Source organism: Dipodomys spectabilis, unplaced genomic scaffold, assembly GCF_019054845.1.
Source record: "Dipodomys spectabilis isolate Male_0828 unplaced genomic scaffold, ASM1905484v1 ptg000002l, whole genome shotgun sequence".
Taxonomy (NCBI): Eukaryota; Metazoa; Chordata; class Mammalia; order Rodentia; family Heteromyidae; genus Dipodomys; species Dipodomys spectabilis.
Window position 1 is genome coordinate 18031132 of NW_024870679.1, and position 144179 is coordinate 18175310.

The 144179-nt window shown below is 44.6% G+C and overlaps 1 protein-coding gene across 4 annotated transcripts; it reads right to left on the minus strand.

Moving 5' to 3' along the window:
- Window positions 1–21548: 21548 nt before the first annotated feature.
- On the minus strand, window positions 21549–116129 carry Lrrc8d (leucine rich repeat containing 8 VRAC subunit D). Of its 4 annotated transcripts, none has more exons than XM_042676943.1 (3): window positions 116110–116129; window positions 94202–94343; window positions 21549–24526 (listed from the first exon to the last, which is right to left on the minus strand). In XM_042676943.1, exon 3 carries the CDS (start codon window positions 24522–24524, stop codon window positions 21948–21950), a length of 2577 nt encoding a protein of 858 aa, XP_042532877.1. In that variant the 5' UTR covers window positions 24525–24526; window positions 94202–94343; window positions 116110–116129; the 3' UTR covers window positions 21549–21947. The 4 variants fall into 4 exon arrangements, with proteins under 4 accessions (XP_042532877.1, XP_042532862.1, XP_042532871.1 ...); XM_042676928.1 differs by lacking the exon at window positions 116110–116129 and adding an exon at window positions 115247–115323; XM_042676937.1 differs by lacking the exon at window positions 116110–116129 and adding an exon at window positions 96685–96768.
- Between the last annotated feature and the right edge of the window lie 28050 nt (window positions 116130–144179).

The following is a 144179-nucleotide window of genomic DNA, read 5'->3' on the forward strand; positions in this document are numbered from 1 at the left end:
TTGCAGGAGTTCTTTTTTATTCTTTTGGGTCTGGTCATGGGGCCTGAACTCTGGGCCTGGGCACTGTCCCTCAGCTCTTCAGCTCAAGGCTAGCACTCTACCACTTGAGCCACAATGGCACTCCAGCTTTTTTCTTTTTTGTCTATGTGGTGCTGAGGAATCAAACCCAGGGCCTCAGGCATGCAAGGCAAGCGCTCTACCACTGAGCCACCTTCCCAGCCCTGCCCTGCAGGAGTTCTGAGGGATGCTGTCCTTCCTCACTGCCGCCAGCCCACTGCATCCAACTGCCTGCCAGATCGAACTGAATCCACTCCAGACATTGTGCTCTGCTCCCCTCCCAGTCTACCTTTGCAGCACTACTTCTGTTCTGATACCTCTCAGATCTTAGGTGATCTTAGCTGATCTTAACTGATCTCATTGCTCAGCCTTTTCTTCCCTCTAGGTGAGTTGAATTCCACCATGGGTTCTGAGAGCCCTAAGGTCAAAGACCAAAAACAATTTCCTCAGAGCCTAGCTTAAAGCCTGACATCTAAAGCATTTAGCTGGGTGCTAGCAGCTCATACCTATAATCCTAGCTACTCAGAAGCCTGAGATCTTAGGATCATAGTTCGAAGCCAGCCCAGGCTGACATATCCAAGAGATTTCAAACTCCAATTAACCATCCAAAAGCCAGAAGTGGCTCAAGTGATAGAGCACCAGCTTTGTGATGGGGTAAGGAGTCAGAGGGGGAGTGTGTGAGGCCCTGAGTTCAAGCCTCAATACTGGTACAAAAGAAAAATAAAAGCATTTAATTAGCATTTGTAGAAGAAATAGTCACACACACACACACACACACACACACACACCTTTCCCATTGTGTACAGGCTTTGTAATTAATGAAATAATAAATGTAATAAATGGGAGGCTTTGTAATAAAATAACTGGAAATAAGAAGCTCAAAGAAGCTGGGGGCTGCTGGCTCACATCTGTAATCCTAGCTACTCAAGAGGCTGAGATCTGAGGATCACGGTTCAAAGCCACACACACACACACACACCCCACACACACACCAGTCAGAACAAAAGGACCTCAGCTGAGTAATTGCCTTGTTCCTATTTGCACACAGCAATTTAGGCCTTCAGGAGACTACACCAGCTACTGCTTCCTTGTTCTCCTTCCTGCCAGGCCACTGCTGCCCACCCCCAAAATCCTTTCTTAGGGCCCCCATGCCTTCACTTTTTTTTTTTTTATTTTTGCCAGTCCTGGGGCTGAACTCTGGGCCTGGGCACTGCCCTTCAGTTCTTCAGCTCAAGGCTAGCACTCTACCACTTCAGCCACAGCACCACCTCCGGCTTTTTCTGCTTATGTGGTACTGAGGAATCTAACCCAGGGCCTCATGCATGTAGGCAAGCGCTCTACCACTGAGCCACCATCCCAGCCCAGGGCCCCCATTCCTTTGCACAGAGATCTGCTGCACTCCACCCCACCCCCAGAAGAGGAAGTGCTCCAGTGCTGCTATCTCTTCTGTAAAGGGCCAAGGTTTCTATGAGAGCCTCTGTGGAGTGACTAGAGAAGGATTGTTTCACCCTGCTTTGGCCACTCAGGCAGGAAGAATGTGGGCTGGTCTTGTCATGGAGCTGCTTTAAGTGCTTTTAACTGGGGCCATGAAGGCTGTTGGCCCTGGCAAGTTTCTTTCCATATTGCCTAAGGAGAAATATCTTCCCATAACCATAAATACAGTTGTTTTTTTTTTAAGGATAATGCAGGCTAACAGAGCAAAGCCATTTTTAGCTTATCAATATTTTCTTTGTCTACTCTTATAATTAAAATTGTGTGTGTGTCTGTGTGTCTGTGTCTATGTGTATATCGTGACTAGGGCTTGAACTCAATACCTTGCTCTTTTGCTTGGCTTTTTCACTCAATGCTGATACTCTACCACTTGAGCCACTGCTCCACTTCCAGCTTTTGGCTGCTTAATTTGAGATAAGAATCTCACAGATTCTTCTGCTCAGCTGGCTTGGAATTTCCATCCTCAGATCTCAGCCTTCTGTATAGCTAGGATGACAGGCATGAGCCACTGACACCTGGCTGTTGTAAAAATTCCTATAGTTTCATGGTAAAGTAGTTTTTATTTTCTTTCTGGACCTATTTCAATGTGAAATCTCTCATTCGTTCAGAATACTCATTTACTTCCAACTATAGAAAAAATTGATGCCCCCCGCTTCCATTCCCCCCCTATCTGTCCGCAGATGGGAGTAGAAATGGGGAGTGTCTGGCTTATCCTGTCACAAACAGTAAATAGAAATTTATAGTTTGGGGGGGGGGGAGGCTGGGAAGAGATAGGAAGGGTAAACAAAGGAGGAGGCTACAATGCTTGATAAGAAATGTACTCACTATCTTGCCCATGTAATTGTAAACCCTCTGTACAGTATTTTCACAATAAAAAAAAGAAATTTATAGTTTATATATGAAATTAACACGATCATTGTAAAGGTTATGTTTGTAAATTCAAGGCCTGAATCTACAATATGCTTAAAAGAAAAAAATATATATCTTCCATTTCAAAGGACATAGTAAGATTTTAAAATAAGTCTTTTTCTGTATGACCTAAAGACCTCTTTTTCCAACTTACTATCTGTAACATGAAAGGAACCAGTGTGACATTTCTAGAAGAATTTTGGAACTCAGTGTAAATCAACTATGGAGCGTCTGTTATGCACAGTATTTGAGGTAAATATGTAATTTTGTATCATACAAAGGGAAATTCTTATAATTTCAACAAAGTTACATTGAGAAATAACAAGGCTAAGCAAAGGTTGACACAGAGTATTATTTCTTGGGCCACAACAGCCTCACATCCAAGGAAGAAAACATGTTTCCCCAAAAATTTATCTAAAAAGCTTATTAGGGATTCTCAGGGGATAGATTGTTGGGGTTCAGATGTTTATGGAGGAGCTGGGAAGGTGGCAGAGTGGTAGAGTACTTGCCTCGTATGCATGAGACCCTGGGTTCGATTCCTTAGCACCACATAGACAGAAAAAGCCCTAAGTGGTACTGTGGCTCAAGTGGTAGAGCGCTAGCCTTGAGCTGAAGAGCTGAGGGACAGTGCCCAGGCCCAGAGTTCAAGCCCTACAACCAACAACAACAACAACAAAAAGTTTATGGAAAAATATTCCAAATTCCTTCTGCTGTTTCTGTCAGTAGTGACTTTGCTTAACCTTGACAATGACAAAGAAACTTATTCAAGGAAAAACAATGTGGAAAGGAAAAAGAGATTTTGAACAATAATTCAAGCTTAACCATATTTCAACCGGAAATGTGAGTCTCTCCACAGTTGCCAGAAAAATGTGTTTAGAGACGTGATAGGGAAAATATAACTTTTCCTAAAACTACTTCAAAGCAGAGAAATCAATTTATGGGCATCTAAAAGGGAACAATTTCTGAGCGAGAAATCCTGGTATTTTATTAGTGGGTCTTCAGAAATACCCTAATTTTCCACTCAGCCCCAATGTAAGAAATCACCTACCTCCCATGGAAAATTCCAGACATAGGCAAATTAATTTGTATTATAATGCAAAACATCACTTGCCAGAGTATTTCCACAGCTTATCCAGACAGCCTTTTATATTTATATGACACATTATTACCACTCATATAAACTCCCACATACCTGTGCTTTCCCTCTACCTACGTCTTAATGTCAAACTCTAAATAGGATTTGCATCAGCACACATACAAACAAGACTCTTTAGAGCTAAGTCATTCTTGTTGATTTTCCCTTTTCTGTTTACTAAATATAGAAACAAACTGGTTGGGTTTGCTTGGTTTTGTTTTCACATCTAAGGAAATAACGTCACTTTGGGGGATGTGTGTGTTTGTGCTAGTACTGAGGCTTGTACTCAGGGCCTGTGTGTTGTCTATTAACTTTCTCCCTCAATGCTGGTACTCTACCATTTGAGCCACACATCCATTTCCAGCTTTTTGCTGGTTAATTGGAGATAAAAGTCAGCAGAGCCAGGTGCCAGTGGCTCATGCCTGTAATCCTAGCTATTCAGGAAGGCAAGATCTGAGGATCACAGTTCAAAGCCAGCTCAGGCAAGAAAGTCCGTGAGACTCCTATCTCCAAGAAACCCTCAGAAAACCAGAAGTGATGCTGTGTCTCAAGTGGTAAAGTGTTTGCCTTGAACTGAAAAGCTCAGGGACAGTGCCCAAGCCCAGAGTTCAAGAGTCAGCAGAGTTGTCTGCCTGGGCTGGCTTCAAACTTTGATCTTCAGCTCTCAGGTTCCTAATTAGCTAGAACAATAGGCCTAAATCATCAGTACTCTGCTTTCAGAGGGCTTTTCTTTTCTTTTTGTGCCAGTACTGGGGCTTGAACTTAGAGTCTTGGCTCTGTCCCTGAGCTTTTATGCTCAAGGCTAGCACTCTACCACTTGAGCCACAGCTCCACTTCTGGCTTTCTTTTCGGAGTTAATTGGACATAAGAGTCTCATGAACCCCTACTGGCTTCAAACTGTGATCCGCAGATCTCAGCTTTCTGAGTAGCTAGGATTACAGGCCTGAGATACCAGTGCCCAGCTTAGCAGACTTGTCTTAAAGAATCCAGATCTTTTTGCTCCTCAAATACAAAGGCACATTTCCCTCCACTTTATTTATTTTTATTGGTTGTGGGGCTTGAACTCAGGACTTGGGCTTTCAAGGCCTGGTGTTCTACCACTTGAGCCACAACTTCACTTTGGTTTTCTGGTGGTTAATTGGAGGTAAATGTCTCAGGGACTTGTCTGCCCTGGCTGGCTTTGAACTACGATCCTCAGATCTCAGTCTCCTGCATAGCTAAGATTACAAGTGTGAGCTACCAGGGCCCGGCCCCACATTTTTTTTTTTTTTTACTAGCATCAATTACTTGTTTTATTTTGACATGTCTGTGTATGCAGACAATGAACCTCCATTAGACTAAAGCACAGTTTGAATCTACCAGATGAGTACCTTCCTTCTTCTTGAATATTAAAATGGGACTCCTTAACCAACTCCTGTTGGGGTGCAGTAGCAGCTACAGGGCTTGAGTGAAGATGGTTCTCTGTACGGAGCTGACCAACCCACGCCACTTCAGGTCACATGTGTAACTTTACACAAACAATTCCATGCTGTGCAGGGGCGAAGTCCATGAAGAAAGGACACCTTTATCTTTTCCTGTCTCCATGGCTCTGCCCCTCTGAGGAAATGCTCGGCAAAACAGAAGCTTCAATCCTCTGGTGCACAGCAGCTTGCCAACTAGAACTATTTACAGAGCTCCCTCAGCCCCACATCAGCAGAGAGAATCAAAGGCTGCTGAAAAGTCACTTCACCAGCAGCCTGTACACTGGCTGGTACAAAGCCAGGAAGCCAGTGGCTTACTTCTTATTGCTGACACTCTCCCAGTCTAGCCTCACTTTCCCTGGTAGGCATTGGCCCTACCTACATATTGAAATTGTTACAAAAACAAAATGCGATATATATATATATATACATATATATATATATATACACACACACACACACACACACACACATAGATATATATGTGTGTATATATCACATTTTGTTTATATATGTATATATACATATATATATTATGTGTGTATGCGCATGCATGTGGGCACCAGTACTAGGGTACTCAAGACCTAGAAATTGTCCTTCAGCCTTTTTGCATTATTGCTTGAACCATAGCTTCGCTCCTAGATTTTTGCTGATTAATTGGAGATAAGAGTCTCACAGACTTACCTGCCCAGGCTGGCTTTGAACCACCATCTTTAGAGCTCAGCTTCCTGAGTAGCTAGAATTAAAAGTATGAACCACCAGCATCCAGCCTAAAATATGGTCTTTTATGAGCAAGTACTTTTTCACAGTAAATACAAGCCCAAAGATACAGTGACTAATGAGAATGTGTTCTAGAAAACATTTACAAACTAATGTATTTATTCATTTAACAGCTTTAGGTACCTCACAGGGGCCAGGCTCTAGTATAGGCAATGGAGAAAATTAGGGAACAAAACCAGACATCTCTCCTTTGTAAGCTGTTAACCAAGGGTAAAACTAGATACAATTTTATACAGGATGGTATGGCAAGCTGTTAAAACTGTGGCCTCTGATAGGTAAATGGTGCATTCCTCAGACCATACCTCCTTTGCAATTGACTCTGCTGTTCCTAACTGACCAATCAGGAGCCGAGGCTCTGAAGGACCTTGAAGTGGCCACTTTACCCTTATGAAGCATTCATGTTGTTGTGTAAGGTCACAATGCCTGGTGAAGCAGAGAGGCCTGCCAACAGCAACAGGCCTGCCCTAGCTGGTCTACAGAACTGTGAGCAATGAGAAGGCAGTGTTTTTAAGAGAAAACCAAAGAAAACTTCTCTGGGGAGATATTTCAACAATAGCTGGGAGGAGGCTGTGTGTACACTCTTCCCCAAAGCTGTATTTGAAGATGGACCTCTAAGGAAGAAATTAAGTTTAAATGAGATGATAAGTAAATAGGGCTGGGGCTGGGGATACAACTCAAGTGATGGCGTTCCTACCTAGCAAGCCTGAGGGTGTAGGGTCAAACCCCAACACCAAAAGACAAGTAAATGAGGAATTGATCTAGGATTAGTGTCCTTTAACAAGAGACACTGGCCAGTTGTGGTTGGAAACATAATTCTAACTACTCAAGAAGGTAGAAGTAGAAGTATAGTTCCAGGTCAGATGGGACAAAGTTAGCATTAGTCACTAGCTGAAAAAAACAGTAAAAAAGGACTGGAAGCCAAGCAAAAAAGCTAAAGAATAGCATCTAGGATCTGAGTTTAAGCCCAAATACTGACACAAAAAGAGGAAGGAAGGAAAGAAGGAAGGAAGGTAGGAAGGGAGGGAGGGAGGAAGGAAGGAAAGATAGGAAAGAAGGGAGGAAGGAAGGGAAGGGAAGGAAGGAAGGGAAGGGAAGGGAGGGAAGGGAAGGGAAGGAAGGAAGGGAAGGGAAGGGAAGGGAAGGGAGGGAAGGGAAGGGAAGGGAAGGGAAAGGAAGGAAGGAAGGAAGGAAAGAAAGGACTGGGGTGTGGGACAGGAAATGGAGTGTTTTCCTAGCACAGAGTACAATCTCCAGTACTGAGCCAGAAGCTAGTGGCTCATACCTTTAATTCTAGCTACTCAAGAGGCTAAATTCTGAGGATCTCAGTTTGAAGCCAGCCTGGGCAGGAAAGTCCAGGAGACTCTGATCTCCAATAAACCACTCAAAAAAGCCGGAAGTGGGAAGTGACCCACTTGGTAGGGAGGGAGTGGTGGTGGTGGTAGAGAATTCCTGCATCCCCAAACAAAAGCATAACCTAGGAAAGGACTCAAGTACACACAGGGGATAGAGCAAGAAGGCAGCTAACTTTGTCAGGAAGAGAGCCTGCTCTAGAAATTGAATAGGCAAAAACCTTCATGTTGAACATTTAGCCTGCAGGATAGCGAGAGAAAACTTAAACCACAGGGCTGAGAAGGTGGCTCAGTGGTAGAGCGCTTGCCTTGCATGCCTGAGGCCCTGGGTTCCATTCCTCAGCACCACATAAGCAAAAAGAAAAAAGCCGGAAGTGGCGCTGTGGCTCAAGTGGTAGAGCGCTAGCCTTGAGCTGAAGAGCTGAAGGACAGTGCCCAGGCCCAGAGTTCAGGCCCCATGACCGGACCCAAAAAAAAAAAAAAAAAAAGAAAACTTAAACCACAGTCTATGGTATTTCGTCAAGGCAACATGGGCTGGCCAAGAATAAGAGACCATGCAGATATGGAGGAGAGCACACCAGACAGGCTGGGGAGGTGGGGAACAGACTGGAAGCAGGGGGGGGGGGGATGAGGATGCATATGAGCAGCCACATGATGACCTTGCCTTTCACTGTGAGTTCAAAGGAAAGATTGGTACCAAGTTTGGAGGGTGGAGTGAAAGGCTTCCATGGGACCGGCATTTCTGTAATATTTGACTTTTGTGTAACCACGAACATGTGTGACTTTTGTAATCAGGAAAAAAGATGTCAGAACACTTAGGAGACGACACAAGACACAAACAAGTACAAGCTGTGCCCTTTAATGCACACACGTGGGTGCAGAAGAAGGGGGTGCAGAAGGAGAGGAATAAAGGGGTAGAGAGGATGGATTAAAGCTGATTTGTAGTGCCAACTCAGAGCTGGGTTCTGATGGCTTGTGTCTGTAAGCCTAGCTACTCAAAAGACAGATCTTTAAGGACTGTGGTTTGAAGCCAGCCTGGGCAGAAAAGTCCAGGAGACTCCATTTTAATCAGCAAAATGCTGGGCTGGAGAGATGCTCCATTGGGAGAGCACCAGACATGCAAACCAAATGGAGACCAGTTCTTGAGCTCAAACCTTGGTACTGGCAAAAAAAAAAAAAAAAATTACTCTCAGAGCCAGGAGCCAGTAGCTCACACCTGTAATCCTAGCTACTCAGGAGGCTGAGATCTGAGGATCTTGCTTCAAAGCCAGCCCAGGCAGGAAAGTCTTATCTCCAGTTAACCACTAGAAAACCAGAAGTAGCACTGTGGCTCAAGAGGTAGAGTGCTCACCTTGAGCTGAAGAGCTCAGGGACAACACCCAGGCCCTGAGTTCAAAGCCCAGGACCAACAACAACAACAAAAACTTACTTACGCTCTTTGTTTGTTCCTCTTTTGTTGTACAACTGAATTTTATTTTATTTTATTCACCCCACCCACCCTTACAACTGAATTTTAAAGGTGGGAAAGGTGTCTTTAAAACAGAGCAGGAGGGGCTGGGAAGGTGGCTCAGTGGTAGAGCGCTTGCCTTGCATGCCTGAGGCCCTGGGTTCGATTCCTCAGCACCACATAAGCAAAAAGAAAAAAGCCAGAAGTGGCACTGTGGCTCAAGTGGTAGAGCACTAACCTTGAGCTGAAGAGCTGAGGGACAGCGCCCAGGCCCAGAGTTCAGGCACCACAACCAGACACCCCCCCCCCCCCCCCAAAAAAAAAAAAAACAGAGCAGGAGAGCAAGTAGTGGAAGCTTGCTATTACATGTAATAGTGGAACAACAAAAGTGTGCTGTATAGAAACCATTCTTACCTCAGGGTTGTTTAAATTTAGGAAGTGTTAGTATCTTGAGCTCCTTGTATATATTGGATATTAGGCCTTTGTCTGATGTTTTGCTGGTAACGATCTTTTCCCAGTAGGTTGGCTGTCTTTCTAGTTTAGTAACTATGTCCTTAGCTGTGCAGAAACTTTTTTTTTGAGGGGGGGGGGCCAGGCATGAGGTCTGAACTCTGGGCCTGGGAGCTGTCCCTCAGCTCTTCAGCTCAAGGCTAGAGCTTTACCACTTGAGACACAACACCACTTCCGGCTTTTTTCTTTTTGCTTATGTGGTGCTGAGGAATCAAACCCAGGGCCTCATGCATGCAAGGCAAGCGCTCTACCACTGAGCCACCTTCCTAGCCCATGTGCAGAAACTTTTTATTTAATGTAGTCTCATTTGTCGAGTCTCTCTCCTATCTGTTGTGCTCCTGGGACTCTATTCAGGAAGGTCCTACCTGTAATTATAAGTTCAATGTCCCCCCTACTCTCTCTTACCGTAGTTTTAGAGTTTCAGGTCTGACGTTGAGGTCTTTGATCCACTTTGAGTTGCTGTTAGTGCATGGTGACAAGTAGAGTTTTCTGCATGTGGTTGCCCAGTTTTCCCAGCACCAATAGTTGAAGAGGTTCTTCTTTTCACACTGTATGTGTAAGTATGTTTTCTTTTGTTTTGTCAGTCGTGGGGCTTGAACTCTGGGCCTGAACGCGGTCCCTCAGCTCTTCAGCTCAAGGCTAGCGTTCTACCATTTGAGCCTCTGCACCACTTCCGATTTTCTGAGTGGTTTATTGGAAATAAGAGTCTCATGGACTTTCCTGCCTTGCTAGCTTTGAACCGTGATCCTCAGATCTCAGCTTCCTGAGTAGCTAGGATTACAGGCATAAGCCACTTGTGCCCAGCTAAGTATGTGGTTTTATTTCTGGGTCTTCTAATCTATTTGATTGATCTTCAGATCTACTTGTGCCAATACCAAGCTGTTTTTGTTATTATGGCTCTGTAGTAGAGTTTGAAATCTCAGGGCTGTTTATAGTTATGAAAATATAGCAAGTTTGACTGAATCTTCAAGGAAGGTTGAGCTCTCACAGGTTCTCAGAGAATCCTCTCACTGATCATTGTTTCTAGGTGTGAGAGGTCAAAGGGACTAGAAAGATTGGTGGTGTTGTGTTATCTTGTAAAAGCATTTACTATTTTCTCCCTTCTTAGCTAAAGGCAGGCAAGGTGGAGAAAGATGCAGGAATGCTCAATGCAAGCCTATATACAGTGTAAGTATGTTTCGCAGTAAGCAACAGATACATTTCCTTTTGGTGTGTGTGTGTGTATGTGTGTGTGTGTGTGTGTGTGCTCAATGCAAGCCTATATACGGTGTAAGTATGTTTCGCAGTAAGCAACAGATACATTTCCTTTTGGGTGTGTGTGTGTGTGTGTGTGTGTGTGTGTGTGTGTGTGTGTGTGTGTGTGTGTGTGTGTGTGTGTGTGTGTGTGTGTGTGCTGGGGCTTAAAATTAAGGCTTGCTCTCTTGCTTGGCTTTTGTGCTCAATGCTGGCACGCTATCATTTGAGCCACACCTCTAATTCCAGCTTTTTGGTGGTTAAATGGAGGTAAGTCTCATGGACTTTTCTGGGGTCTGGTTTGTAATCTCCATTCCAAGATCTTAGCCTCCTGAGAAGCTAAGATTACAGGCATGAACCACCAGTGTCTGGCTTGTGTTTCTTCATTGAAATTTATTCTGAAAACAAGTAGCTCAACAATCATCTGTGGTGACAGAGGAGACTTGTTATTTTGAATACACTAAGAAAGTTCAATGCTTTACGTCTCAATAACCAAGTCTTACTATAAGCAGTATTTTTGACTAGAGACCCAACACTCCGGCCGGCCCGAGGTACGGTTCTTTGCCGCTACTTGTCAGAAATCTGTCTTGAGGCCCTTTGCCAGATGGATTATTGGACCTCATCCAAGTTTAGAGTACTACTTAGACACAATCATAACCATCCAAAGAGGGTTCTTAACATTATAATGTCTGATTACCCTGATCTGCTAAGCAAAATAAACAAATTAATAGATATGTGAAGAGAAGAACTGCTGGTGAGACACTAAATCACTAATCACGTGTCCTTGATGACTGTTCACTTTTGAAAAGTTGTTTTGCTTTTGTTTTTTGTCTTTTTTGGTACTGGGGATCAAACCTAGGACGTTGAACTTGCTATTTGCCACTGAGCTTAATCTGTCAGCCCCTTGCTGACTTTTGAAAGGAAGAGGGCCACGTGACTATACTGTGCCTTGTATTTCCTCGCCTTTAGTATCATCTTACATTGGCATAGCCCTTGTGTTCCAGGTTTCATTTTTATTTTTATTTATTTATTTATTTATTTTGTCAGTCATGGGGCTTGAACTCTGGACTTAGGCGCTGTCCCTCAGCTCTTCAGCTCAAAGTGAGTGCTCTACCACTTGAGCTACAGCGCCATTTCCGGTTTTCTTGTGGTTTATTGGAGATAGGAGTCTCACGGTCTCTCCTGCCCAGGCTGGCTTTGAACCACGATTCTCAGATCTCAGCCTCCTGAGTAGCTAGGATTACAGGTGTGAGCCACCAGCACCCGGCTTTATTTTTATTTTTTTGCCAGTCCTGGGACTTGAACTCAGGGTCTGAGCACTGTCCCTGAGTTTCTTCTGAGTAGTTTATTGGAGATCAGAATTTCAAGGCCTTTCCTGCCCTAGTTGGCTTTACACCATGATCCTCAAATCTCATCCTCCTGAGTAGCTAGGATTACAAGCATGAGCTAGCAGTGCCGGCTCATTTGTATTTTTTGCTGATGGATACAGAACATTCTTAGAGAAAACCCATTAAAACATATTAATTGAGCACTAAATGTATTAAATAATACTGCCAAGGACATCCTGTATATCAGCCCAACAAAACTCCCAGGTAAAGGCATCAAGAAGTGCATTTCACACTTGATGAAATGCAATTTGCCTGATGGGGGCATCTTGACTTCCAGGAGGCTATTCTGCAGCTGAAGCCTGAACCAACCACACCTGCAATCTTTCAGGCCAGCGACGGGAAGCAGGGGGTTAAGCTACGGCTGGCCCGAGGCTCTGTTTACTCACAGGCAGTGGAGCCTGAGGCCAAGAAAATTAGCTCTGCTCCATCCAATTAGGACTGTAACCCTAAGAACTCAGAAGAACCAGGTTATGTTAGGACGGATTGCATTCTCCAATGCAACTGTATGAGTTCCAAAGAATTTCTGAGTATTTGCTGGTTCTGGGGCTTGAACTCAAGGCTTTGTGCTCTCTCATGTAGCTTTTTCTCTTCCAGGATAGTGCTCTACAATTTCAGCCACAATTCCACTTCTAGTTTTTGGCTGGTCAATTGGAGTCGCTAGTACTTTCCTAACCTGGCTGACTTCCAACTGTGATTCCCAGATCTCAGCCTTCTGAGTAGATGAGTGTACAGGACTGAGTCACCAGTTTCTGGCAGAGCAACACATTTTTTCAACTGAACATGTTATTAACTCTGTCGGAAGAATTGAGGCCAAACTTAGAATGTGTCATTGGGCTAATTTTATTCTGTAAATAATAGAATAACGGTTTAGTTTTTGTTTAGTTTTTTTTTTTTTTAACATCTACAACCCTTTTCCTGCCTTCCAAAAATTTCCTTTTTATCCTCCTTTCTTGGTCACTACTGACTTTATCCCTGATGAATGAGATTTCCTGCTAATATTGAGATATATAAGTTGTATTAACTTGTAAAAGCTATTCTCACTTTTTTTGGGGGGGGGGTCCGGTTGTGGGGCCTGAATTCTGGGCCTGGGCGCTGTCCCTCAGCTCTTCAGCTCAAGGCTAGAGCTCTACCACTTGAGCCACAGCGCCACTTCCGGCTTTTTTCATTTTGCTTATGTGGTGCTGAGGAATCGAACCTAGGGCCTCAGGCATGCAAGGCAAGCGCTCTACCACTGAGCCACCTTCCCAGCCCCTATTCTCACTTTTATAAAGGGGACAAAGACAAAACACACACAAATTGACTCAAATGACAACTGGTGTTTTAGTTAAAATTCATTCCACCAAACTGAGTTTGAAGGAAGGCATTAAAACAAAATACATTGAATATGGAAAGAGTTAAAATTAAAAAAGAAAAAAAAAGCCAAAAGTGGTGACTCACATCTAGCTACTCAGGGGTTGAGATCTGAGGATTGCAGTCCAAAGCCAGCCTGGACAGGAAAGTCTATGAGACTCTTATGTCCACTTAACCACCACAAAACTGGAAGTGGAGTTGTGGTTCAAAGTGGTAAAGCATTATTAGCCTTGAGCAAAAGAGCTCAAGGACAGCTCCCAAACCCTACATTGGTTCGTGACTGTAACCCTAGCTCCTCAGGAGGCTGAGATCTAAAGATCAAAGTTCAAAGCCAGCCCTGGCAGGAATGTCCATGAAACTGTCCAATAAACTACTCAGAAAAAGCCAAAAGTGGCACTGCGGCTCAAGTGGTAGAGCACTAACCTTGAGCACAGAGAGAGAGGCTCAGGGACAGAGCCCATGCCCTGAGCTCAAGCCCTAGGATGGGAAGGGAAAAAAAAAAAAGTAAAAATATCCTGGAGGCTTTGAAATGCAAATCTAGTGTGGGGGGGGGGGGTGGGGTGGCACTTGGTCCTGCTGAGGTGAGAGTATAAAGTTAGTGCCCTGAGGTTTCCTTTTCCCCTTCTGTTCTAGGCATTCTTCAATACAAAAACCGATTCCTTCCTTCCCACAGACCACAAATAATCTGCGTTGTCCTCACCTAGATGCAAGCACAGTGGTCACAGAAATAGAAAAATGTAGTGAAAATAAAGATCAGGACCGCACAGGAGCCTGATACACCGGGGTTCTGGCAGCCTGAGAATCTGCGTTTGAAATGAAAATCTGCATTTGAAATGCCACTCTGGAAAGAAAAGTCACCTCTGCCCAGAGGGCGCCTGCAGCCTCCTTTTCCCGTTGATCTGTTGAATGTCACTCTCCACAGTGACTCAGACTCAAACAACCAAGTCAGGGCTTTCTCATTTCTGAGTAAGGGAGAATGAGTTAAGATGGTCAGGCATTTAACATTTAGCAAGGGAAAAGAATTGCATTACCTTGGGTGGACAGGCCTTTCAGGACCATCAACAGACTAGCAAAGAGTTATAACGCTAAGGACCAGCACTGAGACACATCCAAAAACTTGCCCCTAATACCAAAGAATGAAGGAAAATCCTAGCTGCAGGCAGATTTTTATAAAGATCTTTTGGGATTGCTGACAGAACACCAGCCATCCTCTGCTTAGTTGAGTTGGGGGAACCCTGGTGCCTCACCTGTCAGCACCCCTCAATAGGGGGGTGACTGCCTAACCCCAGGTTTCCCATCTGTAAAATAGGGACCGTTCATATCCCTCTGGTCTGCGGTGAGGAGTGATCCCATTATGTGTGTATGTGAGCTTTTTCACTCAAGGTTAGCACTCTACCTCTAGCATTACACCTTTACTTTTGCCCTTTTGGTGGTTAAATTGGCAATAAGAGACTCCTATCACAAACTTTCCAGCTTGGGCTGGCTTTGAACTGTGATCCTCAGATCTCAGCCTTCTGAATAGCTAGGATTACAGGTGTGAGCTACTGTTGGCTGGCTTTAATGCCATTTCTAGAAACGGGAAGCTGGTAACACAGAATCCCTAAAGCCTGGCAGGACTTGGTATGGAGGCTGGAAGGTGTAGAGGTGTGGCTGTGTGTGGGTTAATTCTCAAGCTCAGATGAACATGTCTTTAATTGAATGTCCTGCCTGCTCTGAGGATAACTCAACAGCACTCTGTTCTTAGGTAGTTTATCTCCAGGGTGTGGCAGGCACTAGGCTGACATAATCTCTGCTGTATCCTGGGGAAGAGGAGATGAGTGATTTAATCACTGCCGCCAAGAAGATGAAGGGTTTCATGAGAATGGTGCCAGGATGTTGCCCCTACAGCTGGTGCCAGAGTCAGGAGGCCTCAGTAGACCCGAAGAAGCTGTGTTGAAGTCTTGGCAATGTACCTGGAGGAGGTCCCCATCCAGGCCGTGCCTCATTTCCAAGGGCTGAACTTGTGTGGTTCCTTTTAGAGAGTTTTCATTTCTTTTTGGTTGGTTGTGGGGCCTGAACTCTGGGCCTGGGCACTGTCCCTGAGCTCTTTTGCTCAAGGCTAGCGCTCTGCCACTTGGAATCACAGCACCATTGCCAGTCTTCTGATGGTTAATTGGAGATAAGAGTCTCGCTGACTTTCCTGCTCACACTGGCTTTCAACCATGATCCTCAGATCTCAGCCTCCTGAGTAGCTAGGATTACAGGCATGAGCCACCAGCACCTGGTGAAAGTTTTCATTTCTTTCTACTGCCAGGGTTAACATCCACATGGTTCAGTTGCACAGATCTGAGCTCACTCCCCTCAGCCTTTCTGCTGGGCTGGCCAGCACTTTCCTGGGAGGCATTCTGAAAAGGCTGAGCTTCACAGGCTCCAGGTGGCCTGAGCTTGTAGTAGCTAACCTAGACAAGGCCTGAGGCTACACCATGGAAAGGGGCAAGGCACCTATTTGAGCATGAGGGAAGGTCAGTGGATGAAGGACTTAGCACAAGTGCTTATCACTGAGACAGTTACAAGACCTCCCTTCTTCAAACCTCACACTCTGGGAAGGCCATGCATGTTGCCCTCCCCTTGGCAAGTGGTCCCCAGTGGCTGTCTACCGTCTTTCCATCCCACTGTTGTTCTGGTGATACAGCTGCTAGCGGGAGTGAATGGGTATGGATAGAGAGCAAGGAGGCTGATGGGAAAGACAAAAGCAGTGGAAACACCAGTGTTAGAGCATATTAGACCTTGCCAGAAAACCACACCGACATCCAGGTACAAAGAACAAAGAAAAGGTTTATTGTCAGTAAAGGGACCAGCAAGACCCCTTCTCACAAGAGAGGAGGTTGAAGCAGCACCGGCTATTGTCTGAGGTGGCCTATATAGCCTGCTGAGGCTAGGAGGGGCTACAAGGGGGTAGGAGGTGGAGACCCCCAGTGTGGACGTGAGGGCCAGGAGCTACATCATGGTGGACTAGGATTGATGGCTGCTGCCCAGGTAGTAAGTAGATAAGGGGCCCTGCAGCTGCCCAGAGCTAAGGTCACTCTAAGGGGCTCTCGTTGCCTTATATGGTGGTAGCTGCCCCAGAGGAGTGCCATCCCAAGGTAAAGGGGGGTTGGAGGCTGATTTTTTTGTTTTGGGTCGGTCATAGGACCTGAACTCTGGGCCTGGGCGCTTTCCCTCAGCTCTTCAGCTCAAGGTGAGTGCTTTACCACTTGAGCCACAGCACCACTTCTGGCTTTTTCTGCTTATGTGGTGCTGAGGAATCGAACCCAGGACCTCCTGCATGCAAGGCAGGGTTAACATCCACGTGATTCTGTTGCACAGATCTGAGCTTACTCCCCTCAGCCTTTCTGCTGGGCTGGCCAGCACTTTCCTGGGCGGCATGCTGAAAAGGCTGAGCTTCACAGGCTCTACCACTGAGCCACCTTCCCAGCCTGGAGGCTGATTATTTACTGCCTTTACTATATGGGCCTAGTGTTGCCTAGGAAAGGAGCGTGCTAAGCTGTGGGAAGGGAGCGCACTGGGCTGTCAGTCACCACTGCTCCTTGATGACTCATTCCCGCGCTTTGGATACATGTGTTACATTGGACAATACTTCTCAAACGTTTACCATGCTCACAGATAGCCTGGAGTTCATGTAGTTAAGATCTAGATTGACTGAGCCAGTCTGAGATTGTGCATGGCCAACCAGCTCCCGACACTACTGCTAGCGTGGTTTAGAACAGCAAGGTTTTTAGGATGTCCTGCTTGCATCACAGCAGACCCTGACTAATAATGATTTAAATAAGGCAGAGGCTTCTTTCTTCTTTATCCCACCTGGGTCCCAACACTGCCGGGAGCCAAGGCAGCTTCTGTGTGTACCCCATCCATAGTTGCTCTGGACACATTTCTAACCTATAGTTGAGGCAGCAGCAATGGGGACAGTGGATGGCAGAGCCTTTCCTGCGAGGACCACATTCAAATGCAGTTCCAGCATTGGCAGTACTGTGACGAGCAGAGATGCCTTCCAAAAGCAAATCCAGCTCCTTTCCCACTCAATCAGATGGCCAGTCAGCCCCAAATAAGGCTGGGAAATGATTTATTTCATACATATTGTATTTTTTTTAATTTTAGGAAAGGATTTTATTTATACCTTTTCATTCTTCCATACACATCTTATTCTATACTTCAAGTGCCCACTGCAAAGTCTACTAACAAAGAGAATATTAAGGAAAGTTAGCAGTATTTCTTAAGAGCTGGGAGATATAAATACTGTGTCATTATTGATCTGCCAGCCACAGTACCATAAATAATCTGTGGTTTCTTTCTCACATGCACACATGCCACCAAAAACCCCCAAAATATAATACAAACCCCCAAACCTACATGACAGGCACTACTACCATATAGTGGTATTCTCATTGTCAACATTGTTCACCATTCTGCAGCCAAGAGGAAGGAGTCAAATTCAGACACTCCAAGGGCTGGAATTTTTTTTTTTTTGCCAGTCCTGGGGCTTGACCTCAGGGCCTGGGCACTGTCCCCGAGTTTCTTTTTCTCAAGGCTAGCACTCTACCACTTGAGCCACAGCCACTTCTGGCTTTTTCTGTGTGTGTGGTATTGAGGAATCAAACCCAGGGCTTCATGAATGCTAGGCAAGCATTCTACCACTGAGTCACCTTCCCAGCCCGGGGCTGGAATCTTAACAGAAAAACAGCACATAAGGGTGGCGGCTGCCATCAGGGCCCCTGAGCCGTGTAAAGGTGGTGAATGTGACTCAGAAGTGACACTTTCCAGTACTGACACTACATAAAGAGCCTCATGATTTCCAAATACTGGGACAGTGTATGTGCAGTGTATTTTCCAGAGGAAAAAAAGAGGAGCCAGACATGGTAATGTCTGTCTGTAATCCCAGCACTTGCTTGGCTGAGGCAAGAACTGCAAGCTTGAGGTCAGCCTGGTGAGACCATCTCAAAACAATCCCCAGAAAACCAAATCCTAAAGGCACGGATGGCGTAGCCCCAGAAAACCAAATGCAAAAGGTTTGGATGGAATAGATTAGAGATAGAGCTAAGGTTGTAGGTTTAATCCCAAGGTCAGGAAAAAAAAAACGTAAGTGATATGCTTCATTCCAAATTAAACTTGCATTGAGGAATGGTTTGAGTTCTCCTGTGTGTGTGTGTGTGTGTGTGAGTTCTCCTGTGTGTGTGTGGGGGGGGGGCAGTGCCAGTACAGGGCTTGAACTCAGGGCCTGGGTACTGTGCCTTAGTTCTTTCCACTCAATGCTAGTACTCTGAGTCACGCCTCCACTTCCACTTTTTTGGTGGCTAACTGGAGATAAGTCTTTCCTGCCTAGGCTGGCTTTGAACCACAATCCTCAGTTCTCCTGAGTAGCAAGATTACAGATGTGAGCCACCAGTGCCTGGCTGATCTTGCTTTAGCCTGTCTCTGCCTCCAGGAGACACCAGCCCTGAATGCTTGTGACCTAGACCCTAGAGCCACAGCTGGCTAGAACCAGAGGGGACCATTTTGTGTCACAGCTGCACGTCAAGAGGACATTTGAAAACTTGTTTCCAGAGGTTTGTTCTTTGTTTCCCTTCTTTTCATGAAAGGGGCTTTTTGTTTGCACTGCCTTTGTTTGGGGATTCAGTTAATAAAAGGACCATTTTATTGGAATGAATTACTGACGCAGGCGCTGCCAGCAATCTCGGCATGAGGACAGTAACCTGGCCCTCACTTAGCCAGGTGAATGGAAGCCACTGTGGGGCGTTGGTCTCAAGGGCACTCTGGAGTTTGCTTACTGGTTAATGTAGAAACCAGGGGAGACACAGAAAGTACCCGAGATTTATAGCACATAAAACTTTCCTTTACACATTAAAAAAAAAAAAAAAAAAGCTAAAGTGTTGGAGCCTGCTAGTCAGAAGTTATAAAGAATGGAATCTATTAGGAAGCGACTAAAAGAACGGGGGTTACTAATGATTTCAAACTCCACTTTAGGAGCCTTTTTTTTTTTTTTGTTGGTCATGGGGCTTGAACTCTGGACCTGGGTGCTGTCCCTGAGCTCTTCAGCTCAAGGCTAGCGCTCTACCACTTGAGCCACAGCGCCACTTCTGGTTTTCCAGTGGTTCATTGAAGATAAGAGTCTCACCAACTTTCCTGCCCAGGCTGGCTTTGAACTGTGATCCTGAGATCTCAGCTTCCTAAGTAGCTGAGATTACAGGCATGAGCTACCACAGCCTGGCCTTTAGGAGCCTTTGAGAAGGCCAGTCCCTTCTGAGGAACCAACTGCATACAAGTGGGGGGGGGGAATTTTTGCTGGTGGCTTATACTCATAATCCTAGCTACTCAGGAGGCTGAGATTGGGGATCAAGATTTGAAGCCAGACCCAGCAGGGAAATCTGTGAGACTCCTATCTCCAATTACCAGCAAGAAGCTAGAAATGGAGGTAGGCTCAAGTAGTAGAGTGCTAGCCTTGAGTGAAAAAGTTAAGGGAGGGGCTGGGAAGGTGGCTCAGTGGTAGAACGCTTGCCTTGCATGCATGAGGCCTTGGGTTCGATTCCTCAGCACCACATAAGCAAAAAGAAAAAAGCCAGAAGTGGCGCTGTGGCTCAAGTGGTAGAGTGCTAGCCTTGAGCTGAAGAGCTGAGGGACAGTGCCCAGGCCCAGAGTTCAGGCCCCACGACCAGACCCAAAAAAAAAAAAAAAAAAAAAGTTAAGGGATAGTTCCCAAGTCCTGAATTTTCAAGTCCCAGTACTAGTGTCACACACACATATGTGTGCACTAGTTCCTCCACTTCAACCACTGTTTTATTCACATAGGTTCTGTACTTCTTCCTATATGATACATTATTTACACATTACTTTTCTCTCTCCTATCTGGCTGTGTTCACAAACAGCAGGCAAGGCAGGCAGCAGGTATAGGATCGATACTAGCGACTACATTAGTGAAAGCTGAAAGAAATGGGAAAATAACATAGGTAGGGAAAAAATTGCTTTTATAAAAAGGCAAAATTCACCATTGTCTTCTGATTTTCCAAACTTGGCCTATGATAAACTGGAATGAAAAGGAATGGCCAAGAAGCTGGCTGGAGGTCAGTTCCTCATTCAGTGACTATGGCTTCTTCCTTTCCTATGGGTGACAATACTTCTCACAGTGTTTATGAGTTGTTCAGCAGGCAAAGAGCCACTTTCACTGGCTAGAGGGTAGTACCTGCAGAATGATGTAGAGTGAAGGGTAGGCGTCCATCTTTTTCCAGTCTCATGTAATCCTTCAAGCTGGGGTTTAGGAGGGCCAAAAAGATGCCCAGAGTTTCACTGAGTCTTATAGAGGGGCGTTTGTTAGTTGGAATGCCAAACATTTCTTTTCCCTTGAAAAAAATATTCTTGTAGAAAGGCTGTGAGATACTTGCCAGTTCCTATTTAAAGGAAGGACAAGGAATTGTCTTCCTCTGCACCTGACTTTGAGACTTTAAGTTCCAGAAAGAAAACCATTATCTAAAAAAGTGCATTCAACCAGTACTTTCCCAGACACACCCCCTCCTCCCTGTAGACAAACACAGGAAATACAGCTTGTCACTGAAATGAATGGGAAAGCCAAGACTTTTCCATCTCAATGAAATACATATTCTATTTTATTTGGCAGAGATTAGATGGAGGGTTTGGACTCAGGGGCCTCAAGCTCACTTGGCTTGCTTGCTAGCCTGGCACTCGACCACTTGATCCATGCTTTCAGCCTGGCATTTTGCTGGCTAATTGGAGATGAGGTCTTAGAACTTTCTGCCCCGGCTGGCTTTGAACCTCAACCTTCCAGAACTTCTCCACCTTTGGAGTAGCTAGAACCACAGGTAAGAGCCACCGGTGCTGAGCTTAAGTCTCATTTTTAAACACCACCAACACTACCACTACTACCACTAAACCACCATGAAATGAAAATTAAGCAACACTTGCCTTGATTTTGTGCTGTCTTCCAAATGGTGATACTGGCAAGTTGTGAATTAGTAAATTACTAGAATTACTTTGGGTTTTACTAGATTAATTTTTATTTAAAAATCTGTAGTTTCTATGGAGAAATTTATTTTTATTGAAAATTTTATGGTATCAAGTCAAAAGTGCACCATATAATCAATCAAAACTCCAGGCCACTGGGAAAAAGTTACTATTAAGGATATGTTCTTTTATTTTTTTTCTTATTATTTATTCATAAGAAACAAACCAAAAGCCCCCACAATCTACACACTTTTACTGTTTTCCAGACCTGCAAGATTGTAAAATGTACAGAGCACTTGTCAAATAAGTACTGAAAATGAAAACAGGAAGGGAGAAATCATTATTTCAGCAAATCTAAAATTAGTTTGGACCCACTGTGGTCTTTAGTGATCTGAGTTAGAGCATTCACTACTACAGTACCCGTGAAGCAAAAAGAGATTAGGACACCTCATAAAAGGTAGTGGAATAAGAAAAAGTCAATTTAATCATTTACTTTTTAGCAGGCAAGCAATTTGTAAACATTCAGTAGCGGCAGCATCCAAGTTACAAACAATTTAAAAAAGAACCAAGATTAGTGATTATAATTTTTCCTTCCCTGGCCCCAGAAGACAAAAAAAAAGAAAAAAAAAAGAAAAAAAAAAAAGAACAAGATTTGGAAATGAATGACTGAAAACACTATGGACATTGAACATTCAGTGATGTCTTCTACTACCGGCCCTTCTACGCCTCCTCTCTGTGTTTGGTCTGAAATGATGGATCTACGCTTAAAACTTCTCATCTCGCAGTAAGTGGTAGGTGAACAACTGCAATCCAGGAAGCTGTTGCTGTGCGTGCGCGTGTCACCGGCCCTGTTCAAATCCCATTTGCAAAGGGCACACTGATGTCTTGATTCAATGCTTCTTTGACTTCCGGTGGCAGCGTGTCAAAAAGGTGGTCTTCCACAACAAGCCCGCTTTTCTTGAGCAGCCGACACTGACCCAGCTGGGCTGGCAGGCGGTCCAAACAGTTCCCCTTGAGCTCCAGCTGGGTGAGCTGGGAGAGCTGACCGATTTTCTCAGGGAGAGAGGTGATGCAGTTTTGTCCCAGATTCAAAGTCCTCAACTTCACGCATTTGAACAATTGCTTTGGCAGCACGTCTACTTTATTGCCAGTGATATGCAAATGCTGCAGGTTCTGAAGCAATCCTATTTCTATGGGAATCATGGAAATGTTGTTGTAGCTGACATCTAAGCATCTGAGTTTCTGTAAACTAAACACTGCCACCGGTAAGGACTCGAGCTTGTTGTTAGAGAAATAAAGTGACTCCAGGTTTTTGACGTGGATGATGGAGGGAGGGATGGTGGCAATTTTATTATGCCACAACTTTAAACAAGTCAGTCGTTTCAAGTGCTGGAAACTGATGATCTCCTCGATTGTGCGTATGTTATTCGACTTTAAGTCCAGCTCCTGTAAATTAGAGAGGCTGAAGATGGCGTGGGGGATTCTCTCTAGCTCGCAGTTCTGGAGCTCCAGCTCGGCGACATTCATCATTTTCTTAAGGCTGTTCAGTACCAAGAGCTTCGTGCCGTCATTATGAATGACTAGCTTGGTCAGATGTGGTGCCACATCCGTGATGTTGGAGGGGACTTTGGTCAAATTACTCTTCACGTGGAGGATTTTAAGGTGCCGTAATTCCCGAAGAGATTCGAGTCCAATCATCTTATTGTTTTCGGAGTTCAAATTGCCTATCAAGTACAACTCGCGAAGGTTTTTGAGCAAATACACCCAGGCGGGAATTTCAGCCACGTCGGTGAACTTCACATGGAGGCATCGCAAGTGATCGCGCAGAAAGCTGAAAGCCGTCTGCTCCACCTTCGCGGGGCAGTGGCAGAGGTGGAGCTCTTGGAGGTTGGTCATCTGGGAAATCTTGGCGGGAATTTTAGCTTCGGGAATCAGTTCGAGCTTGAGCACATCCAGGTCTGTGAGGTCAAAGACGGCGTCGGGCACGCCCGACAGCATGAACAGATGCAGCTCCTGCTTGTCCTGCGCATTGCGGGACACATGCTGTCGGAGTTTTTCAAAGGTCCACTCGTGGTTCAAACTGATTTCCCTCAGTTTGTTCTCACTGACTTCCGAGAGGAACACCCCGAAGCGCTTCGAGTACAGCTGGTCGTACTGGTCCACCATGTGGAGAAGAAAGGCAAAATCGTTTTTGACATCAGGAATGTCACTGAAGCTGCTCTCTTCTCGAACTTTCTCGAAGGAATACTCCTTCAGAGGGATCCTGAAGAGCCAGAAGAGAGTGTAGAGGCAGATGAAACCATACACACAGATGATGGATATATAGCTGATGAGAAGCTTTTTTAACATGTAAGCCATGTTGTGGGTGCACTCAAATACCTCATAACCAGTCAGGTGCTCGACCTTTGGCTTGCACACGTGCTCGAAGCTGATGGCGTTCACAAAGTTGGCTGTGTAGCAGAGAATGAAAATGAACTTGGCAGTTTTGATAACCGTCTGGACCACATAGAGTTTATAGATCAAGTCGCTGTCCTCTACGTGAGCCCGGAACTTCCTTACTTTCTCAAACAGGGCCTTGGCCTGCTCCCCATCTTTTTTATCCAGGATGGTCATGCTGGGGACTTCGACAACAGGCTTCTCAGCGGAGAATTTGAAACCGGTTTTGTTGATCATGGGGGTGCTGGCACTGGGGCTCCCCTCGTCGCTGCTGGTGGACACGTGCTTCGGTAGGGTCTGGGCACCTGTTATCCTCTGCTTGTTCTCTTCTGAGTCTTCACAGGCCGTCTCAGATAACGCTTTTGTGGTCCAAGGAGATTCAAAGCACTTCCCCAAGATCGATACAAAATGCTCTACTTTGGAACACGTTTTGGGATATTTGAACCAAAAGTTGCTACTGACCATGAGGATTATGGTGTGTATGAGGGCCAGGTATGGGAAGTACTTAGAATACCACGGGAGGGCCAGATGGTAACACATCTGATTAATAAATACATATTGCTGAAAATCTAAGTTGGTTTTTCGGCCCGTTGGGTCTCTCTTCTCTTTCTTTGCCTCAGGACTTGGAGCTGTGGCTTCTGTGTGAGGATGCGAGGCTCTGAGAGGTACGTCGGGGGTCACCGCAGGTGTGCCAAGGGACACATCACTTGTCATCTGCCCTTCTTGCTCTCGGTGAGGGGCTACATCTGTCTTGGAGATTTCGGTGGTGACCTCAGCATTCCCTGGTGGTGTGTGTACCTTTGAATTTACAGGAGATGGCAATACTGGCAAGCAGACCACCTGATCTTTGGTAAGTTGCATGGTTCCTGCAAAGATGGCTACCATCAACATAACAACAGCCAGGTAATCCATAAACACGTCCCACCATGGTTTCAGGATTCGGTAAGTTGGCTGAATGTCATTAAGCGAAGCAACTTCTGCAAGGGTAAACATTCCTAGAAGAGCAGAAAACAAGACAGTATTTCAGACAGGCAAGTATCAAGAGTAAATGAGGAAAAGACCTCTACACCTGCTTCCAGTTTTCTCATCCAGCTCCCATTTTTTAAATTCAGGAGAAGGTATAGTAGAAAATGACCCAAAGTAACATATGTAAGGAAAATGGCTAACTTGTTTCCAGTTTCTCTCCCAGTGCAAGAGAAGAGGGGGGGAAAAAGTTAGCCTTGTAAGTAAGAGGCAATGATGTAATGGCAGCCTGGGCAATGTCTCTAGTGCTTCCTGGACCTTGAAGGGCAGAGCAGGAAGCACTCATTGACTAGACTGATTTAAAGCTAAGATTGAAGGTTTCAGGGAGGAGCTAAGGTGATTTGTATAAGCCAAAAACGAAGGGTCTGTAAGTACAGTTCAGCTTTGGGTAGTATCAATTCCACCCTGAGTCCTACCATTGACTGAAGGTATAATTCTCGAAACCTTGTATGTACAGCACCTGTATAAAATCGACGAAAATTTCCAAGGATGTTGGAAAGGTTAAATTAAGTAATGACTACAAAGCTTAGTCAACCCCCTGGCCATATATACCCATTACCTGCTTATGTTAGCACTTACTACTCTGCTGGAAGTAGCCATGGACAGTTGAAATGAAGGGGCTTCGTGTACACAGTTGGGATTTATTCACTAACTAAAGCTGGAACTGATATTTGATACCGAGCCTATGAAAAGCATATGGAGTAAGCAGAGGAGAGGAGACCCAGGTAGTCGTGAAATAATCTGTGATAAAATTCCACTAAATCAGGACTGGTGTAAGCTTTAATCTTAGTCAAGCAGTTGACCCTCCTAGCAATGGGGGAGGGGGGCTGGTAGCAGAGTCCCCGTTCACTATCAGCTGGCAGCCCGACACGTTTATACAAATGATAAGATGTCAAGGACAGTCCTTCTCGAAATAACCAAGAAATACACTCTGTTCTAGTGGCAGGTAATGGGAATGGGGTTCTGAAATTATAGGTGTATCTTCTTGAATTTGGAAAGTTTGACATCTTGAAAACCAGCATCATATTTTGCTTTCCCAAGAGGTTCTCAGATTCCAATGAATAAATCACTGTTTCTCTTTAAAAAAAAATACGGATAAAAGACAAAACAATGAACACTCAGATCTTTGGGAACACATTTATTACTGAAATGAAGGATAGGAGCTGGAGTTTAATCTGCTGATGTGAGCGGCCTTTACTGCTGTGTGGAAAGGGCTCTCGTAGTTTTCAGGAGAAAATGTTTTGACTGCCTGTCTTGGGTGACATAATAGAGTCTAGCGGAACTTGGACTCTACCCTCTGTTTTAGATTAAATTTGTTTTTTGTTTTGCTTTTAAGTGTTTGATTTTTTGGTTGGTCAAGGGGCTTGAACTCTGGGCCTGGAGGCCTGTCCCTCAGCTCTTCAGCTCAAGGCCAGCACTCTACCACTTGAGCCACAGCCCCACTTCTGGTTTTCTGGTGGTAAACTAGAGATAAGAGTCTCATGCACTTTCCTGTCCAGGCTGACTTTGAACTGTGATCCTCAGATCTCAGCGTCCTGAGTAGCTAGGATTACAGGCATGAGACACTGGCGCCCAGCTTAGATTAAATTTCTGAAAGGAAGGACCATGCATATTTTTTTTTTCTGAAACACTTCCACATAATTTGTACAACCCAAGACAGGTGAAATGATTGTTTCTTCACAAAATATTAACAATAGTTTCTTTAATCACTGATAGTAATGCTCACCTTTATAGCTTATTTTCTACATGGAATATCTCTTAAGTAAGTGGGAAAACACAAGGCTGAGAATTTCAAGTATCTAACTGATAAATTAGTTGTACTTATGCTTTGTGAAAATTATTAGAAGTCGCATTCCCAGGCTTCAGAGATTGAGTATAAAATGTATGCTATCTACTAACTATTCATTTATCAAGGAAGTAGGGACACAACAAGGATATCTCGGCATCTTTACATGGCTGTACCCACTGAACACTCTTTATCTTGTGTGTGGTTTTGCTTTCGTGACTGGCTTGAGAATAGAGACAGGAAGAAAGACTACTGGCATCAAACTAAGCAAAACTCCCAAGATAAACAACTCAACCTCATGACATTTGAGCTCTTCTGTCTCTGTATAAAATGTACAAAACACCACATTGAGTCATAATTTACAAATGACTCGACTTTGACGTCATATACACAGAAATACACCTCACACAGTTTTTTGTTGTTGTTGGTGGTGGTCATGGGGCTTGAACTGAGGGACTGGCAGCTGTCCCTGAGCTCTTTTGCTCAAGTGCTCTACCACTTTGAGCCACAGTACCACTTCTGATTTATGGTGGTTAATTGGAGATAAGAGTCTGGGGCGGGGGGGGGGGGGGGGGGGGGAAGATGGGAAGGGATGGAAAGGGGAAACAAAGGAGGAGGCTACAATGCTTGATAAGAAATGTACTCATTATCTTGCCCATGTAATTGTAACCCCTCTGTATAGTATTTTCACAATTAAAACAAACAAACAAACAAAAAAGAGTCTTTTGGACTTTCCTGCCTCTGCTGGCTTTGAACCATGATCCTCAGATCTCAGCCTCCTGAGTAGCTAGGATTACAGGTGTGTGCCGCCAAGGCCTGCATAGAAGTCTCATTTCTAATCCTGGTTTCTTCAGTTGGCTCTTGTGAAATTCACTATTTAGCCAACATGTCCCATTCCCACCCCTGAATGAACACACAGGCATCTGGCAACAACAGTAATGATAGTAATAACAGTTATCATTTGCCATCTTCCTTCCAAATACTGTCTTAGTTTTGGGTTTTTTTTTTGGTCGTTTGTGGGGCTTAAACTCTGGGCCTGAGTGTTGTCCCTCAGCTCTTCAGCTCAAGGCTAGCGCTCTACCACTTGGGCTACAGCGCCACTCACAAATACTGTCTTAGAAGCTTCAAATATTATATAATCCTCTGCTGTGTGTGTGTGTGTGTGTGTGTGTGTGTGTGTGTGTGTATTGGGGCTTGAATTTAGGGCTTGGGCATACTGTCCTTTAAGTTTTTTGCTCAAGGCTAATGGTTTACCATTTAAGCCACAGGTCTACTTCTGGAATTTTGGTAGTTATCTTGAGATAAGAATATCATATACTTTCCTGCCCAAGGCAGTTTTGAACTGCGATCCTCGGATCTCAGCTGCCTCCTGAGTAGCTAGGATTACATGTGTGAGCTGTCAGTACCTGGTTCTCCTCTGTTTTTATACAGAATGCATTCTTCAAATGAACCATGAAGATTAGAGTTTTACGAATATTAGGTTTTGGGAGCTCAGAAAGTGGCTGGTTTTAAGAAATTCTATATGGTTTTACACATCCGTTGGAATTCCTAAAATCAAGAGTGTATGAATACAAAGTTCTGTTGAGGATGTGGGAAGTGCTGTTGGGAGTTAGGAATTTGCATATGTACACTGGAGCGTACACATTCCTGTTCTAGGAGCTAGCAATTACCCTGCTCAGTTTACATCAGGAGCAGAAATATATATTCCTCAAAGGCATGCACAAGAATTCTCAGAGCAACATGATTCATAACAGCCTCTAAGTGGATGCTACCCAAGTGCCTTTCAACAGCAGAATGCAACAATAAAACATCATATATTCAACAAACAGGGTCTCACAGCGATGAGAGAGGAATGATTTAGGTAGAGGAGCATGTTCAGTTCATAAGATACGACTGCACACTATCTTCTTTTTGGAATGTATGCTTTGGTTTCCATCAGAAGTTTCAAGATGAAATGGGACAGGGAGTTGCAGCACAAACAGGTGCTCTGGAGCTAACACTGGGGCAGTGGACTGGACCAAAGCCACCTCAAGGCACATCCGGGCTTTCTGAGGGCAAAGTCTCATCCCTCCCTCTACTAGCTCTCCCCACTTCTCCTTTCCTGCCCCGAGGGGCAGAGACAGCTCTCCTCAGAGTACAGAGGACTGAAGCTGGGAACAGAGTGTACACAATGTGCAAAAGCTCTGCTAGCACGTGTGTAAACAGAACATAAGAGTAGCAGTGCCTGAACCCTAACATTCCAGTAGACTCTGGGCTAAGATGGATTCACCCATCTTAGCAGGTTCTCTGAATTTACCTTGTAGACGTTAAGTGATCAGGAATGGAACCTGGAGGTTAAAATCCCACCTGAGGCCAAAACTCGCGTTCTTTCTACCAGATTGCCTTGTCTCTCTGATTTCTCACGTTTGCAATGCTTCACAGTTTTCAAACTGCTCTCCTATACAGGCTCTGCACCAATTCTCACAATAACTCGGTGATTTGGGCATTACTATTGCCGGATGGTATGAGGAAACCTGAGGCACACAAGAAGCTTGCATGACCTGCCTAATCTAAAGAGTTGAGAGCACACACAGCATCTTTCATCTCTGTAATCTTTTCTCTGACCACGTCTAGGTTGTTAGTGAAGGGATGATGGATAAGGAGACGAATTTCTCCCTGTTGCCCTTGGCTTTGAGGAGATACAGCAACAAAATTATGTAATCACAACTGCCCGTAAGGCCATCTTTTGTGACCTTCACTCAGAATTCAGGGAAATCACCAGCCCAGTTCCAGGCACCAGGGGTGTAGAGGAGAAGGGTGGGGATACAGAGATATTGTAAAGTAACGCCGTGGAGCAGCCAACTCCCTGACAGATGATAAACAATGACAAGGAAAGAAAACTGCTCTGCCTTGGTTAATGCACAGCGTAAGAGCATCCAGAACAAGGCCCCCAGTGCAAAGACTCCTTCACTGATGAGATGGGATGGAGGGTTGAGGGCAGAGAGTACCATGCTTACTGAAGAAAGGATAAGTGCAAAGGCATGAAATTATGGGGGTTGGAGGCATGGCTCAGGTGGTAGGGTACCTGCCAGTGAGTGAAAGTATTAGACAGAGTTCAAGTTTTAGATGGAAGAAAGGGAGAGGGGGAGAGGGGGAGGAAGGGGGGGGAGAGGGAAGGAAGGAAGGAAGGAAGGAAGGAAGGAAGGAAGGAAGGAAGGAAGGAAGGAAGGAAGGAAGGAAGGAAGGAGGGAGGGAGGGAGGGAGGGAGGGAAGAGGGGAAGGAGGGAAGGAAGGAACTTCATGTTAAGAGAAACTACCAATTATTCTGACCATTCCCTTTGGTAGTCTACTGTATGCACAGTACCAATACAGATACCGCTTCTTACTCACAAGCCCAAGTAATAGACATAAAAAGGCATGGATGGTAATATTTGTTACTAATTATTTATATTAATACTACGATTATGTACATTATGCTATGTGCTAGCTCAAAATTCAAGCCATTTGTCTGATTTTTAGTAAGATTGGCTAGGACAAGCTAGCTTTCTTCCTCATGATTTTTTTTTTTTTTTGGTGCCAGTACTGGGTCTTGAACCCAGGTCCTTGCATTTCCCAGTTGGCTTTTTGGCTCAAGGCTGGTGCTCTACCATTTGAGTCACACAGACTTTACTGCCCTCCTGGCTGGCCTCAAACTGTGAGCCTTAGATCTTAGCCTCTTAGCCTTAGGATTACAGGTGTGAGCCATCAGCACCTGCTGACAATTTCAATTCCTAAATTGATAGCACAGTGGATAAGTAGCTTCAGGCAGTGTTTGCTGGCTTATTTTAGTCCCCAGTTCTTGTAAGCTCATCTGCAAAGTGGGAACAAACACAAGGTTTCACTTGTGTAAGCCTGGACCTTCTTTTTTCTTGCCAATGAAATGAAGATAAACACACTTGTGACAAAGCACACACAGCTACACACTCTGGAATTGGATCAAGACACCCAGAAACTGGGTTGGGAAGGTGGCTCAGTGGTAGAGCACTTACCTTGCATGCTTGAGGCCCTGGGTTTGATTCCTCAGCACCACATAAGCAGCAGAAGAAAAAAAGATGGAAGTGGCACTGTGGCTCAAGTGGTAGAGCGCTAGCCTTGAGCTGAAGAGCTGAGGGACAGTGCCCAGGCCCAGAATTCGGGCCCCATGACCGGACCCCCCCCCACCAAAAAAAAAAAAAAAAAAGACACCCAGAAACATCTTGAGGTGGGAATATGCAGCAGAGGAAATAATGAAAGCCAGCACTTGGAATGTGGTGGTATTCAGAGGGAAACACATAAGATCATGAAAGCGCTGGGAAGGGGGAAAAATAAAATCTATGAAGAAAAAAGAAAATTAAGAAATTCAATAGATAAGCGAAAGGACTCTTAAAAGAGCCAAGTTATAATCAGCCAAATGATGCAGAAATTAAGAACAAAGAAGACTTTAAAAAAATCATTAAAGACATTTGACATATAATTTCTATTATAGTAGAACTCGCTGTTGACATTAGAAACCATCTCAGAGTTAACTGAAAATTCCTCCAAAGCCTTGGCCTTTTGAAAGTAACACAAACAAAGCCTTATTTTAGAATTCATGATAAACTGGTAAACTTTTGTCCTCTTTCAAAGGATTTAATAAAACAAATAAATGTTTTATTCTTGCTTCTAAGCATTTAGCATCTATTTGTACAACTCTTGTGAAAATGACAAATAGTCTTCAGAGAAGCAGATCTGAGAGGACATTTACTAGGAGCCCTTTACTAAGGTATCCTTAAAATTAAGTATGTGTATATGGATATTCCTTTGTTATCTATCTATCTATCTATCTATCTATCTATCTATCTATCTATCTATCTATCTATCTATCTATCTATCTATCTATTATAATCCTACGGGGCTTAAACTCAGGATCTGGGCACTATCCTGAGTTTCTTTTGCTCAAGGCTAGCACTCTACCACTTGAGCCACAGTGCCACTTCTGGCTTTTTCTGTTTATGTAGTGCTGAGAAATCAAACCCAGGGCTTTGTGCATGCTAGACAAGCGCTCTACCACTAAGCCACCTTCCCAGCTCTGCTTTCCTTTTTTTTGGTGCCAGTTCTGGTTCTTGAACTCAGGGTCTTACATCCTTGCTTTTTTGCTCAAGGCTGTCACTCTACCACATAGGCCATATTTCTACTTTTGGCTTTTTACTAGTTAGTTGGTTTGTCTGCCCAGACTGGCTTCAAACCATGGATCCTCAGATCTGACTCTCAAGTGGCTAAGATTATAGGAATGAGCCCTGGAGCCCCAGCTAGTAGAGATTAATAAGACAGCCACAGCTGGAACACTGTCATTTCCAACATTTCCCGCATTTGTAACAGATGAGTGGAGTTGTAACACTGAATCACAAATGGGCAACCTACAGTTCATAAAAACTTCAACCTAACAGTGGGAAGGTAAAAAACATAGAGACAAGCATAATGTCTAATTCAGCATGCTGTGATTTAATTTTAGATAAGTTGCTTCTTGAAATTTACATGAAGGTCTTTGACTTTGGGTAAGTTTAAATATTTACTTTCTGATAAAGCATATCTGTTTAACATTGAAAGAAGGACCCAAGATAACATTTTCTGAAACACTATCGTGTATATCATGCCATGCTAAGTTATTTATTTAGGTTTCTGCTTTTTTCATTATAGAGATCCAAACTACTCATTCCATGGTTCATAGACAGAAGGACTACATATATTCACACATTCTGGGTAAACTGAGGCATGAGGTCAGTGTAACCTACTCCAGTGAAATGCTCTTTTGGTTATCTGGCATCCATTTCTGACATGTTCATTAGGAACTCCAGCCTAAAGTATCAGAGACTAGGGTCTAATCTCATAAATGATGAAAATGTACTCATCTAAAGTGTGTACTCATCTAAATTGTTTTGTTTGCGTTGCCAGCACAGGGGCTTGCTCAGGGTCTCGGCACTCTTGGCTTTTTCCTTCAAGGTAGGCACTCTATACGTTGAGCCATAGCTCTACTTCCAGATTTTTGGTATTTAACCAGAGATAAGAGTTTCACCAACTTTCTTGTCTAGGCTGGCCTCAAACTGTGATCCTCAGATCTCAGCCTGCTGAGTAGCTAGGATTATAAGCATGAGCCACCGGCACCTAGCAAATGTGGTCATTTGTACAGTGATTAAATGTTACTTTCTTTGTGTTCCTTATAGGAGCATAAGAGAATAAATAGATAATTATAGGCAAGGAGCAAATTGTACAACTTGTATGCTAATATATTAAGACTTGTGAATTGTATTAATGTCTAATGTCATGATAGACCAAAATAATTAGAGACTGAGAAACATATAAATTAAGGGTAATGATTCACTTATCAGTCATAAATGCTATTATGACTGGATTTGTAATGGTGACAATTTATCTTGGCCATCCTACACCCTACATAACCCCTTTCCACTAAGCCATCAAGCTCATTAGCCATCCACATTTCCAACAAGGCTTGGCTTGGGCAATATATTCCATGTCAGACATTTGTAGATGGTACTGTAGGATAGATATCATCTCTGCCTTCTCAGAGCTTAAAGATCTTTCCATGCTTGTCCTAAATAAACTGGAAATGATAGAACCACCAGAGTGCTTGGTATTATTTAGAATAAGCACTTCTCATATGGAAAATGACAACAAAGTATATGAATGTCAAGAAAATATAACTAAAATCAGAAATATGCCATAAAATAAGCACAGCTAGGCCTGGTAATGCACACCCATAATCTCAGCCACTAAGGAGATTAAGGCAGAAAGGATTGCACATGTAAGACTAGCCTGAGAGCGGGCGACAATGACTCTACCTGAGTGAAAAGGAGCTCAAGGACAGCACCAAAACCCAGAGTTTAAGCCCCAGGACTGGCAAAAAAAAAAAAGGACTAGTCTGTGTAGCTTGTGAAGAACTTGTCTCAAAAAGTCAGGGAGGAAGCCAGGCATGGTGGCTCACCCCTGTAATCCTAGCTACTCAGAAGTATCATGGTTCAAAGCCAGCCCAGGCAGGAAAGTCTGTGAGACTCTTATCTCCAATTAAACACCAGAAAACTGGAGTGGCACTGTGGCTCAAGTGGTAGAGTGCCAGCCTTGAGCAGAAGAGCTCAGAGACAGCGCCCAGGCCCAGAAGTCAAGCCTCACTACCAACAAAACAAACAAACAAAAAACTTGAGGAGGGCTGAAACCCAAGCTGGGATATAACATAGTGGTACAACACTTGCCTAGCATGTTCGAGACCCTGGACTCCATCACTCAATGTGAACCAAGATGCGATCTCATGGTCAGATATAAACAAGGACTTGTCAAAGGCAGGCAGGCATTATTTGTAACCCATGTGTGCTAACATGCCTGATGTCTTAGGTAAGGCTGACACATGAAAACTTAGGTCTACACTCTTTTTTAGGGAAACATCCTACCTTCAATGAGTGGATGATATGGCAGGAAGGTCCAGATAGGTTGAAAAGAGAGGAAGGGAGAAAGGGAGTCAAGGGGAGAAAGAGTGAGAAAAGAGAGAGAGAAGGAGACAGACAGATAGACAGATAGACAGACAGGCAGGCAGACTTATTTCTTCTCAGTTGAAATACTTCTTCACTCTTGTATAGTGATCACAAAGATGGACATAGCTCAGAGGCAGAACAGATGCCTAGCAAGCATGAGCTCAGGGTTCAATCCCCAGCACTGCAAAAATAATGTAATAAAATAAAAGCCATGAAGGGTTCCCCCAGAAACCATCTTCACTCTCTGTGTGGTAACAGACACCAACCCCCATCAGTACTCAGAGTAGCAGGGGGGCGTTGGGCTCCATCTAGAGATAACATTTTCTGGTCCTGTCTACAATGAGATAGGACCACGCAGGAACACTGAAACAAAAAGATGCAAGAAGTTTAAGTTCAACTTCCTGGCAAGGCTACTTGACCTGACCCTTCTTTTGTCCTGCTGACTGGAAAGAGGGAGAGCCAGCACAAGCTCAGAGACTGTGCAAAGTGTAGCAGAACCAGTGTAAGGCCCTTCCTTGACTGCTCACATGCTATGTGTAAAAGAAATAATAATCAAATGCACTTAAGAAATAATAATCAAATGCACATTCGAGCTGGGGTCTCTTTCTTACAGTAGTTTAATAAAATCTTTGACTATTGGAAAAAAAAGTGCTTCTTAAGCAAAAGCACCTAGAAATAGAAAGATCTAGACAGATTCAGAGTAATTCCTTATCCATAATGCATAAAGACTACTGAAGGACTCAGAGTAGAAGATATAAACATCACTTTTAAATGAATAAAGTATTGTTTTTTTTGTTTTTTTTTTTTTGCCAGTCATGGGGCCTGAACTCTGGGCCTGGGCGCTGTCCCTCAGCTCTTCAGCTCAAGGCTAGCACCTCATGCATGGGAGGCAAGCACTCTACCACTGAGCCACCCTCCCTGTTAAGTAAATAATGTGTAAATACATTATAATTTATTATACATAAAAATAGTATAATATAAAATCATACTGAAATAATAAATGGTATGAAAATAAAAAAAACTATAATGAAGTTATTGGAGATAAAACCTGTGAGAGACAAAAGTGCTTGGGATAAGTAAGGAGATGAATTAATTCAGGCTGTTGTAATAAAACATTCATGAATGACAGTGATCTCAGAGAAATGGACAGGATCTGGAGTATTACAGAGGTAGGTAAAGGATGGTATCTATCACAAGACACACCATAGAAGTTAGGAGGAAGAAGAGAGAAGAGTCATATCTCAGAATACTTGAGAGCAAGGTGGTCCTTGGTGATTGAAGACCACAAAAGAGTAAGGAGGAGCTGCTGGAAAAAAATTCAAGGATGGGGGCATTTTCCAGGGAAACTTTGACATGGCCAGATCAAAATTAAAAGCGGGGGGGGGGGGGGGGGGGGAGGAGAGGGAGTGGGCAATAAAGAACCCTTGAAAAGTTTTAGCAAGCTGGTGGTACATTTGAGAAAGGATTCTACTCAGAGTGTAGAAGTGGGACTGGGGAGAGAAAAGACTAGAAGAGCAGTAAATAAGAAAGCAATTTAATGAAGAGGTTGTCTAGATAAACTCAAATCTTGTCTGCATCGCTGGGCCTGTTAGGACAGCATTAAGTAGGGATACTGTGCAGACCTGAGTATCAGGAGAAGGATCTGGGATAGAATTAGATTTGTGAATTTCTTAAGATAAGGAAGCTGAGATCAACTAAGGAGAGAAAAAGGGCCAAAGGCAGAATCCCTGAAATTAGTAACACTTGGGGAACAGGCAGAAGGAAAGGGATCAGCAAAACAGGGGGGAAGGAAGAGCCAGGGAAGGAGGAAACTAGGAAGAGAAGGATGGCCTGGGAGCCAAAACAGGAAAAGCCTCGGGAAGAGAGCGATGAGTGGCACTCATCTCAGCCAGGCATGGAGGCTGCAGTGAGGCGAGGGCTGATACCGGAGACCCTGCAGAGCTCATTCAGAGAAGTCGGCTTCACGTGGGAAAGGCTCCAGTGAGAAGTTGAATATTCACTTCTCAAACTTGCCAGGTGCTGGTGGCTCACGCCTGTAATCCTAGCTCCCCAGGAGGCTAAGCTCTACAGATCAACATCTAAAGCTAGCCCAGGCAAGAAAGTCAGTGGGACTCTTATCTCCAATGAACCAGCAAAAAGCTGAAGGTGCACAGGTGGTTCAAATGGCAACGTCAGCTTTGAGCAAAAAAGGTAATGAAAACCATGTAGGCCCTGAGTTCAAGATCCAGTACTGGCAGGCACACACACACACTCACACAAAACTTGCTTGGGATTTGTCAAAGTGCTGTGTGTTTAGAAAAGCCAGAATAAAATCCCCCCTCATTCTACAAACGTATGTAAATTAGGGGGAAAATAATACCTGGATAACTGCGAGAATGAAAGAAGGTAAGACAGACAGACAGATAGAAGGATGTGCTTTTCAGGATGAGACAGGAGTCCAGAGGTGGAAGTTGAAAAAAGCAGGGTAACAAAATGCAGAGATGTGTTTCTTATTTTAAGTGTAAAGTCAAATCATGCACTGTAAACAAATTTTAGCTCAGAATGACAACTCAAATATGTCGCAGTTTAATCCGTACCTGCGTCTGAAGGTATTTATGATCTTTATGAAGTTATCAAGATTGTAGAATTCCAGTTCTATGAAAGTGCTTCAACAGCCTTCCACTCCATCTACAGTGCTTGCTTTTCTTTGGGCACCGGTAAACATTAACCTTGCCCGCCACCACTTATTCAGTCAGTCGTAACATTTTCAAATGCCCTTTGTTTGGAAAAAGAGTAACCTTGCAGGATGAACCCACACTCATAAGGCACCCCTGCATACTACATAGCCACATGACCCCCTAGCTCTATGTACATTCAGTTCTGCAAAATGTCAGGCTTGCTCCAAGTCCCTAGCAAGACTCAAGCCGGACCATCTGCAAGGAAGAAGGAGGGAAGAGAACTACTGATTACTCCTCCTAAGGAGAGTGTCGGTGACCCACACAGCTTCATTTCCTTCTCATTGCCTTGGCCATGCAGGGAGTGGGAAGGACGTGGTCTGGGAGAGGGGCTGTGCCCTGCTGGTGACTTTACCCCTCAGCCCCAGGCTGTCTTACCAGTCAACACCAAGACCCTCCAATCACGCAGGAAGACAGAAGAAAGCTATGTTCTTGGGGAACGAAGGACTCACATCCTTGAGCTTGTTAAACAGGCATATCCAAGCCACACGAAGTGCCTCAAGCCTGTAATCTTAGCTAGACCCTCTCTCTTAAAAATAGCCATCACGGGGGGCTGGGAAGGTGGCTCAGTGGTAGAGTGCTTGCCTTGCGTGCATGAGGCCCTGGGTTCGATTCCTCAGCACCACATAAACAAAAAGAAAAAAGCCGGAAGTGGCTCTGTGGCTCAAGTAGTAGAGCGTTAGCCTTGAGCTGAAGAGCTGAGGGACAGCGCCCAGGCCCAGAGTTCAGGCCCCATGACTGGACCCCCTCCCCCCCCCAAAAAAATAGCCATCACGAAAAATGGTTGGCAGAGGGACATAAGTGGTCGAGTCGCCTGCTCAGCACGTGCAGGCATCCTGAGGTCCAACCTCAGTACTATCAAAAAGAAAAAGAAAAATCTGGCACCTTCACCCGAAGCAGTAGGATTATGTTTTCCATTTTACTGAAAGGAAATTGGGATTTAAAAAATCTGAATGACTAAGATCATCACAGAGCTAACATATTAGTGAACACAATTCAGATTCAGATCTGACCAACTCTACCAAGCCTTAGCTAACCCCTTCAGATTAAGTTAAAAACTAGCACAAATTAGTTTCTTAGACTTCACAATCAAGAAGAAGGAACCTGCAAGTGAAGGAGAGACAGCTCACTAGTACTTGCAGGCCACTGCTGGACATCAGGAACAAAGTCTGACAAAAGAAACAACAACTTACGCCCAATGGTGATTCAATGGGCACTTAATTTCTTTATCATCATCTTAACTTTCAAAAAGCACATCTACATGACTCCAAGAACCTGTTGTAACAAGAAGATGCAGAAGGAAGATGACAGCTGGAGCATCCTGTCAACACTGAGTCTGATAAAATGGTCTCCATTCATCATCAGAGTCTCACAAAGCCAGAGCAAATACTGAGTTTGAGTTCTTCTTTAAAGTTAGGTTGTGACGATTTCTTTGTTTTTGGTGGTAGTCCTGGGCTTGGACTCAAGCACTGTCTCTGATGGTTTTTGCTCAAGGATAGCACTCTACCACTTGAGCCAGAGTACCACTTACTGATTTCTTTTTTTTTTTGGGTCCGGTCGTGGGGCATGAACTCTGGGCCTGGGCGCTGTCCCTCAGCTCTTCAGCTCAAGGCCAGCGCTCTACCACTTGAGCCACAGCGCCACTTCCGGCTTTTTTCTTTTTGCTTATGTGGTGCTGAGGAATCGAACCCAGGGCCTCAGGCATGCAAGGCAAACGCTCTACCACTGAGCCATCTTCCCAGCCCTCACTTACTGATTTCTTGGTGACTAATTGGAGATAAGAATGTCACATACTGGCTTAGAACCATGATCCTCAGATCTCAGCCTCCTGAGTAGCTAGGATTACAGGCATGAGCCACCAGTGGCTGGTGAAGATTTCCCTTTTATGCTAAGTTCATTTAATATCAACTATAACTTTAATTATTATTGTCAAACAGACAACTCACTTGGGCCATCTTGTTCATAAATTCAAAATATAGACTGACAGTCCCTCAGTTGAGCAGTGAGTACTTTGCTATGATTTATGATTTTACAAATGAAAGGATAAGGGGCTTACATCAGAACTAAGATTACTCAGGGAGCGGACCTGATGAAAGTACTATACTCTTATAATTCTACTTTACAAAGTACATTTCCTTTAGCAATTCTGAAAAGACCACCATTGAGTCCATACGCATTCTGCCTCATAAATCAAGAAGTAGAACAACAACAACAACAAAAAACCTGTGGTATTAGAGAAAATATTCCTACCTAATACTTATAGTTACAGTGATTGGCTACACCATCAAACCTACCAGGTTGCATCCTAGTAATATCTGCTCTGAACTACTGGGGGTTAAGTTGTGGTGTGTGAGGAGACAGGTGCTTAAAAAACCCTGCTGACGAACAGCACTAGCACAAGCAGAAGAAAAAGCAGACCCGAACTGCACACACATGGCCTGCGGGACAGTGAGACCACAGAGAGAAATTACAGGCTTCCCCTAAATCAGTGCTGTCATCGGCCTCACAGAACTTCCTGCCCAGGCAAATCAGCCTTAATTGGTTTTCATTCTGTTGTTGTTGAAAAAATAGTGAGCTCAAGCCACCCAGAGAGCATCATGGGACTTTCTTTTGCATACACACACATACACAGAGTCTCTTTAAAAGCTCCAGGGAGCACATCCAGTTTCGAAGGAATAGTAATAAGGAACAGGTTAAGGGTATTTTCCACTGGCTTAAAAATAAAACATTCTATTCTTAAAAAAAATAATAAATTTCAGAATTATAGGAACCGGAAGCAGCAGCTGGATTTATCAGCCTTCATTTCCTCTGAGAGCCACAGTAAGGAACTCCCCACTGAGACAAAAGCCTTGCAGGGGTGAGCTCCTCCTGTGGAACCCAGACTCCCCAACGGGATTCCACGCTCAGGGCTGTGGACATTTACAGCACCCCCCCTCCCTGCCCCCGCCGGGTTCAAGCCACCCTGAGAAAACAAGAAGTCTGGGTAGCATCCATACACTTACAATGGGTCTGAGCAGAGCCTGGCTCCCATCTCCACAAAGGCTCATCTTTGGGGCTCACTATGCACCCCCAGGGACTCTGCTGGGAAGAAACGAAGGGGGCTGGGTGGGCTGAGACTTCTTTTAGCCACTTGTGATGATAGGTGACGCCCTGAATTGCAGGCCACAGTTCTCTCATCCATGAAATGGTCATGAGACCAGAAATAAAACATTAAATGGATGAGGCAATGGCTGGGAGATACCATGTAAATAACACAAAAGTAACAAGAGACCAGAGTGCTAACAGCAACGAATGAATGCATCCATGTAGGTGGTTTCCCAGTTCCAAAGTCTCACAAATACCATTTCCTTTGAGCTCAAAATGATACAGGGGATGGGTGGCAATGCCATTATCACCGTTATCAGCATTATTGCTATTATTGTTTTATAAATAGTTGAGAGGAAGCCCTGGTATCTCAGCAAACATTCCAAGCATTTGAAAACATTTCAGGAGATGCCTCTTGCACACCAGGTGCTGCTCGGGGCAAGTCCCTTTGCCTCCTGGGCACAGTGATTCATTGCCTTGTCACCAGGCTGGTGGAGGACAAAAGTAAATTAAGATCTGGTTTCCACTCCTGAAGAATTCACAAGGCGGGGGCAGGGGAGGTAAGGAAAGAAGTGACATACAAACAGACAAATTAGAAAATGCTCTTTACTTAAAAACATAGAGTCTGAACAGAATGCTTTGGGAATCACAGAACAGGAAATGACTGTGTCCGGAGGCTCATGGAAGAATTTCATTGATTTATAAATGGGGGTGGGGGTGGGGAGGAAATCAGATGACAAATTCAAATTCATCAACATTTGACTTGGGGTTAAAATTCTGAGAAAACTAGGTAGTCATGTCAGTACACTCAGGACAATTCCTCTGCTCATAGCCAATGAATATATCAAATAAAATCATGTAGATATCTTTAAAGAGCTAGAAAACTGGATGCTACAAAATTCTAAAAGATAACATGTTTTCCAGAGTAATACTTAAGTACACAACATACCAGGGTGTCTGTAGAAGCCTGGAAGCTAGGTGTATGTCTGACTCTATGTGTGGCTACTGAAACTAAATACCCTAGAACCACATTAGCAAAAACTAGGATTTGCTAGTTAGGCTGTCTATCATCTGTCTGTCCATCCATCCCTGTCTCCCTCCTTGCCTTCTTTTGTACTGGGACTGGGACTTGAACTCAGGGACAAGGTACTCTCATTTGTTGCTTTCTACCACTGTAAACCACAGCTCCACATTTGTTCCCGGGCCCTCACTCCCTGGTTAATTGGAGATAAGAGTCCCAAAGATTTTTCTGCCCAGGCTGGCTTCAGATCTCAGCCTCCAGATTGGCTAGGAATAATAGGAGTGAGCTACCTGCGCCCATCTGATTTTGCTGGTTTCTGGCTGGGCTTGGACAATGCACTCGGGTCTCCGGTGCTTTGTTTTCCTCACTTCAAAGGTCACCATGTTGGTGGCCGCCTGCCAGATAGGTGATAAGGATGAAATGAATGAATACATAGAAGCGCGCAGGGCATTTCCTGGCACAAAATGAAGGTGACCCGAGGTAGCTGGTTTGTAATAAAACTGCAAAAGTACAGTAATTCATATGGTTTTGCTCACTATCAAAAGAAAATACTCTGAAGGTTCAACGTTTCAGATTTGGCCTTATCCCATAATTTCCATGTTTTAGGAATTTACAGAAGGTCCATTTTAGTCAGAAACTGCTTCAGAAACATACTTAAGTAGAAGTCTGGAAATGTAACCCAAGAAATACAATTTTAAAATCTCGTTTCCACCTGGGCACGGGTGGCTCATGCCTGAAATCCTAGGTACTCAGGAGGCTGAGATTTGAGGATCGCAGTTCAAAGCCAGCCTGGGCAGAAAAGTCCATAGAATGCTCACCTCCAATTAACCACCAAAAAGTTAGACAGAAGTGAGTATAGCTCAAATGGTACAGTGATAGCCTTGAGTAAAAAGAAGCTCAGAGACAGTACCCGGGCTCTGAGTTTAAGCCCCAAACCCAGCACAAAAAGAAAAGTAAAAAGATACACTTGGTTTAGAATATGTCTTTTAAAACTAAAGCAAACACATGAATTAAAATAAAGCATAAAATTAAAAAAAGAAAACTTCGTTCCAAACAACTATTCACAAGGAAAAGTAAATTCCTAAATGCAGTCTGATTCAGACCTGGAAAAGAAGGGAGGGAAAAGGAACAAAGTTTGGAGAAAGTTAATCAAAAATTTCAACCAGGTGGCGTAAGGTAAGGGTGCGGTTATATAAGGCCAGAGGGGAAAAGGAAAGAAATGAAGAGGTATCTTTTTTGGCCTGCAAGTGTTTGAGCTTCCAGGTTCCAGAACAAAATTTCATGTAGCCCTTGTTTGCCCTGCATTATTTCTCTTTCTTGTCCACGACGCTGAGAAACCAAGGGGCTAGGGCTGCTGGCTCTCCGGCACAGAGTCACATGCAGGGCCAGGGAGCTCGAAGAGGCTGGAGTGCCCTTGGGGACCCTTTGTGACAAGTCACAAACGCCTCCCTGTATGGATAAATGCTCACAGGTTCATCTGGAGCCTGAGTCAACACTCTGATGTTTCTCATGAGCTAACACCTGAATTTTGGTGAACTGGGATACATGCTCAGACCAACTCCCTTTCTACCTGAGCTCCCAGACCTGCACGGAGGGCGGCTGAGGGGCTGGAATGCAATAAGCAGGAAAGGCAGCTTGGGAGCCTGTGGCCTGTCAGGCTGAGCAGAGGTGACCCAGCAGGTCATTCCAGCTCTTCACCCAGTACCCCAGCCCAGTCTGGTCTGACCATGGCCCAACACAACTTGGCCCAACATACAGGTGAGTTTTTGGGTACCATCAGCTTCCCCAAATTTGGCTGTGAACCTCAACTGAAAAAGGACTTTGAGCTAGGCACTGGTGACTCATGCCTGTAATCGGAGCTAGTCAGGAGGCTGAGAATCACCGTTCAAAGCCCAGCAGAGCCCAGGCAGGAAAGTCCGAAGGACTCTTCGATTAACCACTAGAAAACCGGAAGTGAAGCTGTGGCTCAAAGTGGTAGAGCACTACTAGCCTTTGAGCAAAAAGAGCTCAGGGACACCTAGACCCTGGGTTCAAACCCCATGACTAGCCAAAAAGAAAAGGGGGAGGGGGAGACCTTGTGTGCGTGAGCAGACATGAAGCTCATTATGATGGTGTACTTGAAATTCTGTAAACCTCTGATCATCAGACAGAGTTATGATGTTGGAAAAAAACAGAAGAGCACAAGCAGGGTTGGGTGAGTTTGTGGGGTTCTGGGGGCTAAGCAAAAACCCTCCCTAGCTAAGCAGTCACTTGTAATAATAACATTCTCCCTGCAGCCATGATGGCGGATGCACTTGTGTCTCCTCTCTGGGGCATCGACGCCCCTGTTCCTCACGTACTGACTGTGGCATGCCGTCTATTCTGCTTGGATTCAGGGTAAGATTCACCTTTGAGATGGGTTGTGTTTACCACCAGATGACTGGCAGGCAATCCAATCTTGCACTTAATGAAGAGAAATTATTGCTCTCCTTTTGTTTAGTCAAATGAGGATTCGCTTAAAGGTTCATTTCAATGAAGCTTCAGCAGGGAGCCAATGGCTCAGGCCTGTGATCCAAGCTACTCAGAAGGCTGAGATCTGAGGATTACAGTTCAAAGCCAGCCCCATTAGCAAAGTCCATGAGACCCATGATGTCCAGTGAGCTACAAAAAAAAGCTGGAAATGGAACTGTGGCTCAAGTAGAGGGCTAGCCTTGAGCACAAAAGCTCAGGACCAGACAGGGGCCAGTCCCTGAGTGAAGCCTGAGGACCAGCAAACATACACAAAAATAAGAAAAAAAGAAAACAACAATCGGTAAAATGGTAGGGAATAAGGGGACTTTTGCCTAATGCTAGCACCCACTCCATACAGCCTGAGAGCTGAGGCTGTGAGGACCAGCAAACTGGCATTCCATCCCAGCTGGAGAGATGCCTTCTTCCCTCCTCTCTCCAGGTACCTGGTAAGCAGGAGCCAGCTTTTCCCTGATGCTTAAGACACCAGGGCAGGTAATGATTGAGGTGACACTTGTTCTTTCTCCTCTTGTTATATCACCAGAGGGGGGCCCCTAAACAAACTGGTTCTCCTGACCCTTTTTTCTCCCCTTTTGTTCTTTCCTGTTCCTTCCTTTATTCTCCTTGCCTGTACTCGTGATGAATTGAATTGTGAGTTCCAATCCTACTGGTGGCACATGGCAGGAGGGTCTCAGCTGCTGGCTGCCAGCTGCTGATGCCTTGCTTGCCCGGGGGAAAGGGCTGGGGAAGTCTACCTAACTCAGGGCTGAAACTTCAGGAAGCTCACGAGGCTGCAGACCAAAGTTACATTCTGCACACAAACACACCAAAAAAGCATTCTCAGTGCGAAACACAGTACTTTGCTTCGTATCAACCGGACGCCTTTAACTTTCTAGCCTGGATTTGAGAAGGAGATGGCTTCTCAGTGGATCCTCAAAGAGGTAAGATTCTTTGCCTTGTGACAGAGTGTCAGCCTTGAGCAAAAAAAGTCAGGTAAGACCTGGAAAACTCTACGTTCAAGCCCCGTTGCTGGCATGCACACACACACACACACACACACACACACACACACACACACACACACACACACACACACACACACCTCTGCTATGCTAAGTCTACACACACACACACCCCTCTGCTATGCTAAGTCTACACACACACACACCCCTCTGCTATGTTAAGTCTACACACACACACACACACACACACACACACACACACACACACACACACACACACGTCTACTATGCTAAGTCTTCCATCCCGTTCTATTTATGCTACTTCTTTAGGCCTCACCTTCTTGGTTGGTCTTTGTAGTCACAGCAATAGGCCTGGGGGGTCTCAGGCCAAACAGAAATCCCATGGTGATAATAAGGGCAAAAACTATGAGTAAAAGGAAGCCTCCAAGTCAACACAACCAATAAATAAAAGGACAGGTTGATATTAAATTCTAAAAGTTCTTAAGAGAATCGTAAAAACATACTTAGGTTCTGGAAGAAATCAATTCAGTCAGAGCTGGCTATCAAGTTTTGGAGATCAACACAAGACACTCAATTAGTCTTAAAGACTCATCAAAGGACATAGCAGATTGAAATGTTCTTAGGAGATTATTTTTTATGAATCATGGTTAGAATTATAGTTATGAAGAAGAGCAAACATCCTCAAAAGTAAGCATGGTAAAGTAGCAGAAGAAATAATGTTTAATTTCCTAAAGGAAACCCTCTCTCTCAAACCAACCAGATGAATTTCAACCAGAATTCTGAAAAGACCCAAGTGCATGTAGCTATGCTTGCTTGTGGAGTAGGGAGAGAAAAGTAATGTCTTCCTTCTGCTAATCCTACCATTGCTCTCTGCAGTGAGAACAGTGTAGAAAGTACATATGGAAAATGTAATACTTGTACACCTGGCTTTTTGAAAAGGTAATCCATCACAGACTAACTTTTGGTCAAATACTGGGTAAAAAATGATAAAGAAAGCCAGGTGCAGTGGTACATGCCTATAATCCCAGCTACTCTAGAAGCTGAGGCAAGGCGGACCATAAGTTTGAAGCCTACCTAGGCAACATAGCAAGATCCTGGCTCAAAGGATCAAAAAAATGCAGAGAACTGAAAGATGGCATTAGGGAGAAAAGATGTTACCATCTTTATTCAAGGGTATACAGTTCTTGAAATCTCTTGTTAATGATTCGAACAACTTTCACCATCATAGAAACTGGAACTTAGATTCAGCTACGCTACCCCATTCACTTCCTGTTCCTCCTCCTTGAACTCGTAGTATACTGTAATGGTGCCACACTGGCCAGAGGAAGAATTGTGGATTTGCCATGTGGCTTCAGCTCGGTCACACCTCTGTCTTTCTTTTTGTCAATACTACCTTTGAACAAGATCTCATTCAGCTTTGTTACTCAAGGCTAGTAGTGCTCTACCACTTGAGCCACATCTCTATGTCCAGCTTTTTGCTAGTTAATTGGAGGTAAGTGTCTCATGAACTTTTCCTGCCCAGGCTGGTTTAGAATCGCGATCCTCAGATTTCAGCCTCCTGAGTAGGTAGTATTACAGGCATGAACCGCCAGTGTTCAGCTATTCTATTTTCCTATCAATACAAGGGAGAAAAGAACTCCAGATGAAAATGTATGTGTCCACACCAGCACACATTTAGCTCAGTGCCTGGCACATAATAAACACTCATGAGGCACCATTTGACTTTAACAAGAACAACACAAGGTTTAGGCAGTCTGTGAAAATAAGGAACTTGGGGTCACTTGTGGGAGCTCACAGTTCCTCTATGCAAGCACACAGAGCCCCTTGGGAAAGTCTTCTTATTCTGGAGCTCAGGGGGCCACAGTTTGGTCATTCTTCTGTGGCTCCAGCAGCTTAACCAAGGGCAGATTTTCAAGACAAAGCCAAGGCCTGGCAAGACAGGGAGACGACAGAATGCCTGAGTCTGGGAGGAACCAATCTGGAGCAGCACTAAGAATGAAGCAGGCAAAAATCATGGGGCTTGGAAATCATAAACCGCAGACCTGTAGAAGCATCTTCCAGAGACTGCGCTACCTCTCCGTGACAGCACAGCGCTGAATGCTTACCAACACTGTTATTTCATTGTGGAGAAAACATTGGTCTTAACTCGTGTAAACTCAGGAAAAAGGAATGTGTGCCACACACCTGTCACCTGATCTGCCTCTGCCCCAAAGCCCATCCCCCAGCATGGAGATGCTCACAATAAAGTGGAAGACCAGAGTGAGTGAGCGTGGGCAGCCCAACACCTCTGTGACATTTCAATGGAAGGATGCATCTGATACATTGGGGGGGGGAGGGGAGGGGGGCGGAGAGGAAGAAAAAGCCATCCAAGGCCCTCAGTGCTGCAGAGATGATATGGTTCTCCAAATATAAATCAAAGGAAAATGATAAACCACGACATAGCATCAGGAAGTCCAGCAAAAGTCAGCTTTTCCCCAGGATGACTGGATGGCCTGCGAGGCAGTGAATAGTAAATTCTTAGAAATAATTCTAGTTAGTAGCCCCATTTTCGTAGGTGCCTCCAACATGTTTAGAACTACCTCCCTGGTCCTTGAGCCTTGACTGGTGCCCCGAGTTCCCTCCCGATCCCCAGGGGCAGGCATTACGAGTGGGAGAAGGCCCGGTGGATGCAGCAGCAGGACATGGACAGTGGGATGGACAAGGGGGGGGGGGCAGTGGGGACCAGAGTGAAGCAGTTACAGTTAGTAAGGGCAGTGGCTTCTATTCCCGCCAACACATACAAGCACAGGGGATTCTGGATGTGACTGGCACCCAGTCTGCTTCCCTAGGATGGCTACTCCAGCCCACTGAGTGACCAAAGGCTGGGTGGTAAGCAGAGGCAGGGCAGGGGCTGAACCCCAGCTCCCCACATTATCTTCTTGAGTGTCTTCTGCTTAGCCTGCCTATCTCTTCCCGCTTCCAAGATGTAGCTTTGACAAACTGCTCACAACTGAAAAGGGCCATGAAAAAGCCTTCCAGGCTTGGCCTGCCCAAGAAAACAGCCCTGGTTATCACACTCTTTTTGATAAAGCCACATAGTCTTCGGACAGACACTTTGCTGGATGAGAAACGTGTGGGAGTGGAGGACATCAGCCGGAAGAGGATATTTGACTCTGCAGGACGCGAGCCTCTAGCGTATCATGATCCTCTTGTTCCCTGGACCCATCCTGCCCTCCCTCCCCCTTGAAGCCACTACTGGATAGCTGGGGATAGCTGGGGCTATGATTCTTGAACTCCAAGGACTGCCAGGGGACAGGGAAAGATCGGACCTTCTCCACCAAGGCAGCCTCATTAAGGAGCATCTTGAAACTATGCTGTAGTTCTGCAGGTTGGAAGATTGGGACAGATACAAACCCAATACCACAGGGATCAACAGAGAGCAGCCTCTGAATGACCTGTGCAATCCAGAACTCCTGATGTAAATAAAGGCTTTCTCGATGAGCCAGCCTCCTTTCTTGAATAGATACTTCCCATTCAGTACCCCAAGGCTTCATTGTCCAAGCACTCAACATATGTGAAACCTGACCAGGCCAAAGGCTTTGTGTGTGTGTGTGTGTGTGTGTGAGTTCTGGGGTTTGAACTCAGACCCTGAGCTTCTTTTTGCTCAAGGCTAGCACTCTAGACTTGAGCCACAGTGCTATTTCTGGCTTTTTCTGTGTATGTGGTACTGAGGCTTCATGTATGCTAAGCAAGCACTCTACCACTAAGCCACCTTCCCTGCCCCATCATTTGTTGTTGTTGTTTGCTAGTCCTAGGCACTGTCTCTGAGATTTTTTTCGCTCAAGGCTCTTATCACTTGAGCCACAGCTCCACTTCTGGCTTTCTGTTGGCTATCTAAAGATGGAAGCCGCACAGACTTTCCTACCTAGGCTAGCTTTGAACTGCAATCCTCAGCTCTCCATCTACTGAGTAGCTAGGATTACAGTTGTGAACCACCTTAACCGTGGGTTTGGATGATGTCCATAAATCATTCAACTTCACTCCTCTTCTGTATCCAAAATACTTAACACAAAAATGAGCAACTAAGGAGATGACTGGTTTAATATGTATATCCTGCCTTCTTTTCTCTTTGATTTGGCTCCAGTAAAAGCTCATTTCTCCCAAGGGAAAGCAAAATAAATAAATTTTTAAAAATCCACCAGTATTAACATTTCAATGTCTTTCTTCCTCTGTTCCCATGGGGTAGTCTCTAACTTTCTCAGATTTCCCTGTCATTGTCTGCTATCAGTTCCTCAAACCTCAATGCCAGTAACTCCATCCTTCTAATCCTTCTTTATGAACATTCCCCGAGTCTCCTGTGAATGTCTGCCTCTCCACCTCCTTACTGCTCCATTATCCTGGTTTTAGTCTCTTCTCCTAAGCTGTAAGCTTCCCAGGGCAGGGACCCTAAACTTCATGTTGCTTTTCTAGGGATCAGCATGGTGCGCTCAGTACACAGGACAGTGAACACCAGCAAAAGGAGTCCCACATTGTTTCACTGCCCCAAGGTCAGGAGCTATTGGTTTCAATTTGCAAAGAAAGTGAAGCTCAGGTCTTTGCAGAGAACCCCCCAAAACATTAGTTCTGACATCATTGGCTCCCAGACTGAGTTTTCACAGACCACAATACAAGCAGTGAACTATATAAACGACACACCCAGGCACATGTGACATGACCCGTACACATGAAGAACAAATACATAAGGCCTTTTAATGTGGGGGAGAATAACTGTTCTGAAAGCAGAGCTGTTTACATTAATTCTTTTCTCAAGGACCTTTTGGTCCCAAAGCTCCGCAGAAATGTCTGCTAGACATGAATGAGATAGGAACAAAGTCGATCTGGTTATAAGGTCAGGAAACAAACTGTCTCTGGTGAACTGCCAACATTGCTTCAGATGTCTTGAAAGAGCTGGACGTGCCACAGCTGCGCTGGCTGCCAAATGAGAAGTAACTTGGCTGTGGTGATTCCCCGTAAGGACCAGAGACACAGCAACAGGCAGGCACTGGGGCAACTGACAGTAAGGGGTCAGCGGAGGCCTCTGACCCTCCATGACCCTCTAGGGCATGTGAGCGTCTCAGCCTAGAAAAGTGGTTTGGAGGCAGATGCCCTCTAGACTAGTTATGGAGCAAACGCTCCAAAGCAGTGAGCGGCAGGTCCCACCCCAGTCAAGGCCCTGCCTTAGCCGGCTTGGGGTGTGGCCCGGGCACAGACATCTGAGTTGGTTATTATCTCCAGATTCATAGGCCTGGTATGTCCAAAGTAACTTGTCTGATTGATACAAAAGATGGTAACCACCATGGAACACCTTTTAAAATTACATGACCATATAACAGTCATATTAGATAAATAGATAAGATATAGATAGAGACATACAGATAATATAAAGATCTAGGAGAATTCAGATGACTAGTCTCTGATCTTCCAGCTTAGCTCCTACCATCTCCAGGGAAGGTAAGCCTGACCTTTAGGCAGAAGAATCCCTTACCCCAAGCTCCCTGCACTGTTGACAGTCTCATCTGTGAGTCCTAACCCTGCCCCAGAGTATTGTTCAGTTCCTGCGAGCACCCACCAGTGAATAAAGTATGCCGAGAGTCCTGGCCTGCATTCTAGATGCAGTTGGGTCACTGGGTATGTGACTGTGGACCGGAAACAACATTTTGGCTCTTGGCTTTCCCTTCTGCGGGACGATGGCAGAGACCGCACGATTCCTAAGGTCTTCCGATTGGAATGACCCCTCCCTCCTCATCCTCTTCCGGTCCCCGCTTCCCCCATCCCTCCTCCCTAGCTTTCCTGCTCATCCTCAGGGGAGTTCTACTGCTGTACTGACGCTGTCCCCACACTCTGACCTCTCTCCCAAGCCATGGGAATGACAGCCGCACATTTATGGGGCCGTGTGAGACGTGAATTTTAGAAGTTTAGTCTGGGAGCCTAAAACTTACTGTTACCGTTTGGATATGAAACGAACATATTTGTAAAAGACACTGAAACTTTATCACATGATGACTAGGATGTCTAATAATGCTTCCAACACACACTTGTCAGGAGAGGGAATGTCCACACTGTGTAAAAGACTTAATACATACATATGGCCGTCCTATCTTTCTTTTCCTGAGGTTTTCTACAGAGAGGTTATCCCCCCACCCTTCCAAAGACTGGCTATGATATTCTGGAGTATCAGACTTAAAGACATTATGCCTCTGAGCCTTACAGGTTACACACCTATGTACGCTGGTTTAAGAGAACATGATAAAAAGAGATTGCTAGAATCATAAAAGAATGAGATGTGACTTTTCCTTTTTTGTGGAGCTTTTTCAAGACATCTAAAAATGACTTGGTCTTCAAAAGTTCAAGGTTTCAGTGGGGCGTCAGTGGCTCAGGAGGCTGAGATTTGAGGATAGCAGTTCAAAGCTAGCCCAGATAGGAACATCTATGAGAGACTCTAATCTCCAGTTAACCCCCAGAAAGCCAGAAGTAGTGCTGTGGCTCCAAATGATAGAGCACTAACCTAGAGCAAAAAACTCAGAGACAGAGACCAGGTCTTGAGTTTAAGCTCTATGACTGAAGAAAAAAAAAAAAAAGTTCAAGGTTTCAACAGCTTTTCAGTAGCTCAATTACTGCCTGAAATGAAACAATGTCACATATAAATAGAAACTTGCAGATATCAATGTATTTTTATAATTAAAAATTTTAATTATGTAAGTCAAATCTGTTCACATAGAAAATTAGAACTAAAAATTTTCAAATCAACACTATTACTTTGAAGATACACGTACTAATAAAAATTTTTTTATTACATCTATGGCTTGCTTAGAGTTAGCTTATGTTACTTTCGAAACTAATTAGATATGTGGAATAAAATCACCTACTTGGAAATCTTTCATTTACAATGATAGCTTGCAGAAAGCATACCAAGGCTTCCAGGATTGTACATATGTAGGGATGTTAAATAAGAAACAAATTAAATTTAAATACCATCTCACAACTGGGATATTTCTATTCTATAGTAGGTTTATCTTCTTTTGTAGGGATAGAAAAAAGTCCCATGTGAACTCCAAGAATATTATATGAGTAGGAATATAGGGTCATTTTATTTCTCACAGATAGTCACCATATTCACATACATATTACTAATCAGCAATCTGTCTATGCTTAGACAAACAAGTATAGGATCAGCAGCAAAGGTGAGGGGGTTAGAGGTGTAGCTCAGGTGGTAGAGCTCTAGTGCATACTCAAAAGCATCAGAAACCAAGACTGAGTCGAGAGAGAGAGAGAGAGAGACAGAGACAGAGACAGAGACAGAGAGAGAGATAGAGAGAGACAGAGAGACAGAGAGACAGAGAAGCAAGAGTCACATTTGATTGGACATTGCAGCAATCTTCCAAACATGTCCTCTTACCCCCTTGTTTTACTGATGCCAAGAATGCAGCACACTGGGCTTGCTCTGAGACAAGAGAAAAGCCGAGTGCTGACAAGGAGACTCACGCTGGGTGGCTTAAATATTCCTCATGGCTCTGGAGGCCAGAAGTCTGAGACAACTATGGCAGTGTGGTTGCGTTTTGGTGTGGGCCATCTTCCCAGGTGCAGGCAGCTGACTTCCCCTGAAACCTTACATGGTTTCATCACCAAAGCTTGCTGGAGCCCTTCTATGTAAGGGCAATAATCCACCTGATCTGGATGCTCCAAAATTCCCTGGCCTCCCCCACTGACAGCAGGGTTTCCATGCATGTTTTGTGGGGGGCATAACGGCAGTCCCCCATGTTCGGAATACAATGTCCCAAGAAGAGTTTAAGGTCAGGACTTAGCACATTTTAATCTTTTTGCTGTTGTTGTCCTTTTGTGCTGGCCCTGGGGCTTGAACTCAAGGCCTGGGCACTGCCCTGAGCTTTTTCACTCAAGGCTAGTAGTGCTCTATTACTTGAGCCACAACTCCTCTTCTAGCTTTTTTGGTAGCTAATTGGAGTTTCATGGAGGGCTGGGAATGTGGCTTAGTGGTAGAGCGCTTGCCTAGCATGCATGAAACCTGGAGTTTGATTCCTCAGTACCACATAAGCAGAAAAAGCTGGAAGTGGTGCTGTGGCTCAAGTGGTAAAGTACAAGTCCTGAGCAAAAGAAGCTCAGGGACACTGCTCAGGCCTTGAGGTCAAGCCCCAGGACTGGCAAAAAAAAAAAAAAAAAAAAGTCTCATGAAGCCAGATGCTAGTAGCCCAAACAAGGCCAGAAGTGGAGCTGTGGCGAAAGTAGCAGAGCACTAGCCTTTAGCAAAAAAGATCAGGGACAGTGCCTAGATCCTGAATTTATACCTCAGGACCAGCACCAAAAAAGAAAAAAAAAAAAAAGAAATTATGATGGAGTGCTAGATATACTTGTGGCTACCTGGGCATTTTTCCTTTTTAGATCCTTTGAGCTAACAGAGCAAAGAAAAGTGTGTGTGTGTAGCCCAGAATATGTACATATTTATATCTGTTTGTATCCAGTTATATCAAAGAAAAGTGTGTGTGTGTGTGTGTGTGTGGTGTTGAGCCCAGAATATGTACATATTTATATCTGTTTGTATCCACTTATATCTATTATCAAGCTGAACATGAATTCATACTGATGTCTCTAATTCATCCATCACTTGTTATCTATTTATTTAATTATCACTTCCAAAACACATAGAGAGTAGTTTCATAATCATTAATCTATACACAGCCCCAGGGAAAACAACTTTTATCAACTAGAGTACAGTACTTAAGTCCAATTCCACTGCCTTTACAGTTCCTATCCACCTTTCTCTAAGAAATCCTGTTGTTCTCTAGTCTGTCATTAGCCAAAGAATTGAGTAATACCGAGAAAATTTCTCTGTAATGTTACAGAGAAAATAGAACTAGGCACGTTGTGATTGAAAGCCTCAAATGTCACACCATTGGCTCTAGGTCCTGTCTCCCATCTTACAGCTAGGTTATTGTTTCAGGAGGAGTTTTAATTACACAAAGCTGAAAAAGAGAGCAAATACGATAAAAAAGGAAATGAGCAATAAAAGCACCTTAACAGACTGAAAAAATAGGCAAAGGTTAGATGAGCAGGAAATTCAGTCATACAATTTCATTTTTAAAGTCTATGAGATATACTTAACCACAAAAAAAGAAGCCAGAAGTGGAGCTGTGGCTCAAGTGGTAGAGTACTACCTTTGAGCAAAAAAGCTAAGGGACAGTGCCTAGGACCTGGGTTCAAGCCCCAGGACAATAAAGAAAGAAAGAAAAGGAAAAGGGAGGAAAGGAGAGGAAAAGAGAGGAGAGGAGAGGAGAGCAGAGCAGAGGACAGGAAAGGAGAGGAGAGGAGAGGAGAAGGGAGAAGGGAAGAGGAGAGGGGAGGGGAGGGGGAAGTGGAGAGGGGAGGGGAGGGGAGGGGGAAGTGGAGAGGGGAGGGGGAGGAGAGGAGAGGAGAGTAGAAGAGAGTGGTGGGGAGAGGAGAGGAGAGGATTCATAAGGACTAATCAAAGCCAGAGAACCAGCTTCACAGCTTCTGTCTCTTTGATGGAGACATCAGTGTTTTCAGAGATTTGCTGTTCAGTACAAGGTAGCAATGGGTCTTGATACCCAAAGAAAGTCAAATTCCAGGACAATGGCCAGGAGAGGATCGGAGGGGTCCTACAGTTTTTGCACCTGTCAGATCATGTCTGTCACTAGGGGTTCAGTTCTAAGCATCAAAGTCTCATGTGATGGAACTAGACAAGCCAGAGTTGTGGTTAGAAAGCCTAATAAAACATGCATTTACTGAATACTACTACTACTATAAATATGTTTGTACAAGATATTAGTAAATGTACAATGATGCAAATAAACAGCTTCTACCTAAACACTGCTCCATGCACTTCCTATGTGTTCATGTAATCAAGCAAATTGCTGTTGGGCAAGCCTTCCAGATCCCTGAGGTCTTCAGGTCTTTCCCAAGAGGATATGACCATTCAAGAAACTGTAGTCAATCGCTTATTTGCCTATGTTGAACACGGCGGGTTCCCCCCTTCACCCCCCCCACATCATTTTAATCTCTTAAAAAACAAAGTTTAAATATACTCAACAAAGGAAATTACAGAAAGGGGCTGGGAAGGTGGCTCAGTGGTAGAGTACTTGCCTTGCATGCCTGAGGCCCTGGGTTCGATTCCTTAGCACCACATAAGCAAAAAGAAAAAAGCCGGAAGTGGTGCTGTGGCTCAAGTTGTAGAGCGCTAGCCTTGAGCTGAAGAGCTGAGGGACAGCGCCCAGGCCCAGAGTCCAGGCCCCATGACCGGACTCAAAAAAAAAAAAAAAAAAAAAAGAAAGAAAGAAATTACAGAAAGGTAGGAATAAAGGAAAAACAAATTAGATAAGTTTCTATTTATCATTAACAATCATGGCTCTGCTACACATAAAATATGATTTTCCTTTTACAATGCAACTTATAATGCACATACCTGTTTGCAAGACCAGGTTAACCTCATTAAACGGGCTTTGTGACAGCTTAGCAGCTCAGCATATACCATGACTTTTAAGACAAAATGTTGCCACACACCCATCCCATTTTAATCCTTTATTACTAACTGCTTTAAAACTTAAAAAAAAAATGTCCTTGTCCTTATAAATGAATGTTAAAAGGAAAAGTCAGTCTCTTAATTGTTACTATAATTTAATAGCACTTGCCCTAGTGAGTGAGCTAGACCGCAGGAGTTATTTAGTCCTCCTTCCACTAGAGACTTAGAGGAAACGGAAATCCTGCTTGTGACCTCCATCTTTGGGGTTCTTCCTCCTCTCCTATCTGCAGAGGAAACCGGACCAGCATGAGGAGGCGGCCATGGAAGAGACACTACACTCTAAAAAGATGGCGAGAGAATTCCAGTGATGAATGCGATTTGTCATAGACAAGGTATGACCTTCACCCATTAAAAGAAGAGCAAAAATGGCTTAAAATGTATTAGTTGACATTTGAATGTCACAAATAGGAAAGTTACCACTGCTTTTTTGCTGTTTCCAAAGAGCCTGACATCCTGACCTCATCTTTCCCCTGGTAGAGATACTCAAGAACTGTCCTCACTGGGCTGTATCAATGACATAAAAGTCAAGGCTGTCAAGCAACTGCCCCGGCAGAAACAAAATGGAAGGCAGGACTGGAGACAAAGTTCACTGGTGAAGCACAGGCCAAGCAGGCACAACACCCTAGGTTCAACTTCCAATCCCACCAAAAACAGGAGGGAGGTCATGGGGTGTAGGCAAAAGAATATCTGTCAAGATGTGAATTTCCTCATCATTCTTGAGAAGGAAGACATTCTTCTGGGCCTTCGGGCTTCTAGCCTGACATATAAGCCACACACGTATACATGCAGCATGCTAGGCAGAAAGAACTGCAAGAGCAAGGCACAGAGGCAAATTGAACACACTCTTTGCCTAGGGCTAAGATCCAGGTATGACCGGAGCAAAGGCTTAGGGCCGAGTAGTCACCAGAAATAATGTGAAAGGTTGAGGCTTTGCTAGATTTCCAAGAAAGTGGAAAGAAGGCATTTGCTTTACCAGACAACTGAGACAGAGCAAATGAAAGACCTGTAGAAAGTGAATTCTCACTGGGCTATGTAAGCTACATGGTGGTGTGGATGGAGACGAAGACGCAGATACTAGCGGTGGTGGACGCTGAGCTAGAGGATGGAGGCACAGAGGACCGAAGGATTCACGTGTGTGGAGACTATGAGCATCTGGGAACCGACATGAAGGCAAGGAAAAGTCCTAGACGTTATTCTCTGCCTCAGGCCATGGTTGAGAAGTGTTCTTTCCACTGCAATCTGAGAGTGATTACCCTTTTAGTTTATGAGGAGACATTAGCAGCTTGCTGAAGGTCACTAGCTGAAAGCCTTGGGATTTGAACTCATGTCTTGCAGACTCCACAGCTGTTAGCCCCTTTCTTTAGGCCTCCCCAGTATCAGGCAGAAAAAAAAAACAGAAGCAGTCTTCATCACCAATCAGTCCCTAAATAAATGCACTCCCCTGACCTGACATCTTTTAGGTGATAACACCCCCAAAATAATAACACCCCCAAACATAGTGTCTGGTGTTGTGATGTAAGAATCTGTAGCTCTTAGGAGCTCTGGTGTGCTGAGCAGATGTTAGGTATTATTTTTATTATTAAGTGGGTGTTTTCCCTCGGTGACTAATTTCAGGAAATAGAAAGGGCCCTTGTCTACAGCACACCTTAAAGATGAACTTACAAAGGCTCACTGTGAGATCATTTCCCTTTATACAAAGATACACTGAACAAATGTGGGATCTGTGTTCACACATTTGGGGCCTTGCAAAAAGGCCCATCTGTAGATTCAAGAATGGGCACTGCTGCCCATCGCTATACCCCACTTTCCTCAGCTTTGTTTTCCTGTGACATCCCTGGCTCACGCCTGTAATCCAAACTACTCAGGAAGCTGAGATCTGAAGATCAGGGTTCAAAGCCAGCCCATGGAAGGAAAGTCCGTGAGACTCTTATCTCCCATAACCACCTAAAAGCCAGAAGTGGAGCTGTGGCTCAAGTAGTAGAGCAGCAGCAGTCTTCAGTTTAAAAAACAAAAGCCACTCTGCTTTTCAAAAGTCCCAGTGTCTCCACGGACACTCGGATTTCGAGTGCTGAAAAGAACCAGGGAGATTATGTCTCAAAGGAAATTAAGAAGGTCCCAAGAGATGAACACTAAGGATTTGGCATTTTTTGCCCACTCATCATCGACACAGCTATACTACGATGTGATGTGATGGAAAATACAGGGGTCTACCATTAGCCCCTCTGGTTTTCCCTTTCTTGTATCCCACACAGCTGAAACCCCAATAAACAGTCATTTTAACAGCTGCCCCCAGGACCCAGAATTCATGGCTTGGGCCAGCTTCTCTGAGAGTGTCCTGGACCGTCTGTCCCATTAGAAAGGTCCATGGGTCTCTTCCTCTCAGCTGCCACTCATGCTTGGGTCTGTTCTGCATTCTAAAACCTAAAAAGCCTATCTTGATTCTACGCCCTTTCCAGTCCCATCAAAAGCAGTTTTTGAAATAGTCCTTTAAGAACGTCACTGCTATGGAGCAAGCTGGCACAGGCCTGTAATCCCAGCACTCAAGAGGCCATGGCAGGAGGATCAAGAGTTTGAGGCCAGCCTGGCTACAGAGTGAGATTCTGCCTCAAACCTACAACAAATGACCTCTATTTACTATACAACATTTCAACTTACTTAGTTGGCGGTCAAAGGTCTTCCTGTTACCTGTCCCATTCTCCCTTTACCTCTTCCTCCTTCCTCTTCCTTTCTCCTCCTCTCTTCATATCTCTTCCTATGTGCTCTGGACATTCTTAAACAGAACCCCAGTCTGGCCTTCCTGAGCAGTCCAGCCATTTTTGGTGGGAGATCTTCCAGTCGTTTCCCTTGAACCTGGACTCCTTCTCTTCCTCTCTCTTCTTTTTTTTTTTGGGGGGGGGGGGGGTCCGGTCGTGGGGCCTGGACTCTGGGCCTGGGCACTGTCCCTCAGCTCTTCAGCTCAAGACTTCCAGCTTTTGTTTTTTTGCTTATGTGGTGCGGAGGTGAGGAGGAATCGAACCCAGCGCCTCATGCATGCAAGGCAAGCACTCTACCATTGAGCCACCTTTCCAGCCCCTCTTCCTCTCTCTTTTGTTCTCAGATATAAGTAGACTACCTTTTCCATGTGTTCCTCCAGGATGGGAGGAGGTGTGAACACAGGCTCACAGCAATGAGCCCTACCAGACATGGACTGAAACCCTTGCCTCTCCCCTTTTTAATCATCTCAGGCATTTTGTGACAGTAGCAGAAAGCAGACCAATACCCCTATCTTGTGGCAATCCAAATCCCTGCCTGCTTGGCACCTGCCCCTAGTCTATGAACAAGGATGGAGAGGGCTGGCTGACAAGTCCTATGCTGAATCTGTGACTTCTGTCACCTGGTGCTCACCCAGCCTGGCAATCTTGGTATCTCTCCTGGCTCACCACCCTTCCATTCCCTGGATGACTATTTTATAGTCATCCAAATTCAGCCAGAACCCTGCACTTGGTGTCTCCCTGACAAAATGCACAGAGGGAAACTTCCAAGTCCCTATTTTCATTTTTCTCAGCCTTTCTGCATTCATGCCCACGCTCTTTCCTTCTATTTTGTGGGTGAGCTATCGCCCTGATCTAAAGCAATGCTCACATTTATACACCGGATTCCTGTATCTCTACCACAAACAACCCCTCATCCTCCAGCCAAGTCTCTCTCCTCCACATTACCATCTTCCTCCCTCCACTGGGTCACTCCCTTCAGATCCTCTTCCAAGTTGGGCCTTACTGGTCCTTGATAGGAAAATTCTTCAAAGGAGATGACTCTCCTCATTCCCATTTGAGAAAAGCAATCTGAGGATCCTTCTGCACATCCAGAGTACCCCAAGCTACCCGGGTCCATGCTGATCCCTCGGCCTGGGAGTCCATGGAGAGACCAAGCTACTGGGCCTCTTTCCCCAGAAGTAGCTGCTGTGGCTCATGTCATTGCTCTTGTCACTTCTCACCCCTATAGTGGCTCTCCCAGTCTCCCTTCCTGAGACTGCTCTTCCTCCATGTCACCTACACTACAGAACATTTGTTTATTTGGGTGTTATCCATCTCTTCCTTCTCTCTCTGCTTTTTAATTAGTAAGATTATAAATATCATGTTTTTTAAAAATTCTATGTGGGGCTGGGAAGGTGGCTCAGCGGTAGAGCGCTTGCCTTGCATGCATGAGGCTCTGGGTTCGATTCCTCAGTACCACATAAGAAAAAAGAAAAAAGCCGGAAGTGGCGCTGTGGCTCATAGTGGTAGAGCGGCTAGCTTTGAGCTGAAGAGCTGAGGGACAGCGCCCAGGCCTAGAGTTCAGGCCCCACAACCAGACCCAAAATAAATAAATAAACAAATAAAAATAAAAATTCTATGTGACTGATAGTCATCTACATATACTGAATGTCTCCTGACTGTCCCAAGGCTGATAAATGTATTTCTTAGTGGTCTCTTTCCTGTAAAAGGGATGTGCAGCATTTCAGATGTATCATTCCACAAAGCAAACACCGACTCCACACAACTCTTCACACAGCTTGATGCAATGAGCATCCACTTGCCATTTAGCAAATCAGGAAAGAGAAGTCTGCATTGGGCATAAGACTCCAGTTGATCAGATGCTTGTCAGCAATACTTTCATGATTATTTTACAATCAGCAAGGCACCAGTGGCACACACCTGTAATCCTAGCGATGCAGGAGGCTCAAGATCTGAGGATCACAGTTTGATGTAAGCCAGGGCAGCAAAGCCTGTGAGACTCTTATTTCCAATTAGCCACCAAAAAGGCTGTGGTCCAAGTGGTAGAAGGCCAGCCTTGAGTAAAAAGGCTAAGGGACAAAACCCAGGCCCCAAGTTCAAGCCCAGTTTTGGTACAAAAAAAAAAAAAAGAGACAATATCACAATCATTCAAATGCTAACACCAATTGGTGGAATAGGCACAAATCACACACTGTGGACAGTGTTGTACATTCAATATACTGTTGATACAGCAATGACATCTTTACTCATTGTCTATTCTGCCAGGGGGTAAACATGGAGAAAACAAGTATTGCATTTTGAGAAAACAATTCCATCACATGTTTCTGCTGTATCCTTATAAGGGGAAAAGTCACTAGGGAAATCTCACCTGAGGACACAGGCCCAGACCTACACAGCAACAGCACATGCTTATAGGCACAACACTCTGTATAACAGGAAAACACTACCCCCCCCCACAACCACAGCTAAACAACTGTGCCCACCAAATGGAAAATTACATAGCCACTCCCAATGTGGTAATAACCACATTGCTGTTCAATTTTACACTATAACATGCAGCTAAAAATTTTAAATTCAGAAAATACAATTTTGACAAATATATATTCACATAAAAAGGTTCCATGGCATGCTCTATTTTGTAAAGAACTGCATCTGGCTCTTTCCCCCCCCCCCCATTATCATAAATGAATTATACAAAAGTCTCATTGTAATCAAATATTATATCTTGATATCTGAGCCTACATCCCTTTTCAAAGTTCTACTCATTCTCAACTCCTTTAGTGTAAGACAAAATTCATACTTGATGGGTATGTTTTAATTTTCAAGTAATTTAGATTTTTGTACAAACATTATGTCTAAACCAGGTGCCAGTGGTCCACACCTAAAATCCTAGCTTTTCAGAAGGCTGATCTGAGGATTAGCTTGAAGCCAGCCAAGGCAGAAAAGGTTGCAAGACTCAATTTCCCATAAGCAAAAAACCAAGCTGAAGGCATGGTTCATGTGGTAAAGTGACAGCTATGAACAAAAAAGCCAAGCAATACTGTAAGCCCCTGAGTTCAAAGCCAAGTACCAGAGCATACAGGTGTACATGCATGTGTATACACACACATACACATATAAACAGCGTATGCACTGGTACATCTCTGTGATCATAGTACTCAGGAGACAGAGACAGGAGTTTGAAAATCATGTGTTTGAGGCCAGATCTTTATCTGAAAAAATAAAAAAGGCTTAAAACATATAGATAGAAGATAACAGACATCTTAAAATATTACCTCTTTCAACAGACTGAATTACATTTAGAATATGTATCAATGCCACTTTTTCTCTACAAGGAATCCAAAACACTAGTATTTTCTTTACTATCCAGGGAGTTCTTTTTCTTGGGCAAGAAAGGAACTGTATACTTATTTCACAAAGGCAAAGGCAGAGCAAGCGATTCATTGCATTACTGATATTTCCACAGTACATCTAGAATCTTAGTCAAGATCTCAACCGTTTATTTATCATGCATTTAGATGTCACAAATGCACAGTATCAAGTGCTATGCTGACAGCTGTAAACATGTAATAGGGTCCGGAAGAAGACATAAGGTAAGTATACTGGAAATAACACCCAGCACGTAAAATGACACACAGAACAGGCAACAAGTGACTGCCAGATATTCGTTAAATACATGACAGGATGCAAAACATCACAGGAGATGAAAGAGCAAAAAAGGATAGAGCAATTGGTTTAGGAAGATAAGAGACAGTCTGGAACTGGAAATGAGAAGGCACATTCAGGTGAGAAATTAACAGAGCAACCAGAGCAGGTAGGGTAAGAATCTGTCTGACACAAAGTGTTTGCAAAGATCCTCAAAGTGGAGATCATGTGATATGCTACACTTGACCTTTTGTGTGTGTGTGTGGGGGGGGTGTATGCCAGTCCTAGGGCTTGAATTCAAGGCCTGGGCACTGCCCCTGATTTTTTTGCTCAAGGCTGGTGCTCTACTACTCGAGCCCCACCTCATCTTCTGGCTTTGATAGTTAGGTGAAGATTCTCAGGGAATTTCCTGCCCTGGCTGGCTTCAAATCATGATCCTCAGATCTCAGCCTCCTGAGTAGCTAAGATCACAGGCATGAGCCACTGCCACCTGGCTAACAAAATTTATTAGAATGCTTTTCATACTCTCAGTTATACTTCATTCATGTGCAGTTGGAATTTCTACCCTGGCTCACTCTCCAGTCAGCATATCCCCCATGAATCTAGCAGAGTGACAGCTACAGGAAATCCCATATCAATAACTGCTGAATACATGCAACTATACTAAAATCAGTAAATTATTAATTTTAAGATGAATTTAATGTGATTTATTTGACAGGCATCACTAGAACAAAGACAGATACTTTAATAATGCCACATATGATTTAATAGGGATTTTGTTTTACCTTCATTATAATACCTACAAAGTGCACAATAGGTCAGCATATAAGATCATTCTGACAGCTTCCTATCCTGACAGCCATCTGATTGACATGTCCAAGGTCTCCCAATAGGCTAGGCACCCACTCTAATTTTTAACAAATGTTCCTGCATACTGAGCTTAAGTCAGTCTTCTTGCAACATCTACTGATTATTTCTAGCTCTGTAATTTATAAGGTTTATAACCCCCAGGAAATTGGTAATTGGAACCATAGACTTCTAAACACACACACACACACACACACACACACACACACACACACACACACACACACACACACACACACACACACACACACACACACACACACACACACACACACACACACACACACACACACACACACACACACACACACACACACACACACACCAGATCAAACAAAAGAAGGGGGAGGGAAGGAAATTAGAACAGAAGAAAAAGAAATTGCTTATGGTCTTTCAGCTGAAGTGATGTACATGGTTGTCAATGGCTGGGGAGGGAGTGGGCAAAAGATCATGTCTAGCAGGCAAATGGAGCCAAGGGACACTGAGCAGAGAGGTAGAGGGCTGCCCAAGGAAATACAGATCCTGAAGCCAAACAGCTGTGCCTGTTCACAGCCAAATGCCCTGTGGGCTACATCACCCCAGAGCTGCCCTGTCTTCCCTCAGCAGAATGGACCAAGTTTTGGGCCTCTCATGGTTTCAAGCCCAAGGGTATTAATAGCCTTTTTTCTTTTTCATTATTTTTTTTTCTCTGCTCCGCAAAATAAACTCAGGAAAACTCTCAGCAGATTCAGTGCAGCCCAGATACTTAACTAGGGAATACAGAAAACAAACAGCACCATGGCCTTAAAAAAATGGGGCTACTTACCTAGCCACCTAGGCAAGGCTTTCTTCTTGGTATTATTACCATATCCTATCTAGGAGTCTTGTATGATGGTTTACAGAGGAAGAAAGGAATCTGGCACATGCTGCCTATGGCTTCTGAGGACTAAGAAGTAGCAACAATGCTGTCTCAGAGAAAACCTAGAAGCTGGTTTACAAGGGGCTGCAGCCATTGGCTTGTAAAGTCTTTGAGGGGTACTGTTTATCCATGGAGCTTGTGAAGTCTTTGAGGGGTTTATCCACGGCACATACACAGGCACTGATTATTAGTACATAATAATGACAAGAAAGCTAACAAGTCATCATCATTCAATTAAAAAACCCCATAGGCTGGGAATGTGGATTAGTGGTAGAGTGCTTGCTTAGCATGCAGGAAGCCCTGGGTTCAATTCCTCAGTACCACAGACACAGAAAAAATCCAGAAGTGATGCTGTGACTCAAGTGGTAGAGTGTTTTTTTTTTTCGTTTTGTTTTTTTGGGTCGGGTCATGGGGCCTGAACTCTGGGCCTGGGCGCTGTCCCTCAGCTCGTCAGCTCAAGGCTAGCGCTCTACCACTTGAGCCACAGCGCCACTTCTGGCTTTTTTCTTTTTGCTTATGTAGTGCTGAGGAATCGAACCCAGGGCCTCTGGCATGCAAGGCATGCGCTTTACCACTGAGCCACCTTCCCAGCCCCTAGAGTGTTAACCTTGAGCAAAAGAAGTTCAGGGACAGTGCCCAAGCCCTGAGTTCAAGCCCCAGGACTGGCAAACAAAAAAAGCAAGGAAGGAAGGAAGGGAGGAAGGGAGGGAGGGAGGGAGGGAGGGAGGGAGGGAGGAAGGAAGGAAGGAAGGAAGGAAGGAAGGAAGGAAGGAAGGAAGGAAGGAAGGAAGGAAGGAAGGAAGGAAGGAAAAAGAAAAAAATCCATAGTAGCTACATGCTGGTGGCACCTGTACTCCTAGCTTTTCAGGAGCTGAGATCTGAGGATTGAAGTTTGAAGCCAGTCTGGGCAGAAAAGTCTAGGAGACTCTTAAGTCCCAATTACCTAGGGTTGGGGGGGAGGGGGACAAGAAGTAGAGGGGTAGTTCAAGTGGTAGAATGCCCCCTTGAGCAAAAATGCTAAGTGAGTCCATAGGCCCAGAGTTTAAGCCCTAATATGAACACAAAAGATTCCAAACATAATAATAGGGCTTTGAACTTTTTTCACTTTTACATTTCTATCACTGTGATCACTTACACAAATACTTGAACCACCCACCTGCCAGCCCTGCTCACATTATAAATGGGAAGAATTCATCAAGCTTACTCATGTTAGAAGACTCAGACAAGTCTGCCTTTCAAATATTATTAGGCTCTCTCCTGCATAGAAATGTTCTGTTTCTAATTAAATACGCCTAGTTTAGTTCGAAGGATTTCTGAAGAATAATCTAGCCATCTATCCATGCATACAGTAACCACCAGGAAAATCCAGACCATACCACCTGGCCTCTGTCACATGCTGGTCACAACCCTAAAGGAAGGAGGCTAAGCACAGCTGGACTCCAAATTGGGGACAGATAACATTGACCAGTTTAATTACACATCACCCTGCAATTCAAAAATCCCTCTCCTTAACACAGAGAAAAGGGAGTGGAGTAAGTGGGTAAGAATTGGTCTTCTATACAAGGCCACACAAAAAAACTTCTAAAATAGTAAGAGCACTGAACATTTACATAGCTTTTGCTATGAGTCACTTTAAAGCACATGCACACATATACCTAATAACAGTCTTTGCAGGTAGGTTTATGAAAATAGGTGGAGGGGCTGGGAAGGTAGTTCAGTGGTAGAGCGCTTGCCTTTCATGCATGGGGCCCTGGTTTGATTCCTCAGCACCACATAAGCAGAAAAAGCCATAAGTGGTGCTATGGCTCAAGTGGTAGAGCCCTAGCCTTGAGCTGAAGAGCTAAGGGACAGTGCCCAGGCCCAGAGTTCAGGCCCCATGACCAACAACAACAACAAAAAAAGAAAAAAGAAAGAAAGAAAGAGAGAAAGAGAGAAAGAGAGAAAGAGAGAAAGAGAGAAAGAGAGAAAGAAAGAAAGAAAGAAAGAAAGAAAGAAAGAAAGAAAGAAAGAAAGAAAGAAAGAAAGAAAGAAAGAAAGAAAGAAAGAAAGGAAAAGAAAAGAAAAGAAAAGAAAGAAAATAGATGGAAATGGAAATAGAAAAGGCTAATTTAGCCGGGCACCAGTGGCTCACGCCTGTAATCCTAGCTACTCAGGAGGCTGAGATCTGAGGATCGCAGTTCAAAGTCAGCCTGGGCAGGAAAGTCCATGAGACTCTCCAATAAAAACCACTAGAAAACCAGAAGTGGTGCTGTGGCTCAAGCAGTAGAGAACTAACCTTGAGCTGAAGAGCACAGGGACAGCGCCCAGGCCCAGAGTTCAAGCCCCACAACTGACAAAAAAAAAAAAATTGGGCTGGGAAGGTGGTTCAGTGGTAGAGCACTTGCCTTGCACGCATGAGGCCCTAGGTTCGATTCCTTAGCACCACTTAAGCAACAAGAAAAAAGCTGGAAGTGGCACTGTAGCTCAAGTGGTAGAACACTAACCTTGAGCTGAAGAGCTGAGAGGGACAGCTTTCAGGCCCAGAGTTCAGGCCCCACGACCAGACCCGCCCCCCCCCCAAAAAAAAAGAAAAGAAAAAAGAAAAAGGCTAATTTCTTTTTTTCCTATCAGTCATGGGGCTTGAACTCAGGGCCTAGGCATTGTCCTTGAGTTCTTTTTGCTCAAGGCTAGCACTCTATCACTTTGATCCACAGCTCTATTTGCAGTTTTTGAGTGGTTAATTGGCAATAAGAGCCTCATAGTGACCTTTCTGCCCAGGCTGGCTCCGAACCGTGATCCTCAGAATTCAGCCTCCTGGGTAGCTAGCATTAAAGGCGTGAGCCACTGGCACCGGGCAAGAAAGGAAACTAACCATGGAGTGAAAAAAGAGAATTGTTTAACATTTCTTCTCCAAGTTCCATTTCCTAGGCTCCTTCTCCCCAAAGGCCTAAGTAGACTACTGTCAGAATGTGACACTTTACACCCAACCCTAATCGAATGGCAGCCACCAATGAGATGTGGTTAGAAGACTTTAAATTAACTTCTATAATCATTAAAGCTGAGTAATATGAACATTCAGTTACAGAGTCATATAATTCAGTTACTCAACAGTCAAACTTCCGGTGCCAGTGGCTACCATATTGGAGAGAACAGATAGAATGAACCTTTGATGAAAGCTCTATCAGCTAGCTCTGCTGTGTAACAAACTGCCTCTGTAAGGGAAAGGCAGCACATACATTATGTTTTCAGGCAGGACAGTCTTTACAATAAATGACTCTGACTACATTCCTATCTCCCACGAGCCACAGTCTACTGACGCTCTCTTCTAGATAATTCTAGAGGCTGTATTTGTATTTCTTCTTAGTATTTGATATTCCTCTCCCCAACCAGAAGACAAAAGAATTCCAGTCAAGTTAGAGAATTTTCCTGTACCTTATGGAGAGAAATTTCTCTCCTATTAACCCTGCCCATTTTACCTCTTTCCTGTCATAGGGGCAAACACTCATCATCTAAAAGATGCATTCAAAAGATTAAGACACAAATTCTGGGGTGCCATCTGTACAGAATGATTTGATGGACTGAGGAGGCACCTGGGAAGGTGCATAGTAAGAGAGCCCTGGGGTGGATTTTACCTCTGGTGGTTTGTACAGCACAGTACTAGAAACTGCTGTCTTTTACATCCTGAGTGAAAAGATGGAGAGGGAAGTGGTAACTCCTCCCCACTCCTTAGACGCTGGAATACCTAGCAGAGAGAAGCAGTTTTCATTTGACCTCATTACTTGAACTCAAGGCCTGGGGGCTGTCCCTGAGCTGTTTTGGTCAAGGCTAGCTCTCTACCACTTGAGCCACAGCTCCACTTCTGAATTTTGGTACTAACTGGAGGTAAGTCTCACGGGTTTTCCTGCCCAGACTGACTTCAAACCATGATTCTCAGATCTCAGCCTATGGAGTGGCAAGGATTATAGGTTTGAGCCACCAGGACCTGGTTCCAACTGTATTTTTATAAAAGAAAAGATGATAAAAGAAAAGAGGTTATAAGATTTATCCAAACTACACAGCTAGCTTCTGTCTAGTTCAGACCAACAATTCTAGTCTTCAGCCTTGCACTCAGGGGTCTACATTTACAAGCTGGAGAATCCGTGTAAACTAGCACTTTCTTTTTCCTTTAATGATCTTTTTAGCTTTGTGTAGAAGAAATATCATTAAACAAAGTGCCCACAGGACTTTGGATCAAAAGGTGCCCCATAAATATTTGAGCAAATGAAATCAAATCTGACTATGACTTACCACAAAAGAAGCAAGATGCTCAAGACTATCCTATTTGTGATGTTTGGTTTCTATAGTGATGAATAATAGTTACTGCTCTGTGTGGCCTGGCTTACATCTGTGAACAAGCATTCCCTGGTGAACGACAACTCCCACAAGATATGATTTCTCAAACAGTTTAGACAGCTGATGAGAAAAATAGCTTTCTACATAGGGGGAAAAAAACCCAAAAACAACAAACCCTGATTCAGTCGTTTAGCATTGAAAGGCATTCTACATCTGCCATAATATAGCTGAGACTCTGACCTTAAAAATTCATCTTAAGAACATAAAGGAATCCACTTGGGCTTTATTAGCAGTCTTAATAGACAGGACTGTAAGATTTAGGATTGTGAGAACTGTGACACAAATTCAATGGTTTAAGTTATAGAAACTTTCAATCCTATCTGATGGCAAAGATGTAGGTCATATTCTAATGCTTCAGCTGTTTAGTTTTGACTTTATGGAAGGGTCCTATTTTGTACGACGATAGATAATGTTTCTCATCTACCGTTTCTGTAACATATTTGGAAGATGATAATACTGTCGGTCCACTTGGACAGGAACACGGAGCCGTCTACCAAGAAGGAGCCCCTGAGAAGAAGCCAGCAGACTCAATACAGAACTAGTCTTCATGGGTTTTGTCGTTCTGTGTGTCTGTAAGAGTTAAACTTATCAAACATTTGGTCCTTACATACAAAAGAAGAGCCTACGGAGGGCATCTATGCAACTCTATTTTTAGCAACATTTTTTTTTCTCCTAGAATCCTCTTTCCAGTAGGCTATGTCATAGAACTTTCTGATTTTGCAACAGTTTTGAAAGGCTGGTGTTGAGTCAGAGGCTATGGTCGGCTATTTTTCAAAGAGGACAGGTTGAATGAGTATCTTCATGTCCCTTGGATCTCTATGAGCGCTCTCCTCTACAATCACAGAAGGTTCTACACACAGTTTCTAAGGACATTTTGGCAAAATTGCCTTTGGTGAGAGAGAACATGACAACTGTTCACAGTCTGGACAGAAGAAGGAGATCTTTTAAGTTTCCTGTTTTTATTAAAAATCAGCATTCAGTTTGGGTCACGATTATTCCCATCAGTTCAACGCAATTCTACTCAAATCCGCTCCCACACTTGTGGAGATTGAGACAAAATATTAAGCACTAAATCTCTTAGAAAGAATTCATTTTTGAAGCTTGCCTGTCTCTACCTGCAGCAGCACGGGAGGCTGGAGGGTGCAACTCACTGGCTTATGCTCACTCTCTGGTTAAGAACCCAGTGGCTAGGGCTGGGAAGGTAGCTTATAGGTATAGAGTGCTTGCCTAGCATGCATGAAGCCCTGGGTTCCATTCCTCAGTACCATATAAACAGAAAAGGCTGGACGTGGTGCTATGGCTCAAGTGGTACAGTGCTAGCCTTGAGCCAAAGAAGCTGGCGATAGCACCCAGGCCCTGAGTTAAAAAAAAAAAAAAAAGAACCCAATAGCCGAGTTTGGAATCATCTCCTGTAGGATTTGCAATGTTCGTTTTCCAAATTTCACTTTACGGGAATGCAGCTGCAGGAAGTATGCAGACAGAACCCGCAGCAAAGTCAAATAGCTAAACATGGGTACTTTGTCAGCAATTAAATCTATTTCTGACATTTTTCTGACATTTTTCTTAATCCTTAAAGAAACTCTAGAAGATCAGGAATTGAGAAACCAATGCACAAGAGACAATTCATGTGCTGGGACTGGTTCACATCTCATTTCCCCGGTGGCAAAACAGCAAAGTCTTGATCGTTGCCACCAAAGGACTTCCATAAAGCATAAAGAAAGCATTAACAGCTGTGTGCCAGTGGCTCATGCCTGTAATCCCAGCTACTCAGCAGACTGAGATCTGAGGTTCACAGTTCAAAGCCAGCTTTAGCAGGAAAGTCTGTGAGACTCTTTCCTCTAATTAACCAGCAAAAAGCTAGAAGGAGATATAGCTCAAGTGGTAGAGTGCTTGAGCACAAAAGCTCAGAGACAGTACCCAGGCCCTAAGTTCAAGTCCCAGAACCAGTGCAAAAAAAAAAATTAAAATAAATAATTTACAACTCACTAACCAAACTCTTACTTCCTCTTTGGCTACTTTTAGAGCTTACTGTCTTGGCACTGAGTGGTAGAACCTGGGCTGGATTAGTTAACATTTCTAACAACAGCTAGAACATTCTACATCCCATTTCCAGATAATAAGGTTGGTACATGGTGTATCCAAGGCAGTTCAGTCCAATGAGCACTTCCTGAGAAGGCACAACATGGTCTGGACCATGCAGTGGCACAAATGGACATTTAACCGTGACTCTGGTCCCAGAAGAACTTGTATGTAAATTGGAGATAGAATATATTTTCAGGAAAGTGACATGCCAATGTATAATGTTCAAATAGAAGATGGCAAAAGCATAAAAAGCACTTCATCAGATTTCCAATGGAGGCCAGGTGCTGGCTCATGCCTGTGATCCTAGAGACTCAGGAAGCTGAAATGTGAGAATCATGGTTCAAAGCAAGCTTAGGCAGGAAAGTCTCTGAGATTATTGTCTCCAATTAACTACCAAAAAAAAAAACAGAAGTGGAGCTGTGGCTAAAAGTGGTAGAGCTAACCTTGAACAAAAAGAGCTCAGAGATAGTGCCCAGGCCTTGAGTTCAAGCCCCAAGACTAACAACAACAACAAAAAGACACTAGAGATATTCAGTTTATTCACTTGTACTAAATCATGGATGATAGGAAATTAAGGGTTGACAACATTTTCCAACTGTATATAAGTCACTAAGAAGTTTTATAATGAGGTATATATTTATAGAAAACAATAACTTTTGAGATGATTGTTCAGTTACCTTGTAAATATTCCTGCCAGTTGTCAAAAACAGGAGTTAACTGAAAATCAAGAAACGCTATCACTATCATAAAGAAATTATACTCCTCTATCTACATTAATACAAACACATTCTAAGAATCATAACCTTTGAATTCTGTTTAAATGTACCATTTGAGTAAATATACTAGTCTTACTACAATACTCTTTATATTCTTATGCTACTCCTGTGTATTCATTCTTATATATGCATCCATGAATGTAATGTGCATATACATGCATATATGTATACATATATATTTAATCTATTTAAAAGATACTGTGGTAAAATGGTGTCTCCTGAATATTTGGACCCCAAAAGACTACTATGGAGAAGCACACATGAGGAAAGTATGTCTGTGTGTTTTCAATTAATCATTAATGAGATTCCAAATACCAATTCAACCTCAGGTAATCATCCACTGGCATTCTTGAACAAAGCACAAAAGACAAACTTTCTTACATTCTATTACCCAGGGGGCTGTGATACTTAACCCTAGATAAAGAGAAGATAAGTTGACTTTGCAAACCTAAGACAGCTGCTGGAAAAGCCCCCAGACAGTCATCGCCCCCAGTGCTTGGATCTGTACCTCCCAGCAATGGGCAAATAAACTTGCCTTCACTAGTATTTTATTGTAAACAGCTTACATAACATTGCAACCTTCAGGCATAGATGAAAACACAGGAAGTAACTTTGGCATGTATCATTCCACTGCTAGATTATTACATTCCTCATCTCAGACATCAACTTTGAAGTTGCATTACTTAAAGTTGAAGTCTAGGCTTAGGCTAAATGTAGAGAGTCTCCTATAGAACAGCTCATACTTAAATCTTGCAAGAATACAATGTCCAGCCTAAAACTAGCTCCACTGTAAAATCAATCAAATACTCATGACATGAACTGTGAGGGGAATTGAGGTTCTTGACTCCAACAGTCTGTTTTCCTTACACTGAACTTCAGTTCTGAGGAATCCTCTTGTAGTAACTTAGGCTACAAGCTATGTCCTTTAGAAATTCCAAACATTTTTTTTCCTTCTTAATGTACAACCAAGCTTTAAGATGCTCCATATCCTTAGTCATTAGATAAAAGCAGACCAAAAGCCACAAGGAGATAACATTTCACACCCACTAATACAACTACAACCAAAAAGATACTGTGTGTTGGCAAGGGTGTAAACAAACAAAAGTCACACATTGCTAGCAGGCTGTAAGATGGCACAGCCATTTTGGAAAATAGTTTCATAGTTCCTGAGAACATTAAATACAGAATTAAAGACGTGACCTATCAATTCTAGTCCTTGGTAGATATCCAAGAAAAATTAAAACCCATGCCCTCTTCAAAACGTATGCACTAACATTATACACAATAGCCAAATTGAGATTCACAAGGTGAATATATATATATATATATATATATATATATATATATAAAATGGACAATTATTATTGTTGTTGTTGTTAAGTGTATGTATGTATGTGTAACTGCAGCTAGAACTTAGGGCCTTGTGCTATGGATCAGTTTTTCTTTACTCAAGGTTGGTGCTCTACCACTTAGCTACACTTCCACTTCTGGATTTTTGCTGGTTAAATGGAGATTGGAGTCTCTTAGATTTGATTGCCTGAGCTGGCTCTGAACCTCAACCTTCAGAACACAGCCTCCTAATTAGCTAGGATTCTAAGGGTGAGCCACTAGTACCTGGCTTATAGTGGAATAGTATATGGCAATTGTAAGAAATAAAATATTGACACATTCTGCAACACTGCTGCACATTTTAAAAAAGGTATATAAATTGTATGACTCCACTTATATTAAATATCCAAAATAAATCTTCAAAGACCAATGTTTGCCAGGGAAGGATGGTGCTGGGAGAACAGGGAATCAGTACCCACGCGTACTGTAGTGATTGTAGTAAAACTGTAGTGATTGTTCCACAACTGGGTGAATGTATTAAGCACCATTGAAGTGTACCTTTTACAGGGTTCAGCTGTGTGGAATAGGAATTATCAATCAGTTGGTTCAAATAACAGTCTGGGAATGGAGCTCAGAGGCAGAGCATTTGCCTAGCACGCACATGGCTCTGAGTTCAACGTTTAGCACATAAAACAAACAAAAACAAAAAAGTGAATTGGTGGGTCCTTAGGCCAAAGTCCTGATGTCCTGTTCACCTTCAGCTCTGGAGTCTACATCAGCACCAACGTTTCCTTTTGATGGTAAGTACAAGGGTTGGACACAGCTGACATACAACCAGGCTGCTTGTCAGGGCTCTGGCTGTGCTCCTTTCTCCACCAGGACCCCATGCTACTGTGGGAGCAGGGCTGCTGGGTTACCCAGGTAACCAGAAACAGCCAGAGAGAAACTTCAATAGAGACTGAGTACCCTGGGTGACACCAGAAAGCAGCTTCACCCCTTCTCACCAAGAAAGGGCTAGGCAAGGAGACCAGGGGAGAGTAAAGAAAAAGAAACAAACGAATCACATAATACAGAATCTTCCAGAAACACCATGATCTGGTGGTACACGTATGCCTGTGAAATTGGGATTGAGAGGACACATTCAATCAAGGGTCTTCTCAGGGTGACCTTTCCATTTCTCTTTTCACTTCACTGTTAACCTAGAACAACCTGATGACACACACACTGGACGCGTGAACCAACCATGCTGCTCAGGGCTGCGTTTAAGACTGTTCCGCTGCCAGGCTGTCACACGTGATGACGATAATGTCAAAGACATCTTCATCAAGCAAAACCTTGACTCCACAGCACTACGACATGGCAAGCAAAGAAGTAACCTCTGCACTCACTTCCATGGACAAAGGGGACAGGGAGGCAGCGGTGACACACAGGCCACACAGCCACACCCCCATCAAGGTCAAGCAACGTCACTGAGGGTTCTACCAGTTCAAAGAGGGCTGAGCAGATCGACAAGACTAGGGAAAGGGGATGTCAAGTTGTTTTCAAAATAATGTCAATGAGTCATTTCTGTCATCAATTGACTTCCTTCAACAGTCTGACACTTTAGCTGCACGCCAAAACCATTAAAACTTTCCCACATCCATACAAACTGAGAGGCAACAATATTACTGTTACTGGTCTTAGCAATAGCTGAAACATATAGCTGACTGCAGTAACCTTGTAACATTAACCTCATCTTTCATATATGGGGGGGTTTACTAGGGATTGAATCAGAGTGTGCTAGGCAAGCCTTCTTTGGGAAAAAAAAAGTCATGTTTTCTTTTTTGTTCTTTTTGCAGAACTGGGATTGAACTCAGGGCCTATTCTACTCCTGGAGACCTTCAAGTCCTTTCGCTTTTTATTTTGTTTTTCAGATAAAGTCTACCAATCAAGATTTTCTTATCTCTACTTGCCAAGTACCTACGATTACAGATTAATATCACAATGTCACCCCTACCTCACCCACCCCTTTATTTCTTTCATTTTGAAATAAGGTCTCACTAAATTGCCCAGGCTGGCCTGGAATTTGAACTTCCTCCTGAGTACTTGGAATTACCTTACCCAGTTTTAATCTTATCTTTGGATGAACAAGACCACTAGATCACTAGCAAGAAAATTAGCAGTCATTAACATTAATACTGTAACTCAAGCTGGGTGCTGGTGGCTCATACCTGTAGTCCTAGCTACTCAGGAGTCTGAGAGCCTAGGATCTCAGCTAGCCCAGACAGGGAAGCCTGTGAGACTCTTATCTCCAATTAACCACCAGAAAACCAGAAGTGGCGCTGTGACTCAAAGTGGTAGAGTGCTAGCCTTGAGCAAAAGAATTCAAGGGCAGTGCCCAGGCCCTGAGTTCAAACCCCATGACCAACAACAACAAAAAACAACTGTAACTCAATTACTGCTCACTGGCAGAGCTGTTCTCTGATAGCCTAGCAGTCCTAACTGAGCAAGAAGGCCTTTTAGTCCATAATGTGCTTCTGAATAATATATTCATGCATTTAAGTATTCTCTTCATTAGCATTATCAAGGTCAAAAGACAAGTCTTACACACTTGTTTGGGACCAAGGCAACAACTTTATATCTTAAAAAAAATATATATAAGTGATTTCATTTTGGCAAAAGAACTCACCATTCTACATTCGTTTTAAGTTTTACAAGTATTTTTACTTGTGATTTTTTTCAATTTTTTCTTATGTATTACAAAAACTGTTGTAAGTATACATCTATTTCATGCTTGTACATATGTGGTACAATGAACTAAAGTTGTATTAAGTCCATCCTAGCTACTCAGGAGGCTGAGATCTGAGGATCACAGTTCAAAGCCAGCCCAGGTAGGAAAGTCCATGAGACTCTTATCTCCAAGTAACCACCAGAAAACCAGAAGTTACACTGTGGCTCAAGTGGTAGAGTGCTTGCCTTGAGCTGAAGAGCTCCGGGACAGTGCTCAGGCCCAGAGTTCAAGCCCCATGACGAACAAACAAACAAAATTTTAAAAAGGGGGGTTTGCCAAAAACTCCTTTTAAAGGAAAGAAACACATTTACAGGCTGTTTGGAAATTACTACTACAAGCAATAATACGGGAGTGATTTGGATTATGTTCATTCATTGAGGTCCGACTGCATGCTAGGCTCTGGGATACAGTGGGGAACATGACGGACATATTTAACCTCTCCCAGGGCTTGGAGTCTACTAGGAGAAGGAAGTAAACATAATATAGTACATTGCAATGTGGGAGATGTGTAAGGTACTGTGAAAATAGCAGGGCACACTATGAGGTCTTGGTTAGAGGTTAAATAAGGTTTCCTGAAGCGTAGGACATTTAAGACAGAAGGAAGAAACAAAAATGAGTTATGTGGCTAAAAGTGAAGCAGAGAAACCAAACAGGTACCAGACACACACCCTGCTCGCAGCTGGTAGTCACGAAGCACAGGAGATCAGAAGCATAGGGAAAAAAAGGCTGTGTAGGCTACAGAGTGCATGTAGAGGGCAGGGAGATAGGGAACAAGAAGCAATGGCTCTGGAATAGAGCCAGTGGCAGGGGCTTCTTTAAGCCCAGCCTTTGAGTTTTCTTATGGAATCTGTTTAAACTCCTTATCCAGGAATGGTGAGGAAAAGGAGTTGTCACTGCCATCGGCTATCATACTGCATGTCTGTTTTGTCACAACCTCTAAAACTTTAAGGTGTAGAGAGCCCTGGAGGTCAGAGGCAGGGATGGCCATGATGTCATGGTGGTCAGTAGAGTTTAGCACACTGAAGAGAGGCAGAGATAGCAGATAAATACAATGGAGTAGCTTAGGCTATTCATTCTAGGTAGGAGTTAAATGAACAGCCTCTTTATCATGGGAAGTGTCTTCCACAGGATGGAAGAATTACAGATCCTTGCAAATTGAGGACCACCTGCACTCAAAGACTGCTTTGTGCGAGGCGCATGAAAAAGTAGTTTTGTTTTTCTTACCATTTTATACCTCTGCATCGATTATGAATAATGTTTGAATACAGAAAAACACAAAAATACTACTGACTTGCCTAATTCCTCACACCCAGAGGCGGCAGCATTCAAAACAAGTCTCTGTTCTTTCTGGAAAGTCTTGGTTCAAAGACAAAAAAACAGAGAACAGACAAATCTTTGATCCTCAATACTGACATGGTGCGCCGATGCAAGCCATGCAAGGACTCCTTAAGACCTTTCTTGGATGGGACAATGCAACAGCTGAAAGAGTAGCAGGCATTTACATTTAAGAGGAATTTAACTACCACACACACAGATAACTCAAGTTTTAGGTGTACAATGCACCTGGCCGACTTGAACCCTGCACAGAACCTCCCCCAAATTCATCATTTTCTAAGAACAAACAACCCTGGGAAATTTTTTCCCATGACCCACCCTTCAAGAACATGTTTAATATTCCAGAAATGTTTTAAAAAACCGGAACAAAGCAATTTTAAAATCTCAAAGGGTCAGAGCCATTGGATTTAGTTTAGGAATGCATTACACATGAAAGACAGCAAAGCTTTCTTTATAAACAAGGCATCTTCTTCACACCAAAGCACAATGCAACAAAAGAAGAGCTAAACTAACGCAGGCCACAGAAAACAACACATGAAAGGAATCATGTCTGGCCTTGTCTGTAACAGAAAAAAAATCTCAAACAAATAGAATTTAAAACCTAAGGGCTACCTAAATGCAAGGGGTAGAAAAAGGGGAAATGAGGAACAGGAAAACTTTACTAATATCCCAAGCTATTAGATTGACTTAAAGAGGCAAGCAGGACAGAGGTTCTGAACCTCTGTGTCTACGCAGCCCAGCACCCCTCCCCACCCCAATCTACTCTATCATCTGCTTCTGCCTCTACTGTTCTCCAAAGGCCATAGACCAGAAGACGATTTACAAGGGTGGTCATTTGTCTTAATCAACACTTGCCTTATACTCACCACGTGAAGTTCTAAATGTTTCACAAATAAAAGCCCACTGAATGCGCCTAACTAGATGAGGCAGGCGCTGTCATGACTCCTGTTTTATACACAGGGAGCTGAAGCATGCAAAGGCTCCAAAATTGCCCCAAGTCAAATAGCTCCTAAGTGACACAGCGAAGATTTGAATCTACTCTTTGTCATCTGACTCTGAAGCCATAAAGGTGATTTTACTTGTCTCCTTTATTCTTGTATTTTCATTAAGTGAGGATTTATTTTGTAATAAAAGAAGCAAAAGACCATTTTGATTTGCCAACAGCACACTCAAATTTAAACAGAATCAAGGGCTCAAATACCTCATCCACAAATTCATAGTGGGGAAGAAAAAAAACTCCTTATCTGCTGGAAGGCAAGGAAGCAGATCAGATGCTGGCCGGCTCACCTGTCTGAATAGTACCATCAGCCCCATACCCCCTACCCCCCCCCCCCCACATGCAGTAAGGAGTAAGGGGGGCAGAGGACATGGAGGGTGGTAACAATAAGTGCTCTTAAAACCCAGCTTGGAATCTAGTTTTGCCTTACAAGCTGTCACCTGGGAGAAATGCTATACGTTGCAAGTGTGCCTTCTCCCCTGACAAATGTCTCCAGTCAGACCTGTCTCCTAGAGGTGACTTGCATAAGCCACTTAGAAACACAAACCTGTCTGACACTGAGTGAGAGGTCAAAAGTGATACTCACAGGAGAAACAAATCGCCCAAATAGTTGCTTGCTTAAATTATTCCTGGGCTTCAACAGCCAAGTAAGCCAAACTTTCAGAAAAATCACCAAACATTAACAAAAGAGTCTGATAAGAACAGAAGATTTCTAATTATATCTTGGAAAACAGAAAGGCCCAACAGGTAGAGAACATCCTCGAGCCACTAAGAAGTGAGGCCAGGGTCTAGAACCTAGAGTCACGTGTGGAGCTGCACTGGGTTAGAAGTAAGTACAATGCTAGGGCTACACTCCCCCATAGCCTTTTGTGTGTATGTTGGGGGAAGGGGGGATTGCTGGTCTTGGGGCTTAAACTCAGGGCATGGGGGCTGTAAGACTAGTGCTCTACCACTTGAGCCACAGATTGACTTCCAGCTTTGGTTTTTGGGGTTTTTGGGGGGGGGGTTGGTGTGGGGATTTTTTGGGTTTTTGTTTTGTTTTGGGGGTTTTTTTTGGTCAGTTGTGGAACTTGAACTCTGGGCCTGGGCCCTGTCCCTCAGCTCTTCAGCTCAAGGCTAGTGGTCTACCCCCTTGAGCCACAGCACCACTTCCGGTTTTCTAGTGGTTTATTGGAGATCAGAGTCTCATGGAGTTTCCTGCCCTGGCTGGTTTTGATCTGCAATCTTCAGATCTCAGTCTCCTGAGTAGCTAGGATTACGGCAAGAGCCACCGACACCCAGCCCGGCTTTGACAGGAAATCTCATTTGGTACAGACGTGGTGGTTTATTGGGGTGAAAGCAGCTAAAATTGCAGGGAGATGAATTTAGCACCGGGTATTGGAGGACAGATTTCCTTCTGAGCTGGACAAAAGTGCACTTGACTGAAGGGTCCCTGCTGTTGTCTTTTGTTGTTGCTTTCTTTTGGTGATGCTGGGGGTATGTCTGCTCTTGGGTCATAGTCTATTTTAGGTTGACTGTTGTAGTTAGGATGACAGGCGTATACCACTATGCTCCAACATCTTTCCATTAAGGTGAAATCTCCTGGGCTTCTCTGCTTGGGCTGGCTTGGAACCATGATCCTCCCAATCTCAGCCTCCTCCCACCTAGCTTTGGATGATAGGGGTGAACCATGTGCCCAACTATGGAATCAGAAGGGTGCACAAACTGTTCTGCCTCTACTAGTCTAGAAACTCAAGTCTTCCTATTCTCAGTCTCCCAAATAACAAGGATTACATGCACAAGCCACATGTGCTCTGTATGTATGTATATATATACATATATATGTATGTATGTATCTATGTATGTATGTATCTATCTTTAACTTGCAGATATCTATATCTTTAACATATATAATCTCAGGTCCAGATATGATAGGGTTAGAGAAAACATTTCAGGTCCTTTACAGAGAACATTTAAAATAACTTTAGAAAATGGCTGTGGAGGGCTGGGAATATGGTTTAGTGGTAGAGTGCTTGCCTAGCCTGCATGAGGCCCTGGGTTTGGTTCCTCAGTATCACATAAACAGAAAAAGCCAGAAGTGGTGCTGAGACTCAAGTGTGATAGAGTGCTAGCTAGCCTTAAGGAAAAGAAGCTCAGGAACAGTGCCCAGGCCCTGAGTTCAGGTCCAGGACTGGCAAAATAAATCAGTAAAATAAAGCTGTAGAGACACTACAGAGGCAACATAGAAATTTTATTTACTGTAAAGTTTGAAGATCCACTTGCTTGGCTAAACCTATCATCGAGAAGTGTGATGGGGCCTCACTAATCTACACTACAGGAAGGAAAAATCTCAAAACAAAAATCCTGCAACGTATCACAAAGAACACCAACCGGATGGTACGGAGAAGTGTAAGAGCCCCAGGATGAGTAAAGCGACTAAGAAGGATGATGAAGGCAAGCCTGCGTTTGGTTAGTTATTTCATGGGGGATAATGCATGTTCACATTTCTGTTAGGTCTTGGCATAAGAATTTTAATTTTGAATTAAATTTTGAATTGATCTTAGAGAGGGCCAAGTGCAGAGGCTTTTGGCTTCCAGAAGCTCCCATTGCACATCTTTCTTGGTTGGAAATGGCCAAAGGCAGACCCCTATCTTAAGGAGAAGAGCTGTCAGGCTTCCTGATCCAGCACTGCGGCAGGAACAAGAGGTCATTCTAATGGGTGACTGACCCTCCATTCAAACTACTGAGCACCATAAAAATGGGAAGAATAATATTTGGCCAATAGGAGTTTGAAATTGTTGTAAAATGTAGTTTGGAGTCTTGCTGTTGCTACCTGTACTCCAAATGTACTAATTACTCATCTAACATTAAACACTAAGCCAGGCATTGGTAGCTTATGCCTATAATCATAGCTGTTCAGGAGGCTGATATATGAGGATCACAGTTCAAAATCAGCTTAGGCAGAAAAGTCCATGAGACTCTTATCGCCAAAGAACCTGAAAAAAGATGAAAGTGCATGTATGCTCAAGTGGTAAAGCCTTGAGTAAAAAACCCAAACAGGAGTGAGAGGCCCTGAGTTCAATTCCTAGTACCAGTGTGCACGTGTGTGCATGCACACACAGTAAAAAAGGCAAAGAAATTTATATGTGCAAATATCTCATTTTACATATGGCATTGAATAATGATTAAATGGACATTCATTTAACCATTGTAGACATCACTTTGCTGCTCACTATTCTTTAAGGCACAGCCAAAGTAATTTCTGTTTTTCAGAGTAATTTTAGAATTTTCAGTTCACTTTTTATAATGCATTTCTCTAATATCTAGATTTCATACTGGGCAGTTATTTGTGGCAAGAGGGAGCACAAATTCTCTTTCTCATTTCAAAGAGCAAATGAGTAGACACACAGCCCAGTCCTCGTGTCACAAATGGATGAAAAGGCAAGTTGAAATTAGTGCTTTTCTGATCTTTCCTAAGAGTAGTTATTAAAGCATTATGGTTTATATTTATAAAAGCAAAGATCACCTATTATGCTCTGGATTCTTTGGTTGGGGGAGATGCAGATAATCCTCTTTGCCTGTACTGAAAATAATGAGGTGATTACCTCCTTCCTCCATTTACAGTCGTTGGCCCCCAAACCATTTCTGGTGTTCACCACAGCTGTATCTGAGGAGCAAAATGGCAGACAGAATGTGACACTGCCAAGTTCTGCAAGTTAAAGACACAGGGAAGAGACCAAGGGCAGCCTGTCAAAGACACCAAGGACCAAAGGATGCGGGCTAGGACAGTTACAGTCCCCAAATCTCCACCACTGCCCCTCTAACAGTGCCCTCCTTTTCCATGTCGTCCCACTTGCCACCTGTACCCAGAAACAGAAGTGAAATTCCCTCCCCTGTCTCCCATAGTTACTGAGTAGTCTTCTGTTTACTATGAGCAGTAAACATCCAATAGTATTTCAAGATCATCTGAATCATCCTTGTCTTTTCCAACAGGGCTCACCCTTCACATCTCTCCAACAAACTCAAAAATTGTCACACATTCTCTGTGAAAAGCTATACGTTAGTTGTTAAGTCCTTTTCTTCAGCTTATTGGTTTTGAAAGACAAGGCAAAGATATAAAGAAGTTCTGGTTAAAAGAAACCTTCAAATACATAGGAAGAGAAAGGGCCAATGAACTCTGTGTTAAACCTTTTTTTTTTTTAATGGAAAACTACAAAGTGGACTGATTCCAAAGTCATTCTTAGGGTTCATGCTCACTCTGTAGCCTGAGAAGGAATAGGGCAGGGGTGACAATCTTTCCAGTGCAGGTAAAAAGCATCCAACCTTGTCTTATTCCTGTCACTAGAGTTCAGGTGTTGCAGGTATGTGCGCACCCCAAACTAGGGACAGGGTAAAAATTTTAGAGCAATGAGAGAAGTTTTATTTTCACTTTAAAGAGCTTTATCTTTTCTGATTATAAAATTAAAATTGGGGTATGGCTCAGTGGTAAGAACATCAGTCTACAAGCTCTGAGTTCAACCCCCTATTACTCAGGGCCTGCACACTGTCCATGAGCTTCTTTTTGCTCAAGGTTAACACTCAACCACTTGAGCCTCAGCCCCACTTCGGGCTTTTTCTGTTTATGTGGGACTGAGGATTCAAATCCAGGGCTTTGAACCCATCCTAGGCAAGCACTACTACTAAGCCATATTCCCAGTCCCAGAAAGTTATTTTAAAAGAGTAAAAATAATGTAAAATGTAAAATTTTCTACTCCTTTTTTTGTTTTTTTGTTCTTTGTTTGTCAGTCATGGGGTCTGAACTCTGGGCCTGGGCGCTGTCCCTCAGCTCTTTAGCTCAAGGCTAGCACTCTACCACTTGAGCCACAGAGCCACTTCCAGTTTTCTTGTGGTTTATTGGAGATAAGAGTCTCACAGACTTTCCTGCCTAGGCTGGCTTTGAACCTTGATCCTCAGATCTCAGCCTCCTGAGTAGCTAGGATTATAAGCTGAACCACCAGCACCCGGTTTCTACTCCTTTTTTAAATTAAGATTTTTTTACTAGCATACATTAGCTGTACAAGAGGAAGAGTGTTTATGGTGACATTTCCATACATGCATATAATGTACTCCAGTCAAGCTAACTATCACTCTCAATTTTATTACTCCGAATGCTTTAGTGTACAGCCTTCCAAGTTCTTTTCTACACATATACACACATACGTAATTGTATTTCCTTTTAAGAACTGATCATCAGTTGTAAACTCTAAGGGCAACAACTATCATATGCTTTTAAAAAGTATAACTGATGTAATAAAAGATAAAATAGAATTACATAAAACCACAGAAGAAGGGCTGAGCGTGTAGCTCCTGTGTTAGAATGCTTGCCTACAACTGGAGTTTAATCTCAGTAATGAAAAAAAAAAAATCAGGATAAAACCATAGGAGGCAGAATAAAGGAGGAAAACAGAAACAAATGCAACAAATAGAAAGCAAATGCAAACAAGATAGACATTAATTCAATTTTCTATCTATAATCACATTAAATGTAAATGATCTAACTACACAAATTATAAGGAATAGACTGTAACAGCGGATAATAAAAAGACTCAAACCTATATCTACAAGAGACCTACTTTAAAATAAGGGCTTAGATCGTATGGTTTACAGATTGAATCCAAGGACTCATCCATACCACTGAGCTATATCCTCTATCCCTTCACCTTTTACTTGAACGGCAAATTCAGGCAAAATCATATGCAGTCTATTGAAAAATTCTCCAGCATTGCCTTTGAATACAGAGTTGTTCCAGTATAATTGTCCATCATATTTCAAAACTCTGATCAATTTTACTCATATTATTCAACACAAATTAGTGATAGGTGAATACTGACTGCATGATATTCATCTTGTCTATATCCCAGAAATATGAATCTGCCAGCCATTATTAATTAACTTTTTTTCTTCAAAACTTGCTTTGGAATAGATAAGTATTAGTCAATATACTTCCTACCTAACAACGTGCAATTACTATAGCAGATTTCATTTTAAATGCAGTTCAGTGTTTGAGCTATTAAACTTTTCCTACTGGAACAGCTCTGAGGCAATTTCTTGATCTAGAGGGCTTAAAATCAAAGTTTAAACGCTACCTAAGGGGCAGAAAGTCAAAGAGTCTTTCTCTATTCTTCCTAAACTTAATGCCTGAGAAGGATTTTTTTTCCATGTTTGTATGTTTATAACTAACCAATACATCTTGGAAATTATATATATGTATGTACACTTTTTACATATATTGTATATATACACATACTTTAAAAAACTCTAGAATTATACTTGATTTTCTGATGTTAAAAAATGACTGGACAATTTCCCATTGTAGAATAAGGCTTGGAATCTTTCATCTCTACTGTTCTGAGTTCATACTCAAGCTCCTTATGTTTATTTTGGAAAAGCAAATCCTTCCTGTTGCTTCTCAGGAAATAAGGGTACATTTATATGTCTTAACTTCAAATTTAAGTGGTTTTAATGTTAAACAAGGTTTCACTTCGAAGAATATTTAATTATGGGGAGAAGTTAAGATTTTTCAGAAAGAAACTATAGAAGCAGGGAACAGGGAGAGGACAGCCCTCTCAGGATCAAGCTAAAAGGATGAATTCTGTAGAGTTTTATAAAATCTCTAATTCTAACATACTCTCTCTTTCTTCATGTAAACAATTTTCTAAGCACTAAATTGTGTAATGGCATAATGGAATAAGAGGAAATGCTCAAGTTTCTCTCAAATCTCTAAGAGCCTAGAGAAAGATTAGGCTTAATTTTAAAATGAGTGTCCTATCACCTACTTACGCTTGTTAAATTACTATAATAATCTCTGGAGCCACTTACCTGGCCTGGATTCACCTTTTAATGTCAGCCACGCCAACTAAAAAGGGTTAAAATTCTTCCAAATCTGACTTTTTTATGGATTAAGAAAGTCAAGGTCCAGTAAAGGCGATGACGAAGAAAGGTAAGGGAGTGTCATATGTCACTTCTCCAGACATTTCTCTTCTGGGATGCCACATTTTTAACTAAAGGGCAGCCCAGTGAAAAGAAAATGTAGACAGATGCTGGTGGCTCACACCTGTAATTCTAGCAACTTAGGAGGCTGAGATCTGAGGATCACAGTTCAAAACCTGCCTGGGCAGAAAAGTCCCTGAGGCTCTTTTTCCCAATTAACCAGCAAAAAGCCAGAAGTGGTGGTGTAGCTCAAGTGGCAGAGCACTAACCTTGAATAAAAAAGTCAAGCAAGAGCATGAAGCCCTGAGTACAAGGCCCAGTACCAGTACCAACACAAAGAGATAGAGAAGAAAAGAAAGTACAGAAAGGAACAGAGATGTGTACTAGCCATCTCTTCCCTTATGAAATGAAATGACCAGGTTATCCACAAACAGTGATTCACCAGGGAACTGCACCCACGGCAGAAGAGATACAGGGCAGGGCAGAGTTCCCCAGGCTACTCCTGTGCAACTCTCTTCACAGCTCCTGTTCCGATCTATACCCTGTGCCAACTTGTGACCTCCCTCCCTTGCCCTGCAGTCAGAAAGCAGACATGTGAGCACAGGGATCTGACGACTGTCTTGGTATTTTTTCAACTCCCCAAAGGAGGTGGCCCAAGAGCCACTCTCAGAAGACCCCACAGAAGAGAAACAGCTCATGTTATTATCCTGAACACATATGTTTGTCTAATGGTGCACCAGTCCTCAGAACTTCTCGAAAGGACATACAACTTAGCTTCCAACTGATAGAGGAAGATGAGGAAAGCCTTGAAAGGCCTTCAGAGATATCTATAACCAAACTCAAGTTCCCTACTCATCAACCTACTGTTCCTTGTCTTCCTTTTCTTCCCCTCCCTAGACCCTTAAGCTTCCTTCAGTCATTATGTAAACATTTTAGGCAAGGCCCCTGTGTTGTATCTTCAAAGATTATCCACGCTCTGCACAAGATCTATCCACCAAGATAAAAACAAAAATCCACCATCACTGCCTAACCCCCACCCCCACCCCCTCGACAATGTACCACTCTTACTCAGCCTGAGTCAGGAGGCCCCTCTGCTAGAAAGCTGTTCTGAATGTCTGGCTCCTTCCTCAAGGACCCTCACTCGCAGCAGGTTTCGTCTTCTCTCTTACTGGGAATATCCCAAGCGATGGGAATGAACATCATCCCCATCTGTCCCCTCCCCTGCTTATTGATCTACAAGTCATGTCTACCTTTTTCTTCTCTTTGTCCCAATAGAATGAATGTCCTGAGTCCCTTCTAAGAGTCTAAGACAGCTCCTTTGCGTGTGTTTGGCCCTCTTATCTCTTCTGGAACCTCTCCAGTAGTTCTTCCCCTCTTCCGCTTTTCATCATTTCCTGTTCACTACTCTCAGCACACAAAAATAATCCTTCACAAACATGTATACACCTTTCTCCTACTTTCCTTACCAGAGACAACCCAGCTTTATAGTTTCCACTCATCTGACCCGCCACGCGAATGCCTGATTGCTAAAGCCAGAGACTTTCCCTTTCGCTTCATCCTAAAGTGACCTCCTGTCCTCTGCCCCGACACAATGGTTCCCTGTCTACTAGCTGGCAAGTTTCTTAACTGAGCTTTTCAGGGAGGATTGATATAAGGGTTTTATGACATAATATATGGAAACAAAATAAATGTGTGTGTGTGTATATATATATATATACATCTATATATACACATATTATACAACACACATATCTGTGTGCATAGATGGGTATGGCTATGTACAAAATCTTTTTTGTTTCCAGATTTTGATTCTCCTGAGCTCCTCTTTAGGTGCTCAGGCTCTGATCATTTGGGCATGTCTGTTAGGATCTCAACTACATTCCTAGCTATACTGATGGGTTCTAGTCACCCCCAGTACATACCCTGCATTCTCTGCTGGGCCCGCACTTCTTAATACCCTCACGACACGCCAGGTTCACTGCATGCTGAAATCATTATTCTCTCACCCAATTTGTTCCTCTTTTGTTTTCCAGCCTTACATCTTCAGACAGTGATTTTCCAACTAGAAAATTCAAGCCATCCTTCTCTTCCCTCTTCCAAGCCCTCCCACTCTCTCCCTCATCTGAAGAACTCTAGGTTCTCCTACATGTTCCTCTAATCCGTTCTCTCACTATCATTACTTTAGCTCAGGTCATCCATATCTCTGCCTGGATTATAGTAGACCCTGGACTTCTTTCCACATTGTGAAAGACAAAGACTGGAGGCGTTGTTTTGCCTGCGATGACGCCACGGTGCAGTCAGGGTGGAGTCCAGCCACAGAAGTGGCATGCTCCTTTCCTCAGGTGACGCAGAAGTGGCACGCTCCTCCTTCCCTCTGCCCCACACCTGTACTGCATCGCCCATCTAGAATGTGTTTTCCTCCTTTTATTTCCTCTCTCTTTTTTCTTTGCCAGTCCTGAGGCTTGAACTCAGGGCCTGGACACTGTCTCCGAGCTTCTTTTGCTCAAGGGGAGCACTCTACCACTTGAGCCACAGCGCCACTCCTTTTTCTGTGTATGTGGTACTGAGGAATCGAACCCAGGGCTTCACACACACTAGGCAAGCACTCTTACCACTAAGCCACATTCCCAGCCCTTAGAATGCATTTTCCTGCCCACCCCGGTAAATAACCTCACCCCTTCAACATCCGGCATGAAAATCACCTCCTTCAGGAATTCTTCCCTCACAAAGAACAAATTATTCTTGCCTTTGTGCCCTACTCTCTATTATTTATCCCAATGGAGCTCTACACAGTGCTCTAACTTCCAAGTGGCAGTGAATGGCTTGGTGCAGCTGAGTTTCACACTGTAACATGACACCACTGGTGCTGCTGGCAGGGTAGAGGACAGAAGGGAACACAAACTCATAGCTGGAGCTCGTCAAATGTCTACAGAATGGACCAGGCAGCGTGGCCATCAATTCTACTAGGATAACTGAGCCAGAAAAGCCCATCAGCACAGGTGAACCTGGCAGCTGGGGAGGGGAGCCTACAGGACTCTGAATGAGAAACAGAAAACATCGCACCCACAAGGGCCTCAAGGAAGTATGTAAGTTGTCAGGTCACTAGCTGGGACTGTTACAATCAAACTCAGATCAATACCTAATACACCCTGTTTAAAGCACATAAGAAAAAGAATCCTAAGCTTATAGAGATTTTCATGTCTATGCAAGTTTTGGACTCCAGAACATTCTGTTATAATTTCAACAGGCTTAGGACAAACTTAGTAGATCTCCATAGTTAACTGAAGACTTACAATTGTCTCTTCTTATATCTACAAGGCTTATCTTAAGACCAACACAAAGTCACTAGTGGCTCACGCCTGTAATCTTAGCTATTCAGGAGGCTGAGATCTGAGGATCATGGTTCGAAGCCGGCCTGAACAGGAAAGTCTGTGAAACTCTTATCTCCAATTGCCCACCCAAAAGCCAGAAATGAAGCTGTGGCTCAAGTGTTAAAGCTGCAGCCTCGAGCAAAAACGCTAAGGGAGATCCCAGGCCCTGAGTTCAAGCCCCAGTACCAGCACAAAGGGAAAGAAAAAAAAAAAGATTGACTCAAAAGAAAAATAAAGTTATAGCCTATCATCTTTCATCTAGATGGGGTAGCATCTTCAGCTTATATTCATATCTTATCATGCAATACCTATTGTGGGGCCATAGTTTGTTTCCCATGGTCATCTCAATTTACAATAAAAAGTCCTGTAACAAATGCTGCACTTTGCACAGGCACTAAGTATGTGCACACTTCATTAAAACAAGTGGTGTCTGAAGGAGGAATGAAATTCCAAGAACTAAAAGCAGACCAGACTAAAGCAGATCTGAAACAAACCAAGCTGAAACTAATGACGTTTCCCCCAATAACAGACATCAAGAATTAACAGATGTTCAAGAGTATGCACCTGTGTACTCCATCCTTACACCTCATAAACCAGATCAGGATTGCACATCATAAATACAAAAACAAATATAGAGCATCGAAGATGAAAGAGGAGCCTTTGAAGTAAGACCACTCCCCTACAGAGAGGTCTAAATGTAAGCCAGGCATTGGTGGCTCATGCCTGTACTCTTAGCAACTCAAGAGGTTGAGATCTGAGGATAAGGGTTTCCAAGCCAGCCCTAGCAGTAAAGTCCCTGAGTTTCTTACTGTCCAATTAATCACAGAAAGTCGGAAATGGAGGAGTGGCTCAAGTGGTAGAGTGTCAGCCTTGAGTAAAAAAGCTTAAGATTAGAGCCTAGTTCAAGCCCCAGTACTGAAAAGAAAAAGAAAAGAAATACTAGGTTAATAAAAGTAAATTGTTGTCAAATATGGTAATTACAAAATGTTTCCAGAAAAGTTAATATATTTCTAGTCAATATATTTGTAGGTATAAAGAGGTATACACACTTTCAATCCTCCTGCCTCAGCTTCCCAAGTGCTAGAATTACTACCATTATTGGAAATCTGAATATCTCAAATTAAAAATCCAAGTGATACAAGTAATCCTAGAAATCTTATTAAATAGAAAGTAAGCCTAGTAACAGGCAAAGATTTCTTAAAGGACTCAAATGCATAAACTGTAATGGCATAAGGTGATGTGTTCAACAACTTTAAAAATTTCTGCTGTTGCAATTGAAAGACACTGCAAAATTATAGATGAGTGACATACAAGAAAATATTCACAGTAACTAAAAACAACAAAAGGCTAATTTACAGAATATACAAGGAACTCCATAAGAATTCCTCCAAGGAACTTCTTACAGGAAAAAGGGTAAGAATTGAGAACCAACAGAAAACAGTAGACTAAAGGTCCAAAGAGACAATTCATGGGAAGAGGGAAATTACATAAATGAAGAGTTCTGAACCTCAACAGTAATCAGAGAAAGGCAAAATTAAATTATGAGGTTCCATTAACATCTGTCCAGTGGGCAGCAGCCAGGAAATTTGTTCATAAAAAAGAAGTCATTAAGCAGTATTGGTGAAGATAAAAAACCTCATGATCAACCTGTACAACATACTTGATGTATACTGACATCCAGCAATATTGCCATATGCAACTTTCACAAGTCTCATGAAAACCAATAAATTCCATACCCCCAGGTGCCTTATCAAAAAGTAAACACATATATATTACATGAAAGGCAGAACTATTTACACAACAACTGTTGATTTTTTTCATGTTCCTTTCCCCTAATAGCAGCATGCATTTAACTTACCCTTTGCTGAAAAGGTAGAAAAGACTACACACATTATGATCAGTTTTGTGGGGGGCTTTTTTTGGGGGGGGAGGTGGACAGAGGAGCTGGTACTGGGGCTTAAATTCTGGGCCTTGAACTCTTCCCTAGCTTTTCCCCTCAAGATAGGCACTCTACCACCTGAGCCAATTTCCACTTGCAGCATTTTGGTGGTTAACTAGAGATAGGAGCTTCTCAGATTTGTTTGTCTGGGATAGCTTTGAACCAAGATCCTCAGATCTCGGCCTCCTGAGTAGCCAGGATTATAGGGGTGAGCCACAGGACCTGGATAAAGCATACTTCTTTTCAGTTACATTGACAGGGAAAAGCAAGAGAAACAGGGAGGAAAATGACTCAAGGTTGAGGTTCGCACATAGCTAGATCTAACTCTGGACCTCGGCTCTCTGACTTAGTCCTCAGTTAAATCTCTGCTTACTTTCTTTTTTGTTGTTGTTATTTTATATATAAAACAGGATCATCACCCACTCTGAACAATACAAAGAGAGTCTCAGAAGATCCATGTAAGGTGCCTAGGAAATCTGAGGTGTTATAGATAAACACAAAGTGATTTTTGGAACTTGGTGAAAGAAGGTTGCAGTGCCCAGCCTAGCCCAGCCTAAGCAGAACACACTGCACCGTCGCAATGATCAGGAAGACTCACTGAACATGAGCTTCCGCCTTGCCTTTTCCCACTGAGAACACACTTCCACACACCCGCCACAGACTGCAAAGCGGAAGAAGAAAGCTCTTTTAGCTTTCTGGTGGTGGCAGCAGTGGCTATGACAGTGTGATTCTGTAATTGCGGTCACAATCCTGGCAAACACAAGCAAGGGAAGAAGCACTGTAGGAGAGATACTCTTAGAAGAAATCCTGTTATCCATGACTGAGTAACTGTAAAGACCTCAGAATCTACCATGAAAAACAGGCAGGGAACACGATGAGATCCAAAGTCAGGACTCTAGCACATCAATTTAATATAAAACAAAGAAGAAAAAAATTCCTCCTGTGAATATGTTACGTTATTTGAAACAAGATCTTCAAGTTGGGCTGAAACTCACTAGGAAACCTAGGCTGGACTTGAACTCTTGATCCTGTCTCTGGATAAAGGGAGTTACAGGCATGTTGCAAGCATGACCGGCTCCATTGGAAAATCTTTATAACCTGATGGAGAAACATTCCATTCTGTCTGAAACAACTGTTTTGTTAGCCTCTATTTACAACCTGTAGACTTTGGGGGAACAAGGAGAGATGTGTATACAGAACCCCTGCCTGACTACTTTACAAATATATAAAAGGCTAAGGCAAGCATCAATGGCTCATGCCTGTAATCTTAGCTACTTTGGAGGCTGAGGTCTGAGGATTGTGGTTCAAAGTCAGCCTAGACAGGGAAGTCAAAGAGACTCTTATTAACCACCAACAAGCCAGAAGGAGAGCTGGGACTTAAGTGGTAGAACAGCCTTGAGTGAAAAAGCTAGGAGACAGCACCCACGCCTCGAGTTCAAGCCCCAGTACCAGCATGCAGGCATGCATTCACACACATATACACATGCGGGCATGCACACACACACCTCATATACGTAATTCATCTAGCTAAGTGACATTAAGTACCTTTGCCACAAAATGTGTGGAATCAACAGAGATAAAATGATTGTAAATAAGTAAAGATATTTGATATATTTTAGCCTTAAATAAAAGCTTCCCCACTGGTGAGTTAAGAACCACTGCTTTTCTGATAGAGAAGATCAGTTTTATTTTATCATATACATGAAGAAAAGATGGTTTTGAAAAAAAAGATGAAAATTTTATCACACATTTATCTCCACTCCTAGACCTCTCTTGGCCATTAACTTCTCCTTGGCATTTCACATCAAAGCTAGTTTACCCTTTCGCTCTTCACTGGAAGAGACAATGGCTATGTAAGAAGCCACTGTAACACACAGCACAGACAGAAATGGCAGTGTGTTGGGTACTAGGAAAAATACACGTATCATTTCGTTCCTCTTTTATTTAAAAAAAAAAAAAAAGAACACCATATTTTCTCTTTCCCTCCTTTCTTCTCTTCTCTTCCCCATGACATTCTGACACAGAATTATACAGGAGCATATTCGTAGACCATTAATGACATGCTGGTTATTGGACAGAAAATAAGCATCCTAGCATTCCCCAGTGAAATTGTATCCCAAATTTTAATTTATATTCTTCAGAATGCAACATTAAATCCCTAAAGAGAGCCTCAATTTTAAGCATTGCAAAAAGATAAGAAAACAGAAACTGCCATGCAAGGGGTATTTCAAAGATACGTATCATACAATTATATATGACTGTCCATGCTTTTCTGTAATTGGTTACCCTCATCTGGGAGGGAAAGGAAAATAACTCACAGAAATGGGAGGAGGGAGTAATAGAGAGATACATATACAAGAAGATAACTTAGTTCCTGGACATAAACTTCCTAAGAATAAACCAGAGGGGAGTTTATTGTTATATTAAAAAGTTATGCCAGGCGCTGGTGGCTCACGCCTATAATCCTAGCTACTGAGGAGGCTAAGATCTGAGGATCGCGGTTCAAAGCCAGCCCGGGCAGGAGAGACCGTGAGACTCCTATCTCCACTAAACCACCAGAAAACCGGAAGTGGCGCTGTAGCTCAAGTGGTAGAGCGCTTGCCTTGAGCTGAAGAGCTGAGGGACAGCGCCCAGGCCCAGAGTTCAAGCCCCATGACCGACCAAAAAAAAAAAAAAAGTTATTAAAGTACGGTCTGGGAATGTGGCTTAGTGGTAGATTACTTGCCTAGCATGCATGAGGCCCTGGGTTCCATTCCTTCAATACCATATAAGCAAAAAATAAATAATATATTTTTTTAAAAAGTTAAAGTATCTTCCTTGAAAAGAGACACTCTCACTAAGCCATGATGGAAGATACCTGTAATTTACAACATGCTATTAGAATCCTGGTAGACAGTAAGTCATGTTCATGCAAACACAACCAAGTCTAGTTATAGACACAAAAGAGTGAATTCCAAACACATACACACACACACACACACACACACACACACACACACACACACACAATAAAAAAAATAAACTCTGAGCTCCAGGCCAAGTCTTTCTGGAGAGAGATGGGCAAACACTTAGCAGGGGGCATTCAAGCCTGCTGGCAAGCTCTCTTTCAGAATAGCAAAGGCCCACTCAAATGGGCACTGCTCTTTTCCTTAGGCAGCTACTTCCCAAACAGAGAAACAGAGGACCATGAATGGACAGACCCATGTATAAGGCCCAGCATCTCTGTTTACTAATTTGGCCTTTCACAAGTCATACTGGACCAGCCTTAGTTATCTGTCTTCACAAACTGAAGTACATGAATCCCATTTCCAGACCTACTAAACAAAAACAAGCCTGGCACAAGTGGCTCACACCCGCCCATAATCCTAACTCTCAGCAGGCTGAGATCTAAGGATCTCAGTTAAAAGCCAGCCCGGGCAGCAAAGCCAGTGATACTCTTATCTCCAATAAACCACTCAGAAAACTGGAAGTGGCACTGTGACGCTAGCCTTGAGCTGAAGAGCTGGGGGACAGCACTCTGGCCCAGAGTTCAAGCCCCACGACCAACCAACAAAACAAAAACAAGATGCAGAAAATGTGCTCTATAAATGCAAAATGGCAATCGAGAGGCCAGCATTATTATCTCCGTTCTCAAACAGGGGACAGGTTTGGAGTGTCACAAAAACTACTGTACTAGACCTTAGGTCGGAGTGACAAATGCTGGAGAAAGCAAATTAATAAACCAGGACAAGATGTATAGAGCACATAAAAATAGACACAAGATACTATGGCTGTAGTAATCTTATAAAAATCTCTCCTGAGGGCTGAAGGTAGAAGTTAGTGTAGAGTACTTGCCTAGCATAAAGGAGAGAGGGAGGGATTAAAGGAGGGAAAGAGGGATGGAGGAAAGAGGAAGCAAAAGGAGGGAAGAGGGAAAGAGTAAAGAGATTTCAAATAAGAAAGCACATCTTTGATGACTGGGTTCCATTCTTGTGATGTATTTGGCAAGAGAATCAGACATCTCAATTAAATTCCAACTTAAATCCCCATGAACCTATCTAAGGAAGGATAAGATGAATTGTTCAGTTCTTACAGAACACTTTGGCTACTTTTTGCTAATATAATTACACCAATTACCAATATTATCACAAAGCTCAAAGCCCCTACATTTTTAAGAGATTAAAGTTCTAAAGCAGAACAATGGGATCTTATCACTCCAATTGCCTCTGTAGAGTTCACTCCAAAAAGAAGGAATTTATCAGCTTTCCAGAGTAGGAAAGATTTTCCTTTCAAAGCAAAATGAATCATGTAGTAAGTACACCTCATTATAAGACAAATCACAGCTGCCCAAGCAGGTAAAGGACAGGAGTAGGTACAGAAAAAAGACCCTTCCTCTCTGCTCACTCCCTCACCCTGCTTGCTCCAGAGGGAGAGAAGTAAGGAAATGCATACTACCCAAAAAGTGTGTGTGTGTGTGTATGTATATACATACACACACACATACACACACACACACCTCAACCATTCTACTTCCTTCCCTCTCCCCCAAACCAGCCTTTCACCAGGTAGATAAACAAAAGCCAGGCCTTCACTTGGGGACAAGTCAATATGACTTAGTGTGCAGACAGCAGAGCAGCCAGGGACGGGAAGAAGCAAAAAAAAAAAAAAAAAAGGTCTCTAGCATCAGCCACACTTCTATCATTTTGTTCTTCTAGCATCCGAGACGGTGCAAGACCTGGATACGAAGTTACATATCTGCTGAAGTTGAGAAAAGCCACTCTCCATGTCCCTTTAGTGACAAACAACTTCACACACGGACAGGCCAGGGTCCTGCTCTGCAAGCACTATGAAAACGCAGTTAACCAGTCAGAAGCACCCCAGACCAAACACCCCAGCACGCGGAGCCGGGCACCTGCGGTCCCCACCTTTACTGCCGGTATCTGCACCCCTCCTTGGTGATGGAAGAGCCAGGCGAGCCTCCCCCCCCCAGCTCGGCTGCACCCCATCTACTTCACCTACCCTGCGCAGCGCCCTCACACCAATCTCAACCATACCTCACTCTGCGCCCCCCACAACTGAGCCCTGAGAATGAGGAACAAAGAGGTCCAGGCAGGGCGGGGGGGGGGGGGGGGGGAAGGGGGGAGAGAGGCAAGGAGAGGGGAGCGGAGGAAGTAGATGGGGAGGAGGACAGTTGGGGACCAGGAGAGCCCCAGAGCCCCGGCCAGTCGCACACCGGGCAGCCCAGCGTGGGGGACAGTGGCCAGGCACAGTGGCCGGGCCTGGAGACGGCACTGCGGATCGCCAGGGAGGGAGAGAAGGCCTGGGGCTCCTGCCTGGCCCGGCCCGGGGGGGGGGGGGGTCCCCCATCCACCACCACCCCGGCCCGGGTCCCCCATCCACCGCCCCCCCCCCCTCCCGCCCCGCGCACCTGGGCCAGGCGGCTACCCGCGTCCTCGGGCGCTGGGACAGTCGGTGGCGGCGGCGGCGGGCGGCTCCGCTCCGAGGCTGGAACCGCAGCGACTTCACTCCTCCATCCCGGGACCGGCGCGGGGCGGGCGGCCGTGCACTTCCTGTTGGAACACGGGGAGAGGGGCGACCAGCCCGGGTTGGCCAACCATGGCGGGAGGGGCGCGGAGCAGCCCTGAGGCCCCGCCGGGCGGGACCCAGGCTCCGAACTTGCACCACTCGGACAGGATGGGATTGCTTCCAGGGAACCAGCACCCTGGCACCCACCCGAACGCCTCCCGGGCCGCCCGGGGGCTGCTGACGGCTCCGCCCCTCCGGGCTTCTCCCCGACTGCAGGGTACTTTCATCAGTGGGCATCGTGGGGACCCCAGGAGTCTGTCTTCCTTCTCCGCGGCTCCTCCCCTCCCCCCTCAGCCCCCTGGCAGGAATTAGGGGGGGGGGGAACGGGAAAGATGTAAAGAGACCAGAGACTTCCAAGGGGAGTGGAGGCTGGAATTATGCAAATTGCTAAGTGAGCAACCACATCCCCACATCCACTCCAGGATGGGAAATTACTTGTCTTGTGCCTGGCTGACTCAGGGGGAAAGAGAGCGTGCTCGCAACTGCTGTAGGCAGAACTGTCACCAACCAGGGGTGGGGCAGACACCCCGAGGAACTACACGGTTTTCTGGGTTCCTCTGAGAGTTCCCCCTCAGCTCACCAACATTGACACACCTATCCCCCCTCCTCGAATCCCCCACCAAGCTCAGTCTTAAGGGTACATTGTCCCAGAAATAACAACAAAAAAAAAAGTATGCATTTCTGTGTACACTAATCATACACAAGTTCCAAAGTTCTGGGATCACGTTCATTTTTGGGGAATTCTGACTTAAATTGAACGTCAAAGTGTTGTTGTTGTTGTTTTTTAAGTAAACATTGGTTTTAAGACTGCCATTTGGGGGCAGGGAAGGTGGCTCAGTGGTAGAGTGCCTGCCTTGCATGCATGAGGCCCTGGGTTCAATTCCTCACCACCACCACAAAAGCAGAAAAAGCCGGAAGTGGTGCTGTGGCTCAAGTGGTAGCTTGAGCCTAGCTTGAGTGCTAGCTTTGAGCTGAAGAGCTGAGGGACAGCGCCCAGGCTGAGTTCAGGCCCCAGGACCACCAACAACAACAACAAAAACACAACAAAAAAGACTGCCGTTTGGTGGATACATGGGCCAACTCCTGGAGTTGGCATTTGTAAGCTGCCTGTCCTGACACCAGAAGTTATCAGGTAACAGACACCAAGAGGACCATCTCCGACAAACAGCCAGGAAGCACAGAATATAGTGACTATTCTACACAAAAAGCTAAATGTTGACTGAAGTAGGAAGAAACAGACACAGACAACTCCTGCTCAGTGCTAGAAAGCATATCATTTTAATCCCATATCCTTTAACATTTAACATTTCCCAACAGACTTGTTCAAAATCCTGTTCCCATATTTGAAAACGAGGAAACAGGGTCAGAGAAGCTAAGCAGCTGTCCCAATGTCTTAGCTAGAATGAGACCCAATGGAAAGTTAAGATACCCGTCTTTGCTAAGTAGAAAATCTGGGCCATTTCCTCCATGTGCTAAATTCCTAAAAACAATAGTGAGTTCTCAGGGAAAGTCAAGCCCAGAGGCCACCTAGGATCCATGTCAGAACAATCCTGTATGGCAATCCACCGGTGTTTATGGGCTAGCTGGGCTCTTCATCATCCACCTGATTCCTCGTGTACCGTGATGGGGACACAATGCTCTTTCCATTATCTATTACTGGCTCTGTCAGCTTTTTCAGAATTACTTGGTGGCAAAAGTTCAAGAGGTTCCAGGGATAGCCACTCCGATGCCAAGGTACAAAGTCTGTCCAGATCAGAAGCCAATCCGGCTTGTATTTATTTACTAAATTCATTATTCTCTAATGGGGCTCTTTAAAGAAGGCAGATGCTGTCCACAAAATCAAAGGCCTGGTCTCAACCCTTAGTGAAAATGCTGGCGATTTCCCATTTCTCCATTTGCTTCATTATTTAGTCTGTGCTCAGTGGCAGTAATGTGTAGTTACTAGCACCCAGACAGGCTAAGAAACAGAGCATGTGTTAGCAGACGATTTGGGGTCTAGGCAATGAGGATACCGGCAGACATTTGTAGACAGAGTAAGTGAGTGACATGAGCTCACCTGCCCAACCCCTTACAGTGCAGAGAAGTACACGCCAGATTGCAGCACACAGAGATCAATGCAAGGATAACAGCCTTCAAGTGTGACCGAGGCTGGGGGAGGGGCTCCATGCATCTGGCTGGAAAGAGCAGCCCCAAGAATCAGTGACATGCACCCCTGGTTTTCAAAGACTCAGATTGATGAGGACTTATTAGTAATAAGAATCTTAACATCCTTTTAGATCCTACTCTGTCCACCAGCTACCTTCTCTCAGTCCCTGGCTTTCTTACCTTGGGCCTGTCCATTTCTCCTGTCTTGACAACGTTCCTTCACCCCAGTGACTACTTCTTCCCCACAAGGTGCCCAGCTTGAGAGAGGGAGCCCACAGGAAGGCATCTAGCTCAAAACTTCTCATTTGAAAAGCTTTGTCAATAATTACCACCTTCTGAAGGCATAATTCCATTTAGAAGTTATCTTTTTGGTATCCCTGCCTTCATTTTGGTTACTCATTATAACTTCAAGAGTCCAGAAGGACAATCTATGACAAAATAAAAATTTAAAAAGCACCAGGTGCCATTGTTTCAAGCCTGTAATCCTAGCTACTCAGGAGGCTGAGATCTGAGGATCACAGTTCAAAGCCAGCCAGGGCAGGAAAGACCATAAGACTCTTATCTCCAATAAACCACCAGAAAACCAGAAGTGGCGCTGTGGCTCAAGAGGCTTGTCTTGAGCTGAAGAGCTGAGGGACAGCACCCAGGCCCAGAGTTCAAGCCCCATGACCCACCAAAAAAAAAAGGAAAGGCAAAGGAAAGCCAGGGGTGATGGCACATACCTGTAATCCTAGAAACTCAAAATACACTACCTCCACCCATCTCACCAAGGAAACCAGTGGTGGCCCAGTAATCCCCGCTGCACCACTAACCCAGGCCAGACAAAGACCCTATGTGAAAAAGAATCTAAAGAAAAAAAGGCTGAGATTTGAGGGCTGGGAAAGGAAGCAAAAGAAATGTGTTTAAATGACCCAGCCATCTTTGGGAATAGAGATTAGACTATGTAAAAAACCTTTCCTAGCTCTAGAAAATTCAATCAGCAGTGTAAAAGCAGCCAATATTAAATCATAGCTATTTTTCCCTAGTACTATGCTGAGTGAAAATTGTATGATACACAGTTTGTATTGTTTAACAGGTAACAAAATATACATACACACAGGGGTGATACTCTGCCCCATCCTCACCCAGGGTCTGGGGTTCAGTATAACCCCATCTCCTGTTAGGCTCCCTGTAACTGAGATGCTTATTCATCAGAATAAGCAGCTAGTCTCCAGGTGCCAGAGACTTACACCTGTAACCCTAGCTACTGAGGAGGCTGAGATCTGAGGATCTTTGTTCAAACCCAACCAAGACTCCTGGTGACTATTACAGAGCGAGCTTTACAAATGAGACAAGGAAAAAGGACCAGATATGTGGTTCCTAAAGATGGAGTCTTTGGCTATTGCCTTCACTGCAGTCCACCCTGCCTGCCCTTACTTCAGGAATACCACACACACCCTGATTTTCCAGGAAGGTCGTTGGCCCTCAAGCTCACATTGTAAAGCATCTGCAAAACCTGGTCCATGCCATTCAAGGAAGCCTTTCTCAGAGAGAACTGGCATTTATCCACAAAGGGGTACTGGCCCATCTTCAAGGAGCCAGAGAGTTAGCATTTCATAAGGGGCCGCAAATCACCTTTTCAAAACATCTGTTTGCAAGATGCTTCCTTGAAGGCAGAATGTTCTGTGTTTAAGTGAACAAAAAGCAAAACACTACTATTGAGGTGCTGGCACCTGACTTGGAAGACCCAGCCACAAGGCAGAAGCAGAGTCCTCTGCAGCCTTAGATTCCAAGCACAGCTCAAGAACCAACTCACCCTGTATGGAACTACTAGTTCCACAGGACACCGTGGCCCCAGGCCCTGCCCCACTGAGCTCCAGAACCCTCAGGGAGGAGTGATTAGCACCCCCTCACAGCAGAAGTGAGGCACTCACAGATGTTATTTTCTCAATGCAGTGGGTAATGGAGCTCAATCTCACCCAGGGTCTGTACTTCCTCCTTTAACTGGGCAGAAATGAGTGGGTGTGTTCTGGCTGCGGATTTATTATTTTGTGCTACATATCTTTTACTCAGAAAAATTTCTTCACTCTGAACACATCCTTTGCCAGGCATTGGTGGCTCACACCTGTAATCTTAGCTATTCCAGAGGCTGAGATTCTGAGGATCATAGTTCAAAGCCAGCCTGGGCAGGAAAATCTATTTGATTCTTTTCTCCAATTAACCACCAAAAAAGCCAGAAGTAGAGCTGTAGCTCCAGTGGTAGAGTGCCAGCCTTGAGCAATAAAGCTAAGGAACAGTGTCCAGGCCAATTCAAACCCCAGTACTAGAACAAAATGAAACACATCTTGTAATGTCCTCTCTCAATTATATCATGCCATCTCACTGCTTAACCACAGCTGGGTGAAATATACACCCATATTTTGGAACTGGCCAACTGATACATGTTAAGCAGATATATGTATGTAAGGTGACCCACACTGGCTAATTTTGTGAGCATAATAAAGAAAATACTCCAGGTACCAGAGGCTTACACCTGTAATCCTAGTTCTTAGGAGGTTGAGATCTGAGGATCGAGATTCAAAGCTAGCCTGGCCAGGAAAGTCCATGAGACTCTTATCTCCAATTAACCACTAAAAAGCTGGAAGTAGAGCTGGCTCAAGTGGAAGAGCACCAGCCTTGTTTGATAAAGCAAAAACAGCAAGCCCCTGAGTTCTGAGTTACTTTCTGAGTTACTTTTAAATACAGACTTAGTACTATTCCTAGTGTTTTTTTCTTCCTCTGGCTGCTAAATGTATCTAGTGTTTTTCCCCCCTAGGCTGAGTAATTACCATGTAGTTCTTCTCCTAGCCACAGAGTGTCAGTTGATTTAGCCATCCTGAATTCATGGAATACTGTATCAAAAAAAAAAAAATGTAGACCAAGAAATGCTTATCACTTTTTCGTGGATTAGTTTATTTACTGCTGACAACATCCTAGATATTTTACAACATTACAGATTAGAAAACAGACACAGAGATGTTTAGTTAAATGATTGGCCCAAAGTCACTGCTAGTAAATCCCACAGTACCTAGCCACACGCTGTTTACTTTCGTTTTGGTTTTTTTTTCTGGGTCCCACACTAGGACTAGAATCTGGTCCTGCCATCACTTTTACTCATTGGCTAACTCGCTACCAACTGAGCCATGCCTCTAACCCCACACACTGCCTACTTTTTAACAACCCATTACTAACAGAACACCTGTATGTGAGGGTTGTTCTCCCTAGTTAATGGGGTATAGTGCCATAGATACAGCAGAAGGAAAGGAGTCCCGTAAAAGGCTCAGAGATTTCCCTGTTTGTATTAACGATGTAACTACTGGCCATAGAGGCTCTAGAAAGAAATTTGGAGGTCAGCTGCTGAATAAATGAATAACAGAATAGAAAGATATATGCAGAATGGAAAAGCCAGAGAGACGGAGCTTTTCCTATGCCTTGACCAGAAGCCTAGCTTTCCAGGCCACAAGATGGCCCAGCTAGTAAACTACTGGATTAGGGCAGAAAGAATGCAATGAATTCATGTACTTTGATCTTGTAAAGCAGTTGATACAGTGTTCCGTGAATTCAGGATGGCTAAATCAACTGACACTCTGTGGCTAGGAGAAGAACCACATGGCAATTACTCAGCGAGGAAAAAAAAAAATCACTAGATACATTTAGCAGCCAGAGGAAGAAAAAAAAAAGCCACTAGGAACAGTACTAAGTCTATATTCAAAAGTAACTCAAAATTATTCACACCGTTATAATCAAATTTGCACATGACATCAATTCAGGAGGTATGGAAAGGATAAATGATGGCAAGCCAATGGACTAAGTTAAATTTACAGAGAACTGAAGGAAAATAAGAAATAGTATTTTTGTGTTCTCTTTAATTTGCACAAAGGGCAGAGAATGCCCAAAATTAACCACCGCTACACTTGAAGTAATAAACTGAACTAACAAAAAGCAAATTGGTGGCTCACACTGTAGTCCTAGCTACTCAAGAGGCTGAGATCTGAGAACCAAGGTTCACAGCCAACCAGACAGAAAAGTCCATGAAACTCTCATCTCCAATTAACCTCCATGAAACTCTCATCTCCAATTAACCACCAAAAAGCCAGAAGTGGAGCTGTAGCTAAAGTGGTAGAATGCTGTGGCTAAAGTGGTAGAGTGCTCGCCTTGAGCATAAAGATTAAGGGACAGAGCCCAGGCCCTGAGTTCAAGCCCAAGTAGTGACTAAAAAAGAAAAATTGGGTATATTTAAAACATTCAGATAGGGGCTGGGAAGGTGGCTCAGTGGTACAGTGCTTGCCTTGCATGCATGAGGCCCTGGGTTTGATTCCTCAGCACCACATAAGCAGAAAAGTCAGAAGTGGCTCTATGGCTCAAGTGGTAGAGTGCTAGCCTTGAGCTGAAGACCTGAGGGACAAGGCCCAGGCCCAGAGTTCAGGCCCCATGACTGACAAAAAAAAAAAAAAAAAGGATAGACAATGCTCGACAAGAAATGTACTAATTGCCTTACTCATATAATTGTAACCCTTCTGTACAGCCCCTATACAATAAAATTTAAAAAAACAAACAAACATTAGGATCTAAGATCAGAACTTCACAAACCATAATCCAATTATTCCATATTCTGTCAGTAAAGTTCTGTGGGAAATATCCCTTTCAAGAAAAAAAAAATGGAGATTTGGTTAGCAAAACCCAAAGACAAAAGCTTCAAAGACTGAACTGAGGAGATACAATGACAAAGTCAGTTGTGTATGTATAATCTGGCCCCATGATAAATATCACACACAAATGCACACAAGCACGCATACACAAAGGTCATGAGAATGGTTTGCAAATGCATGGTAGGGTAAAGAAACAGCTGAAAGGGAGAGAGGGAAAGCTAAAACTTGGACTAACATTATTTTCCTAAGCACAAATTATCATTTCTAATTTCTTTAATGTTGAGAACTGGCTTTTCCCTTGATAGAACTGTTTATCTTCCCAGCAAAAATTATACTTTATTAGCAGCTGGGAGCAAGAGAAGTCTGTAACATTTGACTATAGTAGTCTCCGTTTACAGGCTGGGTCCCAGGAAATGTGCACACCAGCAAGTGAACACAGGCCAGATGTTAACTGGAGATAGGAGTCTCCCAGACTTTCCTGTCTAGACTGGCTTTGAACCTTGATCCTCAGACCTCAGCCTCCTGAGTAGCTAGGATTATAGGCGTGAGCCACCTGACCTAACATTTCTTTCTGGGACAAAAACATGTTTCTAGAAAACATAAAGCCCAGGGAGAAAAATGGGACACTAATTCAAACTGCTCCAGGCACCCATGTTCCTCTCAACCACAATTTGTACAGTCTTTTTTTTTTTTTTTGGGGGGGGGGTGTTGAGGGGCTTGAACTCTGGGCCCCGGGCGCGTTCCCTCAGCTCTTCAGCTCAAGGCAAGTGCTTTACCACTTGAGCCATAGGGCCACTTCTGCTTTTCTGGTAGTTTACTGAAGATAAGAGTCTCATGGACTTTCCTGCCCAGGCTGGCTTTGAACCTTGATCCTCAGATCTCAGCCTCCTGAGTAGCCAGGATTACAGGCATGAGCCATGGCCGCCCGTCTGTACAGTCATTTTTAAAGGAAAAGCTTTCAATCTTTGGGAAGGAATTCTGGTCGGGTATAGTTACAGCAGTAGTGGCAGCAGTAGCTACATTTGACTGTTAAATACATACAAGGAACTCTCTTCTACTGCATTTCACATAAATTATCCTCACCACTAACCCTAGCAGGTTAATTCTGTTCTCCCTGCATCTTAGCCAGTTAAGCCATGGTCTCGTGCCTAACCAGTGGCCAAGAAGAATTAAAACTCCAGGCAGCACACTCCTCAGCTCATGGTCTGTGCGTCTTAAGGAAAACAGACAGTCAAGAAACTCTGCGTCTTCCATTTCCTCCTAAGTAAACAAAGAAGGAAAGACAGCACAATAACCAGAGCCGTTTGACACTCTATGGAGGAATGAGAAATCACATGTGAAAAACTTCTGCCAATTACTGTTTATTTACAGGGAAGGAAAAGCAAACCATAAAACCCAAATAGACCGACCTTTTTCCAAGGCTTGCTGACCAATCTCCTCTCCTGGATTAGAAATCCTCCATATAATGCACAGGGAGCTGTGGCTCACTCCTGTATCCTAGCTATTCAGGAGGCTGAGATCTGAGGTCTGTCTCCACTGAACCAACAAAAAAAATCCAGAAGTGAAGGTGTGGCTCAAATGGTAATGTCAATCTTGAGCAAAACAGCTCAGGGATTGCCCCCCCATCCCTTACTCTGACACCACTGGTACACAAATGTGTTATTTCCTTTTGTGTCTGCTTCAGCTTTCCCCTTCTTTTTCCTGTCACCATCTTTCTCTTCATTCAAGGCCCTGCTCAGTATTCCTGGTCTTTTTATTCTTTCTTCTTTCTTTCTTTCTTTGTGTCTTTCTTCCTTCCTTTCTTTCTTTCTTCCTTTCTTTCCTGTGTGTGTGTACGTACCAGTACTAGAGTTTAAACTCAGGGCCTGGGCACCATCCCTTAGCTTTTTTGATTAAGGTGAGCATTCTACCTCTTGAGACACAGCTCCACTTCAGCTTTTTGGATGGTTAATTGGAGATACGAGTTTCATAGAATTGCTCAGGGTGGCTTTGAACCACAATCCTCAGATCTCAGCCTCCTGCATAGCTAGGCATGAACCACTAGCACCCAGCTATCCTTGGTCTTTGTAGTCAAGCTCAATCTCTCTGAGAATATGATCCAAAAACGTGGCTCAGATGCTAGACTGCACTAAACTATGTCACATGCCAGGCGTTCCCACAATGCAGAGCTGTATCTACTCGCCTGTCTCTGTGTCTCAGTCTCTCTTTCCTCCCCTCTTTCTTTTGTGCTGATGCTAGGGCTTGAACTCAGGGCCTGGGCACTATCCCTTACATTTTTCACTCAAAGCTGGCACTCTACTGCAACTCTACTTGCATCTTTTTGGTGGTTAATTAGGGTAAGAGTCTCATGGATTTTTTTCTGCCTAAGCAGGCTTTGAACTGTGATCCTTATACTTCAAAATTTTAGTTAGCTAGGATTACAACAGGGCTGAGCCACTGGTCCCTGGCTCATCTTTCATATTGTATATGAAAGGTGACAGGTTCAAAGCCTGGTTCTACCAGGTACTAACTAGCACTGTGACACTGGACAATTTAACACAACCTTTAACTCTAACCTGTGAAATGGTACATGACTGGACACCATCTAAAATGAACTAACATGATCGCTGTTATTATTATTTCTAATTAACTTTCTACTAGAGTGCACTGTAGACTAAATGTTTAAAATGTGCTTGTTTCCTCCCACAGAAAATGGATTTGCTCTCAAAGTAATAAATAGTGACTTCTTAAAGCCCTTTCTCCTGACTCAATTTTGTGCTGCTAGGAAGGACATTTTATAAGATTTCTATTAAGAACCCATCTCTTCCTTTCCCTCCCTTCCTTCAAAAATCAATGTACAAAATTCTAAGGAACAAGCCCGGTCGGCATCCCCTCCCACTCCAGCCTGGCTTTTCCCCTTGCCTGCAGCCAGTGGCGCAGCCCAGAGAATTGCCTGCTTCACCCTTACAACAAACAGCACTTTGTCAAGAGACTGGAGGCCAGCCCAAAGGAGGAGGGGGAAAAAACAAGGGGCCAGAAATGGGGTTCACACCCACACCAGGGTCGAAGCTGTAACTCAGGTAAGCAGAGGAAAGAATGGAGTTCACAGCCCTTCCCCTCCCACCCAGGGAAACGCATTCCAAGACTCACAAAGGACATTTTGTCAGCTCAGTGCCCAATACATGTGCCTTCTGTTTTAACAAAAAAATTGTTATATGTAATAATAGCTCCACCACCAGGCACTGGTGGCTCACGCCTGTAATCCCAGCTACTCAGGAGGCTAAAATCTGAAGATTGTGGTTCAAAGCCAGCCGGGACCAAAAAAAAAAAAGTCTACAAGACTCTTATCTCCAAATAACCTTCAAAAGGCTATAAGTAGAGCTGTAGCTCAAGTGGTAGAGCAGAGTGCTAGTCGAGTGAAAAAGCTAAGGGACAGTGCCTAGGGCCTGAGTTTCAGCCCCAGAAATAGTACACACCCAAAAATAGTAATGTAATAACTCCTTTTCATCAAACCAATCATATAGCCAAAATTATTATCCCCTCCCCCATGTACAGGAAAGGAACCCCAAGACTTAAGAAACCCAAGATCACACCAGGCTGGAAGAGAGATGCTGGGACTAGCTCACAGCCTCCTATTTGTAAAAGGCAATTTCAACAATGCTCTTGGAAGCTCACCAAATTTACCTGTGAAGGCAAAGGTTAAAAAGGCAAGTTTTGTGCTCTGGAAACTAATGCCAATGCCCATGGACGAAGGCTGTCCCAGCCATAGGGCTTCTCTCTGTCCTGCATCAAGCTGGTACAGTATCTCAGTTCCAGCTGATCCAAGATGGAGACTGCCACCAAGGTATCATCTGGTTATCCCTTCAGGGAGGAGATATGAAAGAAAGTGTATGACTTTCCTTTTTTCATTCACATTCTGATGCTAACTTCAAGACAAAGTGACATGGAAAACACAAGAAATTTCTAAAGCCAATCTGTGATTGTTGCAGGAGTATCTGGGTCCGGAAGCTTAGGTTCGAGTCACTGCTCTGCCACTTTAAGGACCAAACTATGTGACCTTGAATTACTTAGTGGTTCACAGGGATGGGAGAGCTAGCTTTGGTTTCCTCTGCTACAAACCAGGACTGTTTGGAGTCAATGAGCTAATACAGACACCAAGTGCTCCAAACCAGGGCTGGACACAGGGCGTACCCGGTAAGCTTTTCCTCTAACCGTTTCCAGACAGGCACTAGAACTGGGCTCTTCTTCTTCTTCTTCTTTTTTAACTACACTTTATGAGAAAGTAAAAGACACTTTGTGTAACATTTTAATCCATAATGCTGGTACAAAGATTATCTGCAAGTTTCACTTCCTGAGAGGATCTTCCAAACGGTTCATCTATGGACTATAGTCCACGTGGTAGAATTTAAAGAATTTTCTTCTTCCTAACAGCAGTGGAAGGAAACCTGCACCCATTCTATCAGCACAACACTGGTTCCCATGACTGGAAAAAAAAAAAAAAGAATCCTCACAGGCACTGGTTGGTGGCTCAGATCCATAATCCTCACTACTCAGGAGGCTAAGATCTAGAGGACTGCAGGGAGAATCCAGTCCTAGCAATTAAATTCATCAATGAAGCTTCATCTCCAGTTAACCAGCAAAATGCTGGTCTAGAAGTATGATAGCACCAGATGTGAACAAGAAAGTCAAATGGGAGCTCAAAAAACAAAGAAAGAGGGGCTGGGAAGGTGGATCAGTGGTAGAGCGCTTGCCTTGCATGCACAAAGACCTGGGTTCGATTCCTCAGCACCACATAAGCAGAAAAAGTCCAAGTGGCACTGTGACTCAAGTAGCTAGAGTGCTAGCCTTGAGCTGAAGAGTTGAGGGACAGCGCCTCAGAGTTCAGGCCCCACAACCAGCAAAAAAAAAAAAAAAAAACAAAGAAAGAAAGAAAGAGAGGGAGGGAGAGAGGGATGGAAAGAAGGAAAAAGAGAAAGAAAGAAAGAGAAAGAAAGACAGACAGACAGGAAGGAAGAAAGGAAGAATGAATGATACTACACTAAACAAGCTAACAAATGTGGGGCACCACTTTAAATGCATTTAGAGTAAACATCACTGAAGTATTTGTATTTAAACCTGTTGAAAAGATACCGTTCATTTCACACAGTGCTAACAGTATCAATGAATCCAAAAATATTCTTCCTCAGAAAACACTTTTGCCTTTCTAGAACCCAAGCACCCAGTACACGAGATGACTGAGAAAGAGAAAACATTCCATCCTCAGGCTACGATTTGACCCCAGTGGTAGAGATCATGAAGACACTGGTGCTATGTTCAAAGTGGGCACACAGGCAAGTTACACTTCAACCACACTTGCTCTTACACTAGAGCAGACAAAACCAGAGCACAGGAGCACCAGCTGGGTAAAACATGGGTCTGAGGTTGCTTCCTGAGCAGCGGAGGGAGGTTAAAAACCCTGGGACGCTGTTCTCTAAGCTGTGTACCCCGCAGAAGCAACCCTGCTGCCAGCACAGCACACATGGGAGCAGGAGCTGGTCTAAGAGGCACTGTGTCCACCAGCCCTTCCCCCAGCAAAGCAAGCGGCTGTGCCAGGCCGTCTTGCCCTATGGCTATACTTTAGGATGCTCAGCATTGTGGGTTACCTGCTACCATTCACTGGTTGTTCTGTGCACCCCGTTCCTCCTTCTATATTCTCATTTCTGAAAAATCCTTTTTCTTCTCATTTTTGTCTGCAAGAGCATAACAAGAGCTAACTTGAGTGCACCAGGAACGGCCCCTCCTACTTAGCTGGTTCAAGACTGTGAACTGCAGTTACTAAAGTTGACTCATGTTTCCTTCATTGTGTAAAAGGTCCCCATTTCTCTCTTCCTTCCACACAGCCCCCAAATCGACTTCAAGACAGGAGGAGCAGGAGCCTATCTTCTTCCCTTGCCTTCCCAGGTCTACTAGCTCCTACCCCTCCCCACACCTCCTGCCAATCTCCTCCTCTTACCTATTTCTCCATGAATCTACTGGTCCCTGCACAGGCCAGGCTCTTCACACACATGTGCAGTACCCCAGATTTAAAGGTCAGAAGTTAATATTGCACGTGGGAGGGTTTGTTTTGTTTCATTCTGTTTGTTGGGAGCAGGGGACACAAAACTATCCTAAGCTCTAGGTAGATTCCATTTTAACTGATTGTCTTGTCAGTCCTGGGATTTGAACTCAGGGCCTGGGCACTATCCCTGAACTGTTTTGCTCAAGGTTAGCACTCTACCACTTTGAGCTACAACATCACTTCCAGTTTTCTAGTGGTTAACTGGAGTTGAGTCTCACAGACTTTCCTGCCCAGGCTGGCTTTGAGCCTCAATCCTCAGATCTCAGCCTCTGGAGTAACTAGGATTACAGGTATGAGTCACCAGCACACACAGCTTAAACTGATTTTTTAAACAAGTATTCTGTACTTTTAGTCAAATTCTATGCTTCCATTTATCTGGCCATTGAAGGGCTATCTATCTCTAAAAGCCTGAGCTCAGTCTGTTATCCAGCTCACAAGGCTATTTTGTTTAGTCTACAGGAAGTTCTTATTTAAAATGTTGAATTGGCCAACCTTTTAAAATTAGATTTTACATAATAATCCAGATTCCTGGCTTGCAGTGAAAAAAAAAAAATCAGAAGAACTGGCTCACATTTCCACAGGGCAAAAATCAGCTGCTAAACAGACCCTCTTTATAGACAGCGCCTATTTTCTACTTCAGCCCAGTCCACTCCAACTTCCTCCAATTCCTTCCCCTTCCCCAAGGTTAAGTATAGCTGCCATAAGTAATCTTATGTGAAGCTCTGACTTCAGGCCCAGTTTGCTATTGCCTGAGATTCTCCCAGGGGCTAGAACCAGTCTATGTCTCTTTCCATTCCCCACTCATTCTCATTAGTACAGCAATTGTGGATGTAATTATAAACTTTCTGTTTGTTATAGAATTTCTCAGGTACAAATAATTTACTAGGAAGATAATTTAGGACTACGAAAGAGAATAAATGTTTTGCAACAGGAAAATATTTTCAGAGCAGCTAAGGAGGAAGTCTCTCGTTCACCCTTTCTGTACAGAAAGGGGGTGTTTTGTGCAAGATGTGTAACTAACCCACTTCCCAATTCTACTTAACTATCGGCTAATCTTTTTTAATTTAATTTTTTATTTTATTTTATTGTCAATGTGATGTACAGAGGGATTACAGTTACATACTGTCTGAATGTTAATATGGAAAAAATCCCATTAAAAGTTTAGGATTTAACCAAATGAATCCACTGCACTGAAATTACATTTTGATTTAAGCAGAATAAATACATTGATAAGTGAATAACATCCGTACTTATTTATTCATGTTTTTAACTTTGGGGACATAGGAAACTGTTTCTGCTACATATATTTGTTACAGCATTTATTTAACAAAGATTGGGTATAGCATTCAAATGGCTACATCTTTACATGATGTATTTATGAATAATAGTTACCATAGTTGGATCTACTTAGGAGGAGGTGTTTAATATGGACCAGAGCCAGAAGCCAAGCACTAGTGGCTCATACCTGTAATCCTAGCTACTTTAGAGACTGACATCTGAGGGTTTTGGTTCAAAGCCAGCCCAGACAGGGAAGTCCATGAGACTCTTATCTCCAATTAACCAGCAAAAAGCCCAAAGTGGAGGTGTAGCTCAAGTGGTAGAGTGCTTGCCTTGAGCAAAAAAGGTAAACCAGAACAAATCCCAGCTCAAACTACACACACAGAGAGAGAGAGAGAGAGAGAGAGAGAGAGAGAGAGAGAGAGAGAGCTGGGTCACATACCAAAACAATTCAGTGACTTAAAAAAATATTGTTTATCTGTCTCTCTCTTGTCCCAATACTAGGGCTTGAACTACTGTCCCTTAGCTCTTTCATTCATGGAAACACTTTCATTCATGGCCACACTTGAGCCACTTCCAGTTTTTTGCTGGTTAGTTGGAGATACGAGTTTCATGGACTTTTCTGTGTGGGCTGGTTTCAAACTTCTATCCTAAGATCTCAGCCTCAAAAGCAGATAGGATTACAGGCATGAGCCACCAATGCAAGTGGGTATAGAACATCAGTGAAGTTCATACCTCATCTCATGGGTTGTTTATAGGGAGGTAGAGAAAAATAGCTTTCTAGCAGCCAAATCCTTTCCAGAAGATGCCATCTTACTTATCATCATATTTCCCTGCTCGTCAGAACTCACCATGGCTCTGCTCATCTGCTGATGTTAAGATTCAGCAAATGGTATTTATGCATTGCTGGAGGAGTGAAGACTTCTGGCAATGTTCCTATTACCAGCAAACAGAGCAGGAGGGGGAAAAGTATCTTCAAGAAAGAAGTGCTCTTACTGGACTAACAGCACATATGTGAGACTAGCCAGGTCTCAGGGAGGATGTAAACATCCTCAAACTTCAGAGCAGTTGTAGTTCTAACTGGATTTCATAGGCCAGTAAAAACTCAAAAGAAAGACTGTCATAAAATGACCAACGTAAAACCTGACCAAGAGCCAGGCATGGTGTTACACAGCTGCCATTTGAGCACTTGGGAAACAGAATCCCAAATTTGATGTTTGGGTCCGGTCATGGGGCCTGAACTCTGGGCCTGGGTGCTGTCCCTCAGCTCTTCAGCTCAAGACTAGCACTCTACCACTTGAGCTACAGCGCCACTTCCGGCTTTTTTCTTTTTGCTTATGTGGTGCTGAGGAATCGAACCCAGGGCCTCAGGCGTGCAAGGCAAGCGCTCTACCACTGAGCCACCTTCCCAGCTCCCAGAATCCCAAATTTGAGGCCATGCTGGATTCCATTAGGAGTTCAGGGCCAGCCCCGGCTAGGCAGCAACATCCTATGTGAAAACAGAAACAACACAAAACCCAGCCACCTAACCACAAAGTGAACGGCACCCAAAAGCAAAAGTAACAAAAAGAAAACAGTAATAAAATAAATCCGCTGTAAAAGCCAGGCGCTGGTGGCTCACGCCTGTCATCCTAGCTACTCAGGAGGCTGAGATCTGAGGATCACGTTCAAAGCCAGCCCGGGCAGGAGAGACCATGAGACTCCTATCTCCAATAAACCACCAGAAAACCGGAAGTGCAAGTTATAGAGCCCTTGCCTTGAGCTGAAGAGCTGAGGGACAGCGCCCAGGCCCAGAGTTCAAGCCCGATGGCCGACAAAAAAAAAATAAATAAATAAATAAATAAAAATAAATCCGCTGTAAGTAGAAAACGAAAAAAAAAAAAAAACACTCTTGAGGCTGGGAAGGTGGCTCAGTGGTAGAGTGCTTGCCTAGCATGCATGAAGCCCTGGGTTCGATTCCTCAGTGCCACATAAGCAGAAAACGCTAGAAGTAGCATTATGGTTCGAGTGGTAGAGCACTAGTCTTGAGCAAAAGCAGTTCAGGGACAGTGTGCAGACCCTGAGTTCAAGCCCCAGGACTGGCAAAAAAAAATAAGAAACCTCTTGAAATTAACCAAAGCTGACACTGATATTGAAAATGAAACACGTGCTGCTCATATTTATTATCTTTTTTCCACTGTGGAAAAAAACACTCAAGCAGAGTGTGTGGTACCTTCCCGTGCAGGCACCAATGCCAGGGACACACCAACAGCCTCCAGGTGGCATTCTGCAGTCTTGGTCATCACCAACACCTTTTAAGGAGTCTGATGTCTCCTTCAAGCTCATTGGTCTAATAATCCACTTAGGGCTGTCAGTCACAAATGTCTCAACGCCTTTCCAAAGGTGTCCTCGACAGTAAGCAACCTTCTGTGAGATGCATGTTTACAGCCTTGGCTCTGAGTCAGACTCACTTAGGGTCAGGAAAGACACTTATCAAACTGAATCCACCTCGATTCTGAGCCACCACACTGGGAAAGGCGGGAGCACATAAAAATGTTTTGTTTTGTTTTATATTCTAATTTAGAAGAGCTAGCATTTTTTTTTTTTTTTGCATTCATCCTGAACTCATGCCTTACAAAGATTTACGGTAAAATCCCTTTGGGCAGGAAGTACTAATGGAGGACTTCCGTGTGGGGCACTAGGAAAGGGGTGAAGAGCAAGACAAAAGAACCCCTGCCATGGAAGTGGAGGTGCAGCTCAAGGGGTAGAGCGCCAGCCTTGAGTGAAAAAGCTGAGGGAGAGCACCAGGTCCTGCATTCAAGAGTTCAAGTCCTAGGCTGGGAAGGTGGCTCAGTGGTAGAGTGCTTGCCTTGCATGCAGGAGGCCCTGGGTTCGATTCCTCAGCACCACATAAGCAAAAAGAAAAAAGCTGGAAGTGACGCTGTGGCTCAAGTGGTAGAGCGCTAGCCTTGAGCTGAAGAGCTGAGGGACAGCACCCAGGCCCAGAGTTCAGGCCCCACGACCGACCAGAAAAAAAAAAAAAAAAAAAAGTATCCTTACCATCATCACGTGGACAGAGTGAGGGGTAAAGAGACAAAAAGGCAACCAAAATACACTCAGGGTGACTGGGACCAGAGACTAACAATGATTTCCTATGTGCTTCTTCTAGAGGATTCACAGGCCTCCATAGTATCTCTCTCCAAGGCTGGCATTTCCATTTTTTTTTACTCAGAGAAATGGGTACAGGAATGAGCCGTCCTCATGGACCTCACATCCTAGGTGCATGTCCGAACTCTCAAGGTATGACATCAGCATCTCTTCTAGGGAGAGGCACTCACCACTTACAACAAAGCCCAGTAGAAAGTAAAAAAAAACACTGTTTTCCATCCTTTTTCCTTTTTTTTTTTTTTCCATTAGTCATGGGGCTTGAACTCTGGGCCTGGGTGCTGTCCCTGAGCTCTTCAGCTCAAGGCTAGCACTCTTGAGCCACAGCACCACTTCTGATTTTCTGGTTAATTGGAGATAAGAGTCTTAAGAGACTTTCCTGCCCAGGCAGGCTTTGAACCAAGACCCTCAGAACTCAGCCTCCTGAGTAGATAGGATTACAGGCTGGGTCACCGGCACCTGGCTCCTTTTTTTTTAACTGAAATACAGCAACAGTAAGTCAGTGTCCTTTTTATCAGCAATGGTAAATTGGAACCACATTGTAAAATTATTTTCAGAGCCTTTCCTAGGATTTTCCCAATAAACATCAATCTATGGTAGACTCAACCTATTTGCCCACAAAGAAAACTACGTACAAACTTCTGATGACTAACACATCCTAGTGTCTGTCGTTTCCCTGGAGCAAATCCCTATTGGCTAGGTATTTCATAATCCGGAGCACTTCCTGTCGTCTTTAAGCCTAGAAATTCCACTGTGTGCCTCTTCTTTTGGTCCAATTATGTAAATAAGACCCAAGGGACCTCACTGTTTACACACCTCAGAGCAGAGGAGAAATCTTCACTCTCTCAGCCTCTGTGTTCAAGATGGAGAGATCCTAAGGCCTGCTCTGTAATTGGATGTGTACACTTCACCACCTCCTATGGCCTCCTACCTGTGGCTGGTGATCCTCATCTATAAAATTCAAGGGTTGATCCCTCTAAGCTGTATTGGCTCCCTCCAATATTTGAACCTTGATCTTCAGATCTCAGCTGCCGGAGTAGCTTGGATGGCAACCATGATTATGGCAGGACTCAAAGGTCTGCTTTGAAATGTCACTTCACTTCTCAGAACGTCACACACACACACACACACACACACACACACACACACACACACACACACACACACACACACACACACACACACACACACACACACACACACACAGTGGCATTCACAATTGCTGGCAGTGTTCCTTAACTTTGGCACTCCTGACTGTGAACAGTATTATTCTTTAGGAGCAGGAGGCTAGACAGGACGTGAATGTTTAAACAGAATTTCTGCCCACTAGAAGCCAATAGCAACTGTCCACTGGCTAAAATTTCCCAATAATACCAAGTGTCTGCTGGGAGGCAAAAAAAAAAAACAAAAAACACTGGTCTTGAGACAAATGATTAACATGGTCACTAACTTGTGGTTAACTTCTCCAGTAACTAGGTTAGTCCTCTGTTCTGGCTGGGCAAGCCCTTTTATTATGCTTAACCTAGCACCCCTCAAAGTTTTCCCTACTGGTACTCCTTCTCTCCTTCCAATGGCCACCACTGCCTAACCACTGTCAGAGGTCCAGTCAGACAGACTCCCTCCCCTTCCCCCACATATACATTTTCCCCCAGCTCTAAACACCCAGAACTCATGAGTGTCTGTAACTGTTCATTTCTGCAGGTATCTTCGTATGTGCCTGTTTCATCTGCTCTCTGAGTTTAAGAATCTTCTCCTTGCTTGTGTAAGGTCCTAGAACACATACTCCAAGTTCCCTGCTTACTGCTGGCACTCAATAAATACTAACCTGGTGTTTCTTAGAATGCCAAACACCAGCTCCAGTTACAAAGAAGTCCCTTTCAAACTACCATTTCAAAACCACATGTGACCACACAAATAAAACTTCTGACATAACTTTGATCTTTGCATGGCCAGTGCCAATCTATCTATAGTACTGGGAAAGTTTAATTTCCAAAAACACATCTGTACCAGGCCAGGTGCTGGTGGCTCACGCCTGTAAATCCTAGCAACTCAGGAGGCTGAAATCTGAGGATCTCTGTTTGAAGCCTTCCCTGAGCAGACAAATCCAAGGGTCTCTTGTTTCCAATTAACTAACAAAAAGCTGGAAGTGGAGGTGTGGTTCAAACAGTAGAACACTAGCCTTAAGTGAAAAAGCTAAGGGAGAGTGCAAAGCCTTGAGTTCAAGCCCCAGTACTGGCACAAAAGCAAAACAAAAACACCACAGGTACTAAAACATTTCAAGTAGGAGAACATGAAGAGGCACCCTAGAATCTTCCAAAGAAATTCATAAAAGAGCTCTATGCAACGTACAACTTAATAGAAATTTTTCAAGAAGGCTAAGTAGTCACCAAAGTTTTTAAATGCTGGAAAGAAAGAAAAAAAAAAGAGCCAAGAGCAAGGATACAGATATGGCTCAATACATTGTTGCATCATACTCCGCATGCTAATAGAGGGGGAGGGGAGGGGACAGGGTCATCTGAGGACAGTTTCCTCTCCAACCCGCTAATCTGTTAAGTTTTAATCAACCACAAAGTCCACAAACACACACCCTCAAAGGAAAGAAAAAAAAAAAACCTGGACAAATCTAAGGTAAAACGTTGAGTTGTATAAATAAATTTGGAACTTTCTGGTCCAGCTCCACAGCTAGCTAGCCGTTTGGTGAAGGGTCCTTTCAAGAATAGGAAGTAGTCAAATCGACTTATTTTAACGATCTAATCTCACTCTCAAAATTTTTCAATGTGTCACACTCCGATTTTGAACGGAGTTCTCGCAATTGATGTGTAGACAGAAGGACTCTAATCCTGACCCGGCTGACTCAAAGTGTCGGGTCAGTTAATGAACATTTAAAAAAAAAAACAACAAAAAAAACGCCGTCTGAAAACCCCTGTCTACCAGTTTACGGTGCAGTATTCGGCCCACACGTCTGTGGGGCTCTAGAAGCTTTGGGGAGGGAGGTCTGAATCACTATCATTCTTGGCACGTGGATGGCACTCCCCTCCCGGCCCAGATTATTTGTGAAAGAGGGAAAAAAAAAAAAAAAGTCCTCAGCATTACTGAGGACGGGAATCCCCTGCTTGCCGAGACTCCTCCAACAAACAACCCAGCACAGAAGATGTACTAGGTGCTCAATAAATGCTGCCTAGATGGAATTTCATTACGCAAGCTGCCAAGGCAAAGTTTCCAGAAATTAGCTCTTCCAAAGACATCGCTTCACAGCTTGCTTGCCAAAAGGGGAAAATATAAAATAAAAATAAAATTTAAGACCAAAACCTTTTCAAAGTCAAGGGAGAGGACATTTTTGAAGTTAACAGGGGGCCAAGAGAAGGGCCGGCTCGGGTTAGACCCATCAAATCGGTTCGAATCCTCCAACCCTCCGTTCCCATTTCTTCGCCTGGCCTCCTGCGTGCTGACCTCGGTCTTTCATCCTATCTCTCTTCCCGAAATCTTAAATCTCTTCCGGCCACACACACACACGCACACACACACACACACACACACACACACACAAAGTGCGGGCGGGCCGCGGGGCTCAACCTACCTCTCCTCCCCACGACCCGTGGCAATTCTTCTTCACTGCGGATGGCTTTTTTAAAAAAATCAAATAAAAACAATCCTGCTGTCTTTATCTTGCTAGGGACCCCCCAATCACAGGGGGCCGGAGCGCGGGGCCGGCCCCCATGGGCCCCTCCAGCGGACGGAGGCGCCGGCTCTCCGGTAAAGCACTCTGCCGGACCGTCCTCCTTCCCGAGCCCCTCGCACGAGATCCAAAGCGCACAAGTCCCGCTCCCAAGAGCCCACGCTTCCAAACAAGCTAGAAGCGGATTATACCGGTACCCAACCCGGAGATGGCCCGCGGCGCCCGGGTGCACCTGCGGCCCCGGCCCCTCCCCGGGCGCGGGGAGGGGGGCGGAGCGCGGCCTCCCCGTCCGCCCCCGCCCCGGCCCCGGCCCGCGGGCTCCGCGCGCCGCCCGCCCGGCGCGGGGGGGAAGGCAGTCCCGGGCAAGTTCGCGGGCTCACCTTCCGGGCCCCGAGCCGCCCAGGCCGGACGCCCGGCAGGCACCACCTCCGGGGAAGCCGGGGCAGCCGGGACCGCTCTCCCCGCCCCCTCGGGCTGGGCGGGAGAAGGCCGGGCGCGGCGCGCACGCCCCCGGGGGTTTGGGGGGGGGACCTCGGCCGCCACGCCGCTCGGACCCAGAAGGCGGCACCGAGCCCGGGCCCGGAGCCGGGCCCGCCGGGCCGCCCCCCTCCCATCCCCAGCCGCCCTCCCCGAGCCCCGGGCGGCGCGCAGCCGGGCAGGCCGCGGGCGCCGGGATGGCACGTTCCGGGCGAGGCTTCCACCTGCGCCCCGGCCCCGCCGCCCCTCCCCGAGTTCCGGCCCGGCCCGGAGGGGCGCGCACCCACCTTGGGGGGCGGCTCGGCCACCGAGCCGGGGCTTAGGCCGAGGCGGGGGGTGGCGGCATCACCCGCGGCGGGCGGCGAGGGCGCGCGGGGCCCTGGGCCCGGTTCCCGCGGCCCCGCCCGCGGCGGCCACCTCGGAGCGCGGCGGAGGAGCCGGGGCACCACGGGCGGCGGCAGCGGCGGCGGCGGCGGCGGGAGCAGCAGCACATGACGCTGTAGCGAGGGGAATCAGACAAAGCGGAACATGGACTCCGGGCCCCGAGCCGGCGCCGCCGCTCCGGGACCAACCGCCGCCTGCGAGCGCCGCCACTGGCCCGGCTGCAGCCAATGGGGCGGGCCGGGGCCCCCATGTGACGGCGAGCCCCGGCGGGGCGGGCGCCGCCGCGCCCTCGGGGGTCCCCGCGGCGTCCGCGGGGGGCTGGCAGGGGCGGGCCGGGGGTCTCGAGGGGGTGGGCAGAGGCGCGGCGGAGGTCCAGCCTGCGCCCGCGCGGGGTGCGCAGGGGCGGAGAGGGGTCCCGGGGGGGCGGGCCGGGGGCTCTAGGGGGTGGGCAGGGCCGCGGCCGGGGGCCAGGGGGCGGGCCGGAGGTCCTAGGGGGCGGGCAGGGGCACGGCGGAGGTCGGGGTGGGGGCGGACGGGAGGTCCGGGCTGCGTCTGCGCGGGGTGTGCAGGGGCGGAGAGGGGTCCTGGGGGGCGGGCCAGGGTCCTGGGGGTGGGCAGGGGCGCGGCGGGAGTCCCTGGGGGCGGGACGAGGGTCCCAGATGCCTTGGCCCGGGTGCGCAGGGGGGGGGGGGCGGAGAGGGGTCCCGGAGGGCGGGCAGGAGCGCGGCGGAGGTCCCGCGGGACAGGCCGGGGGGGTCCCAGCTGCGTCCGCGCGGAGTGCGCAGGGGCAGAGAGGGGTCCCGGGAGGAGGCCCCGGGGGCTGTGGGCCAAGTGTGGCGGCTCCAGACCGAGGACCCGTGGCAGGACGCCACCCCAACGCGGAGCAGGTGCACCAGGCGTCCAGAAATCGCCGCGAGCGATCCAACGACCCGGGACGGGGACGAGGACGGGCCCGGGGCCCAGCCGTCGGTGGCCTGTATGGATGGAGTCCTGATCCCGGAGCCCCGTCTTGCCTGCAGAAGAGGTCCAGGGGCTGACTGAACAAGTCGGATATTAAGAATTGGGGGAGGTGGGTGGGCAGCGATGTGAGAAGTCACGTAAGTGCCTTCCGGCTCTGGGAAGAGAGCATCCTGAGGACTCGGGGCACACCCAGGGCCTTCGCTGCAGTTCCCGTGCTGCTGCTGGTCTGCCCCTGCCCTGGAGGCTGTGCTGTGCACGGTAGAATTTTGTTTTCTTCAAAATGTGACCCTTCCCCCCCCCACACACACACACACCATTCTTTTTCACAGAAGATGCCTTTCCCAACCAAGCAGGAAGAGGAGAAAGTTGTTGCGTGTGAAGAGATTTTTTTTCCAAGGTGGTAGAAGTCCCACTGAATGATGGAGCTGCCTTGGCAGTCTTTTGGCCCCAGGGGAAAAGAGGATGGGACAGAAACAGAACCATCCAGGATTTCCGCAATGATTTGTTTCAAACAAAACAAATGAGCCTATCCCACAGTCCAATATCCCCCTCTTATCTGAATTCATTATTGCTGGGAAACAGTGGCAGGTCTCTTGTCTCTTCTGCAAGAAATCGCCCTGTTGGTATACATTCAACCCATACTCGTAGTACGCCAGCTACCCAGGAAAGGGACCTTGCCACAAGGCCTTATAAAGAATGCTATATTGTGTGTGTGTGTGTGTGTGTGTGTGTGTTTGCACACGTGGGCAATCATACCTTTACTGCTACTTGAACTCAGGGCCTATGTGTGCCCTCTCCCACTTTTTGCTGGTATTATTTGGAGATAAAAGTCTCATGAACTTTCCTGTCTGGAGTGGCTTTCAACCTCCATCCTCAGCACTCAGCCTCCTGAGTAACTAGAATCACTAGAGCCTCTGGCACCCAACATAAAGCCTGTTTTCTAAAGCTTTAGGAAAGTTCCAGAAAGGAGGTGACAGAACTGCCCCCTTATCAGGCCCTGGAAGTAGAGAAAACAGCCTACACAGGGAGCGTGTAAGCAGAAAGAGTCCACACACATGCACGTCTGATTGCCATAGGCAGGTTGCAAGGTGACCCAAGATTGGAGCTCATGCTCTCTCCTCTTGATTTCTCACTTTCCTTCCCTAATCTTCCTGCCTGCAGCCTCTCCAATAACGTGTGCCCTGCCAACAAGGAAGTGTGTGGGCACCACGTGTGTGGCAAGTGATCTAATTACAGTCTCAGGTTTGCTGATCTGGGAGGTTAGAGCAGTTTTAAATCTACTAACTTGTGATAAGATATCTTGATTGAAAACATCATACAGTTTAGAATGTTTCACTTTGTCAAATAGCTCTTGTACTTCGCTTTAAAAAAAAAATCTAGGGCTGGGAAGTTGGCTCAGTGGTAGAGTGCTTGCCTTGCATGCTCAAGGCCCTGGGTTCGATTCCTCAGCACCACATAAGCAAAAAGAAAAAAGCCGGAAGTGGCGCTGTGGCTCAAGTGGTAGAGTGCTAGCCTTGAGCTGAAGAGCTGAGGGACAGTGCCCAGGCCCACAGTTCAGGCCCCATGACCGGACCCAAAAAAATAAATAAATAAATAAAAATCTAGCAGCTGGACGTGGTAGCTCACGCCTGTAATCTTAGCTACTCTGGAGGCTGAGATCTGAGGATCACAGTTCAAAGCCAGCCTTGGCAGGAAAGGCCGAGAGACTCTGATCTCCAATAAACCACTCACAAAACTGGAAGTGGCTGTGGTTCAAGTAGAGTGCTAGCCTTGAGCTGAAGAGCTGAGGGACAGTGCCCAGGCCCAGAGTTCAAGCCCCACAACGGACAAAAACAAAAAGTTCTCCCTGGTTTTAGGATGATTCCAGATTAGGAAAAAAAAAAAAAAAAAAGGCTTCGAGATTAGTACAAATTGAGAAACTAAAAAAATTGATAACTCAGAAAACAAATATATCTGGTGCTGCTGTACACACCTGTCATCTCAGCTGCTCTCTAGGCTGAGAAAGGAGGCTGAGTAACAACGTTAGACCCTTGACAAAGAAAGAAAGGAAAGGAAATAAAGAAAGACAATTTGGAAAGGTTTTTGTTTGCTGGTACTGGGGCTTGAACTTGACGATTCACACTCTTTCTTGGATTTGTCTGTTGGGGCTGCTTCAAACCTCAGGTCTGTCTCCTGAGACGCTAGGATAAAGTATGTATATTCTTTTTGAAAGGCAACTCCATATCTGGAAATTTAGATTTTGGCAATGTTATATGTCAAGAATATTTATGCACATGTACAAAAATATGTATGTTACAAGCTCGGCGCCAGTGGCTCATGCCTATAGTCCTAGCTGCTCAAGAGATCTGAATATTGAGGTTTGAAGCCAGCATAAGCAGAAAAGTCCATGCAACTTTTACCCAATTAATCAACAAAAAGTGGAAGTAGCCGGGCACCAGTGGCTCCTGCCCGTCATACTAGCTACTCAGGAAGCTGAGATCTGAGAATTACGATTCAAAGCCAGCCCAGGCAGGAAAGTCCATGAGACTCTTATCTCCAGTTAACCACCAGGAAACCGGAAGTGATGCTGTAGCTCAAGTGGTAGAGCCCTTGCCTTAAGCTGGAGAGCTCAGGGACAGCACTCAGGACCAGAGTTCAAGCCCACGACCACCAACAACAACAAAATAAAGGAAGTAAAGCTGTGGCTCAAGTGGTAGGGTGCTAGCCTTGAGCAAAATAGCAGCTCAGGGATAATACCTACCCAGACTCTGAGTTCAAGCCCCAGGACCAGCACCAAATATATATTTACTCAAGTACTATTTATAATAGTGGAAACTACTTATAGTAGTGAAAAAATATTGTAAAAGTTTAATAATAAAACCCCTACAAGGAGCTAGCTAAAAGCAAGTTATGTTAGATCGGCAGGGGAGTTTAAGCAACTATTAACAAAAAATAAAATCCATTTGCATCTGCATGGAGACATGTCCACTATGATCCCATTGGTTTTGTACTAAACATATAAATATTATTACTCTGATGCTTAGAAGAATGGTGGATATCTCCGGGTATGGGCCCTGGCCAAGACCCATAGCCCAGAACCTTTCATTATGTTACCAAGTTGTTTATGTTTGAATTCTTTTTCTAGTGAGCACATTTTGTATGCATAATGAGAATATAAAATGATTGTCTTCATCCACTCAGTTTGCTATAAGAAATATCCTAAACAGGTAGCTTATAATCAACAGAAACTTGTTTCATACAGTTCTGGAGACTAGGCCATCCAAGCTTAAGGCACTGGTAGGTGCAGTGTTTGGTAAAGATCTCTGGTTCATAGAACGTGCTAGCGCACTGTGTCCTTATGAGATCAAAGGACCAAGAGAGACTCAATACCTCTCACAAGGGCCCAGTGCCTTTCATCGCAGCTTGCCTTCCATAATACATCACCCTTGATACAACAGGCATTCAGGAAAGGGGTGGTACTTAAACACCCAGACTATATCAGAGGTAAAATTATTAAGAGTTCTACCCATGGGGTTGGTATAGCTCAGTGGTAGAGTGCTTGTTTAGGATTCATGAGGTCCTGAGTTCAATCCCTAGTGCTGAAAGAATAACAACAAAACTACCACTGGTCCAGGCACTGGTGGCTCATGCCTGTAATCCTGGCTACACAGGAGGCTGAGATTTGGGATCATGATTCAGAGCCAGCCAGGGAAAGACAGTCTATAAGACTTTTTTTTTTTTTTTGGCCAGTCCTGGGGCTTGAACTCAGGGTTCAGGCACTGTCCCTGAGCCTCTTTATGCTCAAGGCTAGCACTTTACCACTTTGAGCCACAGCACCACTTGTGGCTTTTTCCGGGTAGTTTACCCAGTCCTCAGATCTCAGCTTCCTGAGTAACTAGGATTACAGGTGTGAACCACCTGTGCCCAGCTCTGCAAAGACTCTTTATCTCCAATTAACCACCAGAAAACCGGAAGCAGAGCTGTGGCTCAAAGTAGTAGAGTGCTAGACTTGAGTGAAAAAAGCACAGGAACAGTACTCAGGCCCTGAGTTCAAGCCCCACAACTGACAAAAAACAAACAAGCAAAAAAACCATACTATTGAAATGTAATGAAAAAAAAAAAAACTAATGAAAAAAAGTTTCCTAGTTTAGGATATATAAACAAAAATGAAAATAGAAAAACTTGTCAACTTCCTCCCCCCAGCCCTTCCCCATGCAAAAACTGGACAGGGACAAGCAATGGGAAACAGCTGATCTGATATTAGGGTCAAAATGAACAAATGTGGAGAAGGGTGTTAAAGGTATGAGATGGGAAAGACAGGCTCCAAGGAAATTGTTTGAAGATGTACAGCACGCTAACTGCCTCTGCTGAATTGTTAAAGGCAGGAAGCAGTAACTGTTCCAGCTCTTGGTACATCTGAGTCAGAATAATAACATCAGCTAGTGCTCCCTAGTGCTTCCCCAACTCACACCTGAGCCGGCTCTACAAACTGCTCATCACGCTTAGTCTGCAGTATCCCTATGAGACTATCAGTCTCATAGTTTCGGTCACTAGTTGAAACTCACACAGAATTTAGGTGGCTGGGCGAACCTTTTTAAGTTAAACAGCTCTAGTGGTTCATGGGTCATTATTTGTTGGGTGTGATGGCACATATCAGTAATCCCAGCTGAGCAGGAGATGTGGATAGGAGGACCACTGTCCAAAGGTAGTCCCAGGTAAAGGCCACTATTTACAATGTGTGTGTGTGTGTGTGTGTGTGTGTGTGTGTGTGTGTACTGGCACTAAGGCTTGAACTCAGGACCTGGGCACAGTCCCTTAGCTTTTTTACTCAAGGCTGGTGCTCTACCACTAGAGTCACAGCTCCACTTCCAGCATTTTGTTGAATAATTGGAGATAAAAGTCTTAACAGACTATCCTGCCTGGACTGTTATTTGTGCTGCTTTTACCAACTGTTCTAATTCTATGTTGATTTATATTCACCTAACCCATGGCTCTTAGCATGCTGGAAAACTCTCAAAAATACTTATTGATGAATAAATGAATAATTGACTTTCCTACTGGAGAAGAACCAGAGCTCCTTGGCTGAGTGGTTTTGCATTCTTTATCCATCATCTTGTAGAGTGCCTGACATATGAGAAGCAATGTAAGTCCCAATAATCTGTAAACATTTTTGACAAATGTTACAGAAATCAAACTTTACAAATTGGCCCTAAATGCACTTGGGATAGTTTATGAATAATATTGTGATGAATTCCTTATAAATTGACAAATAGCCTTGAGGAAAGGGTCTAACCACAAATGATGTAGAATATATTTGCCTTAAAACAGTAATGAAGAAAGGTTTAAGTTCTCTCTCCCCCCCTCCCCTCTTTCTCCTTCTCCCTCCCTCTCTCTACCTCCCCCCCACACACCAGCTCTGGACTAGTTTTATTTAATTTTTTGCCAGCTCTTGACTTGAACTCAGGGCCTCAAGCCCTCACTTGGGTTGTTGCTTTTTTTTTTTTTTTATAATATTTATGCGTGTGTGTGTGTGTGTCTGTCTGTCTGTGTCCCTACACGCACACCAGTCTTGGGGCTTGAACTCAGGGCCTGGGCACTATCCCTGAGCTTCTTTTGATCAAGGCTAGCACTCTACCACTTCAGCCACAGCACCACTTCTGGCTTTTTCTTGGTATGTGGTATTGAGGAATCGAACCCAGGGCTTCATGCATGCTAGACAAACAGTCTACCACTAGCCACATTCCCAGCCCTCACTTGGGTTTTTAGGTTTCTAGCTCTCTCTGTATTTCTGATATAGAGACAGTAATAGGAAGGCAGTATATGCAAAGAGCTTTGCCAAGTGCCTAGGAATATAGATATTGATAATTAAGCATTACTGTAATTATGTCCAGTTATTTTCAGTGTTTTGGTCTTGTAATAGCAATGCCAATATATACACCTTTAGAGTTCCTCCATAGTTTAAGGAGGCATGAACTCTATAGATGGGCTGCTTTGGATTAAATTGCTGTATTTCTTTAAGTACTACTGAGTTTTGAACTCTGGGCCTTTTGTTTACTCCACTGGTACTCGACCACTTGTACCATGCCTCCAGCCCTGCTTTTTGCTGGTTATTTTTGTAGACAAAGTCTCACAGTCACACGGTGAGCCCCCAGTACCCCATTTCTCTACCTCATTTTGATTCTCACATCTAACCATCTCAAAACATCTAAACGTCTCAGCCTAGGCCAACGGCAAAGCAGATGCCTTCTCATCTTTGACCCTTGCAACCTCCTACTTTCCTTCCCTTTCCTGTGGATGATATCAATCGTCTCACTTCTTAGACTTTGTGTGAACGCTGAGGCCTGGAAGGAAGAGACGGACTGTTGTCTCCCTTCTTTTCAGCAGAAGATATTGAAATGATGGCCACTAGAATAGAAATGAACTGACTGAGAGTAGAATGGAGGAAACAGAATTGGGTACCATATGTGCTGTAACTTCCCATGAAGGCTAAAGAGGAAGGGAAGTTGCTAGGCTGCTAGAGTTAGAAACGGTATGGTGGCATTGATACTCTGCCCTTGGCTTAACCAACCAGAATGAGAAGAAAAGCGGAGCTATACCTCCTAAAATGGATTCATAGAGTAGCAAACTTCATAGCCTATCTAGGTGAGCAAGTGTTTCTAAATTGACAGCCCCAAACTAAGTATTCCCTTCACTGCAAATTAGTACAATTAAATGGAGTCAGGTACCAGTGGCTCATATTTGTAATCCTAGCTACTCGGGAGACTGAGATCGGAGGATTTCAGTTTGAAGCCATCCTGAACAGAAAAGTCCATGAGACTCATCTGCAATGAACCACCAAAAAGCCAGAAGTAGAGGTGTGGCACATGTGCTAGAGCACCAGCCTTGAGCTGAAAAACAAAAAAGAAAAAACTGAAAGGACAGCATCCAAGATTGCCTCAAGAAATAAATAAATAAGAAAATGGATAGATGCCCCAAATTCAGATGCTTACAGGTCTGTGCTCACATCTCTGCCTTCCTGCCTGATGCCACTGTGGAGCAACCTCCATCTTCCAATTGAAAGCCCTTCTCTTTACTAGATTATGGATTTGCCCCTTTTCACTGTACACTCTAGTGTTGCCTTTCCCCGAGTACTGAAGTGTCCACGCTGGGCCTTGACCTTACTCAGCTGGCACTCTACCACTCCAATCAGGCCTCCACTTCTAACTTTTTGCTAGATACCTGGAGATAAGAGTCTCATGCATTTGTCTGCCCAGGCTGACTCTGAACCGAGATCCTCAGATCTCAGCCTCCTGAATAGCTGGGATTACAGACATGAGCCACTGTGATGTCCAGCTGCGTCGTCATTTTTTTAAATGACATTATTTTTTCTCAGTTTCAGGAATAAAATTTCTCTAGTCTACACTCTCTACCCCATTTATTTAGTTAGCTAGTTAGTCTTTTGTTTGAATTCTGGACCTTATGCTTATTGACTGATGCTCTATCATTTGAGCCACGCCTTCAGCCCTGGTTTGTTTTTTTTTCTTGCTAGTTATTTGTCACCTTGTGAGCCACCAGTACCTGATTTCTCTACCCCATCTCTTTCCTCACACCTGTATCTAAAGATCTTAAAAGAACTGTCTAGGCTGGGCGCCGGTGGCTCACACCTATAATCCTAGCTACTCAGGAGGCTGAGATCTGAGGATCACAGTTCAAAGCCAGTCCTAAAACTACTCAGAAAAAAGCTGGAAGTGATGCTGTGGCTCAAGTGGTAGAGCACTAGCCTTGAGCAAAAGAAGCTCAGGGTCAGAGCCCAGGCTCTGAGTTCAATCCCCAAGACTGGCAAAAAGAAAAAAAGAAAGGAAAGAAAGAAAGAGGAAAAAAAAAAGGAGAAAGAAGGGGCTGGGAAGTTGGCTCAATGGTAGAGTGTTTGCCTTGCATGCATGAGGCCCTGGGTTTGATTCCTCAGCACCACATAAGCAGAAAAAAAAGCCGGAAGTGGCGCTGTGGCTCAAGTGGTAGAGTGCTAGCCTTGAGCTTAAGAGCTGAGGGACAGCGCCCAGGCCCAGAGTTCAGGCCCCACAACCGGACCAAAAAAAAAAACAAAAACAAAAAAACAAAAAAAGAAGGGGAGAAGGAAAGAAAGACAGACAGGAAGGAAGGAAGGAAGGAAGGAAGGAAGGAAGGAAGGAAGGAAGGAAGGAAGGAAGAGGAAGGAAGGAAGGAAGGAAGAGGAAGGAAGGAAGGAAAGAAGGAAGAGGAAGAGGAAGGAAGGGGGAAAAAAAGAATTGTCTATACTCATTGTCACCAATTCCTTCTCTTAAACTCAGTCAAGTCAGAAGTTTTGCTACCACAGCATCTCAACATCATTGAAACTGCTCTTGCCGTAGAACCAATGACTTCCATGTGGCTAAATACAGTGCCACATTCTTGGTGCTTAATTGACCTCTCCACAGGCACCAAACACCATGGGATCCTCCCACCTCTTAGTATACTGCCTTCCCCTGTTTGAGCTCAGGCCTTCAATGAGCTCATCCTGTCAAATGGTTTTGAATTCCTTCTGGGTCACCAACTCTGTATTTATATCTGCAGCCCTCAGTCTTCTCTCCTGAGCCCCAATTTGTGTTTATAACTGCCTTGTGAGCTTGCCCACTTGGACATTGAATAGATATCTCAAACTTAAAATGACCAAAATTAAACTCACAGCCCCCTCCTCCCCTTCTCTCCCCTTTCCCCTGCAAGCCTGTGTATCCTACAGAGATTTTTATTTTCCTCCCTCAACTAAATGGCAATTCTGTCCTTAAGAGCTCTGAAGTCATCTTTGACTTTTTCTCTCATGATCCATATTTAAACAGTTAGGAAATCTGGTTAGTTCTTGTGATGGGTTTAAAGTAAAGGCTCCTGTGTGGAAGGAAGGCTTACTCTACACTGATTTGGAGAAGCAGTGAAGACTTTAAGAGGCGGAGCCTAGCTGGAGGAAGTAGGTTAGTGGGGCTGTAAGATCACTGGGGGCTTGCCTTTTGGGATATATCTTGCCCCTTCCTTTTTGGTCCTCCTCTGTCTGTCTGTCTCAGTCTCCTTCTCCCATGGCAGTGAAATGAACAGTTCTGGTCCTCTACACACTTTCTACATGATGCTTGGCCTCACCACAGGACTGCAGTGATGGGGCCCAAACCATCCTAGCCTAGAACCTCTGGGGGAAACCATGAGCCAAAAGGAATCTTTCCTTCTTTAAATTGCTCCTTTGAGATATTTGTCTCAACAGCGACAACAAAAAAGCAGGCACTTCTCTGCCTCTTCCTTCCTTCCTTCCTTCCTTCCTTCCTTCCTTCCTTCCTTCCTTCCTTCCTTCCTTCCTTCCTTCCTTCCTCCTTCCTTCCTTCCTTTCTTCCTTCCTTCCTTCCTTCCTTCCTTCCTTTCTTTCTTTCTTTCTTTCTTTCCCCCCCAGCCCTGGAGCTTGAACTTGGCCTGGGCACTGCCCCCTAGCTTCTTTTGCTCAAGGCTAGCACTCTACCACTTGAACCACAGCACCACTTCTGGCCTTTTCTGTGTGTGTGGTACTGAGGAATCGAACCCAGGACTTCATGCATGCTAGGCAAGCACTCTACCACCAAGCCACCTTCCCACCCCACTACTCTACCTTCCAAACACAGTCTACACTGCATAATAATATTTTGGTCAACAGTGGATCATGTAAACAGTGGCAGCTCCATACAATTATTATATAGTCACGTCACATAAGCACACTCTGATGCTGGCACATGAGATTTAACTTCTCATTTCTCTGGATGCATCTCATCATTAGGCAACACAGGCTTGTACACTTGTGTAGCTGCCATCTTGGTAACTCCTTAGTCACCTAAATAACTATGCACTTCTACTCCTGTCTCCTATAGTCTTCTCTCAGCAGCTGCCAGAGGAGACCTTTAACATGGAAGTCTGAATATCTCCTCCCTTTGCCCAAATCCTGTGATAGGCTCTCATTCTGCCCAGAGTTAAGCCAGTGTGCCTCCACTCGCTTGTGGCGTTCTCCCACAATTGCCCCATCTAAAGTCATTTGCACAGGGAAGCATGCCCTGACAGCCAGCTTCCCAAACTGAGCACTACTTCCTGCATACCTCAACTCTCATGACCTTGCTTTATTATTTTTCCTTTACCACCTGTCATTTTCTATATTTATTGTTTATTACCTCCTATCATATGTAAGCTCTTTGTGCACAGCACATTTGAGCTCTTTTGCTCATTAATGTAGCTCGTGTCTTCAGAATAGCATCTGGCACATAGCAAAGACTCAATAATTATAACTTTTATCATTGGACAAGTTAATAGGTTGGTTTTTTTTTGTTTTTTTGTTTTTGTTTTTTTTTTTTTTGCCAGTCCTACTCAGGGCCTGGGCACTGTCCCTGAGCTTCTTTTGCTCAAGGCTAGCACTCTACCACTTGAGCCACAGCACCACTTCTGGCTTTCTCTGTTTGTGTGGTACTGAGGAATTAAACCCAGGGCTTCATGCATGCTAGACAAGCACTGTACCACTAAGTAACATTTCCAGCCCCAAGTTAATTTTTTTTGCAGTGTTTGGGATTGAACCAAGGGCTTTGTACATGCTAGGCAAGCATTCCACCATTTTGAGCTATGTCCCCAGCTTCTTTCAGATTTCGAATCAAAAAACAAAGCTTTTTGGCAAGTAGACATTTTTCCATATCATGCTATTCTTGAGTATTTGATCATTGAGAAAAATCATTCATATTCAGAGTTTCTAAATCATGCCTTTTACTAACTTAGCACCTAGTACTTTATATGGCGAGGGGAGAAATTAGTGGAGATTGGAACCATATTGCTGGCCTCCTAGATGGCAAAAATAATCTAATGAGAGCTAACAAGCAAACAAAATAGCCAAGCAGAAGTTCCACTGTCCTAAATTATATTCTTATGAAGGAAAATAGCTAAGCAAAGTAACACAGAGTGAAAAGAATAAGTTAGAACACATTCAACATTTATTCCCCCCACCTAACATTATTTGCTTCCAAATGGTCGTGTTGTCCAGGGAGGTTGCTATGTAGGCCAAATAAAAGGTTTCATGTGAATGAAAGAACACAGATGTGACATAAAATAGCCAGTAGGAATCTTAATTATAGTTTTACCAGCCGAAAATTGAAATGCTAGTCCTCACCCCCATAAAAAAAAAATCCTCAGAAAAATCACCATAAAAAGAATTGGAAATTTTCTTGAGAAAAAAAAAAAAAGCCTCCCAAAGAAATCTGAGTGGTATGGTCACTTGGAAGGAAGAGAGAAGAGTTCCTGCTTGCAAATGATGAGTCTGATGTTTAACAAGCCACAGGGTAACTCACTCTGTTGGAATGGCTGGGGAGGGGGGGGGGAGGGAAGGGGAGGGAAGATGGGCACAGCCAGAAGCCTTAGCTGTCAAGATGAGGCTGCAAAGTGCTGGAGCTGGAAAAGAGAATGCAGGGAGCAGGAAGAGTGAAGCCATCCCTTGGGGGTTTGCTTCATCAGAGTGAAATTCTAACCTTCTGGGTGGAAAGGATTCTTGGGGCTGAGCAGGATTTGAAACTTGCATCTGACAGTTCCTCAGAGCCATGCAAGCTAGAGATGGAAAGCAGGTTTAGCCCCAGAATTAAAAATCAGCATTCCATGAGACCCACTCCTACAGCAACGTGGGCCTCCCACAAGGCTTTACTCTAGCTCCTGCATCTGATTGTTCCAGGAGCGGGTGCCCTTGCTCAGGTTAGGCAGGGAGACTCAGCCTCAGGGGCAAGTCTGAAGGCTCGTTTTAAGTGGCAAACTTGACTGAGTTAAAGGATACCCAGATAGCTGGGAAATAATTTTTGGGCGTGGCTTAGAGGCTCTTTCTCGAAAAAACTTTCATTTGAGTTAATGGCCTGAGTAAGGAAAAGCTGCTCTTCACCCAGCATGGGCTGACATCATTCATGGGGTTCAGAGGAAAGAAAAAGGGAAATTTGCTCTTTTCTGGAGTGGAGACAACCATTTCTCCAGCCTCAAGCCTTGGACTTAAACCAGTACCCCCATGGCCCGCAGACCTTCAGCTCAGATAGACTCACACCACTGTTTTCCCTGGTTTTCTATTGGCAGAAGGCAGGCAGGGAGATTTCTCAGCCACCCGAATTCCATGTGCCAATTTCCACAAGAAATCTGCTCTTAATATCTATATCTATCTCTGTCTAAAGAGCTCAGGCTGAGCGTCTGACTCATCCATGGGTGAGATAGCCCCTTCCAAGCCACTGTGTCAAAACACACATTGGGTCTTTGATCTCAGTTTCTGGCATACAACTCCCTGGGACTTTCTTTGAGGGGGGTGGGGGGGGTCATGGGACCTGAACTCTGGGCCTGGGCGCTGTCCCTCAGCTCTTCAGCTCAAGGCTAGCGCTCTACCACTTGAGCTACAGCGCCACTTCTAGCTTTTTTCTTTTTGCTTATGTGGTGCTGAGGAATCGAACCCAGGGCCTCAGGCATGCAAGGCAAGTGCTCTACCACTAAGCCACCTTCCCAACCCTCCCTGGGACTTTCAACGTAATCCATGTTCTGTTGGTTTCTGCTACTGTATTAGCAGATGGTTGACAGTCCCTAAGTAGCTTCAAGATGGAGGCTGGCTGGTCATCGAGATGACCAAGGTAGGACTTTCATCCCAACCCTGCAGATAATCTGGGGAAGGGAGAAGATTATAAATGGATCCCTGATGATTCATGATTTAATCAAGGCTCCATAAAAACCTAGCAGGACAGGGTTCAGAGAGCTGAAGACAGAAGGTTCCTGAAGTGGGGTAATGCCCTGGTTCTGATCTCATACTTTGCTCTGTGCATCCCTTTACCTTTACCCGATGTGATTTGCTGAGATCTATAAACTGCTGTAAACAAATTAATTGATCCAAGAAAGCCCTAATTTATAGTTGCTCAGTTAAAAGCCCAGGCCACACATTGGAACTTAGAGACATTTGAAGTGGGGAGAAGCAGAGTATAGTCTAAGCCCTAACCTGCAGGATTCTAGATAGGGTCACAAGTGAACTGAGTTCAGTTAGCTAGCTGGGGTTTCTTACAGGACTAATCACTTATTGGCTGGTGGGGAGAAACTCCATATCCATTTGAGATCACAAAAATCTTCTATGTTGCTGGGTACCAGTGGCTCATGCCTATAATCCTAGCTACTCAGGAAGGTGAGGTACAAAGATCATGGTTCAAAGCTAGCCTGGAAAGGAAAGGCCCTGAAACTTATCTTCAATTAACCACCAGAAAACTGGAAGTAGAGCTGTGACTCAAAGTGGTAGAACCCTCACCTTGAGCAAAAAAGCTCAGAGACAGTGCCCAGACTGTGAAAGTTCAAGCCCCACAATTAACAAAAAGGACCTTAGAAAATTGCTTTTGTTGGTGAGGGTTTGGTGACTTTTTAATCTCTTGCCAAAAATCTAAATACAGATTCTTACCTTTTTTTGTTGTTGTTGTTCATTATGAGCTCTAGATTTGAGTGGCAGCTCAGAACAATTATTCTTCTTGCTGTATCTGCTTTTATGGTTTTTTTTTTATATACTGGGGATCGAACCCAGGATATTGCACTTGCCAGGTAAGCCCTTTGCCACTGAGCCACATCCCAGCCTTCTATCTGCTTTTGATTAATGGAAGTGGCATACAGCAGGAATAAATATTCCACTTTTTTTTGTTGTTTTTTGTCGGTGCGGGGCTTGAACTCTGGGCCTGGGCACTGTCCCTGAGCTCTTCAGCTCAAGGCAAGCACTCTACCACTTGAGCCACAGCACCACATTTGTTTTTCTGGTGGTTCATTGGAGATAAGAGTCTCATGGACTTTCCTGCCCGGGCTGACTTTGAACTGAAATCCTCAGATCTCAGCCTCCTGAGTAGCTAGGATTACAGGTGTGAGCCACCGACACCCAGCTATATTCCACATCTTTTGACCACACAGTTATCTTTTACAGTAATAACTATAAAAATGATTCCTATGGCTTACACATTTTTCCTTTATCTCTCAGTCTCTTTTTCTGTAAAAACAAAACAAAACACAACCGTACTCCATCTTGCTCTGAAAGAGAATCTTTATCTTCTAAGTTAGCTTGGAATGCTCAAAATGACATGAATTCTGAAGGAAAATTCTGCAACTTAGTGTATTCAAACACTAACAGTTCAGAGAGAATGGCTTGTTTACCTAAGGAGGCAGCATTTCCTCTGATGAAATTCAATACTTCCTTCTTTCCCTGACCTTAGACACACTGAGAGCAGTCACAAAGGCAGTATTTGCTTGTCTCAGAGACTGTGGGCCAGGGAACCTTGATTTGGACTCCATTGAGTAAGGCAAGGCTGAGTCCTCGCTAAGAATGGAAATGCCATAAAGCCATCGGCGTGGCCCACGTGGGAACCACCAGCCCAGCTGATGGGGAGCCCTTCCTGTCACCTAGAAAGATATCTGGGGTACTTTGGCTAAAGTCCAGAGAGCGCATGGGCAAGCCGGGCTGCTCCGGCACTCCTCAAAGAGGGCAGCAATTTGTGACTCGGACCTTGTGCCAGACAACAGCTGGAAACGGTTGCAACAGCTGGGACCTTTTCTGGGTCAACTTTGACCCAGGCTGACTCCTGAACCTGGGGTGTATGGATGGCCGTAGAAAAGGAGCCAACTGAGACCCAGATTCATCCTTGACTTTGATTGAATGGATGGCCATAATTTCTTCTTCCCTGCAAGAACACTTGAGCTTTGATGTGCTTCTTTCTTTTCTTTCTCTCTTTCCGTTCTCTTTCTTTCTTCCTTCTTTTCTCCTTCTCTTTCTTTATCTTTTCTACCTTCCTTCCTTCTTTCCTTCCTTCCTTCCTCTTCCTCTTCCTTTCTTCCTTCCTTCCTTCCTTTCCTTCTTTCTTTCTTCTGGTCCTAGAGGTTGAACTCAGGGTCTGGGTGCTACTCTTTATCTTTTTATTTATTTATTTATTTTGCTTGATGTTACAGCTCCACATCTAGTGTTTTGGTGGCTAATTGGAGATAAGATTCTCATGGCCTTTCCTGTCCAGACTGTTTTTGAACCTTGATCCTCAGATCTCAGGCTCTTGAGTATTTGGGATTACTGGCATGAGCCACTGGTGTCTGGCTTGTTCATTTCTTGTTGGTGGTGTGGTGATGGTTTGGGTATGTTTGTTTTATGTGATAATAAACAAGAACCCAAAACACCATTTGCCTTTTCTCACTTACTTACATCCTTTTTTTGGGGGGGGGGGGGGTTCCTGTCATGGAGCCTGAACTCTGGGTCTGGGCGCTGTCCCTCAGTTCTTCAGCTCAAGGCTAGCGCTCTACCACTTGAGCCACAGCGCCCCTTCTGGCTTTTTCCTTTTTGCTTATGTGATGCTGGGGAATCGAACCCAGGGCCTCAGGCACGCAAGGCAAGCGCTTTACCACTGAGCCCCCTTCCCAGCCCCTCTTACATCCTTTGCTGGTGCTGGCTGTGGGAAGCAAAGTTAAAGAATACATAGGGGTGAGAGACCAGCAGCAATCACAGGCAGCCCCAACCCCACAGCACGCAGGTGCTCTTCCCTTCTAACCCACCTGGCATTCCTCAAGGCCATGTGCTTTTCCCAACCCTCTCACCTAACACCATTGGCTCCTTCTGTGTTCACAATTAACCACCGTGTGGCACGTGTGTGTGTGTGTGTGTGTGTGTGTGTGTGTGTGTGTGTGTGTGTGCGTGCTTGCGCGCGCACAGAGGCTGCCACCCAAAAAGGAACTATTGTGTGGAAGAGGAAAAAGCTAGATTTAAGAGATGGGCCAGCCAGCCAAAGGGTTCTGTAGCAATTATTGGTTAATGTCTATAGATTTTTCTTTTGCTACAAAAAGCCAAATGGGGCTCATTAAGTTCCTCTAGTATAATTTTTTTTCCTTTTCTTTCTATTTTTTTTTTTTTTAAAGAAAAGACAAGTTAAAAATAGCCTAAGCACAAGTCTTAGAGGCTTAGAGCTGTTAGGAAGAAATGATGATGGAGGCCTAAGGTGGGGGGGGGGGGGGTGTCACAATTATAATTCACAGGCCTGCTGAGGCCAAGAAAAAGAACCTTCAGGATGCAACACCCTTGGCATTTTGCTTTGCAACAAGAAAGACTCTCTCTTTCTTGCTGTGTTGGAGCTTGAACCCAGGAAACTTGGACTGAGTGGGCCTGAGTTGGTACATGTCTAGCTTTGTGCGTCAGCTCTCCTCTGACAGCAATGATCTGAGATTATGTGGCAATGCCAGCCACAGCAGTACCCCCAAGGCCTAGGGGGCTGGTGCTCCTGCTTGCTGACTTTAAGTTGGCTTCACAAACCTCTAAGCCCTTCCTGCCTCTCCCCATCTCCTAGAGGGACAAAATAAGAGATGAGAGTGGGGATGATGTGCTGTTCACCTCCACTCTAGGCAGGCCCCAAGTGGAGCTGAACAGACTGACTGACAGATCTTAGCAGTGGTGTCCAATGGTAACTTCTGGAACTCAGGCAGAGAGGCCAAGCAGGTGGTGGGATGTTTCAGATGGAAATCAAAGTGCATTGGCAGGGAAGTGGTAGGAGGGATGTGACTGGGCAGCAAGGTAGGGGGTGGAGGCTGGAGGGGGAGTGGGAAGGGAAGCCTCCAGAGCTCCATGAAGCTATGGCTCTACAGGTTGAGGCCAGCAGCGGATGCCTCCTGAGGCCACACAGCAGAGGGCTTGCAGCAGCACCAGCGACTGAGTGGGCTCCTTTCTTGTCTCTGGTTTGTGCCATGGACGCAGGACAGCCTGCTTCCTGTAGCTACAACCCAGGGGCCAACTTTTGGAGTATATAAGACTATAAGCTGGGCATCAGTGGCTCACACCTGTTATCCTAGCCACTCAGAAGGCTGGCAACTGTTGGCTTCAAAGCCAACCAGGGCAAGAAAGTCTGTGAGACTCTTACCTGCAATTAACCACCAACAAGCTAGAAGTGGAGCTGTGGCTTAAGTGGTAGAGCACTAATTTTACAAAGTCCAGGGACAGTTTCCAGGCCCTGAGTTCAAGCCCTGGGACTGGCACAAAAAAGAATATGAGAAAACATTTAGTGAAGGCTTATTTTTTGCCACCTCCCCCCACACCCAGGATTTTTATCTGTATTATCTTATTTATTCACTAGTCAGTCCTATATTTCAGTCCTGGGGTCCAATTAGGATCTCAAATATGCTACATCCCCCAACCCCTATTACCCACTTTGTTTCTCCAATGTCTAGGATAGTACTTGTCACATCATGTGTGTGTGTGTGTGTGTGTTGTGTGTCTGTGTGTGTACATGTGTGTGCACCAGTACTTGAACTCAGGGCCTTGTACTCTTGCTTAGTTTTCTTTGCTCAAGGTTGGTGCTTTACCACCTGAGCCAGAGTTCCATTTTTGGCATTTTGGTAGCAAATTGGAGATGAGTCTCACAGACTTTCCTGCTTCAGCTGGCTTTGAACTGCAATCCTCAGATCTCAGACTGGTGCGTAGCTATGATTACAGGTGTGAGCCACCAGTGCCCAGTCCTCCAAAACATGTACTGAGTTGAACTGCCTTAGATCCAAAGGGAAAATGCTGTTGGTGGAGTAACTAGGTCATCACAGGCTCTGGGCCACCTCCGGCTGTCCCTCCTTCCCAGAGAGGCCATCTTCACACGACACATGCTTGTGTGGATCGAAGTGATTCAACCAAGTGTCCTCCCGCCTACAGTTTCCTTTTCTTAGTCGACTTGCAAATAAGTTTATTCATTGTCTTATTCTACAAATAATCATTGAATGCCAACTATATATCAGGTTCCATGCTTAGAGTTGGGATACAAAAATAATAATAAATACAAGGAAACCAAAGGTTCTGCACTCACAAGGCCAGTTGCAGCCAGTACCTGCCAGACAACGTTGGAATAAAGTTCCTAAGGAAATATAAGAAGAAATGCATCATGGACCCAGCTCTGGGGGGGACCTCGCCCCTCAGGGCAGCTCTCCCTCCTCTTTGGGAATCTGTGGTGCTTCCTCTGGAGGTGGGCAGGAAGTTCAGTGTGAGCCATCCCACCCAACTCATGAAGGGATAGGAAAGGAAATTATGTTGCATGTAGAGAGGTGTTGGGAAGTTGCCCACCTTTAGGGTTACAGAAGAGGGGGGTGTGAGGGATGAGAAGGGAAGGTTTTTGTCCTCTGAGAACCCCTGCTCTTGAGAAGGAAAAAATTTGCAGAATTGAGGCAGCTTGAGAAAAGGTTGGAAGCAGCAGTGACAAACGCACATCACATTAGATGGTGTCACATTTGAGTGTGAACACATTTGAATGAATGCAGCTGAAGGTATTTAGTCAGAAGGAAGTTCTCAGTCATTCACCAGAATCTTCTGGGGTGCCTGATAAATACACAAGGACGTGACTGTGGACTTGGGGGTCACACTGTGGTTGGGTAGGGGCTGGGCACCTGCAAGTTCAAGCACCATAGGTGATTCTGATGTGTACTTGAGAGTCCTTGTGGGCCTGTATTTATCAAGGACTTCTTATGGATCAGGTAGGCCCTGTAGTCAGAATGGCAACAGAGCTTGGGAAAGGGCAATAAAGACACTAGGCGTGAGCTGGGAATGCGGCTTAGTGGTAGAGTGCTTGCCTAGCATGCATGAAGCCCTGCGTTTGATTCCCCAGTACCATATACACAGGAAAAGCTGGAAGTAGAGCTGTGGTTTAAGTGGTAGAATGCTAGCCTTGAGCAAAAGAAGCTCAGAGACAGTGCTCAGACCCTGAATTCAAGCCCCAGGACTGGCAAAAAAAAAAGACACTAGGCATGAAACCTGGTAGTGTCGGCCATGGAGGCAGAAGGAGGAGGATGCTTTCAATAAGTGAGGCTGGAACAAAACCAACAAGAAGATCCAGAGTCGTGTGTTTACAGGACGGCAGATATATCAGATGGACAATAGAAGGGCAAGGCATGGGGCTGGGAAGGTGGCTCAGTGGTAGAGCACTTGCCTTGCATGCTCGAGGCCCTGGGTTCGATTCCTCAGCACCACATAAGAAAAAAGCCGGAAGTGGCGCTGTGGCTCAAGTGGTAGAGTGGTAGCCTTGAGCTGAAGAGCTGAGGGACAGTGCCCAGGCCCAGAGTTCAGGCCCCATGACCGGACCCAAAAAAAAAAAAAAAAACATAGAAGGGCAAGGCCATGGAATAATAAAGTTTAATGAAAGGAATTCTGCAAACAAAAGGCACTTAAGCAATAGCAATAAAAACTGTATTGCTTTGAAACTGCTATTTATTTGAAGGAAGTCAATTGTAAACTGCTTTTTGTACTCATGATCATGGGCATATCATTTAACATCTACTTTTCAGGGTTGTGAGGATGGGATGTATAAAGTCAATTCTATTCTAAACTAAGGCTAAGTTTAATATATATAATAAATTTATAAAATATATAATACATATATATATTAAACTTATCCTTGTTATAATATATATAAAACCAAACACACACACACACACACAGAGCTACACCCTCATAGAGATACAGAGGTCTTTGAATGTCCTGTGAAGTCTGATCTGGTGATACCTGTACCTTTTTATTTTTTTGTTTTTTATTTTTTGGTGCCAGTCTTGGGGCTTGAACTCAGGGCCTGGGTGCCATCCCTGAGCTTCTTTTGCTCAAGGATAGAACTCTTACCACTTGAGTCACAACTCCACTTCCAGCTTTCTGGTGGTTAATTGAAGATGCATTTCACAGACTCCCTACTCAGGCTGGCTTTGAACTGCGGTCCTCAGATCTCAGCCTCCTGAGTAGCTCGGATGGCAGGCATGCGCCACGGGTGCCCAGCTTCCCCACAGGCTTCTTGTCTGGTCTTCCTTTGTCAGATTTTCAGCTGTTCCTGGAGACTTCCTGGGCATCTATGAAGTTAGACTTCTCATGGAACGCCCTCTAGTGTCCAATACCAGAGCAGCATGACTCGTCCTGTCACCCAACAGTGAAGACTAGGTTTCTTTCTTAAGCTGTCCCTTTGGAGAAGCTATGTGAAGCTTATTTATGGAAGCTATGCCAGACACTTACATAAAAATAACATTTTGGGGCTGGGAAGGTGGCTCAATGGTAGAGCGCTTGCCTTGCATGCCTGAGGCCCTGGGTTCGATTCCTCAGCACCACATAAGCAAAAAGAAAAAAGCCGGAAGTGGCGCTGTGGCTCGAGTGGTAGAGCGCTAGCCTTGAGCTGAAGAGCTGAGGGATAGCGCCCAGGCCCAGAGTTCAAGCCCCATGACCGGACCCCCCCTCCCCAAAAAAAATAACATTTTTTAGATAGTAAAGCTGAACACTAACACCAAGAAAGGTTGCTGTGTAATTTCATAGCCACAAACATCCACAACAAGCAATTTTCTTCTTGAAGTAAAATTGCTTAGTAAATATTGTGCGGATTGGAGACATGAAGATTTCCCACCCTGAAGCTTCTTTTACATAACTTCCAAGGCAATTTACAATATTTCTTCAAATATTTCTTTGTATTTTTGTTTGTTTTTGCCGGTCCTGGGGCTTGAACTCAGGGCCTGGGCACTGTCCCTGAGCCTCTCTACCACTTGAGCCACAGTGCCACTTCTAGCTTTTTCTGTGTATTTGCTACTGAGGAATCGAACCCAGAGCTTCACACATGTTAGGCACGCACTCTACCACTAAGCCACATTCCTAGCCTTCAAATGTTTCTTTAATGGTTATGATTTTATTCAGTGTCTTCAGTGTTTTGGAAGTGGTGGTGGGCTATATTATTACTGGAATTAGTTAAATAACTCCTCTGGATCTTACCTTCTTCAAATTCTTTTCTTCTTTTCTAGCACCTGATTTTTTTTTTTTTTTGCCTAAGTAGAGACAAGATGTGAGAGTACATATTACATTTGGGTAGGAATTGTGAGATCTCAATTCTTGCTGCTGTTTCTGATTTATTAGTACTGTAATCTTGGTTGTTTAACCTGTCAAGATCTTTGATTCTCATCTTCAAGATGGAAAAAGATTTTCTCTGTCTTAGTCACAGTTCCTATGAGACAAAAAAAAAAAATTGAAAACTACAAAGTGCTATAGCAATGTAAGGTTCCACCTTAAAGAGTCCTTACCAACCAACTTTTTCTGAAGTAGGTCAGATAAACAGACATCTGAATCTTTTTCAGTAGACAGAACACAAAACACAGGCAACTAGATCAACATTGTTGTGGGTACTGGTGTCTCACACTTGTAATCCTAGCTGCTCAGGAGGCTAAGATCTGAGGATCACAGGTTGAAAGCAGCTTGTGTCGGAAAGTCTGTGAGACTCTTCTCTCCAAAAATCAGAAGTGAAGAGTTACACAGTCTCACACATATCAAGGGTCAATACATGGGTGCTATTATTTTTCTCTAGTTAAAACATTTAATGAGTAAGGAAGCCAAGAAAGTAAAAGCCAAGAAAGAAAAGTGCAATTTTTTTATGTCATCAAAGATTTTTAGACCCTTGCATGGGATTCTTTACTGGCCTTCTGTGTATCCTACATGTTTAATTCTAGGAATATATGAACTGAAGAACCATCAGAAGAGCTTTGCTGTGTGACAATGTCAGGCTAAGGCCCATAAGTGGCTTGAGAAGCCACTCAGGTATACTTGAGCAGCCGACTCAGAAGTTCAGTACATTGATTTTAGAAGCAGAAAGAGTGTACCAAGAGCTCTGGATAGCTGGATTCTCGAGGCTTTGATTCTCCACTTGCTGCTCTGTGTTGTCCACATTGCTGGCGCTAGTTCCACCTGTGTCGCCGTCTAGGTTCTGCCTAATTCAAGGCAAAATATTATCACTGCCAGGTGCCAGTGGTTCACGCCTATAATCCTACCTACTCAGGTGGCTGAGATCTGGGGGTCATGGTTTGAGGTCAGCCCAGGCAGAAAAGTCTGTGAGACTCTTTTTTTTTTGGGGGGGGGGAGTCTGATCGTGGGGCCTGAACTCTGGGCCTAGGCGCTGTCCCTCAGCTCTTCAGCTCAAGGCTAGTGCTCTTGAGCCACAGCAGCACTTCTGGCTTTTTTCTTTTTGCTTATGTGGTGCTGAGGAATCGAACCCAGGGCCTCATGCATACAAGGCAAGCGCTCTACCACTGAGCCACCTTCCCAGCCCCCCGTGAGATTCTTATCTCCAGCTAACCACCAGAAAACTGGAAATGGCACTATGGCTCAAAATGGTAGAGAACTAGATTTGAGCAAAAAAGCCCAGGGACAGTGCCCAGGCCCTGAGTTCAAGCCTACCACTGACAAAAGGAACAAAACCAAAAACATTGTCACTAATGTTGAGGTAGAGTCTCCTTATAACAGGGCCCTTCACCCTGGTGACCACATCATGTCCTTTAAAAAATAAATTATAACTGTGAAACAGTCAAAAGCCATTGTCAGAGCAAAAAGTTAATGGTACAAACAGATTTGTTCAATTTGAGCCAGGAGCCAGTGGCTCACTCTTGTAATCCTAGCTACTCAGGAGTCTGAAAACTGAGGATCCCTGCTCAAAGCCAGCCCAGGGGGAAAGTCTCTCTGAGGCTCTTATCTCCAACAAACCAGCAAAAAGCCAGAAGTAGATCTATGGCTCAAGTGGTAGAGAGCCAGCCTTGAGTGAAAGAGCCAAACCAGAGAGCTCAAGTCCTAGTTCTGGTACAAAAAGGAAGGAAAGGAAAGGGAAGGGAAGAGAAAGGGGAAAAGGAAAGAAGAAGGCAAAAAGGAAAGGGAAAGAGAAGGAAGAAGGGGAAAGAAGAAAAGAAAATAGATTTGTTCCATTTGATTGTTTAAACATATTTTCTTCTATCAGAGGAAAAGGTCCCAAGGGAGCCAGCCAGCTGATACCCTTTGGTCCAAAGTATTTAGAGGGCAGGTGCAAGAGGTATGGTCATATCCCCAAGTAACTTCCTGAGTGATCTTTCCCCTGGCTTGGGAAAAACCTGTTTCTGAACTGTGCTAACTGAAGGGTGGAAGAACTTGGTTTGAAATGCTGATAAAAGATGATCTGTGCCTCCCTGGACTTCTCTTCCAGCCCAGGAGGATTGAGTGGGAAACCGGATGTGGAAAGCCTGTTGTGATACGAAGTCAGGGCTCAGTCCTCCCACATGTCTCGTGTTTGAAAAATGAAGACTCCTGCCAGCAATTTACTTAGCATGCCATGCATTCCTTTAGAACAAGAGTGACCAGATAGTAGTACACAGGCCCACTCAGCTGTAAAGCTGAGGGAGAAGAGAAGCAGAGGGCAAGTTATCCTGAGGATTCCTTTTCTGCGAAGGACAGCAGAGCGTCTTTGCACACTGTCCAAAGAAGCCCATGCACACAGGCCCCTGCTGCCTGTGACACCACTTTCTTAAAGGGAATACCTCCAATGACCTAAACACCTCCCGTGAGGCCTCACCTCTTCTACCACCTCTCAATAGCACTTACACATTGAGACTTTGGGGAAATTTAAGATTGTAAGTGGGATACCTGTGGCTCACAGTTACTCAAGGATTGAAATTCAAAGTTAGCCAGGACAGAATAGTTGGTGAGAATCTATCTCTAATTAACCAAGAAAACAAAAGCAGGAAGTGGAGCTGTGGCTCAAATGGGAGAGTGCCAACCTTGAGTAAAAAAGCTAAGAGACAGGATCCAAGCCTTGATTCAAGCCCTAGGACTGACAAAAAAATCACAATAGTTACCTTTAATTTGAATAATTATAAAACCTCATAACTGGTGCTAATTTTTGTTGGTGGTGGTGGTGATGGGGCTTGAACTCAGCCTGGGCGCTGTCCCTGAGCTCTTCAGCTCAAGGCTAGTGCTCTACCACTTGAGCCACAGCACCACTTCCAGTTTTCTGGTGGTTCACTGGAGATGAGTCTTACAGCTTTTCCTGCCCGGGCTGGCTTTGAACCGCGATCCTGAGATCTCAGCCTCCTGAGTAGCTAGGATTACAGGCATGAGCCACCAGCGCCTGGCCACTAATTTTGTTTTATGAGAAGGTTTTATCTTTGTTACAGTATGTTCTCCCCACGACTGGGCTTCTGGATCATAAAATGACTTCTGCACACTCGCCTCTGACCTGCCATGAGAGGGGAAAACTCTCCCTCAATGGTAACCTCTGCGCCATTGCCAGAGGCAGCTTCAGTCAGCTTCCTGCCTTCAGAATTTCCAGACCTGACACAGATATCAATCCAAGCCCCATGTCCAGGAATACAGTCCAATTGCTCCAAGAGTTTTTCCACAGGCCTGTTGCTTCTTCTGCATTGGGGCAATATGAGGCCATCCACACCAGCTCAACCTACCAAACCCTCCTCCCAGGTTCGCCCCACCACCCACCCTCTCCAATGTCTCTCACAGGCTGGCCGGGGACGGTCTGCTAAGCTCTCAACATTAGCTCCTAGTCTCCTTGGCAAGTCCTCCACAACGGAGTTGGCAAGGTACTTGGGACTGAGGGAGCTTGTGTTAGTCCGTTTTCCATTGACGTGACCAAATGCCTGATTCAAAGCAAGTTCAAGGAGGAAAGGTTTGTGTTGGCCCACAGTGTCCGAGGTTTCAGGTGATGCCGGCTGGCTCTGTTGTTTCTGGGACTATGGCTAAGTGACACATGTGGGTAAAAGGTGTGACAGAGCAAGCGTGCCCACCTCAGGGTGACAGGCATGCGGAGAAAGAGTAAGAGCTTCAAGGGGGAGTGGGGGTGGCGAGACACTCTTCAAAGCCACACCCTCAGAGACCTATTTCCTAATCTGTTTCCTCCAAATTAGGCCCACCTCCTAATATCCCATGCAACTGTAAACTCATCAGTGGATTGGTTTGTTGATGGAGACAGCATCCATATCACGCAATGCTCTTTCAGTAGCATCACTTGCTGGGGACCAAGTCTTCAACACACGAGCCAATTGGGGGGCATTCCAAATCAAAACCATCACAGAGCCGGGCACTGGTAGCTCACACCTGTAGTCCTAGCTCTTTGGGAGGCTGAGAGCTAAGAATCATGATTTGAAGCTAGTCCAGAAGAAAAATCTGAGACTATTTTCTTCAATTCACCCACAAAAAGCTGAAGGTGGAAGTATGGCTCAAGTGGTGGAGAGTGGTAATCTTGTGTGAAAAGTCTAAGGATGGTACCCAGGCCTTAAGTATAAGACCCACTAATGATGGCACAAAACAAATGAACAAACAAAAACTATGAACACACACACATACACACACACACACACACACACACACACACACACACACACACACACACACACACACACACACCATAACAGAACATTTGCCAGCTATCATCTTGGATCTCAACCATAGTGCACTCAAAAATCTCCTTTGGGGCTGGGAATGTGGTTTAATGGTAGAGTGCTTGCTTAGCATGCATGAAGCCCTGGGAATTCCTCAGTACCACATACAGAGAAAAAGCCAGAAGTGGGGCTGTGGCTCAACTGGTAGAGGCCTAGCTTGAGCAAAAGAAGCTCAGGGACAGTGCCCAGTCCCTGAGTTCAAGCCCCAGGACTGGCCAAAATAGTAATCATCATCATCATCATCATCATCATCATCATCATCATCTCCTTTTGATAACCCACGACAGGAGTTCAAAGGGTATTTATTTACCCTTCTAAAAGATAACAGCCAGGCGTGCTGAGACCACGCCCACATCACAGGCCACTGACCACAGCACCAGCGCTGACCATAGTCCCAGGAGTTCAATAAAGCAGGCAGACACAGCTATTCTACAACCTGGCCTTCTGAAGCCATTGTCCTGCTTTCTCCTGCCCATGCTGCCAACAGTCTCTGTCCTCAATGTCTCCATCACCAGAGTCTGCTAGGAAGGAGCCTCAGAACTGGCCTTGGCAGGAGGTCACGGAGCGGACACTTGGCAGCTAAACAGAGGCTGAGGGCCTGGCCTACTTCAGCTGCAGCCCTGTCCTTGTGTTACATGACTGCTCTCCATCTTCATGACCACCACCTCTGCTTTTTCTCTTTTGCCCGTTTCTGGAACACTCAGGTTAAAACCAACTGAGCCGAAGGTGTCCAGGGCAGATTTCAGCTGTGCTGGATAGAACTTCTGACTCAAGAAAGGGTCAGGGGTAGGGGTACGGGCAGAGGTAGGGGTAGGGGTAGGGGCAGGGGGAGAGTGTAGAGCTATGGAAACAATGTATCCATATAATAAATGGGTGGGTGGAATTAATTCTTTCACACTTCTGGATCTAGAAATTGGAAAGAAAGCTGTTGGCAGGCCCCGGCTTTGTGTGAAGCCTTAGGGAAGAATCTTTCTTGACCTTTTCCTACCTCCTACCTGTTGGCCAACTGATGGTATTGGCAAGCCTTGGTGTTCCCTGGCTTATTGATTTATCATGCCAATCTCTGCTTCCATTGCCACATAGACTTTGTTCTTGCTTTGGCGCGACCATTTGAGACATGCCTGCAGCGATCATCTGACCTTTTAAGGACATCAGGGATGTCACTAAATCATGGGATTTAGGGCCCACCCTCGTCTAGTATGACATCCTCTTTTCTCATTGCATATCCAAAGAATCTATTTCTAAAGAAGGCCATATTCTTGTCAGAGGAGGACACAAATTTGAGGCAATGGTATTGAACCCAGCAGCGGATTAGGGTTAGACGACGTTTCTACAACAAAAAGACCCTTCCCTCCCCTGCCCCATCCAAAGTAAAGAAGCTAAGAGAAGTTTCTTTCTGGGAAATCAACCCAGAGAATGGTAGAGGGGTACAGAGTGACCCTGCTTTTTGGAAAGCACCCAGGCATGGAGGCTCTTTCTGGGTTTTTTTACACTCACTTCAAGGACTCTGACTGAATCTGCCGCTTTAGAACTAGTTCATTGTGCAAAGGCTGCTGGGAAGGTGGCAGGGCCCAGTGTCCTTTATAAAGATGGAGCCTGGAGATGACACACATCGATTCCGCTTCCTCAAGCTCTCCACTGCCTGAGAGAGAAGCTGAAAACTGTGGTCTCCATCCGTCTGCCCACAGGCCCAGCTGGCACTAGAGGGCCTTAGCAAAGGAGGACAGGTCTCGAGGGACAGTTGGCATTCTCAGCCATAGAAGGGAGTTGATGACAAATACCCTTGCATGGAGAAGAGGGTGGTGTGACTCGTACCTTCCTC

What these genes read in the sequence shown, in the direction of transcription:
- Lrrc8d (XM_042676943.1), bottom strand. Translation starts at nt 24,524, where the DNA reads ATGTTTACCCTTGCAGAAGTTGCTTCGCTTAATGACATTCAGCCAACT.